At 41.4% G+C, this 144,179-nt stretch overlaps 5 protein-coding genes and 1 long non-coding RNA gene across 9 annotated transcripts; 2 read left to right on the top strand and 4 right to left on the bottom strand.

Moving 5' to 3' along the window:
* The first annotated feature begins 1,524 nt into the window (after window positions 1–1,524).
* Window positions 1,525–18,123, top strand: LOC122645467 (pleiotropic drug resistance protein 1-like). 3 transcript variants are annotated; one of them, XM_043838776.1, is made up of 25 exons: window positions 1,525–2,069; window positions 2,352–2,472; window positions 2,602–2,690; window positions 2,819–2,903; window positions 3,014–3,173; window positions 3,287–3,363; window positions 3,625–3,678; window positions 3,776–3,866; window positions 3,967–4,268; window positions 4,362–4,643; window positions 4,722–5,038; window positions 5,146–5,306; window positions 5,398–5,501; window positions 5,614–5,767; window positions 5,873–5,980; window positions 6,087–6,241; window positions 6,352–6,684; window positions 6,772–7,062; window positions 7,143–7,226; window positions 7,330–7,463; window positions 7,562–7,789; window positions 7,880–8,051; window positions 8,137–8,391; window positions 8,481–8,762; window positions 8,800–8,890. In XM_043838776.1, the coding sequence occupies exons 1-24, from the start codon at window positions 1,696–1,698 to the stop codon at window positions 8,736–8,738; spliced, it is 4,389 nt and encodes a 1,462-aa protein (XP_043694711.1). In that variant the 5' UTR covers window positions 1,525–1,695; the 3' UTR covers window positions 8,739–8,762; window positions 8,800–8,890. The 3 variants fall into 3 exon arrangements, with proteins under 3 accessions (XP_043694711.1, XP_043694710.1, XP_043694709.1); XM_043838775.1 differs by lacking the exons at window positions 1,525–2,069; window positions 2,352–2,472; window positions 8,800–8,890 and adding an exon at window positions 18,112–18,123 and having other exon boundaries at window positions 2,584–2,690; window positions 5,873–5,977; window positions 6,081–6,241; window positions 8,481–8,750; XM_043838774.1 differs by lacking the exons at window positions 1,525–2,069; window positions 2,352–2,472 and having other exon boundaries at window positions 2,584–2,690; window positions 6,084–6,241.
* Window positions 9,256–9,690, bottom strand: LOC122644799. Its single transcript, XM_043838184.1, has one exon. It carries the CDS (start codon window positions 9,688–9,690, stop codon window positions 9,256–9,258), a length of 435 nt encoding a protein of 144 aa, XP_043694119.1.
* LOC122645469 lies at window positions 15,562–27,702 on the bottom strand. Its single transcript, XR_006330457.1, has 3 exons — window positions 27,409–27,702; window positions 17,429–17,434; window positions 15,562–15,573 (listed from the first exon to the last, which is right to left on the bottom strand). It is a non-coding gene; the product is annotated as an uncharacterized LOC122645469 (long non-coding RNA).
* LOC122645468 (mitogen-activated protein kinase kinase 5-like) lies at window positions 25,903–27,300 on the top strand. The gene has a single exon (XM_043838777.1). The coding sequence runs from the start codon at window positions 26,120–26,122 to the stop codon at window positions 27,137–27,139; it is 1,020 nt and encodes a 339-aa protein (XP_043694712.1). The 5' UTR covers window positions 25,903–26,119; the 3' UTR covers window positions 27,140–27,300.
* A 45,131-nt stretch (window positions 27,703–72,833) lies between the features above and the next one.
* On the bottom strand, window positions 72,834–112,690 carry LOC122646647. Of its 2 annotated transcripts, XM_043840239.1 has the most exons (9): window positions 112,490–112,690; window positions 112,238–112,288; window positions 111,905–111,926; window positions 111,612–111,726; window positions 109,507–109,539; window positions 107,187–107,312; window positions 73,576–73,682; window positions 73,408–73,479; window positions 72,834–73,321 (listed from the first exon to the last, which is right to left on the bottom strand). In XM_043840239.1, the coding sequence occupies exons 1-9, from the start codon at window positions 112,673–112,675 to the stop codon at window positions 72,939–72,941; spliced, it is 1,095 nt and encodes a 364-aa protein (XP_043696174.1). In that variant the 5' UTR covers window positions 112,676–112,690; the 3' UTR covers window positions 72,834–72,938. The 2 variants fall into 2 exon arrangements, with proteins under 2 accessions (XP_043696174.1, XP_043696175.1); XM_043840240.1 differs by lacking the exons at window positions 111,905–111,926; window positions 112,490–112,690 and having other exon boundaries at window positions 112,238–112,405.
* A 24,063-nt stretch (window positions 112,691–136,753) lies between these two features.
* On the bottom strand, window positions 136,754–143,213 carry LOC122645564 (formamidase-like). Its single transcript, XM_043838870.1, has 7 exons — window positions 142,929–143,213; window positions 141,644–141,881; window positions 141,297–141,487; window positions 139,995–140,230; window positions 139,328–139,571; window positions 139,117–139,224; window positions 136,754–137,048 (listed from the first exon to the last, which is right to left on the bottom strand). Exons 1-7 carry the CDS (start codon window positions 143,145–143,147, stop codon window positions 136,926–136,928), a joined length of 1,359 nt encoding a protein of 452 aa, XP_043694805.1. The 5' UTR covers window positions 143,148–143,213; the 3' UTR covers window positions 136,754–136,925.
* Window positions 143,214–144,179: the final 966 nt, after the last annotated feature.

Genomic DNA, 144,179 nt, shown 5'->3' with positions numbered 1-144,179 from the left:
CCGTACGACGTCAACCATGGGTTTACCAAAACAAATGACCCAACATTGCAACGAATAGGATCTCTCAAGTCAAAGGTCAAATGACAGGTACGAATCTCGTTCTCACACAATCTGCAATATCACATGTGAGATTCTTATTAGATTTTTTTCTATACACACATAGTATGCACCCACATTTATGCATCGAAAACTCATTTCTGATAACATACAATGTGACGACCACATGAATAGGATGTCTGGTCCTATTCCTAGCCGAGAACCGTTTGGATGAAAACCCATGGATGGAACACCTTACAAACCCAATAAACTACATGCCATGCAGAAAATAAAATAAATGTATTATTAATCAAACTGGGTTTGATGGACACATATCCAATATTCTTCTCATTTGTAGTTGTTTTGTTAGCTGTAATTTTCGTTTTGTTTCGTATAATAGTGAGACCCACACTTCCGCTCAAGGGGCTGCTGCTCTCAGCTTGTCCAAGGTGCGGTGGTTTTAGCCACTGGTTTTCATTGTAAATCCGTCCATTCTGTGGTAGGGGATCATACTCTTGTTTTGTTTTTATAAGGTCGCTTGGTGGAGACATTTCTCCACCTTCCTTTGACCAACAAAAAAGTCCAATCGGGTCCCATATCGACACCGACAGGCCTTTTCCCCTGCTATCCCCCATCCCTTTGGGTTCCCTGAGAATAGGTGATTTGAGATGCTCTTTTGTATCCTTATTATGACAGGAATAACAAGGAAGCACAACAAGGGAGGGACCCCCTTGACACAGCTTAAGGACTGAAAAAAGATAAATGTCCCTACTGCCTTCTTTCTTCCAAATTGAGATGCTCTTTCTTATCCTTATCATAAAGGCAAATAAGGAAGCAGAAGAAGGGAGGGATCCTCATAACTCACAGGTTAAGGGAGAATGCTCTTTGTGCCGCAGCGCAGGCTGTGCAAGGCGACCTATTATTCAGGGGGACAGGGTGGTCATTGCACCCACCCTCATGTATCTGGGCACAGCCTATACTGCGACACAGATAATAGCACCCCAAAAAATTATTAACAACTTGGACACTTAATTATGTCATACCTATCTAGATGTCTGAGTTTTTATTTTTATTTTTAAGGGACGTTGTTCTCTGTGCCACAGTGCAACCTGCGCCTAGACACATAGGGGTGGGCACAATGACCACCCTACCCCCTGCACAGACTGCCCATATGCCTAGGCGTAGGCTGCGCTGCGGCACAAAGAACATTCTCCCTATTTTTAATTAAGAGAATGTATGGATCAAATTCAAACAAGTTTGAGAGTCTTAACCCAAAAAAAAAATTCAAACAAGTTAGACGCACCACGAACGTGTCATTGTTACTTCACAAACAGTTACTAAAAAACCTGATGGATTCTTATTTAATGGCGACTGAGATTATGAAATTTCGTTATTTGGTTACCCTTGTTCTACGGCAAGATGTTGTTGACCTCTTTGTCAACTGACAAACACACACAAGATATCCAGTTCTCTAGGTTATGATGAGTTCCGGTGGGTTTTAAAGGGGTGTATATAGCTCTGGATCTCTCTGTCCAGTGAGAAACAGAAAGAAAGAACAAAGAAATGGAACAGACCCATTTCAGATTTTGAGGTGGAGTGTTTTCTCTGTCTATGATGGGAGTTTAGACTTGAGTGGATCTTGCATTTTTGAGTTTTCTAATGGAGACTGGTGAAGCGAATAGAATTGGTAATCTTCCTACTGGTAGTTTTCGTGCTGGTAGCCTTCGTAGTGACAGTTCTTCAATATGGAGGAGCACTGGCAGTGGCTTGGCTGACGTCTTTTCGAGATCTTCTCAGTCTAGAGAAGAGAGTCTCGACGACGAAGAAGCTCTGAAATGGGCTGCATTAGAGAAACTGCCCACTTTCGACCGTATAAGAAAAGGTTTACTGTCTATAGCAGAGGGAGAGACAAAGGAAATTGAAATTAAGAGTCTTGGGAATACAGAGAGGAGGTTTTTGTTAGATAGATTGGTCAAAGTTGCAGAGGAGGATCATGAGAAGTTTTTGTTGAAGCTCAAGAACCGTCTTGATCAGTAAAAATTTCTCTTCTTTACATCCTCTTGCTATGAAAATTACGAAAATATGAATCTTCAAATCGCTCTGTTCTGAAGGTTTAATCTAGATTTGTCTCCTTACATAGCTCTGTTTCTCATTATAAATGGCTAAATCTTAAAGAAATTCTCATCTTGATCTCTTCTTCACTCTCTTTTTCTGAAAATATGAAAAATATGAATCTTCACAATACTCTGTTCGGAAGGTGTACCCCCAGACTTGCTTCCTTACATAGTCTGTTTCTTTTTTTCTTGGTTACTTAGAGTTGGAATTGAGATTCCCACGATCAAAGTCCGCTTTGAGCATGTAAATGTAGATGCAGAAGCTCACATTGGAAGTAGAGCCTTACCTACAATCTTCAACTCCGTAGCTAATGTTTTAGAGGTACTCAATTTGTAAACCAACGTATGCCAAGTTTCATTTCCATAATATATATATATATATATATTTTTTTTTTTGTGTTCTTTCGGAAACAATTTTAACTGACGATGGAATTTATTGTCTGGTTCAAAGGGGATCTTGGGTTATCTTCATATTGTTCCAACCCAAAAGGTACCCATAGAAATCCTCCATGATGTGAGTGGAATAATCAAGCCTGGCAGGTGAGAACACTGAGAATATCACTCTGTTTGAAATTTTAACCAATAACTTTAGTTGGTGAATTTGGTTCCATTGAACTAGTTAGGTTTTGTTTCTTATCTAAGTTGGTTGATTGATCTGTGTTTTGCAGAATTACTCTGCTTTTAGGCCCTCCAGCCTCCGGAAAGACCTCATTGATGTTGGCTTTGGCAGGAGAGCTTGATAAAAATCTAAAAGTAAAGAAATTAAGGACCTTTTTGATGTTCTTTCTAAACTCTAGTTGTTCTTCTGTAGCTCTTTCGTGATGATCAGAAAACTTAAACCTATTTTCTTGAATTCTTTTTAGCTCTCTGGGAGAGTAACTTACAATGGCCATAGTATGGAGGAGTTTGTCCCACAAAGGACCGCAGCTTATATCAGTCAACAAGATCTTCACATAGGTGAAATGACAGTGAGAGAAACCCTTGCTTTTTCTGCAAGATGTCAAGGGGTGGGAACTCGTTATGGTAAGTCCAACTTGATTGTTATAAACTTTAAGATGATCAGTTCTAATTGACAAGGTTTAGCTTGACAAGAGACACCTAGTTTAAATTATCCAACGTACATGGAAAACCTACAGAGATGTTGACAGAGCTGTCACGAAGGGAAAAGGAGGCAAACATTAAGCCAGATCCCGATGTTGATGTTTTCTTGAAGGTAAGAAGTGATCCTTTGCATGATCAAGTTCATCATATTTATATTTTTGAGTACAATGGAGTTCTCATTGATTCACTGATCGTTCAGCTTTGATTTCATCTTATGTTTACATTTTCCATTTTAGATCTTCAGTGGCTGTGCCAACCATTTACCCTCCCCCACAACACCCTCTCAGGAAAAATAATAAATAAAAGTGTTACAGATTTCATGCTTTTAATCATCAGTGTAATGCGATGAGAATATTGGTTTCTGCATCTACAGGCAGCTTCACTGGAAGGACAGGAGGTCAGCGTAGTTACAGATTATATTCTAAAGGTACAGACACTATAAACCCATCTATGGATGAGAAGGAGATTAAAATGTCTAGATGGGACTCTGATCATTTTTCAGTTGCTCCACCTCAAACTTTTAGACTTTGGGACTAGAGGTTTGTGCTGATACCATGGTGGGAGATGAAATGTTGAGAGGTATATCTGGAGGACAAAGAAAGCGTGTCACAACAGGTAGCATGACCACCTTGTATTGCTAACATATGCTTCAATATTCTTCTTCTTCTTCATCACGCATCCTAATTCAGTTACTTTCTTGACTGAGATGATCCAGGGGAAATGCTGGTTGGACCAGCGAGGGCACTTTTCATGGATGAGATATCAACTGGTTTGGATAGTTCTACAACCTTTCAGATTGTGAATTCGATTAGGCAATACATCCACATTCTAAGTGGGACCGCTCTCATCTCTCTCCTCCAGCCAGCACCAGAGACTTACGAGCTATTTGACAACATTATTCTCCTAGGGGATGGGCAGATTGTATATCAGGGGCCCCGTGAACATGTGCTTGAATTTTTTGAATCTGTAGGTTTCAAATGTCCTGAAAGGAAGGGAGTAGCTGACTTCTTGCAAGAGGTGAACAGCTTTAAGACCCTTCTTTTCCCCCTTTTGTTTCTTTTGTCTCTAGCTTTTAGCAAAGCTGGGACTATATTTTTATGGATTTGACAGGTGACGTCAAGGAAAGATCAACAACAGTACTGGGCTCAAAAAGATGAACCTTACAGATTTATCCCAGTCAAGGAATTTGTCGAGGCGTTCAACTCATTCCATGTTGGTCGGAGGCTAGCAGATGAACTTGCCACCCCATTTGATAAGAACAAGAATCACCCTGCTGCCTTAACTACCAATAAATATGGTGTTGGCAAGAGGGAACTTTTGAAAGCCTGCATATCAAGAGAACTATTGTTGATGAAAAGAAACTCATTTGTCTACATTTTCAAGATGATTCAGGTTGGTAATGGATTCTTCAAATATTTTCTTCCAAATTTCTACTGATGCCACTAACTGATGGTTCTCGTTCTTTTGCAGCTTACTGTTATGGCATTCATAACAATGACTGTCTTCCTACGCACTGAGATTCACAAAGATTCAGTAACAAATGGTGGGATTATTATGGGGGCTTTGTTCTTCACTCTCACTAGTATTATGTTTAATGGATTTTCAGAGCTTGCTATGACTGTCATGAAGCTTCCTGTATTTTACAAGCAAAGAAACCTCCTTTTCTATCCTTCATGGGCTTACTCACTGCCCACATGGATCCTAAGGATCCCACTTACACTCATTGAAGTTGCTATTTGGGTGTTTATAACTTACTACGTGATAGGATTTGACCCAAATGTTGGAAGGTAAAGCCAAATGGAATGGTGTTATAGTGTCTCTAATGAAAGTCTGGTTGTACTTTTTGATGGAAATTGTTGTCTGGGCAATAACTATGAGAATGTTCTTATTGCAGGCTTTTCAAGCAGTACCTTTTACTCATATGTGTGAACCAAATGGCATCTGGATTGTTTCGATTCATTGCTGCACTAGGAAGGAACATGGTTGTTGCAAATACATTTGGGTCCTTTGGACTACTTATACTCATGGTTCTAAGTGGATTTATCTTGTCCCGAGGTATGCTTTAGAATTATATCCAGATATTTCATTTGATTTCTGCCATATATTTTAGGTTCAACTTCAATCAGAGCTTCTTTCTTTGTCACAGACACCATAAAGAAATGGTGGATTTGGGGCTATTGGATCTCTCCCATGATGTATGGGCAAAATGCTTTAGTAGTGAATGAGTTCCTTGGAAAAAGTTGGAGTCGTGTAAGGGTCTTTTCTTTTGCTCCTTTAATCATGACCTATAAGAAGATTAAGGATTGGAAGAAAAGTGTTTGTTACAAGCAAGTAAGTTTGAATTTTCTTTCCATGTTTACAGGTGCTACCCAATGGAGAGAGACTAGGGGTGGCAGTCTTGAAATCTCGTGGTGTCTTCACTGAAGCTTATTGGTATTGGATTGGAGTAGGGGCATTGATTGGATATGTTTTCCTATTCAATGGTTTATTCACAGTGGCTCTCACTTATCTCAATCGTTAGTAAAATTTAATTGATCTTTTTATGGTTTGATAATTATTTGAGTTGAATTTGTGACTTTCAACACTGAGTAATCATGTCTAATACTTTGATAATATTGCAGCAATTGGGAAACCTCAGACAGTTGTATCTGAAGAATGCTTGAAGGATAAACCTTCCAGTAGATCTGGAGAAATGACTGAGCTATCATCCAGAGGAAAGACTTCTGTGGGTAGGGAATTATTCAGATGTATTGGGCTGAAAGCACTTCCTCTTTCTACTTTCTATTTCTACTTAGTGAGTTGATTTAAAAAAAAATGGTATAAATGCACAAACAGGAGATGAAATTAAAAGAAGTATCTCATCTGGGTCTCCATCTACAAGGATGGCCGGTGATGAAGCCAATCAGAACAGGAAGCGAGGAATGGTTCTTCCATTTGAACCTCTTTCCCTTACCTTTTATGAAATGACTTACTCTGTGGACATGCCACAGGTAACTTTATAGGTTTCAACTTGGAAGTTATGTTTATCAGAGAAGGAGGAATTCTTTTCTCAGAGTTCCATCAACTGGAGTAATGCTCAATGGTTAAACTGAACATGTAGGAAATGAAAGCGCGAGGCATTACAGAGGACCGGTTATTGCTTCTCAAGGGAGTGAGTGGAGCTTTTAGGCCAGGAGTCCTTACAGCTCTAATGGGTGTCAGTGGTGCTGGTAAGACCACTTTGATGGATGTGCTGGCTGGAAGGAAAACTGGAGGATATATTGAGGGAAGCATCAAAATATCTGGCTACGCAAAGAAACAGGAAACATTTGCTCGTATATCAGGGTATTGTGAACAGAATGACATCCACTCTCCTCATGTTACGGTCTACGAATCCTTGCTTTACTCTGCTTGGCTACGGTTAGCTCCTGAAATCAATTCTTCCACTAGAAAGGTATATGGGATCATTTTAGTACTTTCGTTGTGCTCTTTTTGGGTCTACATTGTGTTTATTAATTGGACAATCAATTAATAATTTCAGATGTTCATTGAAGAGGTCATGGAACTTGTAGAGCTTAGCTCACTAAGGGAAGCATTGGTTGGGCTTCCAGGTGTAACTGGTCTCTCAACAGAGCAACGCAAGAGGCTAACCATCGCAGTTGAAATTGTTGCTAACCCTTCAATTATATTCATGGATGAACCAACCTCTGGCCTGGATGCAAGGGCAGCTGCAATAGTGATGAGAACAGTGAGAAACATTGTGGACACTGGACGAACTGTGGTCTGCACCATCCACCAGCCAAGCATTGACATATTTGAGGCTTTTGATGAGGTCAGAGATTAATGGACTATTAATCTGTTGTTTCTTTTGTAGTACTTACCTAATAATTGAGTTGTTAATATTATGAACAGCTATTCTTACTGAAGCAAGGAGGAGAAGAACTATATGTGGGCCCATTAGGGAGACACTCTTGTCATTTGATCAAATACTTTGAGGTGAGGCAAACCATACAAACTACAACATGTAACTACAATCTTGGAGACTTTCGCCTTGTCAAAATATTGATAAACAATTAAACATGGGTTGTGTTTCATGAAGGAAATCAAAGGAGTCAGTAGGATAAAAGATGGTTATAATCCAGCAACATGGATGCTGGAGGTGACAACAAGAGCTCAGGAAGCAGCTTTGGGGCTAAACCTCACGGAAATATATAAGAACTCAGATCTGTACAGGTAGCTTCACTTTGTAAATTTTCTGTTTGATTTGCCAGACTTTTAACACTTAATTTTTGGTTGTAACTCTTATAATACTCTATAAATGAATCATTTAGGAGGAACCGAGCAATGATCGAGGAATTGAATAAACCTGCCCCTGGTTCAAAAGACCTCCATTTCTCTAGTCGGTACTCCCAATCTTTCCTCACTCAATGCCTAGCGTGCCTATGGAAACAACATTGGTCCTATTGGCGGAATCCACAATACACTGCCGTAAGGCTCTTCTTCACAATTTTCATTGCTTTAATGATTGGGACGATGTTTTGGAATCTTGGATCCAGCACGTAAGTTATATGAAAGTGTAGTCCAAACTTGTGCTTTTTGCCCAGTGTGTCCCATATTAGTAAGAAAGATTTCAATGTTGGAAATTACAGGCAGAGGCAACAGGATCTTTTTAATGCAATGGGTTCTATGTATGGTGCTGTTCTCTTCCTTGGGATACAAAATGCTGGCTCAGTTCAGCCAGTTGTATCTGTTGAGCGAACCGTATTTTACAGAGAGAGGGCTGCCGGAATGTATTCAGCCATGGCATATGCCTTTTCCCAAGTAAACATTTTTCTTTTAATATGGTCAACAATGGGAGTTTCATTGTCTATCTATTTCTCACCAAACAGACCTATTTCTGGTGCAGGTTTTGATTGAGATTCCACATATCTTCATACAAGCTATGATGTATGGAGTTATAGTATATTCAATGATTGCATTTGAATGGACGGCTGCAAAATTCTTTTGGTATCTATTTTTTATGTATTTCACATTGTTATACTTCACCTTTTATGGTATGATGGCAGTGGGCGTGACACCCAACCAACACATCTCCTCTGTAGTTTCCTCGGCACTTTATGCTTTATGGAACCTTTTCTCAGGATTCTTAATTCCAAGACCTGTAAGTTTTAATGATTTTCCTCCATTTTAAGGGTATAAGTAATAGAAATGGATTTTCATTATTTCATTATTTATTTTTGTTTGTTTCAGAGCATTCCTATCTGGTGGAGGTGGTACTACTGGATTTGCCCTGTTTCATGGACATTGTATGGATTGGTTGTGTCACAATTTGGAGATGTACAGAATAAACTTGAATCAGGTGAAACGGTTGTAGAATTTCTGAGGAGTTACTTTGGATTCAGACATGATTTCTTAGGAGTGGTCGCAGTCATAATTGTTGCGTTTACTGTGCTTTTCGCATTGATCTTTGCTTTTTCAATAAGGGCATTTAACTTCCAGAAAAGATAAGAAGATTCTGCAGTATTTTTTTTGGTAAACAAGTCTTTTTGAGGATAAGAAGATTCTGCAGTATAAAGAGGTTAAATCAGGTGATAAGAAACCAAAGGAGCAATGTAAAGAACATATTATGAAGGTTCTGAATTTTAGCTTTTCAAAAACAATTTATGCCCTTCATATTGATTCAAACTTTGATTTTATTTCATTGTCGGCTCAGAAAACATTTTCCATGTATACGCATGTATTTACACAATGATAATAAGTTATTACCCTCTCACTTATGCGAATTGGAGAGAAACTTGTTTTTTTTTTTTTTTTTTGATAGGTAAGTATGATTGTATAAGAAGAGGAAAAAAGGAAGAATATATAGAGATAGGTAGCCCCTACCCTCTACCCTTAGACAGGCCTAAGAGGGAGAGGAGGACCCCAAACCAAACCGAGGACAAGCCCCCGGGAGACAAACAAAAGATAAACAAAACCCTGACCAAACTCAATTACATTTAAAATAAATTTTCTGGTCCGTATCTCCTCAGATCAAATCCAACAACTCCCTTGGCAAATCTAAAGGGTAGAGGATTGATTCCCCATTCCCAACATCAATGGCCGCAACATAGTCAGCAGGTTGATTCACTTCTCTCCATGCATGCTGAATTTCTTTGCGATGCAACTGGTCGAAGAGAGAAATAATCCGACTTTTTAAAACCTGTACACTCCAAGGGCATATGATTTTACCATTTAGAATATCCACTGCCAATTTAGAGTTAGACCTGATAGACACATTTAGAAGATCTTTTTCAAGGCACAAGGAGACCCCTCTAAGAATAGCTAGAAGCTCCATACTAAGGACCGAAGCATCCTCCCTTTTTCCAGCAAAAGCCAAGATTGGATCACCAATAGTATTCCGAATGAGACCTCCATAAGAAGCCGTATCCGCCAACAAAGACCCATCACAATGAAGAGCCATCATGTAAGAAGGTGGTTTAAACCAAGTGCAGGCCTTTGGTACCATAATAGTCCACACAACCCGAATCCCTCAACTATCAGCAAGGAATTGGTTTCTAGGGTTGTGCGTACCCGAAATAGGTGAGGCTACACATTTAGTTGCCACATCAAATTTTATGGCCCCTAGGATTTGCACACAAGTTCTGACCTTATTTCAAAGTAGCCTTTGATTTCGCTCCCACCAGATATGATGCACCGTAGCACATAAGGCCAGCTTAGGAATGACAAGCTTGTTGTTAGCGCAAACAACATTGTGAAGCTAAGATGTCACATCTTTGAGATTATTAGGGCCCCCACCACTATGGGAGCACAAAGATTTGACTTTCCCCCAAATGGTCCTTGAGAAAGAGCATTCAAAGAAAAGATGATCATGGCTTTCAATCTCTGCCCAAAAGAAAACACAATTCGGCCCAACTTGAATATTCCTTTTAATTAATTGATCTTCGATAGGAAGAGCCCCCATAAAGCACCTCCAAGTAGTAAACGATTGCCTAGAAATATTCCCAACAAACAATCCGTATCCGAATCCGAATCAGATCCTTTTACATCTTACAAGAGCCATTTTAACAAGAAAATGACTGTCCTCTGATTTGGGTTGCTGATATCATTGGTGCCGATAGACAGTGGAACATTCCCCTTATAAACCAATGGTTTTCCTAATAGGATGCTGAAGCTATCAAGAAAAGATCAGGCGACTATAAATTGGTTTGGGGTGCCTCTAAAAGTGGGGTCTTCTCCATTACTTCGGCATATCATCTTCTCTCTAACAAGTAGGAGGAAGAAGAAGCTGCTTATCCTTCATCTTTGAGAAGATCTTTAAGGCCTCCTATTCCAAGTTAGGCATGGAATTTCATTTGGAATGCTCGTACTCTCCCTAAGATTAAAGCTTTTTTATGGAGAATGACTGCCAATGATCTAGCCACTGCTGAGGGTCTGCATATTCACCAAGTCCAAATAGACCCCTCTTGCCCAAGGTGTGGTGATGGTAATGAATCCATCGAGCATATCATCCTTCTATGCCCTTACGTGAGAGTTGTGTGGTTTGGATCCTCCCTCAATCATAGGATACTTGAGAACTCTGACCTCTCTATTCAGTCTTGGATTTAGCAGTGGATTTCTCTGAGTTCCAGTGATAAAATTGTAGCTAGAAGGAGCTTCTGTCAGGCCTCTTTCTTATGTTGGTCCTTATGGATATCCAGAAATGCTCTGATATTTAATAAGGTGTCTCAGCCCCCCTCTGAGGTGATTAGGTTGGGCGGATAACCTATTTTTGAATTCAAGAATTTGCAGCATTCCATCTCCGAGCAGCCTCAGATTCATGTCTCTAACGCCACTGGTGTCCTGCATTAGTCCTTGCCTCCTCAAGGGCTTATTAAAATCAACACTGATGCATCTTACCTACATGACAAATTGTTTGGTGCTTGGGGTTTTCTTGGCAGAGACCATAGTGGTTAACAGGTGTTTTCAGTTTCTGAGCCTATGTTTATGCCCTCAATCCTTTATGGTGAAGCTGAAGTAATTAGAGCTGCAATCCTTTTTGCTTTGGGTGAAGGCTTCCTTCTGTTTGTTATGGAATCTGACTCCAAGGAGGTGATCTGTCACGCCCCCAACCCGATGAAAGATATTTTATAATAAAGAGGGTGATTGGGACAACAAGTGTCATCCCAATACCTACCAGGATCATAGATATAATATCCCGAGCCACAGTCCACCCTGTCATCAAGTCATGATAGCAGCGGGGAACGTACCCAATGGAATAAATCGTTTCAATTACAGAGTTAGCGGAAGCGAAATAAAATTAAATCATGTGAATATAGAGCATCGATTTTCTAATAATAACACAGTACAATTTCAATATCTCGTAACCATTCATTTCTCTCCTTAAAATTAAACATAAAGTTTATACATGTATGAAAATGAACAGAAATTAATTAATAAATCATGCCACTAGGGCACCATTCTTGGGTGTACATCGACATCCAAGTCACAGCCGCCAGCTCCACTTGATTTGCATCTGTACGTGCGCATCAAGAGATTACCTACATATCAAGGGGTTGTGCAATGGGGTTAGCTCCACAAGCTAGTGAGAGAGCAAAGGGGAATGTACATACACACAAACACGAAATTTCAAGCAATTATGATGCATGCTAATTTTAGATTCATTTTTCATCTAGCACACAAATTCTAAGTCAAGTGTATGCTACTGTGATAACTCAAGAGATACTGGGTCACTTAACTTATCACCCTAGTGAAACCTCAATTATCACGAGAGAGCCTACACTGATAGAAGCTATCAGACCACTCAGTGGCAGACCCTGATAGCCATCACTATCCCTGACCTGACCTCTCTCCCCCACAGGCAACAGGTGCTCAGGACTACCTAACACATAAACCCCTGTTGATAAGGGTTGTAGCATAAGGGAGCAAGAATCCGAGCCGCAGATATACTACATGCAAATCCTATTGTCCCGAGAGGTATTCCGGGTGCATCAATGTCTCATTCCATCTAGTACCCGGATACCAGCACGGCACGACGCATACAGATTAGGATGACAGATAACAAGTTTCATAGTTAAATTCTGTGGCTCCGATACCGGCTCACCCGGCACCATAACCTGATACAATAGTGAGAATAATATCACATCACATTCGTAGCAGTTCACATTTGAGATGAATAATGCAATGTGCACAATGCTTATATTTTATATAATAGCATGATAATGATTACTTAATATATATATTCAAGCCCAACAAAATCACCCAAAACCCACTCACCAAACTCAGGTGTCACCCGGCGTGGTTGACATGAATTTCACCGGTGCACCAACTATCCATCGAGATGGGTAGCCTAAAAATACAAAAGCAATCATCAAACGATGTATAGAGGGGTCTCATGTTATGCTCCTAAAGTTAAGATCAAGTTTCAACCAAGACAGCACGGACGGACTCATGGACGGAAGCAACAGGGTGAGTTCATCCCTGACTCCGTTCAGGCCAACAGGTCAAAACACAAGGGACGGATCCACGAATAGAATTTCTTCTTGGATCCGTTCCTACATCTGTTCGAATTTTGAGACACACCCAAGAGCAAGCTGAACCACGGACGGATGCACCATCTTAATTTGTCCTTGCATCCGTTCGATCCCTGAGACATTCCTAAGAGAGAACGAACCCACGGGTGGGGGCAACAGTGTAATTTTGTTCCTTCATCCGTTCGACTCTAGTCACTGGAATTACACTGGACGGACTGACGGATGGAACCACGTTGGTGAATCTGTTCGTGCGTCGATCGGAATTCTTTTTCGAGATTTCTTAGGATTTTTTCTCTAGCTTGGAACCTGGAGTTCACCTTGCACTCAAGGTCATGGAGGGGGTGTCTTAGGTCTCCCTAGGGTCACTAGAACCTAGGTTTACCTCGTGGATCCAAGATCTCATAAGGGTTTGGCTCCATTTGGTCTAAGGGTAGGGTTTGATGGTTTAAAACCAAGGATTCAGTAGCAATGGCTGCAAAGCAACTCATAAAAGCCTTAACTAGGGTTTGGTCATCACCATTAGGGCTCCATTTAAGGGTTAAGCTTCACCTTGAGTCCCAAATGGAACCCTAGGTTAGCTCAAGCTCAAGGGATCTACTTCAATCAAGAATGGGAATGGAAAAGAGGGATGTACCAAGAGTTAGAGCTTACCTTGATGAGTGGAGCTCCATTTCCAGTCCTAGCCAGCCTTGAAGATCCACCTCCTCTTCCTCCTCTTCCTTTCCTTCCTTTTCTTCTTCTCCTTCTCCCCTTTTTCTTCTTTTCTTCAAGCCTTGGTTGAGCATGAGGAGTGATGGTAGGGTAGCCAGCCTTGGCATGCCTTCCATCTTCTTCCCTTCCCCTCACATTCCTCTTCCTACTTCTACTTCTTCTTCTTCCCTGTCTCTTCTCCTCCACGGTTTTCTTGGAGGGGGAGAGATAAGAGAATGAGGTTATGTTTTATCTTTTAAAGACAAAATTGGCCTTGGGTCTTGTTTGTCTAGGTGTTCCTAAAACACAAGATAGTCTTTTAGGTTTAAATGAGCTTTAGGGCTTGTTTGGCCAAGGTCATAACCTATTAGGTCTATTTAGTTCGGACATGTTTGGGTCAGCCCTAAGTCTTATAAGACATATTAGTCCTTAAGGTTTGTTTGGTTTAAGCTAGAATAGAAAACTCATTATTTATTTTTAAGTTAAGTCTTGTGGGCCCACTTTCATGGCCCAATTAACCGATTAATGGTGAGGGTGGGAGTCCATATTGTCTGAGGGTCTAATTACAGTGTCTGGGACATGGGGATGTGGGTCCCACAAGAAAATAAAGCAAAAGGGCAAGTAACAGCACGGGTGGATCCACGAGTGGAACCAGTCGAGTGAGTGAGTTCGTGATTCTGTTGCTGCTGTCAGGGCCCAAATCCCAAGGATAGTTGCGGGGCTTTAACCCGTAATCTCAGGATTTCGAGGGGACACTTATAATAGTAATTTAAGTTCAAGGTCATAGGGGTTGACCATTACCACCGTGACATCACCCGTTAGTAAAGTCTAATTTGACCTGGGGTATTTGGGTATATTTCGGGTGCGGGTGTAACATTCCGCCAACCTTATTAAAAATTTCGTCCCTGAAATTTGACCCGCCTAGAGGTCCCAATGGGTAAGGGCTATTAAATAATGACGCCTCTAACCATCCACCTCACGGACTAAGTCAAGGGTCCGGTTAAGGTGAGGCAGTGCCTATATGGCACGGTAAGTCAGGACTTACAATTCCTCTTCTTCATAGGGTTATATCACCACAGGGGGTGTGGTTTATAGTGACCCCGAACTCACTTGGGTTAAGGGTCGAGGATTAAGATATGTCAGGGAAAACAGGGCCTCAAATACAAAGTCAAGCCACAAGGAACAGGAGGCTCCTTAGATCTCCCAGATCAGGTCGGGGTTATACTATATCATCCTTGAGTTATAGGGTTTAACCTTGTATAGCTCCTAAAATAGGATTCATATTTGAATGCTTTCACTTCGGGTTATCTCATTACCTGACCCAACTTTAGAATGATCTAGAATATTGATGGAATCTCCTATTGTTCACTCCTAGTATGGAGGAAACGCATTTGGTGACCCATTACCCCATTCATATATGTTGTTGGAGAAGGTCTTATTACATCCTTTAGTTTCAGCCTTCACAACCTTATAATTTACAACTCGGTCAGTCCGTTAGGGAAAGTCCACCGTGATCCTCTTTCGAGAACCAAACAATCTTTTACTAGTTTCGGTCCAAACTAGTTCTTTTAAACGAGTCCTAGTAATTAACCTATCTGGGATCTATCTGGTCATAGTCAAATTCATTGACCACTAACCCGTAATCAATCTTGACCAAGGTCGGGGCTCAACTAGCTAACATAGTATGGTCAAGGCATGATCACACTTGTAGTGCAGGAGAAATAGTCTAGCCACACACTTCAAGATTTAAGGGATATATTTATTTTATTTTAAATTCACACATATACATAAGTATAAGTTTAATAATTACATTTATATCCCTAAGGAATGTATCTATCACCTAGGTTAATTTATAAGAACAAGAAGTTCTTAGGTACGGTATACTAGGTCATTTGGAAAGTCTAACACGACTTCAGACTCCATTTATCAATCTAAATAAAAATTTGGATGGACCAAGTAAAATTCCAAATAGAGTTGTCACTAACCTGTGAGGTATCATGGATGACCTTCAATTACACATGGTCTCTATTGATTACTCAACTAAGTTATTCAAAACCAGCCTTTTATTTCCTTTGTTCTTGTCTGACTACGAGTTTGGATCCTATACTCCCCATTAAGGTTTTCTACATCGCATAGGTTTAGGCTCCCTAACCCTAGGTTTTTCTTCTTTCTTTTTTTTTTCCGATTCATTTCATGAAGTTTAAGGATTTCTCAGCCCCAAGACTCTCATTCCTCTTCTAAGTAGGGTGAAAGCCATAGCTCTATAAATGTTTATCACCCCTGTTTATTGGCCGGCCCGGCTGACGTAAGCCCTAACATTTCAATCTCAAGGCATTCAATTAGATTAACAATAACCATATATGGGCCAAACAACATAGGTTTAAAACCAGGGTATAGGCACATAATCATCACATATAGGGGTGGCCAAAATGTCTAAATAATTTGGGCTCAAAATCCTAAAAGAAAACGGACGGACTCACGGGTGGAATCAGTGCTTTCAGTCCGTTAGTGGCACCACCACAAGATAGGCAAGACGGATTAACGGGCTGATGTGGAATGTGAATCCATTCGTTCGTCCGTCCTCAGAAGACTAGGTTTTATAAAATTACTAAGGCGATCGGATCTTCGGACAGACTCACAAGGGTGGATCCGTTCGATGTTTTGTGCAGCTTTAAGAACAAAATTTTACAATTTTGTATTGGGCGGAATCACGATAATGGATCCATTCGTGCGTCCGTTTGCAGAATTTTACAAAAAATAGAACCATGAGTTTTCAAACTCATTTTGGCTCCAAAAGAGAGGGACACACCCGTAGGGGAAAAGGCTCTCCAAGGAACTTCCGTTCAAGCATCCTTACCCCTCCTTGGTGGTTTTTGGCAAGTCCCAGCCCTAGATCTATCTCTTACTCTCTAGGTAAGGTTTTCTCCCCATTTCTCCCGTCCTTTTCATTTCTAGGGTTTTTTTGATGATGTCTTTTTATCTTCTCCCCCTTTCACATGGCTTAGGGAAAAACATTCCAAGTTTATGATTGTATTTTGCCTTTTGCATTTTCCTAGCCATGTACATATCAAAACCATGCCAAAATCGATTGAGACTAGGGTTTTTCGGTTGAATCAAGCCCTAATCGATCAATGGCACTATGTTAGTGGATTCTTGTATGCATATTATGTCTTTTATTGAATTTTAAAAGTCTTTCCAAGAATTTTAGAGATTGTTTGTCAAGTTTGCCATGCCTAATTGAATTACTTAAATTATTTCTAGGTTTTGGTTGGGGTAAAATCTAAATCCTCGATACTTTGGGAAAACTCTTTAAAGGCATGTCTAATTCATTATATGCCCTAAAATTTCATAGAAAATCATTCCATTGACATATCCTCAAGCATATTTCCTTGTTCATGTGGTTGTTAGTAAAATCTTTAAAATTCATTCCCCCCCCCCTTTTTTTTTCTATGATAATAATTCATTGTCTCTTGTTAGGGTCTTTCATTCAATCACTTGTTTGTTTGGTATTGATTGAGGTGTAAAGTAGCCAAAAACATAGGTTGTTCATATTGATCTCATCCTTTCACATCCATGCCCTAGGAATTTCATGTGGATTTTGTATACATATATATCTCTTATCTCTTTTTCCCTAATTTAATCATATTTCCAATGGTAATCATGTCCTATTTTCTCATTTTAAAATCTTCTCATCCAATAGCTTCCATACCACATAGGCATTTTGCTTCTATAATTTTATTTGCCAATCATATCTCATTTATTCTAATTTGGCTCACTTTTGCTATCTTCTTGGGTGGTGTCTTGTGTGTAGGGAAATACTTATAGCTCCAAAAAGAAAAAGGGATTTAGCCATAGTGCTAGCTCTTCCTATAGCCTACAATGTAGGGAGGTTCATATCGGTAAAGACCGAGGGAATCTTTCGAGAGCACCTACATAACAGAAAAATCTTGGTGGAGAGGGACATGGTGGTGGAAGAACTACTTGCTTACAAGGTGGGTGCCAGGTTTTGTAAGTTGAACTGGAGTAGCATGCTGACTCACCTCGATTTCTATTATCCCACATTAGTCAGAGAGTTCTACTATAATCTGGTGTTGGTCAAAGAGGATGAGGAGGACGTCAAGCTAACCTCTTTTGTGAAGGGAGTCACAATTGCATTCAATGAGGTGGAGTTGGAGATTCTTTTAGATGTTTCTGCAGAGGGAGACAGGGTCTATCATGCCCCTAGCAGTGATCCCAACAGGTGTTTGTCCAAAGCAGACAATAAAAAATTATTCAAAATACTCACAAACATGATGAAAATGATGATCTTTCGAGGTTTCCTCCTTCTCAGTGGGTTCTCACCTTTATAGCCAAGACCAACTTGGCTCCCTCCAAAGGACACAACACTCAACCTCCCTTGATGGCAGCAGCATTGGCATTCTCCCTTTATACTGGCCAGCATATATGCCTCCCTTATGTGATCATTCAGCACATGGCCCATGCGATGGCAAATCCTCGTCGTAAGAACACTTTACCATATGGTAGACTGCTCACTCGGATATTCTTGTACTTTGGGATAGACCTCGATCATGAACCCAAAGAAACAAGCTCCGAGGGGCCTTTTAGGTTTAATAGAGGATGGGGTTGTACTGTAACTACGATAGTTTTGGGGAGCAGGTCAGATATGGGGAGGGTGGAGGGCCCCGAGAGATTGATGAGGAGGATGACGATGACATCGAGTTCGTGGGATCTAGTCCATTTGTTGCAGGGACTTCTAGTGCTCGAGAGGGAGGTGGGAGTGATATTCTGTTGGCCATTAGGCGGATGAACCTGAGGATGATGGAGGGCTTCGAAGATGTCAAGAAATAGTTCTCTTCTCAGGGTCAGCGTCTTGAGAGGATGGAGAAGGATTTGAACGACATCAACACCTTTCTCGGCAGTGGTGGTGGCGATGGCGCAGAGGATTAGCCCACTTCTCTCTCTAAAAATTTGAAGTTGTTTTAAATCAGACTTTTCTTCACTTGTCTTTGGATGGATGTTGTTGGAACTATTTTTCTTTTAGTTTTCTTTATTTTCTTGCTTTTCTCTCTCTCTCTCTCTCTCTCTCTCTCTCTCTCTCTCTCTCTCTCGTTATCAATTAGTTTGAGAACTTTTGGTGGTGAAATTGTATCTTTTTGGTTGGGAAGGATAGAACCATGTATTTGCGTTGGGAAGGATACAACTGCCTTCAAGGTAGAATTTGGAATAGTTTGGTAGTTTTATATATATATAATTGTGGGTTGGTTATATTTGATTTATCATTGATTATTATGAATTATTATATGTGATTATCCATCTATTACCTACTCAGGACCCAACAAAACATTAACACATTTATCACTTAATAGTCTATGTTTCAAGTCCTAAATTCCACGTTTACCTATTATCTTCTAGGTTCTCAATTTCACCACAATCAGTCTTCTCCTATGTCTACACACACTTATTTATGTTGTTGAGATTTTTAATTTAGAACCTAATTGTGAAGAGTAAATCAAGAGGTTATGCCAGACTGTGGTTGGTGCAGAGCATCATTGCTTTGATACCACTCTGTCACGCCCCCAACCTGATGAAAGATATTTAACAATACAGGGGGTGACTGGGACAACAAGTGTCATCCCAATATCTACCAGGATCACAGATACAGTGTCTCGAGCCACAGTCCACCCTGTCATCAAGTCATGATAACTGTTAAATTCGTGCACAAAACTCGGTTTAAATCCTGGTCTGACCACTGGTCTGGTTTGACCTTTTGTGTAGAACCGGGAGCGGAGTACCCTCATGAACTATGGGTCATAATACTCAAGCCATCACACAAGACTGTCAACCACGAAACGGGGGAAGTCATCGAAGAAAGATTCACCATCAGAGAGGGGAAAAATCATCCACGAAACCATATTCTTGGAATTTCCTTATGATGGGGATCCGTGGGGCCCACACCTGAATCGCCCTTATCCACTTAGCAATGACTGGGAGTCACTATCCGAGTAATTCATGCCTATGCATGACCATTAATAAGCATAAGAACTAGAATGGGCTTGGGCTTAGGACCTTAGCCTCTTTCTATTTGTAACTAGAACTTAGGCCATGGGCCATGGGCCCAAGTGGATCCAATGGCCCAATGACTTAAACTAGACCTTGGGTTTACACCTAAGCAAACAAGCCCCTAAGCAAATGGACTTAAGGACCTAAGACTAACCAAACAAGACTTAATGCCTAGATGGGTTATTAAAGACCCAATACTACTATTCACCTCACAATAGAAACCCTAAATCGTGGAGAGGAAAGGAGAGAAGGAAAGAAAGAACAAGAAGAAGAAGGAAGAAGGAGAAGAAGGAGAAGAAAGAAAAAGAAGAAGGAAGGAGAGAGGTGGAACTCAAGCTAGCTCTCCTACCTTGGTGAGCATTCTCTCTCTCCATTTTACCTATTTCTAAACCTAGGTTTTGGGTTATGATCAAGCTATAAATTCTTCACCTACCTAATAGAAAGGCCATTAATGGCTAATCTTTGATGCTTAGTTATAAAGACACCTAATCCTACTTTGAACCACATTCACCCTTCTCCATTTATGAACCCTAAGTTGGGGTTTCACCTCCATTTATAGGTTTCACCAATCCTCATGGAAGACCATAGACGTGTGGTTTATGGGTTCTAAATAATATTGATTAAAGACCCTTCCAAACCCCAATACCCAAACCCATGACTTTCCTTCCCATATGTATTTTAATGGAGGAAAACTCAGTCGATCATTGGGTTTACAAACCCATGTTGGGTGTGTGTGCTATGGCACCTTGATTGGAGCTATTCTCATGGCCAAAGAGACCCCTAAAAACCCCTAAGAATACCCCATTTTAGCCCAAGACTTTGGGGCTACAAAACCATTCTCGGAATGGTATGAATAGCAAGACTGGCGGGGATAGGCACATGGACAGGCACATGCAGGTGCCGGTCCCTGAGATGTTACAAGTGTCATGGCTACTGCTAGAGGACAGGCACATGGACAGACACATGTTATATGTGCTGGTCCCTGAGATGTTGCAAGTGCCAATGGGCTACTGCCAAGGGATAGGCACATGGACAGGCAGATGCCATCTGTTGGTCCTGGCCTTGCTGTATGTGTCGGTCTCCTATTTTCAGCCTTGTTTGATAACTTGTGGGGCCCAACTCTTCTGGCCCTAAGACACTAACCTCACCCCCACATTGTGCACCCTCTTTAGGTTGACTCACCCGGCTTGGGGGTGTATTAGTACGTGGGATGGTGAGCTTGACATTGATCGCTGATTTGAAGAACTCGGTATTAACGACTGATCAAGAATCAAGGTGAGTGAGTTAAGCAAACATCTTAATTTAAGGAATGTTTGTGTGTCGTGTCTTGCGAATGTCATTCATGCATGTGTGCTATATTATATAATTATCGTTAAGATATAGGACATTATACATGTTTAGATGTTGATAGGACTTTACATTCTTGTCTTGCGATATTATTTATTTTATTGCACTATGGTATGAATGGTATTGAATTTTGTTATGGGACTCGGGTGCCGGTTGGTGCTAGACCTGGGGTTTCCATAATGTAGATTTCACTCATGGCATGTAGATCTAGGGCTTCGAAAGTGGGATCCAAGTGCCGGTGGGTGCTGGGCTTGGGATTGCCGTACTTATAATTGCATTAGAATTATCTACTGCATTAGGTGGAAACGGGGTGGTGACCAGTCGACTGCTTTTGGTAATCATATCCCGTACTTGTATGTGTATGTATAGGCTAAAGGGGCGAGAGGATAGCCAGTCGACCGTCTTTCGGTACTATGGACTCGACCTCTGGCTTATACATGTGCGTACCCTTTTCATACAATAGATGCATTTGGCTAGGATAATGTACCCCGTACTACACCCCTTACCAATAGGGGTAAGGTGTTGGTTAACCGATGGTAATATCCTGTGTGATGGAATTACCATTCTCAAAACTCGGGAGAACTTCGGTGAGTTCGCGGGACCGGGAAGGAGCTAGGGTTATTATGGGGGTTTGCGTATATCTCTTGGTGGAGACCGGTACTGTAGGCTTTCAACCGTAACTAGGGTGTTGCAGTAGTACTTTACTAGACTTAGACATTGTTTGTTAGGTGGATAATAATAAAATTTAACTTCATCATGCATTCATGAGGCATGATTGTAAACCATATATGATGTGCAGATTATCCTGGTGGTATGGGACGCCATGGGATTCGCTTATCATGTCTGATTTGCGATCAAACTCATTCATTATTATTATTCTGTATGCTTGTGTGGTTTAACCACTCATTGGACTCAGTGGAGCTCACTCCTCGAGGAAACATATTTTTTTAGATGATGCAGGTACATTTGAGCAGGGCGGCATAGAGTTCAAGACTCCTGAAGAAGGTCATGAAGAGTAGTGGACTCTGGAGTATGAGGATCATGGACCGGAATGCTACTGTGAGATGTGTTCCACTAGGGAACAGTGATTCTTGGCTGGTGGCCATCTTTTGTTACACTTTGATAAACTATCTTTTGATTCAAAGGTGTATTCTTTTTATTCCTTTCTTGATAGGTGTATTTATTATACAATAGGTAATACATAGATCCTGATTAGAACGAATTGTACTTGAAGGGATAAACTTGAATAGATAATATTTTATATGCTATCATATAGCTTCTGCTAACTCTGATGTTATTAATATTATTTCTTTCTTTTTACCTATTATTTGTCGTTATGAATGAGTTAGTCTTGGATACTGCATCAGTGATTCTAGTGGTTGGGGAGTGTAGTTGTACTCTTCGATTGCATTTCCCGTGGTTCAGGGATGGGGGTGTAACAATAACAGTGGGGAACATACCCCATAGAATAAATCGTTCCAATTACAGAGTTAGCGAAAGCAGAATTTAATTAAATTATGCGAATATAGAGCATCGGTTCTCTAATGATAACACACAGTACAATTTTAATATCTCGTAACCATTCATTTCTCTCCTTAAAATTAAACATAAAATTTATACATGTATGAAAATGAATACAAAAATTAACTAATAAATCAAGCCACTTGGGCACCATTCTTAGGTGTACATCGACATCCAAGTCACAGCCGTCGGCTCCACTTGATTCGCATCCGTATGTACGTATCAAGAGCTTACCTGCATATCAACTAAAAGGGGTTGTGCAACGGGGTTAGTTCCACAAGCTAGTGAGAGAGCAAAGAGGAATGCACATACACACAAACACGTAATTTCAAACAATTATGATGCATGCTAATGTTAAATTCATTTTTCACCTAGCACACAAATTCTAAGTCAAGTGTATGCTACTGTGATAACTCGGGAGACACAGAGGGTCACTTAACTTATCGCTCTAGTACAACCTCAATTATCACGAGGGAGCCTATGCCGGTAGAAGCCATCAGACCACCTAGTAGCAGACCCTGATAGCCATCACTACTCCTGACTTGGCCTCTCTCCCCCATAGGCAACAGGTGCTCAGGACTACCTAACACATAAACCCCTGTTGGTAAGGATCGTAGCCACAGATTTACTACATGCAAATCCTATCGTCCCGAGAGGTATTCCGGGTGCATCAATGTCTCATTCCATCTAGTACCTAGGTACCAGCACGGCACGACGCATGCAGATCAGGATGACAAATAACAAGTTTTATAATTAATTTCTGGGGCTCCAGTACCAGTACACCCGGTACTGTAACCCGATACAATAGTGAGAATAATATCATATCATATTCATAGCAGTTCACATTTGAGATGAATAATGCAATGTGCACAATGCTTATATTTTATATACTAGCATGATAATGATTGCTTAATATATATATTCAAGCCCAACAAAATCATCCAAAACCCACTCACCGAACTTGGGTGTCATCGGACTTGGTTGACATGAATCTCATCGGTGCACCAGCTATCCATCGAGTTGGGTAGTCTAAAAATACAAAAGCAATCATCAAACAATGTATAGAGGGGTCCCATGTTATGCCCCCAAAGTTAAGATCAAGTTTCAACCAAGACAGCACGGACGGACTCATGAACGGAAGCAATAGGGTGAGTCCGTCCCTGACTCCGTTCAAGCCAACAGGTCAAAACACAAGGGACGGATCCACGAATGGAACTTCTGCTTGGATCCGTTCCTGCATCCGTTCGAATTCTGAGACACACCCGAGAGTTAGCGGAACCACAGACAGATGCGCCATCTTAATTTGTCCTTGCATCGGTTCGTTCCCTGAGACATTCCCGAGAGGGAACAAACCTATGGGCGGAGGCAACAGTGTAATTCCGTTCCTTCATCCGTTCGACTCCAGCCACCAGAATTACACTGGATGGACTGACGAACGGAACCACGACGGTGAATCCGTTTGTGCGTCCATTGGAATTCTTTTTCTAGATTTCTTAGGGTTTTTCCTCCAGCTTGGAACTGGGAGTTCACCTTACACTCAGGGTCATGGAGGGGGTGTCCTAGGTATCTCTAGGGTCACTAGAACCTATGTTTACCTTATGGATCCAAGATCTCATAAGGGTTTGGCTCCATTTGGTCCAAGGATAGGGTTTGATGGTTTAAAACCAAGGATTCAGTAGCAATGGTTGCAAGGCAGCTCATAAAATCCTTAACTAGGGTTTGATCATCACCATAAGAGTTTCATTTAAGGGCTGAGCTTCACCTTAATTCCCAAATGGAACCCTAAGTTAGCTTAAGCTCAAGGGATCTACTTCAATCAAGAATGGGAATGGAAAAGAGGGATGTACCAAAAGTTAGAGCTTACCTTGGTGAGTGGAGCTCCATTTCTAGCCCTCGCCAGCCTTGAAGATCCACCTCCTCTTCCTCCTTCTCTTCCTTTCCTTCCTTTTCTTCTTCTCTTTCTCCCATTTTTCTTCTTTTCTTCAAGCCTTGGTCGAGCATGAGGAGGGATGGTAGGGCAGCCAACCTTCTTGGCATGCCTTCCATCTTTTTTCCTTCTCCTCTCATTCCTCTTCCTACTTCTACTTCTTCTTCTTCCTTGTCTCTTCTCCTTCACGGTTTGCTTGGAGGGGGAGAGATAAGAGAATATGAGGTTATGTTTTCTCTTTTAAAGACAAAAGTGGCCTTAGGTCTTGGTTGTCTAGGTATTCCTAAAACATAAGATAGTCTTTTAGGTTTAAATGAGCTTTAGGGCTTGTTTGGCCAAGGTCATAACTTATTAGGTTTATTTAGTTAGGACATGTTTGGGTCACCCTAAGTCTTATAAGACATATTAGTTCTTAAGGTTTGTTTGGTTTAAGCTAGAATAGAAAACTCGTTATATATTTTTAAGTTAAGTCTTATAGGTCCACTTTCATGGACCAATTAACCAATTATTAGAGAAGGTGGGAGTCCATATTGTCTGAGGGTCTAATTATGGAGTCCGGGACACGGGGATGTGGGTCCCATAGAAAAATAAAGCAAAAGGACAAGTAACAGCACGGGCGGATTCACGAGCGGAATCAGTCGAGTGAGTTTGTTCGTGACTCCGTTGCTGCTATCAGGGCCCAAATCTCAAGAAAAATTACGAAGCTTTGACCCATACTCTCAGGACTTCGAAGGGACACTTATAATAGTAATTTAAGTTCATGGTTATAGGTGTTGACCATTACCACCGTGGCATCGCCCCGTTAGTAAAGTTTAATTTAACCTGAGGTATTTGAGTATATTTCGGATACGAGTGTAACATGATCAAAGTTCTTTCTCTACCTAGCGAACCTCCCCTTGAGATATCTCTGGTTGTGGCTAATATTAAGTTTCTATGTGCCCCTCCTGTTGAATGCTCTTTTGTGCATGTTCCTAGATGTGTTAATGGCATTGCCGACGCTCTAGTACGGAAAGACTTGTCCTTACGGTTCAGGAAAATTTCGCCGATCTCCACTCCTTGACTTAATCACCTATGTTATGGTGATGCCTTGGCTCGTAACCACTCCCCTTCTGACTAAATCCCCCTTTTACCCAAAAAAAATGATCTCCAAAAGAAAATATTATTGACTTTTCACTTCATATATCATATACGAAACTGCTAATTCCACCCAAAGCTGGTCTAGAAAGACAAATAACCATTGAGAGCATATGAGAGAGAGAGAGAGAGTATAAACTTCATAGTGAAGGAGAAAAATTCCATACATATTGTGGCTGTTGAGTCCAGAGAGAGGAAGGTGGGGTATGAGGGAAGGGGACGTATCCTGTGTCTTGGAATATTGATTCTTTCTTGATAACTACCTCTCCTCATTCCAACACATTCACGTATGACGTACCCCCTCCTTTATCTCTCTCACTCTCCCCTTTGCTTTCTCATTTCCCATATATAAACAAAGAGCAAAAAAGAAAAGAAACAAAAGAAATTCAAAAATCAGATCAATTCCCCTCTTCTTTTTCTTCCTCGTGGTCTGTCTCTCTCCCTCTCCCTCTACAGTTTTCTTCTTTTCCTTTCTCTTCCTTCGCAGAAATTTCATCCCTTCTCTCTCTATCCCTCCCAAAGCTTCCGCCACTTCCCATTGGACGACCCACCACAACCCAAGCTATATAAGTCTGCAACAACATCAACCCACCAAGATCTCCTGATGGGCTAATGAGAATGAGAAGAACTAACGACAGCCACCACAAAGAACCCATCATCACCATACCCAATCCCAAGTCATGAGACCGATTCAACCCCCACCACCCACCACCACCACGAATCGTCCTCGCCGGAGACCAGACCTAACCCTCCCCCTTCCCCAACGCGAACCTTCCTTCGCCGTCCCTCTCCCTCTTCCCCCCGCCGCCACCACCACTAAATCCTCCTCCACCCAACTACCACCAGCGCCCTTGAGTTTTAACGAACTCGACCGAGTCAACCGCATCGGAAGCGGCAGCGGTGGCACCGTCTACAAAGTCTGTCACAGACCCACAGATCGTCTCTACGCCCTCAAAGTCATCTATGGCAACCATGAAGACTCTGTTCGCCGCCAGATCTGTCGCGAGATCGAGATCCTCAAAACCGTCGACAACCCTAACGTCGTCAAGTGCCATGGAATGTTCGATTACGCCGGTGAAATCCAAGTCCTCCTTGAATACATGGATGAGGGATCTCTTGAAGGAAAAACTATCGCCTATGAACCCGCTCTCGCATCTGTGGCTCACCAGATCCTCTGTGGCCTCGCTTATCTTCACCGCCGCAAGATCGTTCATCGAGACATCAAACCCTCAAATCTCTTGATCAACGCAAGAAAGCAAGTCAAGATCGCAGATTTTGGGGTTAGTCGGATTCTTGCCCAGACCATGGATCCATGTAATTCATCGGTTGGAACTATTGCTTACATGAGCCCTGAAAGGATCAACACAGATCTAAACCACGGCGTTTATGATGGATACGCTGGGGATATTTGGAGTCTTGGGGTCAGCATATTGGAGTTCTACTTGGGTAGGTTTCCTTTTAACGTGGGTCGACAAGGAGATTGGGCGAGCTTGATGTGTGCTATTTGTATATCGCAGCCACCGGAGGCACCGATTACGGCCTCGAGAGAGTTCAGAGATTTTATATCGTGTTGTTTGCAGAGAGAGCCCGCTAAGAGATGGACTGCTGCGCAATTGCTGCTTCACCCGTTCGTTACTCAGAACAATCATGGACTCAACCACAGTAGTATTGGTGGGGGCAGCCAGAATCAGGTTCATTAGCATCATCTTCTGCCCCCATTTCAACATCAATCCTCGTCTTCTTCTTCCTCTTCCCTTGGCTTATTTTGAATCCAATTTTTAGAATTTGTGGCATAGGTTGGGCTGCTTCAAATTTTGGAAAAAAAGGAGAAATTGGTCGGTTCCAGTTCCAAATTTTAATCCTATCTATTGTCTCAATTTATGTTTTGTGTCCTCTCAGTGATTTAGAGATTAGATGGGGATCAAATTGTTTTTTTTTTCTTTCTTTTATTTTGTTAATGTTTTTTTACTTAATCTTTTTGGGTATTTTGCCAATTGAGGTGGCTGGCCGGATTCAAACTGAAACCTACAATTTATGGTCCGGCTTGGCTTTGTAATTTTTACGCACCAATCTGGTTTCTTTCATGGAGAAATTTGCAAAGAAAAGGAAAATTTGTATCTTCTTTCTTCCTTTTTCTCTTGATTTCCTTCTTTGAATGGTTAGGTTGGAAATCAGGGGTTGTAGTGGAGATCTTTTGAACTAGGTTCATACTGGATTAGGAAATCAAATAGGGGAAAAAGAGAGAATCTAATGTTAGCTTAGTCGTGTTCAACATCTGTAGACTCTGTTACACAAGACTGGTAGAATTATATCTATGAGCTTCTACCCCTATCTGGAAGTTTTTAAAGTTCCAAATCCTACTACGAGGGGAGTGTTTGGGTAATTGCGGCATGGCTCCTTTATCCCCTATAAAAGTAGAGGAAAAGGTTAAAAGTCTCCTGTTCACTCTTTTAACTTAACAGGAAGCTCTTTCTGTGGACCATTGCCTTTTTTCCCAATGATCCTTCATATAGAACTTATTAATGGGGTCATCTTGATAGCACTTTGATAAACCAAAATTATATTGGTTAATCGTGCGTGGCCATGTGTCTTGGCCCAAGAGGGGAGACCATCTCAAACCCGGCCACCCTATCTCACTTGATTGGCCCAGAAGGTAAAGAACCAACAAGGACATCCAAGGTCTTAAACTAAGTACTACACGTAAGCTACTAGCATCATCAACGAGATATACATCACCCCACCAGTTGAAGGTACCATCTACAAGAGGTACAATTCTAGACAGACTCATGCACCAAGGATCTTATCCAATATACAAGGGCGCATGTATGTCTACCGACCAAGAACATCTTCCCTACTGGGACTCTACCTCTCACGGGGGAGTAACCAATCAAGTGATGAATCCTATCAACTAGGAACGCCTATCTACTACGAGGGCTATTCGTTACCAACTGGGACTCTTCACACCGCCTCACTCCACTATAAATTCCAAGGTACTCTACCCCATTAGCCCATCTTGAATTCAAACTATTCATCTGTTTGCTCAGAGAGATTTAACTTAGGCATCGGAGAATCCTAGGCAGGAACCACACTGGTTCTCCCTTGTCACCAAGGTCTTTTTGCAGGTTGCAGCACTCGAAGGGACCATCAAACGATTTCTTGACGCAACAGATTGGCGTCGTCTGTGGGAACGACGCTAGCCAACCGTTTCTACTATCTCGATTCCTCAACTACTCAATGGCACCATGGGGTAAGAAAGCCGCTCCCTCCACCAACGCCGCGAGGGAGAGGAATGGGTCACCTCTACCAGAGAGCTCTCGTCGCAGAACCAATGACCATGACTCCCAGGAGAGGGAGATCCCAGAGAACGACCATGTTGAGGTAGTCGACCTCAACAACGAAGTAGCCGTGGAGGCGGTACCTGACCCTAAAGCGCCAGCAACTGTAGGTCAGATCAATGACTTGTAGAGACAGATCCTCCAGGACCAAAGACTCTTTCAAGACTATTTGAGGCAGTAGGCGACATCCCACCGCCATAGGGTGTTGCCACCACCAAGGACAGAGCCCATCCCTCGACAAGAGCCAAACGCTAGGAGGTCACCCCCTGGAGTCGACAGATCAGAGAGACTCGCAAGGTGTGCAAGTCCAACTCACCAGCAAGAGGATCCTTCGCATCATCCCAGGAGAACGGCGGGTCTGCCAATCCGATCAGGACGTGGGGTGTTACTGACACGCAAGTTGGTGGTACCTAGTCCGGACGGTTCAATTAGAAGGTCAGTATTCCAAGGGCGACTAGGAGGAAGTCATACACCGAGGCGGAGCCGGACCCACTGAGAAGAAAGTCTCTTGCCTTTGCGTCAAGGTTCATCACGTCGTGACCATCCGCCATCACGTCAAAACTTTCGGAGGGAGGGAACTCAAGAAGAGGTCGAGAGCGGGTTCACGGTGAACGAGTAACCAGGCGTGACGGATAGTCACGAGAGGATGAGCTAGACAAAAGGCTCCGAGATTTGGATGAGAAGCTGGAAGGACTAAAGAAGTAGACGAAGGGTGAAACACACTCGGTACTGGGACCACCCATTCTCGGTAGAGATCATGGCAGCCACACTCCCCTCCCGGTTTAGGCTACCCACCTTTGAACTCTACGATGGTACCACGGACCCTAATGATCACATCAACTACTTCAATGGGATGATGACCCTTTATGGGGGATCGGATGTGATCTCCTGCCGAGCATTCCCTACATCCCCTAAGGGTGCAGCCACTTCATAGTTTTCAAGGCTCCGACCTAGATCAATAAGTTCGTTCGCAGAACTCTATGAGCATTCGTCACCCGCTTCCAGGGCAGCGTCAAGCAGAAGAAGACCACGATCAATTTGTTGAACGTAGTACATAACCTTGGGGAGTCCCTCAGAGAGTACGTCATCAGGTTCACGAAGGAGTCCTTGGAGGTCTAAGACTTAGACAACCAGACCCAGTATGTAGCCTTGGCTGGGGGCATCAGGGACCTAGACTTGATCAAGGGCCTAGCACGATATGAGACTAAGACAATGAAGGAACTTCTAGAGCGGTGCAATGAATTCGCCAATATGGCCGAGGTATTGCAGGCTCGAAAGAAAGTGATGGAGGCCAAGCCTCAAGACAATAAGAGATCGGCACCGGATGATCGTAAGGGGAGCAAGAGATCGAGGACAAAGCGTCGATGGGAGAAGGGTGACCGCCAGTCAGAAAGGACGGACCGTCGCCCAGAGAGGAATGACCGAGCAAGCAGCCCTAAGTTGACACCCCTGAATACCACCAGGTCCTAGATCCTCATGCATATCTAAGACCGTGACCTACTCCATTGGCCACGACCCATGTTAGCAGGACTAGAGAAGCGCAACCCCAACAATTACTGTGTCTTCTACAAGGATATTGGGCATGACACAGAAGATTGCATCCAACTGAAGAGGGAGATAGAGCAACTTGTGAAGGCGGGGAGTTTGAACAAGTATGTAAAGGGAGGACGAGATGGCCATCCAGGCCAAGGAGGCAGAGGCCGTGACCGAGAAAGAGAAGACCCGCGGCCCGAAGAAAGAAGAACAGACCGAGATAGGGAGAGAGACCGCCCAGAAGAGAGGAAAGATGGAGCAGAACCAAGTGGTACCAAAGGAGTCCCCATCCTCACCATACTGGGAGGACCTGGGCAGGAGTCTACGAGGAAGGCCAAAGCCCATGCTAGATTTGTGGGAGTAGCAGAGAAGCCAAGTAAGGTAGCCAAGACCGAGACGGTAATCTCCTTCTTGGACGCAGACCTAGAAGGACTGAGCTTGCCATATGAGGATGCCCTAGTGGTACAGGTACAGATAACCAGTCGACCCGTGCATAGGATGCTGGTGGACACTGGGGCGTCCGTGGACATGCTCTGACTAGAAGCTTACAGGCAGTTCGGGTTCGATGACGACCAGCTCAAACCAGAGCTAACCTATCTCAACGGGTTCTCGGGCACTACCATCTCCATCAGAGGGACAATGGAGCTACCCGTCACCTTTGAAGAGTATCCTCGGCAAACCACAATCATGGTGAACTTCATGGTAGTAAAGTCCGTGGTATCCTTCAACCACCTCCTGAGGCGACCAACGCTAATGACCCCTAAGGGAATCGTATCACCCATCTACCTGAAGATGAAGTTCCCAACAGAGAATGGGGTGGGCGAGATCCGAGGAGACCAAAAGAAAGCCAGGGAGTGCTATGCAACGTTCGTCAAGAAGAATAATGGCAATACCCGAGGGATGGCGCTATGCATAGAGAACCTCGTCAGCGACCAGAGAGATGAACTAACAGAGCGAAGAGAAAGGCTAGTGGAGGACCTCGTCCCATATCCCCTTAGCAAGGATGATCTGTTACACCCTCACCCGAAATATATCCTAATACCCCGGGTCAAATTAGACTTTTACCAACGGATAAATGCCACGATGGCAGTGGTCAACACCTATGACCTTGAACCTAAAATTTTATTATAAGTGTCCCCTCGAAGTCTTGAAAGTACGGGTCAAAGCCCCGTAACTTTTCTTGAGGTTTGGGCTCTAACAGCAGCAACGGAGTCACGAACAGACTCACTCAACTGGTTTCATTCGTGGATCCGTCCGTACTATTTCTTGCCCTTTTGAAGTATTTTAGTGTGGGACCCACTTCCTTGTGTCCCGGCCACCATAGCTAGACCTTCGGACAAGATGGACTCTCACCCTTACCTTCTTATGGCTAGTTGGGCCATGAAAGTGGGTCCACAAGACTTAACTTAAATAAATAATGAGTTCTTCTATTTTAGCTTGAATCAAACAGACCTTAAAGACTAATATGCCTTTATAGGACTTAGGCAGACCCAAACATGTCCTAATTAATAGACTAATTAGGTGGTGACCTTGGCCAAACAGGCCCTAAGGTTCATTTAAACCTAGAAGACCATCTTGTGTCTTAGAGATACTTAGGCAAACAGGCCCTAAGGCCTCTTTTAGTCTTTAAAAGATAAGACATGGCCTCTTATTCTCCAATCTCTTCCCCTCCAAGCCAAACCATGGAGGAGAAGAGGCAAGGAAGAAGAAGAAGAAGAAGTAGGAAGAGGAATGAGAGGGGAAGGGAAGAAGAAGAAGTAGGAAGAGGAATAAGAGGGGAAGGGAAGAAGATGGAAGGCATGCCAAAGGGGTTTGGCTGCCCTACCTTCCATCCCCCTGTTGTTCAATCAAGGCTTGAAGAAAAGAAGAAAAAGGGGAGGAGGAGAAGGGAGGAGATGGTTCTTCAAGGTTGGCTAGGGCTGGGATTGGAGCTCCACTCACCAAGGTATGACCTAACTCTTGGTACATCTTTCTTTTCCATTTCCATTATTGATTGAAGTAGATTCCTTGAGCTTGAGCTAACCTAGGGTTCCATTTGGGACTCAAGGTGAGGCTTGACCCTTAAATGGGGCTCTAATCATGAAGACCAACCCCTAATAGAGACTCCTATCAACCATTTTACAGCCATTGTTTCTGATCCCTTGGTTTTAAACCATCAAACCCTACCTTTGGACCAAATGGAGCCAAACCCTTATGTGATCTTGAATCCATGAGGTAAGCCTAGGTTCTAGTGACCCTAAGGAGACCTAAGACACCCCTCCATGACCCTAAGTGCAATGTGAACTCCAAGTTCCAAGCTGGAGGGAAAAACCTTAAGAAATCTCAGAAAGAACTCCGACGGACACACGAATGGAGTCACCGTCGTGGTTCCGTCCATCAGTCCGTCTAGTTTATCCTAGTGAAAATGGTTCGAACGGATGCAAGAACGGATTTACTCTATTGCCTCCGTCCGCGGATCCATACCCTCTCGGGAATGTCTTAGGGATCGAACGGATGCAGGGACGGATTCATAAGGCGCTTCCGTCCGTGGTTTCGTTCGCTCTCAGGTGTGTCTCAGGGTTCGAATGGATGCAGGAATGGATCCAGGTAGAAGTTCCATCTGTGGATCTATCCCTCGTGTTTTGACCTTTTGGCCTGAACGGAGTCAGGGACAGACTCACCCTATTCCTTCCGTCCGTGAGTCCATCTGTGCTATCTTTGTTGAAACTTAATTTCAACTTTAGGGGTATAACATAGGACCCCTTTATACATCTTTTGACGTTTGCTCTTGCATTCTTAGGCTACCCAACTCGATGGATAGAAGGTGCACCGATGAGATTCATGTCAACCACGTCGGGTGACACCTGAGTTCGGTGAGTGGGTTTTAGGTGATTTGTTTGGGCTTGAATATATATATATTAAGCAATCATTATCATGCTATTATACGAATTATAAGCATTTTGTGTATTGCATTATTTATCTCAAATGTGAATTGTTATGAATATGATGTGATAATGTTCTCACTATTGTATCGGGTCACGGTGCCGGATGTACAAGTATCGGAACCCCAGATTTAATTATGAAACTTGTTAATTGTCATCCTGATTTGTATGCGCCGTGCCATGCTGGTACCCGAGTATTAGATGGAATGGGACGTTGATGCACCCGGAATACCTCTCGGAACGATAGAACTTGTATATAATATATCTGTGGCTAGGATTCTTGCTCCCTTATGCTACGATCCTTACCAACAAGGGTTTATGTGTTGGATAGTCTGAGCACCTGTTGCCTGTGGGGGAGAGAGGCCAGGTCAGCGGTAGTGATGGCTATCGGGGTCTGCCATTAGGTGGTCTGATGGCTTCTACCGGTGTAGGCTCTCTTATGATAACTGAGGTTTCATTGGGGCGATAAGTTAAGTGACTCTCATTGTCTCCTGAGTTATCACAGTAGCATACACTTGACTTAGAATTTGTATTCTACGTGGAAAATGAATCTAACATTTACATGCACCATGAATTGCTTGAAATTACATGTTTGTGTGTATATGCATTCTCTTTTGCTCTCTCACTAACTTGTGGAGCTAACCCCGTTGTGCAACCCCTTTTTAGTTAATTTGCAGGAAACCTCTTAATGAGTACCTATGAATGCGAATCAAGCGGAGCCAGTGGTTAGAACTTGAATGTCAATGTACACCCAAAAATGGTGCCCTAGTGGCGTGATTTATTTATTTATTTCTGTTTTCACCTTCATTGATATATAAACTTTATGTGTAAAAATATATGGAGGTAAATGGATGGTTACGAGATATTGTAACTGTATTATATGTTATTATTAGAGAACCGATGTTCTATGCTTACATGATTTAAATGAATTTCGCTTCCGCTAACTCTGTAATTGGGACGATTTATTCCATTTGATACGTTCTCAGATGTTATCATGACTTGATAACAGGGTGGACTGTGGCTCGGGACACTATATCTGTGATCCTGGTAGGTATTGGGATGACACCTGTCGTTCCAGTCACCCCTTTATTATAAAATATCTTTCATCGGGATAGGGGTGTGACAGAGTGGTATTAAAGCGATGATGCTTTGCACCGACCACAGTCTGGTGTAACCTCTTAATTTACTCTCCATAATTAGGTTCTAAATTAAAAGCCTCAAGAGCATAAATAACTGTATGCAGACATAGGAAAAAACTGATTGTGGTGACATTGAGAACTTAGAAGATAATAGGCAAGTATAGAATTTAGGACTTAAAACATAAGTTGTTAAGTGATAACTGTGATACTGTTTTGTTAGGTCCTAAGCGAGTGATAAATAGTCAATAAAATATAGCAACCCATAATTTCAAAAAATGATCCAAATGAGGGAATTAGGTAAATATATATATATATATATATATATATATATATAACCAAATCCAACTACCAAATTGTTCCAAATTCCTCCTTAGGAGTAATTGTGTCATTCCCAACTCAAAATACATAATTCCATCCTTCCCAACCCAAAAGATACATTTCCACCACCAAGCTCTCGAAACTAACTGATAAAAAAAATAAAAAAAAAGAAAGAAAGAAAAACAAGAAAACAAAAGAAAGCTAAAAGAAAAAGTTCCAACAACATCCCAACTCAAAGACAAGTAAAGAAAAGTCTGATTAAAACAACTTCAAATTTCTAGGAGAGAAGTGAGGTAATCCTCCATGCCATTACGGTCATCAGTCCTCTCATTAAGGGTGTCAATTGGTCGGGCCTAGCTAGGCCTCACCAATTTTACAGGTTGCACCGTGTTCGACCATTTAGGCATTCGGGCTTGCCTTGGGCAGACATGGTACGATTTCATTTCGGTCGATCGGTGTTCGGTCTTTAATCGGGGCAGCCTTATTCGGGCTAAATGGGCCTAAATCGGGCTCAAAACGGGTTAATGAGCCGTTTAACTCTAAACGGTCTCTAAATGGTGTGGGTTTACTAATTGACATACAACCAGAATTTTAAGTTCAAACCATCACACAGTTGGGCAATCACGGTACACCTCAACTCAAAGTCAAATAAAGCTTATCCCAACTAAAATAATAGCACAAAATCGAATAGAAGCACATCTAACAAAGTAAGTAGAGGGAAAAAAAATAGCAGCGCAACATTGAATAGAAGGCACATCTAACAAAGTAAATAGAGGGGAAAAAAAATTGCAACATAACACCAAATAGAAGCACATCTAACAAAGTAAGATCTAAAAACTAAGCCTCATTTCACCTACGTTAGTGTATCTAACCAATAAATGTCAAAGATCAACAAAGAAACAAACAAAAACAAGAAATTTGGAGGGAAGGGGAGGGGAAGTTTATAAGTTAAAGGGTTGGGCTGGGTTGGGCTGTAACCGGTTGGTCTAGGTAGGGCCTGGAATCTGTCGGTCCGATCGGGCGCCCAACGGGCTAGGACTTCACACCGGGACCACCCTTTTACTAAACATGCCGGGCCTAGGCCCGACACGTTTAGTAATTGGCCCGGGTCCGGTCAAGCTTTAACCGGGCGGGCTTGGTCGGGGCTGTCGGGCCGAGCCTGGAATTGACACCCCTACCTCTCACTACCACCATAGAAGAGGAAGGTGTTGATGTCGTTCAATTCCTTCTCCATCCTCTCGAGACGTTGACCCTGAGAAGAGAATTGCTTCTTGACATCTTCAAAACCCTCCATCATCCTCAGATTCATCCGCCTGATGGCCAACAGAACATCACTCCCACCTCCCTCTCGAGCACTAGAAGTCCCTACAGCATGTGGTCCGGATCCCATGAACTCAATGTCATCATCCTCCTCATCGATCTCTTGGGGCCCTCTACCCTCCCCATTTTTGACCTGCTCCTTGGAACTGTCGTAGTTACAGTACAACCCCATCCTCTGTATGGCATTAAACCCAAAAGGCCCCTCGAAGCTTATTTCTTTGGGTTCATGATTGAGGTCTATCCCAAAGTGCAGGAAGATTCGGGTGAGTAGCCTACCATATGGCAAAGTGTTTTTGCGGCGAGGATTTGCCACCGCATGGGCCATGTGCTAGATAACCACGTAGGGGAGACATATATGTTGGCCAGTATAAAGGGAGTATGCCAGTACCACTGCCATTAAAGGAGGCTGAGTGTTGTGTCCTTTGGAGGGAACCATGTTGGTCTTGACAATAAAGGTGAGAACCCGCTGAGAAGGAGGAAACCTTGAAAGATCATCATTTTCATCAGACTTACTGGTGAGTGCTCTGAACAACTTCTGACTCTCTGCTGGGGACAAACACCTGTTGGGATCACTGCCTGGTGCATAAAAGACCCTGTCTCCTTTTGCAGAAATGTCCAAAAGAATCCCCAACTCCACCTCATTGAAAGGGATGGTTACCTCCTTCACGAAAGAGGTTAACCTAACGCCCTCCTCATCCTCCTTGACCAACACCAAATTTGAATAAAACTCCCTGACTAGTGTGGGGTAATAAATGTCGGGGTGAGTAAACATGCTACTCCAATCTTCCTGTCATGAAGGTGCTCTCGAAAAATTCCCTCGGTCTCCGCCGATATGAACCTCCCCACATATAGGCAATAGGGGGTGCTGACACTATGGCTAACTCACTTCACCTTCGAAGAGCCATGGGTATTTCCTACACACAAGGCACCATCCAAAAGACAACAATAAATGAGCCAAATAGGAATAAATAAGATATGATTGGTGAGTAAAAATTTATAAATGCAAATGCCTATGTGGCATGGAAATTATTGGATGAAAAAGATTACACAATGAGAAAATAAGACATGATTATCATTGGAAATATGATTTATTGGAGAAAAAGAAATAAGATATACAAAATCCATATGAAATCCCTAGGGCATAAGCATGAGGGGACGGGATTGATATGAACAACCCATGCTCTTGGCTACCCTATACCCCCAATCAAATATCAAACCAATAATTGGAGTTAATGAAAACCCCAACAAGAGACAAGGATTTGATTTTCATAAAGAGAAATGGGAAGGGGATAAATTTCAAAGATTATACTAACAACCGCATGAACAAGGAAATATGCTTGAGGATGAATCAACGGAATTATTTTCTATGAAATTTTAGGGCATTTGATGAATTAGTCATGCCTTTGAAGTTTTTCCCAAAGTAGTGAGAATTTGAGAATTTCATCACAACCAATACCTAGAAACAATTGGAATAGTTCAACTAGGCATGGCAAACTTGACAAATAATCTCTAAAAACCTTGGAAAGACTTCTAAATTCAATAAAAGACACAATATGCATACAAAAATTCACTAGTATAGTGTCATCGGTCAATTACGGCCTGGTTCAACCAAAAAACCCTAGTCTCAATCGATTTTGGCATGGTTTTGATGTTCACATAGTTAAGAGGATGTAATCTAAGGCATCATTTACACCAAGATAAGAAATGTTTATCCCTAATCGATGGGAAGGGGAAGAAAATGAATAGACACAACCAAAACAAAAAAACCCTAGAAATGGAAAGGAAGAAAGAATGGAAGGGAGAAATAGGGAGAAAACCTTACCTTGAGTCAGAGGAGATCGATCCTAGGGTCTTGGCTCACCAAAATCACCAAGGAAGGGCAAGGAGTGCCTGAACGAAAGTCCCTTGGAGAGCCCTTGTCCTACTATGGTGTTCTCTTTTGGAGCCAAAATGAGTTTGAAAAACTAGTGACTCTGTTTTTATAAAATTCTACGAATGGACGCACAAACAGATCCACTACTGTGATTCCGTCCGTGAATCCGTCCAGCACAAAATTGTAAATTTTTGTTCTTAGAGCTGCAGGGAACATTGAACGGATCTACCCTCGTGAGTCTGTGTTACAGCCGCACCCGAAATATACCCAAATACCCTGGGTTAAATTAGACTTTTACCAACGGGTAATGCCATGGTGGCAATGGTCAACACTTATGACCTTGAACTTAAATTTCCATTATAAGTGTCCCCTCGAAGTTCTAGAAGTACGGGTCAAAACCTCATAACTTTTCTCAAAGTTTGGGCCCTGACAGCAGCAACGGAGTCATAAGCGGACGCACTCGATTGGTTTCGCTCGTGGATCTGCCCGTGCTGTTATTTGCCCTCTTGATGTATTTTTCTATGGGACCCACATCCCTGTGTCCCGGACACCATAACTAGATCCCCAGACCAGATGGACTCCCACCCTCACAATTAACTGGTTAATTGGGCCATGAAAGTGGACCCACAAGGCTTAACTTAAATAAATAACGAGTTCTTCTATTTTTAGCATGAACCAAACAAACCTTAAGGACTAATATGTCTTATAAGACTTAGGGTATACCTAAACATGTCCTAATTAATAAACTAATTAGGTGGTGACCTTGGCCAAACAAGCCCTAAGGCCTAATTAAACCCAAAAAACTATTTTATGTTTTAGGGGTACCTAAACAAACAAGACCTAAGGTCCCTTTTGATCTTTAAAAGATCAAACATAACTTCATATGCCCTTATCTCTCCCCCTCCAAGCAAACCGTGGAGGAGAAGAGACAAGGAAGAAGAAGAAGTAGCAGTAGGAGAGGAATGAGAGGGGAAGGGAAGAAAATGGAAGGCATGCCAAGAAGGCTAGCTGCCCTACCATCCCTCCTCTTGCTGTCCGGACAAGGCTTGAACAAAAGAAGAAAAAGGAGAGAAGAAAAGAAGAGAAGGAGGAAGAGGAGGTGGATCTTCAAGGCTGGCTAAGGCTAGGAATGAAGCTCCACTCACCAAGGTATGACCTAAATCTTGGTATAACCCTCTTTTTCATTTCCCATTCTTGATTGAAGTAGATTCTTTGAGCTTGAGCTAACCTAGGGTTCCATTTGGGACTCAAAGTGAGGCTTAATCTGTCAATGGAGCTCTAATGGTGATGACCAAACCCTAGTTAAGGCTTCTATTAGCTGCCTTGCAGCCATTGTTGCTGAACCCTTGGTTTTAAACCATCAAACCCTACCTTTGGACCAAATAGAGCTAAGCTCTTATGAGATCTTGGATCCATGAGGTAGTCCTAGGTTCTAGTGACCCTAGGGAGACCTAAGACACCCCCTCCATGACCCTGAGTGTAAGGTGAACTCCTGGTTCGAAGCTGGAGGAAAGACCCTTAGAAATCTCAGAAAAGAATTCCAATGGATGCACGAATGGATTCACCGTCGTGGTTTCGTCCGTCAGTCCGTCCAGTATAATCCCAGTGACTAGACCTGAACGGATGAAGGAACGGACTGACTCTGTTGCCTCCACCCGAGGGTCCGTTTTCTCTCGGGAATGTCTCAGAGATCGAACGAATGCAAGGACGGATTAAGATGGCACTTCCATCCATGGATCAGCTCGCTCTCAGGTGTGTCTCAGAAATCGAACGGATGTAGGAACGGATCCAAGCAAAAGTTCCGTCGGTGGATCCATCCCTTATGTTTTGACCTGTTGGCTTAAACGGAGTCAGGGACGGACTCACCTTGTTGCTTCCATCCATGAGTCCGTCCGTGCTGTCTTGGTTGAAACTTGATTTTAACTTTAGGGGCATAATATGGGACCCCTCTGTACATCTTTTGATGATTGCTTTTGTATTTTTAGGCTACCCAACTCGATGGATAGCTGGTGCACCGGTGAGATTCATGTCAACCACGTTGGGTGACACCCGAGTTCAGTGAGTGGGTTTTGGGTGATTTTGTTGGGCTTGAATATATATATTAAGCAATCATGATCATTCTATTATATAAAATATAAGTATTGTGCGCATTGCATTATTTATCTCAATGGTGAATTGCTATGAATGTGATATTATTCCCACCATTATATCGGGTTCGGTACCGGGTGTGCCGGTACAGAAACCCCAATTTTAATTATGAAATTATTAATTGCCATCTTGATCTGTATGTGACGTGTCGTGCTGGTACCCGGGTACTAGATGGAATGGAACGTTGATACACTCGAAATATCTCTCGGGACAATAGGACTTTCATATAGTATATCTGTGGCTAGGATTCTTGTTCCCTGATGCTACGACCCTTGCCAACAGGGGTTTATGTGTTGGATAGTCTGAGCACCTATTGCCTATGGAGGTGGGAGAGGCCAGGTCAGGGGTAGTGATGGCTATCGGGGTCTGCCACTGGGTAGTCTGATGGCTTCTACCAGCGTAGGCTCCCTGTATGATAGCTGAGGTTTCATTGGGGTGATAAGTTAAGTGACCCTCAGTGTCTCCTGAGTTATCACAGTAGCATACACTTGACTTAGAATGTGTGTGCTAGGTGAAAAATGAATCTAACATTAGCATGCATTATAATTGCTTGAAATTGCGTGTTTGTGTGTATGTGCATTCCCCTTTGCTCTCTCACTAGCTTGTGGAGCTAACCCCGTTGCGCAACCCCTTTTAGTTGATATGCAGGTAATCTCTTGATGAGCACTGTTGGATGCGAATCAAGTGGAGCCAATAGCTATGACTTAGATGTCGATGTACACCCAAGAATGGGGCCCTAGTGGCGTGATTATTATTTAATTTCTGTATTCATTTTCATACATGTATAAACTTTATGTTTAAGTAGAAGGAGAGAAATGAATGGTTATGAGATATTGAAATTATATTATGAGTTATTAGAGAACCGATGCTCTATATTCACATGATGTAAAAAAATTTCGCTTCCGTTAACTCTGTAATTGGAACAATTTATTCCATTGGGTACGTTCCTTGCTGTTATCATGACTCGATACCAGGGTGGACTATGGCTCGGGACACTGTATCTGTGATCTTGGTAGGTATTGGGATGACACTTGCTGTCCCAGTCACCTCCTTTGTTGTAAAATATCTTTCATCGGGATGACTTGATGACAGAGTGGTATCAGAGCAATGATGCTCTACACCGACCACAGTCTGAAGTAACCTCTTGATTGACTCTCCACAATTAGATTCTAAATTAAAAATCTCAAGAACATAAATAAGTGTGTGCAGACATAGGAGAAGACTGATTGTGGAGAAATGAGAACTTAGAAGATAATAGGTAAACATGGAATCTAGGACTTGAAACATAGGTTGTTAAGTGATAACTGTGTTAATGTTTTGTTGGGTCTTGAGTAAGTAATAGATGGGCAATCGCATATGGTAATTCACAATAATCAATGATAAATCAAATACAACCAACCCACAATTATCCAAAGATAATCCAAATAAGGGAATTAGGTAAATATATAAACATATATATATAAAACCAAGTCCAAATACCAAATTGTTCCAAATTCCTACTTGGGAACAATTGTGTCCTTCCCAACACAAAGTACAAGATTTCATCTATCCCAACTCAAAACATATGATTCTATCCATCCCAAATCAAAAGATATAATTCCAACACCAAAAGTTTCCAAATTAACTGATAAAAAAAAAAAAAAAAAAAAAAAAAAAAACTAAAAGAAAAAGTTCTAATAAACATCATCTGATTCAAAACAACTTCAAATTTTCTAGGAGAGAGAAGTGGGCTAATCCTCTGTGCCATCGCTGCTACCACAGTTGAGGAAGATGTTGATGTCGCTTAATCCTTTCTCTATGCCCTCGAGACGCCGACCATGAGTAGAGAACTACTTCTTGGCATCTTTCGAAGCCCTCCATCATCCTCAGGTTCATCCTCCTGATGGCCAACAGAATATCACTCCCACCTCCCTCTCGAGCACCAGAAGTCCCGACAGCAAATGGATCGGATCCCCTGAACTCGATATCATCATCATTATCCTCATCATCGATCTCTCTGGGTCCCATACCTGACCTGCTCCCCGAAACTGTCATAATCGCAATACAACCCCACTCTCTATATGGCATTAAACCCAAAAGGCCCCTCATAGCTGGTTTCCTTGGGCTCATGGTCGAGGTCTATCCCAAAGTACAGAAAGATCCAAGTGAGCAGTCTACCATATGACAAAGTGTTCTTGCGGGTAGGATTTTGCACCTCATGGGCCATGTGCTGGATGATCACATATGGGAGACAGATGTGCTGGCTAGTGTATATGCTAGTGCTGTTGACATCATTCCATTGGTTTACGCACTCTGATACTATCATGCTTTTGATATTGGGTATAGATTATGGATTAGGACACTGTATCTATGATCCTAGTAGTTTTGGAATGACACGTCGTGTCACGCCCCTATCCCGATGTAAGATATATTATCACATAAGGGTATGACTGGGATAATTACACATCATCCCAACAGCTAACAAGATCACAGATGCAGTGTCCCGAGCCACAGTCCACCCTGTCAACACCTTATGATGACAGAAAGGAACGTACCAAAAGGAATAAATCGTTCCAATTACAGAGTTAGGGGAACCGAAATTAAATTCAAATATGTGAAATTATAGAGCATCGGTTCTCTAATGATAACACATAGTATAATATCAATGTTCATAACCATTCAATCTCTCCTGATAATTAAACAAACAGTTTATACATGATTGTGGAAGAAATACAGAAACTAGATAAATAAACAATTGCCCCAGGGGCACAAATTCTTGGGTGTACATCTACATCCAAGCCACGGTCATCAACTCCACTTAATTCGCATCCAACTGTGCTTGTCAAGAGGATATCTGCATATAACTAAAAAATGGTTGTACAACGGGGTTAGTTACACTAGCTAGTAAGGGAGCAAAGGGGAATGCGCACACATCACACAATCAATATCAAATAGAATGATGCATGCTAATTTTAGATTCATTTTTCACCTCACACAATTCTATCGGTCAAGTATATGCTACTATGATAACTTGGGAAATACTGAGGGTCACTTATCCTATCGCCCTAGTGAGACTTCAATTATCATGAAGGGACCTGCACCGGTAGAAGCCATCATGACCATCCAGTGGCAAACCCCAATAGCCATCACTACCCTTGCCCTGGCCTCTCCCACCTCCATAGACCGCAGGTGCTTAGACTATCCAACACATAAACCCCTGTTGGCAAGGGTCGTAGCATAAGGGAACAAGCATCTTCGCCGCAGATATACTATATGCAGGGTCCTATCATCCCGAGAGATATTCCGGGTGCATCAACGTCCCATTCCATCTAGTACCCGGGTACCAGCACGGCACGGCACAAATAGATCAGGATGACATATAACAGATTTCATAATTAAATAAATTGGGGTTCCAGTATCGGCACACCTGGCACCGTAACCTGATACAATGGTGAGCATACTATCACATTCGCAACAGTTCACAATTAAATAATAATGCAATGCGCACAATGCTTATAAATATATCATAGCATGCTTAATATTAACAATTATATAATATTCAAACCCAACAAAGTCACCCAGAACCCACTCACCAGGCATAGGTGTCACCGGGCGTGATTGCCATGAATCTCCCAGGACATCGGGTGTCATCCGGCGTGGTTCACATGAATCTCACCGGTGCACCAACCTAAACATACACAAGAAGGTATTAAAACAGGTATAGAGTGGTCCCATGCTAGGCCCCAATGGTTAAAACCAAGTTTCAACCAAGACAGCACGAACGGACTCACGGGCGGTCTCAACAGAGGTGAATCCGCCCCTGACTCCGTTCAGGCCAAAGGGAAAAATCAAAGCAAGCGGACCCACGAGCAAATCTTCTTAGCTTAATCCGGTTGTTGATCATTCAACACCTGAGATAACCATAAAAGGGAGCGGATCCATGGTCGGATGTGTTTCTTGGGTCCGCCCCTGCATCCGTTCGATTTCCTGAGACAGGACCCGAGAGCAACAGGTTTCGAGAGGAGGCAAACAGAGTGAATCCGTGCCTTCGTCCGCTCAGGCCATTATGCAGGGTTTATACTGGGCGGACTGACGGGTGGTACCACGATAGATGGATCCGATCGTTCGTCCGTTGGCAGTCTCTTCCGAGATTTCAAGGAGTTTCAGCTCCAGCTTGGAGCTTGGAGCTCCTTAGCACCTCAAGAACAGGGGAGGGGTGTCTAAGCATTCCTAGGATCACTAAAACCTAGGCTTAAGCTCATGGATCCAAGATCCTACAAGGTTGGGTCTTAATTGGGGTCTAAGGATTGGGTTTCAAGTTCTAAAACCAAGGCTTCACAGCCGTGGCTGCAATTGCAGCACCAAGGGGTTAAAACCAAACCTAGGTCAGCTCCATTAGAGCTTCAACTAGGGATCGAGCTCCACCTTGAGTCCTAATGGACTCTAGGTCAATCCAAGCTCAAGGAATGTACCAAAATCAAAGGGAAAAAGGGGAGAACCAGGTTTGAGGAGCTTACCTTGGTGAGGTCCTCCAATGGAGGAGTGGAGTCCAAGGTTAGGTGAGCCTTCATGCTCTCCTCCCTTCCTTTCCATCTCTTCTTCTTCGCCTTCTTCTTCCTTCTTGGTCCGGTCAGCAAGAGGAGGAGATGTGGGGCAGCTAGCCATTTTGGCATAGCTCCCATCTTCTTCCCTTCCCCTCTCATTCCTCTTCCACCTCTACTTCTTCCCTCTTTCTTCCTCCTCCTTCTTCTTCTCTTATCTCTTCTCGTCCACGATTTTGGGGAGGGGGAGAGATAAGGGAATAAAAGGGTTTCCTTTAGTTTTAAGGGGGTAGAAGGGACCTTAGGGTGTGTTTGGTTAGGGGTCTTTAGGATGTGGTTGGGTCTTTAGGCTTTAAATGGGTTTGGGTTAAGCATTAGGCCATTTTTGGTCCAAGTCATGGGCCTTAGGTCCATATAATTGGTTAGGGTCTATTTGGGTTGGGCCAAACCTCACTTAGACCTATTAGCCCTTAGGTCTTGTTTGGTTTAGGCTAAGGTGTATAAAACCCATTATTTACCAGAGTTAGGCTTTGTGGGCCCCACTTCATGGTCCAAACAACCAATCCATGGTATGGGTAGGGGTTCATATGGTCCAAGGGTTCAATTAGGGTGCCTAGGACACGGGGGTGTGGGTCCCATAGGAAAACTAGCCAAAAAGGCTGATGACAGCACGGGCGGATCCTCGAGCGGATTCAGTAAGAGTGAGTCCGTTTGTGACTCCGGTGCTGCTGTCATGGCCCAAACTTCAAGGAAAGTTACGGGGCTTTGGCCCACACTTCCACAACTTCGAGGAGATTCTTTTTATGGTATTATCAGTTCAAGGTTATCAGGGTTGACTATGGTCATAAGGCATTACCCATTGGGGAAATGTCTAAATTGCCCTGGGTATAAGGGGATATTTGGGGTGCGGGTGTAACATCCCCCCAACCTTATTAAAAATTTCATCCTCGAAATTGGACGCAACCTGGGTCTCAAGGGCAAGGTTTGTTGAACAACAATATCTCCAAATACCTTCTACTAGAGCAAAGTCAAGGTCGAGTCAAAATAAGGTAGTGTTTGGTTGACACAACAGGTCACAGGGTCACATTACCACAAGGATGGGGTTCATAATAACCTAGGCTCCATTTGAACTTTTAGTGTCGGTGGTCACAATACACCAGTAGGTCAAAGGGGTATCTCCTGGTCTGGAAAATCTAGGGAACTTTCTGTTTCTAGGTGGCTTAGTCTAAGGTATAGGGCATCATTCTGACCTTCACAACTCTGGTCACACTTGGGTTACAGAACTCAACCTGTCTAGTCCCCACTATAGGGTTCACACTCTGAATGCTTTCACTTCTGGTTATCCCATTACCTCACCCAACTTTAGAATGATTTGGAATATTGATGGAATCTCCTATTGTTCACTCCCAATACGGAGGGAACGCATTTGGTGACCCATTACTCCCTTCATATCTATCGTTGGAGAAGGTCTTGTTATCTCCTTTAGTTTCAGCTTTCAAGGTCATTAAACCCATCTCCCAGTGACTACACAGGGAAAAGTTCCTTTATGGTTCTCTTTCAAGAGCCAAGCAACCTCCTATGGTAGGTATAAGTTAACTCATGCTAATTAATCTACCTAGTCATTATCAAGGTCGTTTACTATTAACCTATGATCAACATGACCAAGGGTCAGGGCTTAACTAAGTGATCACAGTAAAGCCTAGGTAAGGTCATACGTGCGGTACCAGAGAATCGCTCTAGTGACACAAGTCCAAGGTCTTAGGGGACCTATCTACGTATATACATACATATACGTATACCACATAAATTCATAGGTAAAATGCAAAAATTACATCCATATCCCTATAGACATATCTATCATCTAGGTCAATTCACATGAACAAAAGTTCTCGAGTATGGTTCACTAAGTCTTTTTGGAAAGTCAACTCACGGTGTAGGACTTCCTCTATGAGTCTAAACATGGTTTGGAGGAACCAAGTAAAGTATAAATATAGTTGTCACTAACTCGGGGGGTCAGGAATGACCTCCAAATATTTATGGCCTTTGTGGCTCATTTCGATGAACCCTTGTAAGCCAGCCCAATACCTTCTCTTCCTTAATATCTACCCAGAGGGTTAGGCTTCCTATCCATATGGTCTGAGTCTACCAATTCACGGAATCTAAGGGTCCTCATCCCCAAGAGTAACTCTCCTCCCTTTTAGGAAAAAGGGGAGTCACAGCGCACACTATTGCCTGTCATTCTTATCGGCTGCTCTGGCCGACATAGGCCCAAGAATACAGACATCATGGTTTGCACCTAAGGTAAGAAATTAACCATGCATGGGCCAAGCAAAATGGGTGTCCAACCTAGGGTATGGGCATTGAATCACCACACAAGAGGGTGGTCAAAAGGTCTCATAAGTCTAGGGTCAAAATTCCAAAAGAACTGCGAGCGAACTCACAAGCAGTTTCAGTGCTCGGATTCCATTCGTGTTACCCTCGTAAGATAGGGAGAGCGGACTACGGGCAGATGCGGAATGTGAATCCGTTCATTTGTCCGTTCTCAGAAGATTAAAAGTCCGAGAGAAAATGATCGATCAGATCTACAGGCGAACTCATGGCGGTGGATCCGTTCGTTGATCCGATCAGCTATAAAGACACGACTTTTCAAATTCTAGGCGGGACAGATTGGCGAACGGAGTCACAATAACTGATTCCGTTCGTTCGTCTGTTCGAGAAATCTTCAACAAAAACAGAACCATGAGTTCAAAACTCACTTTGGCTCCAAAGAAAACACAACCGTAGGGAGAGGGAGAAAGGCTCTACAACTTCCTAGAGGAGATTCTTTGTAACTCCAAGCCTCCAAGATCAGTTCTTACTTGTTTAAGGTAAAATTCTTCTTCTCCATTTTCCCTTCAAGTCTCTATTCTTAACATTGGGAGATTTTGCTTGTGTCTCTTCATCTTCTCCTTCATTTCCTCTTGGGTTTGAGACAATTCATTCCAAGTATGATCATGTCTCGACTTTACTTGCACTCTTATGGCCATATATACCATGTTCATGCCAAAATCGATCTAGGCTAAGGCTTTTGGGTTGAGAATCATGCTCTAATGATCAATGGCACTATAGGGACAACTTCTTACTTGTTCATTGTATTCATTTAAGCATTTTAGAGATTGCTTAACTTGCTTAGTTAGTTATCTTGGTTGGTTCTCATTCCATCATGCTTGAGAAACCTTTGAAGTTCATACATAATCCATTCACATGCATCTAGACTTGACCAAGTCATCTCATTGATATACCCTCAAGCACATTCCTTTATACATTGCATAATAGTAGATAAAATTCTTGGATAGTCCATCCTCTTAATGTATCCCCAAATGCATTTTATTTTCTTGGGCTCTCTTGCACAATTCTTAGCATTCATTTCCTTTCCTCAACAAATGATTCTTGTCTCAAGTTGAGATATTCCATTCCAAAACTTATGCTTATTGCTTTAGTAAGTCTCATTCTTCACATTCATATAATAGTGACTACCTATGGAGCTTTATTTACATCACATTCTTGTCTTTTCTCCTTTTTCTCCAAACTCATCCCCATTAATTCTCATGTTCCCATTATACATCATTATTTTTATATCACATTTATATGTACTCCTCCTTTGATTTTCCCATCATGCATAGTCTCCCAGTCAAATCATTTCCACTTCAAATGGAGCATTTCACCTTTGTAAGTTCATTTTCCAATCATATACACTGTTATTCCAATTTGACTTACATTCTTGCAATTCTGCTTGGTGTTGTCTCGTATGTGCAGGTGACGACATGGCTCTAAAAAGAGAGAGAGACACTGCCATCGTGCCTGTCATTCCTATCACGCACCGGGCGCCTCAATTGACCAATGAAGGGGCCAAGGGACGCTCCTGGGGATGTCTTTTCAGCAGAAGACTCCTTGTGGAAAGGGATATAACCGTGGAGGAAGTGATGGCGTATCAGGTGGAGACTAGATTTGAGAAGTTGGAGTGGTCCAACTTGCTAGTTCTACCTTAGTTTTACTACCCTGCTCTGATTAGAGAATTCTACTCAAAATTGCTGCTGTCAGAAGGAGATGATGGTGATCTCAGACTGTCTACGGTAGTAAAGGGGGTCTCCATCAGTTTTACCACTGAAGAATTAGGAATCATCCTTGATGTTTCAGCAGAAGGGAGAAAGGTTTACTATCCTTCGGACAACCACCCAGACCAAAGCCTACGTCCAGAAGATAGCCAAGAGTTGTTCTAAGTGTTAACAAACAACAGGTACAAGAAGAATAAGGATCTCTCGAAGTTTCCTCCTTCCCAGCTAGTCCTAATTTTCATTGCCGAAACAAATCTGGCTCCTTCCAAGGCAAGTGGCATGCACCCTTCTCTGGTGTCCGCAATATTAGCTCATTCTTTATATACTGGCCAACCTGGTTGTCTTCCTTACATAATCATGAAGCATATGGCCCGCACTATTATGGATTCCACCCAAAGGTACACATTGCCCTACAGTCGACTACTCACTTGGGTTTTCCTCTGTTTCAAAGTTGATCTTGATCAGAAACCCAGGAAGTCAAGCACTTGGGAGCCTATTGGGTTCGACACCCTACGAGAAATGAATTTATACCCTATTTATGACAGTGCAGGGGGACTCATTCAGCATGGTAAGGGAAAAGGAATAAAAAATGATGAGGAAGATGATAGTGAAGCAGATTTTGAGCTCAGAGGTCCCAAATCACTTGCAGCAGGTACCTCAAAGATCACAGGGGGAGGTGATGACTTATCAATGGCCATCAAACGGCTAGGCATGCGAGTGGCAGATGGCTTCAACAGAGTCAGGAAGCAACTAAATGCCCAGGCTTGGCGTATGTCGGATATGGGGCGTGGAATAGACGACATCAACTTCTTCCTTGGCCGTGGTAAAGCCAGTGCCAGTGACTAGTTTCGATCGTCCTCCAAAATCGTCAGAAATCATCCTATCGGGTCAGCTCTTTCAGTCTCTTGCCCCTGAGGGGTAATTTGTGGAACTATTTCATTTTAGTTTCCTTCATCTTCTTGCATTTCTTTTTCCTTTTCTTTTTCCTTTCTTTTGATCAGACCTTATGAACAATCTAGGAAAACTTTGGGAACCTTCAAAATCAATAGATGAATGTAGATCTTGCGCAACTGCCATCAAGTATCTTGGGTTGAATAGGTGAAATCTAGTGTTTTAGGTTGGGAGAGGGCATAGTCATGCCCAAATCAGGAATGAAACAATCATGGTTGGGTAAAAATCTGGGTTAAGCACAATAGACTCAGGCGTCAAATGGTGAAGAACACTAATTATACCTAGGAACATTAAATTCTTCGGAAAAGTTGCATTGAGTGTTTACATATATACATATATAAGTTATTCCCTCTTTTAAATCATTATAGATTATTATGGTTGGAGAAATTAATATAATATTGAGCATAATTTATAACATATATATAATCGCCCAGTATCTATTTTAGACTCAACCAAACAATTATACAACCATAGCCTAACAGCCTATGTTTCAAGTTCTAAGTTCCATGTTGCCTATTATTTCTCTAAGTTCTAGTTTTCACTCCAATCAATCTTCTCCCTAAGTCTGCATACAACAGTTTATGTTCTTGAGACTTTTAAATTTAGAACCTAATTGTGGACAGTAAATCAAGAGGTTACGTCCGGAGTATGGCCGGTGCAGAGCATCATTTCTCTGATACCACTCTGTCACATCCCTATCCCGATGTAAGATATATTGCCACATAGGGGTATGACTGGGATAATTACACATCATCCCAACACCTACCAGGATCACAGATGCAGTGTCCCGAGCTACAGTCCACCCTGTCAACACCTTATGATGACAGAAAGGAATGTATCAAAAGGAATAAATCGTTCCAATTACAGAGTTAGCAAAAGCGAAATTAAATTCAAATATGTGAAATTATAGAGCATCGGTTCTCTAATGATAACACATAGTATAATATCAATGTTCGTAACCATTCAATCTCTCTTGATAACTAAACAAACAGTTTATACATGATTGTAGAAGGAATACAGAAACTAGATAAATAAACAATTGCCTCCAAGTGCACAAATTCTTGGGTGTACATCTACATCTAAGCCATGGTCATCAACTCCACTTGATTCGCATCCAACTGTGCTTGTCAAGAGGCTATCTGCATATAACTAAAAAGTGATTGTACAACGGGGTTGGCTACACTAGCTAGTGAGGGAGCAAAGGAGAATGTACACACATCATACAATCAATATCAAACAGAATGATACATGCTAATGTTAGATTCATTTTTCACCTAACACACAATTCTATCGGTTAAGTATACGCTACTGTGATAACTCGGGAAACACTGAGAGTCACTTATCCTATCGCCCCAGTGAGACCTCAATTATCACGAAGGAACCTACGCCGATAGAAGCCATCATGACCACCCAGTGGCAAACCCCGATAGCCATCACTACCCCTGCCCTGGCCTCTCCCACCTCCACAGACCGCAGGTGCTCAGACTATCCAACACATAAACCCCTGTTGGCAAGGGTCGTAGCATAAGGGAATAAGCATCCTAGCCACAGATATACTATATGCAGGGTCCTATCGTCCCGAGAGGTATTTAGGGTGCATCAACGTCCCATTCCATCTAATACCCGGGTACCAGCACGGCACGGCACAAATAGATCAGGATGACATATAACAGATTTCATAATTAAATAAATTGGGGTTCTGGTACCGGCACACCTGGCACCGTAACCCGATACAATGGTGAGCATACTATCACATTCTCAACAGTTCACAATTAAATAATAATGCAATGCGCACAATGCTTATAAATATATCATAGCATGCCTAATGTTAACAATTATATAATATTCAAACCCAACAAAGTCACCCAGAACCCACTCACCAGGCATAGGTGTCATCGGGCGTGATTGGCATGATTCTCCTCGGGCATCGGGTGTCATCCGGCGTGGTTCACATGAATCTCACCGATGCACCAACCTAAACATACACAAGAAGGCATTAAAACAGGTATAGATGGTCCCATGTTAGGCCCCAATGGTTAAAACCAAGTTTCAACCAAGACAGCATGAGCGGACTCATGGGCGGTCTCAGCAGAGGTGAATCCGCCCCTGACTCCATTCAGGCCAAAGGGAAAAATCAGACCAAGCGGATCCAGGAGTGGATCTTCTTAGTTGAATCTGGTCGTTGATCCGTTCGACACCTGAGACAACCATAAAAGGGAGCAGATCCACGGGTGGATGTGTTTCTTGGGTCCGCCCCTGCATCCGTTCTATTTCCTGAGACAGGACCCGAGAGTAACAGGTTTCGGGCGGAGGCAAACAGAGTGAATCCGTGCCTTCGTCCGCTCAGGCCATTATGCAGGGTTTATACTGGGCGGACTGACAGGTGGTACCACGATAGATGGATCCGATCGTTCATCTGCCAGTAGTCTCTTTCGAGATTTCAAGGAGTTTCAGCTTTAGCTTGGAGCTTGGAGTTCCTTAGCACCTCAGGAACAGGGGAGGGGTGTTTAAGCATTCCTAGGGTCACTAGAACCTAGGCTTAAGCTCATGGATCCAAGATCCTACAAGGTTGGGTCTTAATTGGGGTCTAAGGATTGGGTTTCAAGTTCTAAAACCAAGGCTTCACAACCGTGGCTGCAATTGCAGCACCAAGGGGTTAAAACCAAACCTAGGTCAGCTCCATTAGAGCTTCAACTAGGGATCGAGCTCCACCTTGAGTCCTAATGGACTCTAGGTCAATCCAAGCTCAAGGAATGTACCAAAATCAAAGGGAAAAAGGGGAGAACCAGGTTTGAGGAGCTTACCTTGGTGAGGTCCTCCAATGGAGGAGTGGAGTCCAAGGTTAGGTGAGCCTTCATGCTCTCCTCCCTTCCTTTCCATCTCTTCTTCTTCACCTTCTTCTTCCTTCTTGGTCCGGTCAGCAAGAGGAGGAGATGTGGGGCAGCTAGCCATTTTGGCATAGCTCCCATCTTCTTCCCTTCCCCTCTCATTCCTCTTCCACCTCTACTTCTTCCCTCTTTCTTCCTCCTCCTTCTTCTTCTCTTATCTCTTCTCGTCCACGATTTTGGGGAGGGGGAGAGATAAGGGAATAAAAGGGTTTCCTTTAGTTTTAAAGGGGTAGAAGGGACCTTAGGGTGTGTTTGGTTAGGGGTCTTTAGGATGTGGTTGGGTCTTTAGGCTTTAAATGGGTTTGGGTTAGGCATTAGGCTATGTTTGGTCCAAGTCATGGGCCTTAGGTCTATATAATTAGTTAGGGTCTGTTTGGGTTGGGTCCAAACCTCACTGAGACCAATTAGCCCTTAGGTCTTGTTTGGTGTAGGCTAGGGTGTATAAAACCCATTATTCACCAGAGTTAGGCTTTGTGGGCCCCACTTCATGGTCCAAACAACCAATCCATGGTATGGGTAGGGGTTTATATGGTCCAAGGGTTCAATTAGGGTGCTTAGGATGCAAGGGTATAGGTCCCACAGGAAAACAAACCGAAAAGGCTAATGACAGCACAGGCAGATCCTCGAGCAAATTCAGTAAGAGTGAGTCCGTTCGTGACTCCGGTGTTGCTGCCATGGCCCAAACTTCAAGGAAAGTTACGGGGCTTTGGCCCACACTTCCAAAACTTCAAGGGGATTCTTTTTATGGTATTACTAGTTCAAAGTTATCAGGGTTGACTATGGTCATAAGGCATTACCCATTGGGGAAATGTCCAAACTGCCCCGGGTATAAGAGGATATTTGGGGTACTGGTGTAACACGTCGTCCCAGTCACCCCTTTTCTTATAATATATCCGTTATTGGGATGGGGGAGTGACAACATGGTATCAAAAGCTAGGGTTTTGAATCCACTCATCTAGGTATGCTTCCATCCTACTACACCCCCCTTCTCCATTTAATCTTGGGTTTAAGTAGGTTTTACTAAGGAAGAGTTAACCTAGGGTTCCATTTGGGACTCAAGGTTTAGCTTTGCCCTTAATGGGGTTCCATTAATGAAGACCTACCACTAATATTAGCTCCACTCAGCCCATTTACAACCATTGCTGCTGTTCTATAGTTTTCCAAACCCTAAATCTTATATTTGGACCAAAGGAGTTGAATCCTTGTGTGACCTTGGACCCATGAGGTGGGACTAGGTTCTAGTGACCCTAGGAAGGCCTATGACTCCCCTCCATGACCTTGAGGGCCATGTGACCTCTAGGTCCCAAAATGGAGAGGAAAATCCCTAAAAATCTCGGGAAGAACCTCAACGGGTGCACGAATGGTTCCACCATCGTGGTTCCGTCCGTCAATCCGTCCATTGCATTTTGGTGACTGGTTCGAGCGGAGCCTGAAACGGATTCACCTACTGGTTCCGTCCGTGGTTTTGTTCCCTCTCGGGAATGTCTCAGGGATCAAACGGATGCACAAACGGATTCATGAGGAGGTTTTGTCCTTGAATCCATTCCTCTTATTTTGACCCTTTAGCCTGAACGGAGCCAGGGACGAACTCACCCTGTTGCTTCCGTACCTAAGTCTATTTGTGCTGTCTTGTGTAAAACTCAACTTTAACCTAGGGGACACACCATGGGACCCTTGCATGCACCTTCTAACTTTTGCTCTCGCATCTTTAGGCAGTCTAACTCGTATGGGAGAGTGTATTTCAAGGCAATCCTTACCAAACACATCGAACGAGATCCGAACTATCATGAGTGGGTTTTGAATGATTGTTGGGTTTGCTATTCATTAGATATTCATTATCATGCTATTATATGATTAATAAGCATCTTGTACATTTGCATTATTTATCTTGATTGTGAGCTAATTTGAATGTGGATATGTGAATTGTTTCATTATTGTATCGGGTTACGGTGCCGGGTGTACCGGTACCAAAATCCCAAAAATGTTTATGAAATTCGTTGACTGTCATCCTGCTCTGTATGCGCCGTGCTGTGCTAGTACCCGGGTACTAGATGGAATGGGACATTGATACACTCAGAATACCTCTTAGAACGATAGGAATTGCATTTAGTATATCTGTGGTTAGGATTCTTGTCTCCTTTAAGCTACGACCCTTACCAATAGGGGTTTATGTGTTGGGTAGTCAGAGCACATGTTGCCTATGGGGGAGAGAGGCCAGGTTAGGGGTAGCAATGGCTATCAGGGTCTGCCACTAGGTGGTCTTGGTGGCTTCGAACGGCGTAGGCTCCCTTGTGATAACTGAGGTTTCGCTGCGATGATAAATTAAGTGATCCACAGTATTTCTCGAGTTATCATAGTAGCATAAACCTGACTTAGAATTATGTGCTAGGTGGAAAATAAATCTAACATGTGCATGCATCATGAGTTGTTTGTAATTGTGTGTATGTGTGTATGTGCATTCCCCTTTGCTCTCTCACTAGCTCGTGGAGCTAACCCCATTGCACAACCTCTTTTAGTTAATATGCAGGTAATCTTGTGACGTGCTCCTTTTGTTACGAATCGAGTGGAGCTAGTGACTGGACATGGACATTGACGTACATTCAGGGATGGTGCCCTTGGGGCATGATTCTATTCTTTACTTTTATAATCATCTTTCGTTGTGTATGAACCCCGTGTATATCTTGGAGTAATTACTTGATGGTTATAGAAAATTTGTAACTATTGTATATACTATCATTAGCCAATGGACACCTTGTAATTATTCGATTTTAAATTGATTTACGCTTTCGCTGACTCCTATCCATTTTTTAAATGAAGTATTATGTTGGTTTACGCACTCTGATACTATCATGCTTTTGATATTGGGTATAGACTATGGATTGGGACACTGTATTATGATCCTGGTAGTTTTGGGGTGACACTTGTTGTCCCAGTTATCCCTTTTCTTGTAATATATTCTTTATTGTGATGGGGGTGTGACAACATGGTATCAAAGCGTGATGCTCTGCACCAACCACATTCTGGCATAGACTCTTGATTTACTCCTTACAAATAGGTTCTAATTAAAAATCTCAAGATCATAAATGATTGTATACAGACATAGGAAGAAAACTAGCTAGGGTGAAAACTGAGAACTCTAGAAAATAATAGACAAATAAGAAATTTAGGACTTGAGGTATGTGTATGTCCGGGTGTCAGCTGTTGGGTTACATTGTTATACCCCTAGGGAAGTATTACATGGACATCGCAAAAGGGAGATAACCATAGCAATCCAAAAGGAACCCAAATTGAAAGGAAATATGTATCTATAATTAATGATTCCAAACATCGGTTGTCCATACATTTCAAGCCCTCCCTTGGAGGTAAGTACACCTTCTTTCAAACAAAATATAAACACCAAACCACCCTCATAGCTTTCTAAATGTTCAACTGATAAAAAAGAAAGAAGTAGAGAAAAAAACTAGGAAATCAAAGAGCTCCAACAATTTCAGAGAATCCTAAACTAAACAACTTTGATTTCAAGATAAGCAACTGGGCTAGCTTTCCATGCCATCCCGGTCATCTGTCTTCTCGCCCCCGCCATAGTAGAGGAAGGTATTGATGTTATTAAGCTCTTTTTCCATCCTCTCAAGGCGCTGATTACAAGAAGAGAACTGCCCCTTGATTTCATTGAATCCCTCTGTCATCCTTAAATTCAATCGCCTTATGGCAACAAGAACAACATTTGCACCTGCATCCTCTGCACTGGTGGCCCCTATGGTGTGCTGCCTGGATCCCACCACCTCCACATCATCATCCTCGCTCCCTTGGGCTCTTCCACCCCCTCCATAGTTGACCGGCTCCCCGAAACTATAGGAATCATATGGTATGCCCATCCGCTGCAATACATTAAACCCAAATGGCCCCTCGGAGCTTGCAGCATGGGTCTCATTGTTGAGATCTATAGAAAAATTTGGGTGAGCAGCCTTCCATAGGGCAAAGTGTTCTTTTGGCGGGGATTGGTGACTACATGTGCCATGTGCTAGATGATGGCATAAGGGAGACAAGTTTGCTTGCCTGTGTAAAGAGAGTACGCCAACGCCAGCGATGCTGCCATCAAAGGAGGCTCGGTGCTATGTCCTCTAGCTGGGGCCAAGCTTATCTTGGTGATGTATGTAAGAACCCGTTGAGAAGGACCAAATCTAGAGAGGTCATCACTGTCATCAAACACATAATCTGTAAACGTCTGATACAGAAGCTGACGATCAGTCGGAGACAAGCACCTGTTAGGATCACTCCCAAGAGGATAGTATACCTTATTCCCTTCTGAAGATATGTTCAAAAGTATCCCCAACTCCACCTCGTTGAAGGCAATGGGCACTCCTTTCACAAAGGAAGTCAATCTAAGGCTGTTCGCATCCTATTGGATAAGTACCGGGTTGGAGTAAAACTCTCTGACAAGGGTGGGGTAGTAGAACTCAGGATTGGTTAGCATGCTGGTCTACCTTAAATTGTTGAACCTGATATCCACCTTAAAGGCAACCAATTCTTCAACCACTGCATCCCGCTCCACTAAGATCTTCCTGTCATGGAAGTGTTTGCAGTATAGGCACTCGACCTCAGCTGATATATACCTTTCGGCATTCTGGGGGTGGAGGTGGTAAGGCGGCTGGAGCATTCCTTCTCCTTAGGGCCATGGATTAATCCCTACATGCAAGAGACCAATAAAAGATAACCATGATTAAACCAAACTCAAATAAATAGAACAAAACAAACACACACACACACACACACACACATATATATATATATGCAAACATGTATATATGTAGGAATTAATAGAACAAATTAAGTTACATAGCATTTAGACAAGCCATAGCTAACAGTAGGGTGTGTGAATACCTTGGGGAAAATGAATTCCCTAGAGCATGGGTTAAAAGGGGGTGATTTTATAGAAACAAGTCTATGCCCTTGGCTACCACATGTTTCCAAGAAAAATACCAAACTCATGATTTGTATTAGTGAAAACTTTAACTAACAACAAAATTTGAATTTGGAAGAATCAATACAAGGGAAAATGAGCTTTAAATCCCTACCCTAGAGGTTGCACAAACAACCAATTGTGCTTAAGAGAGGTTTTAGTGAGTTAGCCCTCATGGAAATGATAGGGAACTAGTCATGCCTTGGATGTTCTTTCCCAAAACAGTAAGAATTTGGGAGTTTATCCCAACCATTACCTAGAAACCATTGGAATAATTTAACTAGGCATAGTGCACTTGGCAAACAAACTTAAGTGTTTCCTAGGAAGAAATTTTGACATATTCAAAAACAAAAATATGTACACAATAGTTAACCCAAAACAATAGCATCATTTGGTTGGGGCTTGATTCAACCAAACCCTAGCCTTAATCGAAATTTTGGCATGGTTTCGGTATTTACCTGGCTATGAGAATGCAAATGAAAGCAATAATACATACAAACTCTCTATGAATATCCTTTGATTAGTGAGGAGGAAAAGGAAGAGAAAGACAACCGAAAAAACCCTAGGAAAGAAGAGAAAGAAAAATCTAGAAAAAGAAAAAGGAACGAGGAACCCTTACCTTGTAGTAGTGGGGTCGAATCTTGATGTTGTGGGTCACGAAACCACCAAAGGAAGGCGAAGGATGCACAAATGGATGGCGTTTGGAGTTCCCCTGCTCTGTGGTTTCGTTCACCCTTGAGAGCCAAAATGAGTTTGAAAAACTCACGGCTGTGTTTTTATTATAATTTGGCAAACGGACGCACGAACGGAGTCACTACCGTGATTCCATCCGTAAATCCGTCCAGTGTAAAATTGTAATTTTTCGTTCCTAGAACTACATGAAACATCGAACGGAACCACGACCAAGGATCCGTCCATAGTTCCGTTCGATTCGGTATTTACAAAACCAAACTCTCTAAGGACGGATGCACGAACGGATTCACGTTACATAATCCATCCGTTAATCCATCCTACCTATTTGCAACAGAGTCACGAACAGACTCACAGTACAGATTCCGTCCGTGAGTCCATCCGTGTTCTTTTGGGCTTTTGAGCTCGACCTTTTGAGACCTTGTGGTCATACCTCGGTGTGATGATTATATGCTTATATCTTGTGTCTACACCCATGTTGTGTGATCTACTCATATAATTTGTTTGATCTTTATTTTAGCCTTGAGGTCAAAATGTTAAGGCCTGTACAAGCAAGACAAGTCTGTAGGGAATGATAGTCGTTAGTACACACAGTGGCTTCCATTTTATAAGAAAAGGGGGTTATTTACCTTGAGAATGAAAATCCTTAAGAACCAATGAGTCCCTCTCCCTTAGAAGACAAAGTGAATGGAATGAAACGCCAGAGTGAGTTATGTCTTGCCTTCTAGATGAAGTGAAAAAGAATAAAAGGAAATAGACGTGGTTAATAATATTAAACTGATGATCTTAATCAAAAAAAGGGAATTATAGCACTAATCAAGAATCATGAACACCATTCACTACACTTGAATCAAATAGGATCAATGAGGACTTAGAATAGAGTGGAACCTTTTCTCAGATCCAAACATAAGATGCAAAAAATAATTGATCAAGTAAACGTTAGAACCTATACAATGTAGAAACCTTAAATGAAATGTATAGGATCCAAATTCATGGCTAAACTGAGGAAGAAAAGGATAAATGACCTAATAACAGGCTTGTTGTTTTAAATAAATTAGTTTAAGCAATTAATGGAGACATTGTACAAGTGAAAGCCCACTCATGTAATTCCCCAAGTCAGTAGCAGTCCTATTTTGATTTTGAACTTAGTTCATCCAAACCCTTACCTAGATCCATGGATGGAATGCCAAACTATGTTTAGAACTTCCAAATAACCTTCATCATGAAAGTGATAAAGCTTTTAATATTGGACCAAACCCCAGAATATGAGTGGAGAACTAATCACAGTTTTCTCCATTTCTATGAAATTTATCGACCCACAACCGAGTTATGACCCGTACTCATACCCAATCCATCTGTGTTTAATATCTTCTGGTCCGAATCCTCTAACATGTGGTACTTGAGGTTGACCTTTCTTCATAGGTTAGCCTTGTTTGGCGGGTGCATCCTTTAGGGATGTGAGTATATTCTTTTGGAATTATTTTTGTACTTAAACATATCTGTGGATTTGAAACTGAGTAGGTACCTCTCTTAATCCTTAAAATGCTTGACCTAGATGGTCTCCCCTGCACTGTTGGTATGACCTTAGCCTTAATCTTACTGTGTTAGTTGGCTTGAGCGCTGACCGTGAACATTGCTTAGAAGATTTGACTTAAACCAAGACTAAGAAGTGAATGTTAGCTCTCAAAAGGGGGCTGAAATAAACTTACCTTCTGTCGGGTGATTAATATGTAGGCTTAGGTGGTGTTGGAGACTAGAACTGAAAGATGTGATAGGACTTATTCCAACAATGGGCATGAATGGAGTAATGGGTCACTAAATGCGTTCCCTCCGTATTGGGAGTGAACAACGGGAGATTCCATCAATATACCAATTCATTCTAAAGTTGGGTTAGGTAATGGAAGGATCTAAAGTGAAAGCATTCAAGACAAGAACCTTGTGTGAAGGATAGTATAAGCTTGGCCTTGCGACTCAAAGTGATGAGAGTTTAATATCGACTTGATCTAGAAGATCAAATAGACCTTTTGTTCCTTATGGTTTAACCTGGTGTCTAAGGTCCGAATCTCCTTGGATATTTAGAAGTGTGCTTTTAACCCAATTAAGCCCAGGGTTGCCTTAAACCACATCCCCTATGGTGATGCGATTCTGTAAGGAAGAGAGTTTATGAGTCCCTGACCTGTTGTGTACTATGTTGGCACTACCCCACTTTTGACTAGACCCCTAACATAGTCCGGGTAGTGGTTGAGTAGGAAGTATTGTTATTTAAAGTATCCTCACTTATTGGAGTCCCTAGACATGTCCAATTCGAGGATAAAATTTTTATAAGGTTGGGGGAATGTTACACCCATACCCAAAAATGCACCCTAATATCCCGAGTCAAATTGAACTTTCACTGATGGGTGTTGCCACGATGCCAGCTGTCAACACCTATGACCTTGGACTGTAACAGTCAAGGGGGAAAGCTCAAACACAAGGATTGTATTCATGCCTTGATAGGAGATTGGACTACATCATGGGTAAGCCTTGACCCCTAAATTTTGGTATACTTGTTCCCTTCGAAGTCCTAGAAGTGTGGATCAAAACCCAGCCACTTTCTTTGTGTTTTTAGCCCATACAGCAACAACGGAGTCACGAACAGACTCACAAGACTGGTTCCATTCGTGGATCCGTCCATTCCATTTCTTGCCCTTTTATTGGTTTCTCATGTGGGACCCACATCCCCGTGTTCCAGACACAGTGTGCTAAGTCCTCGGACAAGAGAGACCCCCACCCTTACCCTCTCTTGGTTTGTTGGGCAATGAAGTAGGCCCACAAGATTAACTAGAACAAATAATTAATGGTTTCTTTTACTTGGATTGAGCCAAACAAGCCCTAGACTAAAATACATTTTTAGGACCTTAGGCTAAGCCAAACATATCTTAGGTAGTTGGACCCAATGGGGCCTGGAACCTTAGCCAAACTGACCCTAAGGCCCAACTTGAATTAAAAGGGTTCTTAGCTTTAGGGGACCTGGGCAAACAGGCCCTAAGGCCCATTTCATTTTATAAAAGAAGGGCTTGTGTCAAGGATTCCCATTTCTCCCCCTTCAAGCTAAGCCGTGGAGGAGAAGAAGAAAGGAAGAGGAATGCGAGTGGAAGGAAGAAAAAGGAAAGGGAAGCAAGGGAGGTCTTGCTGTCCGCCAAGGATAGAACAAAAGAAGAAAAAGGGAGGAAGGAGAGAGTGGAAGGTGGATCTTCAAGGCTGGTTGAAACTGGGGTTTGGACTCCATTCACCTAGGTATGCTTCCATCCGACTACACCCCCCCTTCTCTATTTATTCTTAGGTTTAGGTAGGTTTTACTAAGGAAGAGTTAACTTAGGGTTCCATTTGAGACTCAAGGTGGAGCTTAGCCCTTAATGGGGTTCCATTAATGAAGACCTACCCCTAATATTAGCTCCACTCAGCCCATTTACAGCTATTGCTGCTGTTCTATGGTTTTCCAAACCCTAAATCTTATATTTGGACCAAAGGAGTTGAATCCTTGTGTGACCTTGGACCCATGAGGTGGGACTAGGTTCAAGTGACCCTAGGAAGGCCTATGACTCCCCTCTATGACCTTGAGGGCCATGTGACCTCCAGGTTCCAAGATGGAGAGGAAAATCCCTAAAAATCTTAGGAAGAACCTCGATGGGTGCACAAACGGATCCAGTGTCGTGGTTCCGTTTGTGAATCCGTCCAATGCATTTTGGTGACTGGTTCAAGCAAACCCAAGAATGGATTCACCTACTGGTTCCGTCCGTGGTTCCGTTCCCTCTTGGGAATGTCTTAGGGATCGAACGGATGCATGAACGGATTCACGAGGAGGTTTCGTCCATGAATCCGTTCCTCTTATTTTAACCCTTTGGTCTGAACGGAGCCAGGGACTGACTCACCCTGTTGATTCCGTACGTATGTTCGTCCATGCTGTCTTGTATAAAACCCAACTTTAACCTAGGGGATACAGCAAAGGATCCCTCCACACATCTTCTAACTTTTGCTCTCGCATCTTTAGGCCGTCTAACTCGTACGGGAGAGCGTATTTCAAGGCAATCCTTACCAAACATTGAACGAGATCCGAACTATCATGAGTGGATTTTGGGTGATTGTTGGGTTTTCTATTCATTAGATATTCATTATCATGCTATTATATGATTAATAAGCATCTTGCACGTTTGCATTATTTATCTTGATTGTGAGCTGATTCGAATGTGGATATGCGAATTGTTTTATTATTGTATCGGGCTATAGTGTCAAGTGTACCGGTATCGGAACCCCAGAAATATTTATGAAATTCATTGACTGTCATCCTGCTCTATATGCGTCGTGCTGTGCTGGTACCCTGGTACTAGATGGAATGGTACGTTGATCCACCCGGAATACCTCTCAGGACGATAGGACTTACATTTAGTATATCTGTGGTTAGGATTCTTGTCCCCTTATGCTACAACCCTTACCAACAGGGATTTATGTGTTGGGTAGTCAGAGCACCTGTTGCCTATGGGGGAGAGAGGCCAGATCAGGGGTAGTAATAGCTATCGGGGTCTGCCACTAAGTGGTCTTGGTGGCTTTGACCGACGTAGGCTCCCTTGTGATAACTGAGGTTTCATTGTGACAATAAGTTAAGAGACCCACAGTATCTCCCGAGTTATCATAGTAGCATGTACCTGACTTAGAATTGCATGCTAGGTGGAAAATGAATCTAACATGTGCATGCATCATGAGTTATTTGTAATTGTGTGTTTATGTGTATGTGCATTCCCCTTTGCTCTCTCACTAGATTGTGGAGCTAATCCCGTTGTGTAACCTCTTTTAGTTGATATGCAGGTAATCTTTTGACGTGCTCCTTTTGATGTGAATCGAGTGGAGCTAGTGGCTGGACTTGGATGTTGACGTACATTCGAGGATGGTGCCCTTGGGGCATGATTCTATTCTTTACTTTTATAATCATCTTTCGTTGTGTACGAACTCCATGTATATCTTGGAGTAATTACTTGATGGTTATAGGAAATTTGTAACTCCTGTATATACTATCATTAGCCAATGAACACCTTGTAATTATTCGATTTTAAATTGATTTACGCTTCTGCTGACTCCTATCCATTTTTTGAATGAATTATTCCGTTGGTTTACGCACTCATGCTTTTGATATTGGGTATAGATTGTGGATTGGGACACTGTATCTGTGATCCTGATAGTTTTGGGATGACACTTGTCCTCTCAGTCACCCCTTTTCTTGTAATATATCCTTTATTGGGATGGGGGCGTGATAGTCTATGTAAGATCTAATGTTTTAACGATTTTAATTTTGATGCCCCTAACCCATGAATGTTTCTGCTATGACTCTGATGGATATTGTGTTATGGATAAATTGATAGATTACCCATGATTGTAGCGGAGCTTTAGACTCCATAAATGTTCATGATCCATGCATAGTATATGTTTATGTGAAAGTTTAAGTTTATTTTGCACGGACCCTAGCTAGAACCGTTCTCATGGGTCCCACTAGGTCCAGGCGTTCTGGGGGCGTGACAGCATAAGCGTATGTGGTGTTTAAATGTAAGAACAACAGAATTTCACCCACTGGTCGATTGAAGTGGTCGATCCATGTTGTGTGGGGCCTAGTGTCTCGCACCCCAAATCACCTCCCTACATTCCAACCAACCCATGGAAATACTGTCCCGACAATGTGACCATGTGGGCCCACCTATAAGCCTATGTGCATTTAGAATAGACTTTAGAATGCATTTTAGCCTAAGTGGTCCCTAGCCAAACATGACTTAAGTCAGCCCCTATATAAAGCCCACCCCATTTCAGATTACACCCCTGTTCATTTAGTTGAGAGAAGAAGGAGAGAAAGAAGAGAGAAAGAAGTAAAGAAAGAGAAGGGAGGAGGAGAAGGAACTTGAGTTTCCCTCTAAGCTTGTGGATTCCTAAGGTAATCCTTTCTTTAATTAGTTTATTCAGATTTCTATGTTGTTCTAAAGCTCTTGGCATGATCAGCCTCTAATCCATGTTGTGTAACCATGATCCATCATGTCTACCAGTTAAATTCTCATAAATTAGTAGCCTAGTAACTTGGATCCTTGCATGCATGTTGCAATCCAGCATTCCTGACCATGCATTCACCTTTCTCTTGGTAAATATATACTATAACCACCATTCTAGCCTAGCAAGCTTTGAATGAGCTTTATGGGTGTAGGATTTGCTTAACTTGAATGCATATTGAATCCAAGGCCTATTTCCTGTAACAAAAGTGTTATAGAGTAGTTTAGACCTTCTCATATATGGAATCTGCAGATCCTTAAGTATGAAGCTCATGCATGTTAGTCATATGAGCCATAAATCCCAAAAATCACCATGCATGTTCAATCCTGTTGTTTGAATATGTTAATTTCCATAGTAATAACCTACCCATGCTCCCTGATCATCCCCATTAGCCATAGATCAGTAGAACCAAGCCTATACAGTGAAGGCTTTAAAATTCTTCGAGCTGTACAGTAACAGGTCGATTGCCACTGGTCGATTGGATGGACCAGTACCAATCGACCACTACCAGAAACCTTGACCAAATGCAATCCTGGTCAGCCCCATGGCCTATAACTTCATGTGGGATGCCATTTGTGTAAACCAGGTTGGAATCCATACCATTTTTGCCCTGTTGCTACCCCTTGGTGACAATTTGACTCCTGAAAAGTGTTTCGGTCAACCAATCCAAGTTGGGGATGATACCTTGACCCAAACTCTGTAGGAACCGCTGACCTATCACCCTGGGACCCTGTGCTGTGAAGCCATGCCCATCTCCATAAAACCTTTTCAGTTTTGTTGCTGCCAGCCCTACTGGTCGATTCACACAGGTCAATTGGATCGACCACTTCTGTTGTCTTTCCAGAATTGGGTCTGGCCTTGGTGTAGAAACTAAACCAAGGGTACCCCTGGACTCCTGGTCTATTTTAAACACTGATGGATGTTTGTTATAATTTAATTAACCTTAGGCTTTGACAAATTATCCGACAACACGTATCGGAGTACCTATGAGGACCGACAACCTTTCGAGCAAATGGAGCATAGCCAAGGTGAGTGGATATGAATCATTCTTGTAGGTGTAATGCTGTTGAACATGATGAAGTTAATAAAATAAATTTCTTTCTTTAAATTTCTATGACATCATGAGATCTATGATATGAATGTGGAATTGAATTGATTATGATTAAAATGTTGCAGTATGATGAAATGCATGATATTGAACTGCTAGATTACATGTCGTAGTCGGTTTGGAAATGAATGGTATGGTGAGCAGTAGTATAGGCTACGGGAGCACTGTACACTTCATACTTGGACATGGGGAGTGTGGTAGCCCGTAGAATGGGATACGGATGACACCACTCAACTCATACTATCATGTAGATCATGTGGCTAGGATGAACATACCCTCATGCTACAACCCCTACAAACAGGGGTGCAGGTGTTGGGTGACCATGGCCACCTATAACCCGAGGAGTTATAGAATCCGAGATAGGTTGTCATGGTTATCTCGGGGTCTGCCAAGGGAGGGAGTCGGTGCTCCTAGCCCAGCGCGGGTTCCATCCGCAGTAATTGAGGTTGCATTGCAACCAAAGTAAGAAAGAGAAGAGACGAAGGTTGCTGCCCAAGTTATTGCAAGTAGTATATACCTAGAGACTTAGTTGTGTTTCTAGGTGAACTAGGGTAATAAAACTAAATCCAAGCATATAAATTCATAATGATGTGTTGCATCTTACATGATTTATTATTCATTTACTGGGCTCAGTGGAGCTCATCCCTCGGGAAATATTTCTTTTAGATGATTTTGCAGATGATGTTTCCCTAAATGGGATAATCATTTCGGAAAGGATGGTGTTGGTGATTGTGACTTTCCTGGTATGGACCCCGACGGAGGTGATCCCTCTGATGCGGGTGCATAGAGTTCGCTTAAAGGAGTTGATCTGAGGAACAGCTGCCTTTATTTTGTTGTTCTCGGAGCATTCTTTTTGTGGATAGCCGGATGGCTTTTCTTTTGTAAAGCTTATAGATGCATCTTTTGATTACTTTATAACTTTGATGTAAAGCTTGGTAAATGTCATGTATGTTCTGTAAGAAAATGTGGGTTTGTGGGCCACTTCTGAACAATGTAATTGGTGGCTCTTATATATATAAATCTTTATCTGTTCATTTCACTCTGATTTTACAATGCCTTATTGTGAATGCTTGTGTGCATTTGTGAGTGGTGTTTGCTTCTAGATCCTAGAGATGTAGCGGATGTGGTTTGACATCCGGGTCACCCGCTCAATCCTCCTAAGGGGTGGTTTGGGGTGTGATAGGAAGGGCCACGTGTGCACGACAACCAATGAGAGCGTGCACTAGCACATTAGAGGGGGAAAATTCCGCCATTCATGTGAGCGTGGCGTCAATTCCGCCCCTAACCCCCAGGGGAGTTTTTCTTCTATTTTTTTTTAATCATTGAGCATGATCTTGCTGAGATTTAAGGTTCGCAATTCTTTTGAGATTTTTTATTTCCTAGGCTACTAAGCCAACATTTTATTATTTTAATTTCTTTGGAACAATTTGCAGAGTTTTTAATGTTTTTCATTCTTGGAGTTATTTTAATAGATATTGAGCCAAAAAAAAAAATTTGAAAATCTCATTTCTTCCATTAAAGTTTTACTGCTCTTGTGTAAGTCATCAAGTCTTTCAAGTACTCCTTGTAATCAAGCATATATTTTAATATCAAGTTTTATTCAAGTTCATATTATGTTTTAAAAATTTTCATAATTTATCAGATTGCATGTATTTTAATTATTAAGATATAATTTGACTCTGCTTCATACACTGAGCACTTTATCGTTGTTCCTGGTTATAATTTTACTCTACTTCACACACTGAGCACTTTATCGTTAAATTCACTGGTTTCAAAGCCATTGCCTAAAATAATAAGCTTGTTCTTGTTGTGCTCTCTTCCTCTTTCTAATTCATTAAAACCCTATCACTGGGATAGAGGTGATTAAGTTGTGCATTCCGAAGTCGTGTTGTAGGATAGTTGGTTGTAAGTCCCTGATTTCGGTTGTTTACAGTTAATCTCCTTTTACCCTTTACGGGTAGGTAAAATGCGATTTTAAAGAGGGAGAATATCACCAATAAGTATGAGTTACTTGGAAAGAACTTGGTTTGATAACTGATTGGTAGGAGGCCCCTGCTACTATGTGAGACAAAGGAATAGTAGTGTTTACTTGTCTTGATTGAGAAAGATTTGCTAAAGTGCAAACAAGACATTTGATTAGTGATACAAGTGAAACTGAGATAATTAGTGAGGAAAGATTTTTCTAGTTTGGCATGACTAAACAGTTCCTCTTGTATTCTCTAGTATGGCCCTAATATTTTCTGTAGACAGAAGATCCAAAGAACCCTATTCATACGTTGATATCAGCCAAAATAGACTTGGCCAAGGGTCAAAATAAAGCTCCGTCCTGGCTGAAATTTGACATGTGAACAATAGACCATGGGGTCTATTTATTCATAATTTTGGGCCCATATGATCTGTCGCATGGAAAATATTGGGGCTATGTTTGGAATTCTTGGAATGCATTCTAGGTCACTTCCACATTCTCGGACAATAAAAACAACTATTTTATCATTCGAGAATGTGAAATCAACTTAGAATACATACTAAACACAGCCTAGGTTTTCTTAATACTGCTGAAGAAATAACCCACTTGACAACAAAAATGGGAACAAAAATTACAAAGGAAAACGTTAACAAATGTGAGAGCGATCAAGGTTCAAAACTATTCCCTAACTGTTGCGTCAAGAAATCGTCGAGCAGTCCTGCGAGTGCCGTCACCTGCAAGTGGACCAAAGGGGTCAACAGAGAGAACCGGTGTGGTCCCGGCCTAGGGCCCTCCGATGCCAAAGTTAGATCTCCTGGCGCAAACAGATGAATAGTGATTATTCAGTATGAGTTTAGATGTCTCTTTAAGGGTGGTGTACCTTTCTTTTTATAGTAGTGTATGGCGGTGTGGAGAGTCCCAGTTTGATGGCGAGTGTGCGGTTGAGTGGATAGAGGCCCTGGGTAACAGGGCTCTATCCTGATTGATCATCTCCCCGCGGGAGGGAGTGTCCTAGTGGTATCAAGATCCTTGGTGGATAGATACCCGCGTGTGGTGCTAATGTCCTTGGTGCTTGAATCCGTCTGGGTGACGTGACTTCTAAGCAGTGGCCTAGAGTCCTGGTGGTGACATGAGTCTGTAGCGATACGATCGGGTCATAGGTGGGTAACCCCAACCTCACGTTTGTCCCCACGATGCTGTGCCTGGGTGCAGGTCGCTCCTGGGTGTGGCCACGCCTTGGTGAGGCTGCGCCTGAGTGGTGGCCGGGCCTGGGTGAAGGCCGCGCCTGGGTGAGGCCGCGCCTGGATGTGTGGCCGTGCCTAGGTGAGGCCGCGCCCGAGTGGTGGTCGCGCCTGGGTGAGGCCACGCCTGGATGTGTGGCCGCGCCCGAGTGGTGGCCGCACCTAGGTGGTGGCCGCGCTTGGGTGGTGGCCGCTCCTGGGTGAGGTCGTGCCTGGGTGTGGCCGCGCCTGGGTGAGAGGCCGCGCCTGGATGTGGCCGCGCCTAGGTGAGGCCGCGCCTGAGTGGTGGCCGCGCCTGGGTGAGGCCGCGCCTGGGTGAGAGGCCGCGCCTGGGTGTGGCCACGCCTTGGTGAGGCCGCGCCTGAGTGGTGGCCGCGCTTGGGTGGTGGCCGCTCTTGGGTGAGGTCAGGCCTGGGTGTGGCCGCGCCTGGGTGAGAGGCCACGCCTGGATGGCCGCTCCTGGGCGAGAGGCCAGGCCTGAGTGGTGGCCGCGCCTGGGTGAGGCCGCGCCCGGATGTGTGGCCGCGCCTAGGTGAGGTCGCGCCTGAGTGGCGGCCGCGCCTGGGTGAGAGGCCGCTCCTGGATGTGGCGGCGCCTGGGTGAGGCCGCGCCTGGGTGTGGCCGCACCTGGTGCAGGCCGCGCCTGGGTGTGGCCATGCCTTGGTGAGGCCGCGCCTGAGTGGTGGCCGCGCCTGGGTGTGGCCGCGCCTGGGTGGGGCAGCACCTAGGTGAGAGGCCTCCTGGGTGTGGCCGCGCCTAGGTGAGGCCGCACACGAGTGGAGGCCGCGCCCGAGCATTGGGACCCTGGTTCGTTCCCCTTGGTTCTGGAGCGGGTCGCCCTGTGACACGTGGCGGCCGTTGATTGGCCCGATGAATATTGGATGTATCACTAACTATTCAATGTTCAAAAATTCTATCATCTTTCCATGTGGCACAACTTCAAATTGAAGAGAAGGTCCCAAAAACCATGTGTCCAAATTGTCGTCTCATTAAGACACCTAATTTTGAAATTTAATTAAGCACATCATGTGTTTATTAATAAGATTATTTTATCAAAGGCAGTGTGAGGGTGGGGGAGAATAGTGAGGTTGCAGGGTAGGGGAGAGTGAGAGCAGAAGAGTGGGCGCTGTAGGTGGGGTGAGGGTGGGTGTGACCACTGGCGTGCAGCGAAGAGGAGAGGGGTGGTCATGCAGGGAGGAGGAGGGTGTGAGGTGGGGTTGTAGATGGAGGGAGTGGAGTTGTTGTTGTGTTGGGGGCAAGGGAGCATATTAGGGAGGGAAAGTGTTGGGTGGGGTTGTAGGGGAGGGGAGAGTGAAAGCGGGAGGGAGGAGTGGGTGAGTGGAGGTGAGGGCAAAGAAGGCCAAGGCCAGACAGAGGAGGGGGATAGACAAAGGGTTGGGGGACAAGATAATGCAAGTACCCAAACACTAGTTTACACGGTTAAAATTGAAAATAATTCTGATTTGGAACAAAACCTGTTAATAAGGTACCCCAAACATTACTTTTCAAACGAGAGATACTCCAAATATCATTTTCTTAAACATTGGACACCTCATTTGTAATTTATCCTTTTGAAAATTTGTAAGGTCCCTCAAGAGTTGAGAGGGAGACTGAAATTAAAAACAGAGAATTTTCTTCTTAAAAAAAAAAAAAAAAAAAATTTAAAAAGGAAAAAACAGATTTTGGTATTGTATGTAATTCTACTGGTGCTTTTTGTAGGAGATGGAGCAATCTACTGAAAATGATTCCAACGTAAAGACTCCATGATGGATACGAATGCATCGGGTAATGCTTCTCCAGAACTTTGAACAATAATTCTCTCTATCCTTTGATTCTTCTACATATAAGACAATGCTTAAGTTTCTCCCAGAAAATTAAACTGGAACTTTCAAGTGTTAAATACCATGCAATTAAGCTGCTTATGAAATGAGGACACTTCTAGATGGTCTTCGTATGTGTACCGAATTGGGTTATACAGATTGTCATATCAGTTTTGATTCTCAGACCATTGTGCATTTTGTCAATCAAAGATTTTGCCCTCTATGGATTTGTTGGTATTGATTCTAGGAGGTTCTTTATTTGATTGGCTTCATTAGAGCAAATCTTTTCTTTTCGTTTCGAGAAAGCAATAGGATGGCTAATTATTTGGCTAATTCTGCATGTATCTCTTTGATGTCCTCTATCTTCTTTGCAGATAAGGATATTCCTCAGGATCTTTGTCGTATTATTCGGGAGGACAAAGCTGGACTTCCATTTTTTCGTATGTAATATTATTTTTAAGTTTTGTGATGGGCAAGGGTGAGGTGACTTGGTTTCAAGTAGAGAGTGATTTTTTCTCCATAGGTTGGGATAAGGCGGGCTATGTCCCCCTTTTGTTTTCATTGGCATCTTAATAAAATTTAAGGGCTTCCTCGGGTCCTAGACAATATTTGGACTAAAAAATAAACTGGTTATGAAGTGGCCAGTTTGCAGATTTACACGTAACAATAAATAGTAATTAACTCAATTGGATCGCCTCCATCATGGCTAAACCTAGAACAGCAAGCCAATCAGCAATATTCAAAATAAATGTTACATCAATGACAGCTCAAAACTAAATCCTCAAAAATAAAGCTTGAGGTGCTTTTTCAATAAAAAAGTGAAACCATTTCCGGGTGCAGATGAAGGCCACATGCTAAAAAAATTTCAGGTGATATGGTTACGGGTATATCGGATTTCTTAAGTTTTGTGCGTGATTTAGGGATATTATTTTTCTATTTTATTTTTTTTTTATTTTATTTTCTATTTTATTTAGGGTTTTTTTATTATCTTTTGTAATCCGACCTCCTTATATAAGGATGGTTTTAGACAAAATAAAATCATCTTAAAATTTTGAATCAAATTAGTTTATTTGCTCTTCTCCCTTGAACGAGATCTAGCCCATATACTTTCTATTGCATCATTGCTTGGTTCAATTCTATTCGATTTGTATTCAATTCTATTACTAGTTCATATTCGTCTTGGAACTATGCCTCTGAGGATTAAATATAGATGAGACAAGTTGAATAAGAGTTGAAGAAGACGAGAGAGAGAGAGAGAGATTAGTATCTTTGATCATGTGTTAGTGGTACTTAAATATTTTAGGGAAAGAAAACGACACCTAGTTGTGCAGCGAATGCTGCCTCTATGTCCAGACACAAGGATGTGCATAATAAACGTCGCACCCCCTAGAAAGATGGAAATGACCAGCGGAGCTGTGGTAATTTCATGCGCCCCTGGTCAATTCGAAAAAATCTTGGTAGAACATAAGTAGGTGCATAGGAAATTCGGTCATTTTAAAAAAAATTTAAATGTAACCTAAGTAGGTAAATGTATTAAAGTTTATCACTTGCCACATTGTAGACAAAAGATAGACAAGAGCAGATCCATGTGATAGAGAATGTGACATTCATGCTGTTGGTTAGATTTCAAGCCCAAATGGGCAGGGGAAGCGGGACCTTTATCTGCTGCTGTAACTGGAGGGCGTTGTTGTGCGCATCATGCGGCGCAGCAGCGACCATGTGTGGATAGTGGGGCCCACTATGCACACATAGCCGTTGCTACGCCGCACAATATGCACAGCAACGCTCCAGTTGCAAAAGCAAATAAAAATTCAGGGAAAGTGGCCTAGGTCAATCCAATTAATATTTCTTTAACCTACAAAAATATCCCATATTGTAATCGTGTAATAGTGGAACTAGTGGGATTTTGTAATCCTCTTTAACTTTACACTAGCTTTTGAGCCACATTGGATGTTTTTGTCGGCCTGAAATCAACTTGGTCAATCAGATGGTGAAGTGTAGGAATCTGTACAATGGCATTTTTTTTTCCCTTTTTTTTAAAAAAAACAATAATAAAATTATTATAAGGCATATCCTATTTGAATCATAGTTGAAAAATCAGGTTTTCTGACTCGACTTGTCTTTCAGAAAAACTTAGTGACTCCGCCTAGTCCCAAATATTAAATGCTACTACACTGCTATGATAAATGAAAATTCTCAAATTCCTGTGTCCTTAACTTCCACTTGGAACGAGGAAAGAAAAAATTTCAAAACCACTGCAAGTGAATAGTTGAAGGCTACAAACTGAAACCATCTTATACCTTCCAAAATATCCAAAAGCTTTCCCATGCAGCTCTGTTTCCATTCCAAATTGGGAAAACAGATCTGCTCACCTGCTTCACTCTGTTATGTCGAAGTATCATGGTGTGAGCATTCATGTAAAGCATCATAATTTCAAAGATGACTTAGTATTGCCACAATACGTATATTTTACTACATGAAACACTATTTTAAAGATCAGTTAGCATCAGTGTGACTTTCTTCAATATCATAATTACAGTAATTTACAAGAGAATTGACAACGAAGAAACAAAGTATATGTATGATATGTCTAAAAATTGGATTTGGGAGCCTAAGTACCACTATTAAAAAGTACATGCTCCTCTTCTACAGCAGTCTCATCTCCAATGACCGAAACCCAAGTCTCAGCTATCTTCTCCAACTTCCCATCCAATATATCAACTAAAGTGAAGGCCCGCGCTGTTCCTTTGGAATCAGGTGCACAAAGAGACATATCATCTGTCATGGAGTTGCTACTGTGTCCTTGTTCACCAATCAATCTTTTCACCCTTGGTACAATAGCTCCGTTAAGGTAAATAATGTTGTCAGCCCCAACCACAATGATCTTTCTAAGACCATTTTGATATGCCAGCTCTTTATGCATATGGCCGAACACAACCAAAGGAATGGAGAATTGGGTAGTTTCTTTCAACTCAGATATCGCTTGTGCAAGATCTGTACCACAAGATTATGTTCTAGACATTGAGGAGCATATATATACACATTGATAAGCATGAATGGCACGACAAAAAAATCTTTACCAGGATCCCCATGGTCGCCACCTACAAATACCCAATCTGCTCCACAGATGTCATTCATCTTAGAGCCTAGACCTGCACACAGCATGAAGGTATGAGTTCTTGGAGGAAAATATCACTTATCAAGGAAAAAGTAGTGAACGTAGCAGCAAAATTGACAGTCTGACACACCTGTAGGTCCATTGTGTGCAAGTAATATTATGGCATGGCCCTCTGGTGTTCCCGAGGCAGCTCTATAAATTTTTTTTGCACTTGTGTCCATGTCATTAACTCCATATCTAATAGGATGTTTCAATAAGATAAACATTAGCTTCTAAAATAATTTTCTCCCGGCCATCAGTCAACTGTGAGCAGAAGATTGTAAGTTCTCTTTCACCCAAAGATAGGTCCATGTGCATCAGAATTACGACGACTCCGCCTTATCCCACCTAAATGGGGTCAGCTACATGGATCCTTGCCCTCAAATCAGCTCTATTTGAGGTTATACTTGATAAAAGGCCTAAGTTATGCATATCTTTCCTCCCCACTTCTCCTAGGGCCATTTTAGGTTTGCCCCTAGCTCTTTTAGTTCCATCAATCTGAATCAAATCACTCCTCCATATTGGACATGGCCATGGCCACCTCAAACAACTTTCTCATACCTTATCATGTGCATCAGAATTAAATAGACAAATTTTACACCACATAGTTTGAAGTTCAAGAGAAACTACATGCACTAGATTAAACAAAATACTCAACTCATGAATCTATCAATTAAACAGCAATAACAAAAAAGTGATTGCACCGCAGATTTAAAAAAACACTAATGCCATGGCTAAAGGGGAAGAAAAAGGGAGAAACCAAGGATATTAATGTCAGATATTATTTTAGTCAAATTCTATTCATAAACAAAATGTATTTACATGTTATGCTCATGCTACCCTTTCTTCAAACAAATCTTAAATGTAATTTTTTCTTTTTTCTTTTCTATGGGGGAGGGGGTAGATCTTAATGTAATGAATAGACAAATAATTTTGCACCCAAAAAAACTTGACAATGGTAATATATTTACTACTCATCCCAATGTTATGATACCATCTCTGGCATACCCCATTCTCATTTGTGCAGGACATTATAACAGGAATCCAAACAAAACAAGTCTTTTGGAGTTGTGAAAAACTATTTTTTTGCTTTGGTTAAACTGGACAACATCAACTCAACTAGCACCATAGAAGCAGAAGCCAGACGGCTTTTTAATGGACTAACTTTTGCAAGTTCACAGGGATGGCACAATGTTTCGGACAAGCTGCAACAAATCATCAATGATCCTATAACTACTCACGACTTTTGAAATTCTCTTTATATTTTTTATCAGCTCAAAACTTTTACTCATACAATTTCTTTTTGTAATATTGGGGATGAAGGGATTTTGGATCTTTTTAACCGCTTGCTGTCAAAGCAAGTACACTACAAATGGGGTTTAATACTGTTGGGACTCTCTCAGACATTCTATCACTTCTTTAATATATATATATTCCTTTTCTATCAAAAAAAAAAAAAAGAAGGAATAGACAAATAAATAACTTGTCAGCATATTTTATTTATTTGAAAATATTCTTTTTAAGAAACATATCACTTACACTCATGTTACTCAATCCAACCCAACAAAACCTTACCCCAACTAGATGGTGCATTCATGAATCATATCACATAATGCATGGAAAAAACTCGGCAGATGCATCAACTTTCAATTTTCAACAGGTAATGCAGAGCATCCGGCTGGTTCAACAGCCCATGTTCAAGCCCAGCCCAGGTGCTGTCCAGCCTGGACTGAAGTAACTCTAGCCCACACAGCAATTTTGTCACGCCCCCATCCCGGCAAAGGATAAAATACTATAAAAGGGATATGACTAGGATGCTTACCAACATCCTAACCACTACCAGGATCTCGATGCAGTGGCCAACTCACAGTCTTAAACCAATATTAAATTACAATAATATCAAAGTGCAGAAAGTAAAGGAATATTACATTCCAAAAGATCATAAATAATCGGAAGCGTTACAAACACAAAAGGATTCAAAGTCTACGTGATAGATAATTTAATGTTTTACATTTCGACCCAAAAGATTAGCTGGAAACTGAAATAGCAGTACTACTACCAAATATATACAATGCTCATGATAAACAAATAACAAAAGATAAAGTTGTGCCCAAATGGCACAGTCCATGAGTGTACACCATCATCTAGGTTCTAAGTCACCGTCTCCACTCAATTCACATCAAAAGGAGGAGCACGATCGAAGCATCACCCGCACACAACTAAAAAGGGTTGCACAACGGGGGTAAGCTCCACTGAGCCAGTGAAGGGATGGGGAATGCACATACAAACAATTTACACATAATCCGTGATGTATGTAAATATTAATATATATTTTCCACCTAACACGCAATTCTAAGTCAAAGGTATATGCTACTATGACAACTCGGGTACACACCATGGGTCACTTATCTTATCACCACAGCGAAACCTCAATTGTCACTAGGGGCCCGCGCCAGCCGTAGTCATCACCACCCAAAGGCAAACCCCGATAACCATTACTACCTTGACTGGCCTCTCTCACTCTCCACAGAATCCGGTGTTTTGGTTACCCAACACTTAAACCCCCGTTGGTAAGGGTCGTAGCATGAGGGAACAAAGATCCTATCCGCAGATATACTACATGCAAGTCATGTCGTCCCGAGAGGTATTTCGGGTGCATCAATGTCCCATTCCACCTATCACCCGGGTACCAACACAGCACGGCGCATACAAACCAATATGGCAAGCAATAGAAGATCACATAAACATATCTAGGGTTCCGGCACCAGTACCTCCCGGCACCATAACCCAACACAGTTCGCATCATCATAATCATCATCATAAATAAGAAATAATGCAATTATGCAATCATGCTTATAATGATGCAAGTAAAAATATACATGTATAGATATAATAAGCAAGTCCAAATAATCACCCAGACCCACTCACATAGTTCGAATATCATTCGATGTGTTTGGTATGGATTGCTTTGATACACGCTCTATTGCACAAGTTAGGTAGCCTAGGGATACGTGAAACATAGTATCAGAAGGTGAGGACGGTTCCCAAGAGGAGCCCCAAGTGTTTTCATCATTTTATACAAAAGACAGCAGGGACGGAGGCAGTCGAGGTGGTTCCGTTCCTGGTTCCACCCAGGCCATGGCCTCAGAATACATGGGACGGATCTACGGACGGAATTATCATCATGGTTCCGTTCGTGCATCCATTCCAAACCCTAAGAAAATATTGAAGGGTTCTGAACTACAGATGGAAGCAGTCAGAGTGGTTCCGTTAGTTGTTCCGCCCAGCCTGAACATGAAATCCTTAAGTCAGTTTGATTCCCAGCCTTCTTCCTTGAGGTCCAATAGCCTCAAGGGCTAGGGGAGAGTATCGTAAACCTTCCTAAGGGCATAATGTCACATATCATTCATTGTTCTTAGGAGATTTCATGGATTGGTCTTACCTTAGGGTTTTCCATTTCTAGGTTGAGGTCATAAATGCCTTAGGACAGCAAGGGGGGTTTTGAGGGCGTCAAGGGTAGACCTTGGCACCACAATAGGTCATTTAATTAGTATATCTAGGGGCACTTTAGGTGGCAATTAACTCCCATTAAAATTTATCAAGTCTTACACAAGCCGTCAAGACGTGGGCGAGGTCACCGGATTAAGGTTATGTTCTAAAGTTGCTGTCAAAACATAACCTCCAAGTTTGGTCCCACTTTTGAGAGTCTTTCATTCGGATTGGGTCCAAGGTTCCTTCATAATAATTGTAACCCTTTAAGTCTAGTTTACAACGCAACTTGAATCACGTCGATACGATATGTATAGACAAAGTTCTGGTAAAAATACTGAGCAGTGGTCAAGCTGTCAGTGACGGACGGATTTACATCGTGGTTCCGTCCCTAGTTCCGTCCACAGCAGAAACGAGTTTTCAACTTCGATATTCCTCCAAATTGGTTCCTAAGGCCATCAATGGCTTCAATGGTTTGTAGGGGTGATTTCGAAGGTTCTATTAACCCTAATGACTCAATGGATTAAGGCATCTATGGTCCGAACCCAATTACTCAACCCAAACTTGGGTTTTGGGTACACCATTGGGAGAATTAAGGGTATGCAATGGCACCCAAAGGGACTAAGACCAAGTCCCAACACAAGAACATTGAGTTCCAAGTGGAACCCAAGCAATTCCCAACCCCAAAAACCAAAACCCTAAACTACCAAATAGAGAAATGGAGAGGGAAATTGGGATGATTACTTACCACCATTGGAGGCAGCAAGAACAAGGCTAGGTGAGCCCCCTTGACCTCCTTCCTTCTACTTCTCCTTCTTCTCCCCTTCTTTGCTTTCCTTTTCTTCTTCCCCTTCTTTCTTCTCCACGATTTGGCTTGGATGAGAATGAAATGAGCTTTGATCTCAAGTTCCCTTTTTATAAAATGAAATGGGCCTTAAGGCCTATTTGCCTAGGTCCTTAAACTTAAGAATCCATTTAATTCAAGTTGGTCGATAGGACCAGTTTGGATGGCAGGCCCAAGCTCTAAAGTACTATGGTCTTAAGGTATTGTTTGGCTAGCCCTTAACACTATTCACTCCATGTATTTAAATGGCCTAGTGAAACCCTGTAAATTTACAATTTAAGCAATACTTAAGGTAATTAGGTCTCAGTAAGTCTTAGTCCAATTTAGTGCTAATTACAGTTGGTAGGTCCCACTCGGCCTAGGTCGCGTACACGAGTACGCCCCGATCAATAACCCCTATCAACCTTCATTACAAGCACCACATAGGGTGAGTTGACCTTAACGCCCTTAGACCGGGTTAGCATCAAGAAGGGGGGCAGGTCATACATATGGTTAGGTGGGGCCCACAACCATTTAATTTAGTCTTTAGGACTTGAATCTCATTAAAGCTTTAAGTGAGCCATGTGGGCCCACCTACATGACCCCACATGAAATGGAAGAATGGGGATGGGGTCCACCATGGCCGGGAACATAGCCACGGTGTCCGGGACATGGGCACGTGGGTCCTTCCCTAGAAAACACACATAACAAGCATGACAGCACGAATGGAACATCGGGCGCACTCACCAGCAGTGGTTCCGTTCGTGGTTCCGTCCTTGCTGTCAAGGCCAAAAACTTAAAGAAAGATGATGGGCTTCGACCCGCACTTCAAAGACTTCAAGGAGGGTATGTGTACCTAACATTTAGGGTTCAAAACTTACCCATTGTGTGGTCCAATCGCCCATCAAGGTGTGAATTTCAATCTTTGTTTCAAGCTTTTCCTTCGACTGTCACAGCTCGAGGTCACAGGTGTCGACCGATGCGGCCCGTTGGCCGCATCGCGACACTCATCAGTACAAATTTAATTTGCCCCGGGAAATTAGGGTGTATTTTGGGCGCGGGTATAACAAATTTCGTGGATTCCTTGGGTGGCCAAATCTGGCCCCACAAGTGAACAACAGTTTTATGGCTTTTCATTTTAGTCGTGATTTTTCATTTCTCTATGTAGATTTATTATTCTTGTTTGTAGTTCCTATGTATGGGAATTGGTTTCTTGATTTTTGGGGGATTGTTTCTATGTATGGGGGATTGTTCTTAGGTATTGGAATTCCATCTAGCTTGGGAATTCCAATAGTCCATTTATTATTAGATGCATGTAACCAAAGGTTTGATTAATCCTTTCCTCCCCTAAATAAAGAAATCGTAGGAGCCTCTTTGGCAGCTAGAATTTTAAAAAAAAAATAGAAATCTTTCTTAAAAAGACCCTACCTTGGGGATCTCAGGTGGGCTGTAGACTCAGTAAATTACATCCAAGGTGGACCTCCTTAGGGGTGGCCATAGTTGTCATGGCGTCACCATGACACCGCCATGGCGTCCTAGCGATGGAAAAGGGTGCATATCAACCAACGATATGGTAGATGCACAAATATCGACCGATATGGCCACCATGGACGCCATACCACAATATATGGCCATATCGGGCGATATTCCTATTTCAGTGTATAAAACTTAAGTTTTTAAAAATTTATTTGTTTTTAAACCATTTAAGAGCTTAACTGCCTTTTCCTTAATGGGTATTAGAGGTGTAACTTGAAATACACATTAACATAAAAGAAAAAAAAAATAGTGTTAAAAAGTCTAAAAACTAAAATCCCTAATTCCTAAAACGAAAACCCTCGACTCCCCGATTCCTCTCTGGCATCTGCGCAACTGCAAGCGGCAACTCTGCAACTCGAGACTCAATTCTTCCATCATCTCTTCTAGTTCCGGCAAGGCAGCAACTCGACTCTTCCGGCAAGGTACTCCCTAGTCTTCTACTTCTCTGTTTTCCTCTTTTTTTTTCTTTTTTTAGTTTTAACGCCTGCTACTGCTCCCCCCCAACAACAGCTCGACTCATCCAGTTCTGGCAACCATAGCTAGACTCTTCCGACAAAGTAAGTTACTAAGTCCCTACTCCGGTACGGTACTCCCTAGTCTTCTTCTTCTTCTACTGTAGTCTGCAACTCGAGTCCTCGACTCTTCTTTTTTTTTTTTTTTTCTTGAATGCTTGGACTGCTTGGTTAACTGCTCTAATGCTCTTCTTCTTCTCTGTAATAGTGTAATCTGTAACGCCTATGCTTCCATTTTTTTTTTTGGCTTGAATGCTTGGTTAAGTGGCTGCTCTTCTTCTTCTACCGTAGTCTGCAACTCAATTCTGCTTTTTTAATTTTTGCTTGAATGTTCTTCTACCGTAGTTTGCTCTAGTGCTCTTTTTGTTTTTTGCTTGAATGTTCCAACACAAACTTTCTTCTTTGTAGTATGTAACGCCTTAACAGGCTGCTTCTCTTTTTTTTTTTTTTTTGCTTTGTAATCCATGTTTTCATACTTTCATATACACTAATGGATATTACACTTTCACGAATTAAACCATAGTAGATTAGTAGTACACTTTTCATGTTGATTTTTTATGTTATAGGGTATATATTATAGCATACTAAATGACATTAAAAATAGAGAAAATAAAAAATAAAACATAGTAGACATGATCGCCATGGCAACGCCAAAGCGGGCGACATGTAGATATATTGATTAGACACCCTTCCACCGACTTGGATCGCCGTGACGATGTGACAACTAAGGTGGTGGCATTGGTGGAACTCCAAGAGCGAGGGCACTAGTGGATCTCTAGTTGCCAAATACCTATCCTAATTATCTCTTCTTACTTTTTAAGTTAATCTCTTCAGTTCCTCAACATCAACATCAAAATTTTCAAGTCAGCCTAAGAATTATCTATCTCACTTTACAACCTCTCTCTTCACCCTTCTTTCACTTGCAGCCCTCATCCCATAAAGTCCCCCCTCCTCTCAATCGTGGCCCCTTTTCCTATTCCCCCTAATACCAGATTTCGACCCTGGCAGCAGCCATCTTTGTTTGCATCAAATTGGTATTAGAGACATGTCTGATGAGGAGAATAACTCCCGATCCCTTGAAGAAATTTCTGCTACCATAAGACAAGTCCTTGACTCCATGCAAGCCATGTCAGCTCAAAGACTAGCTATAGAGCAGCGGCAACCTTCTACTTTTCATCCTCCACACAACAATATAGAGGCTGAAAGTGAGCATCATCCACCACCAGCTGGCTCTTATACTGCCGGAAGAGTTCCTCTGAGACCCAACACCTATGCTCCACCACCACCACATCATCCACCAACTTTTGAAGATTACATGCGATCATACTTTGATCAAAATGCTGGTCAACCTCCCCGAAGGCAAGATGATACTCATTAAGTCAAGATAGAGTTGAAAGAATAAAATGCTCGATCCCCAGGTATTTCTTGACTGGCTGAATGTTGTAGATGATTATTTTGAATGGTATGAGATGCCCGAATTAAGAAAAAACAAACTCGTCAAGACCAAACTCATTGGTCCTGCTCGAGAATGGTGGAAAATGCATGAGAAAAGAATGATTACTAAAGGCACTTCCATCACATCGTGGGAAGAAATGAAAGATGACTTGAAGGAAAACTACCTTCCTCCATTTGTTGACCGATTGCATGACCAGTTCAATACCTTGAAGCAAGGTACCATATCTGTGGCTGAATATACAGAATCATTTTCTGCCCTACTTTCACGTTCGGGAATTGAAGCAAGTGATGCCCAATTAATGTCCTCAAATTCAAGCTTGGTCTCAAGCCTGAAGTAAGGAAAGCTATGGGTACTACAACTCTCTATGATATTAGGACTGCTATCAAAAGGCCTTAGAAGCAGAAGAATTAATGAAGCTGCCCTCTAGGTCTTATGAGGCCCCTTTTTATGGAGGACCTTCCCATCTCCAAGCTGCAACTTATAGAGCACCTTTGTTACACCCGCTCCCAAAATACACCCTAATATCTCGGGCCAAATTGAATTTTTACTGATGGGTGACGCCACAATGCCAACGGTCAACACATGTGACCTTGGACCGTAACAGTCAAAGGGAAAACTCAAACACAAGGATTGTATTCACACCTTGATGGACGATTGGACCACACCATGGGTAAGCTTTGAACCCTAAATGTTTGGTATACATACCCCTCGAAGTCCTTGATGTGTGGGTCAAAGCCCCACATCCCCTACTGTTGATTTTGGCCTTGACAGCAGGAACGGAACCACGAACGGATCCACTGCTGGTGAATCCGTCAATCCTGTCATGCTTGTTTTGCTGTTTTCTTATGTGGGACCCACGTGCCCGTGTCTCGGACACCGTGGCTACATCCCTGGGTATGGTAGACCCCACCCCCATCCTATCCTTACCTAATTGAGTTATATAGGTGGGCCCACATTGCCAATTAGAGCTTTAATGGGTTTTGGATATTTGGGCTGCCAACCAAACTAGCCCTAAGGCCCATTTCATTTTATAGCCAATAAGTTCTTTTTAGGTTTGAGAAGTTGGGTTGGTTCAAAGGAAGCATGTGGTTCAAGGACCATGGGTTTAATCTTGGTCCAATAGTTGGACCATGGCTTGTTGTAGGAAAAAAAGGAATAAAAGTAAGGGTAGTTTAGGGAGTTACCTTTTGTTGTTTATTTCAGCCTTAAGAGGGTAAATAGGGGGGAGAGAGCTCATTCGTAGAGCTTTCCATTCTCTTTCTTGCTGAAAACGAAAGTGGAGAAGGAGAGAGGGAGAAGGGGAAATCAACTCCCTACTCACACCCTCTTCCTCCCCTCTTGCTGTCCGGACAGGGAAAGAAGAAAAGAAAGGAAAGAAGGAAGAAGGAAGAAGAAAAAGAAGAAAAGGAAAGAAGGGTAGAGAAGGAGAAGGAGGAGGAAGGAGGTCCAGGGGGCTCACCTAGCCTTGGTTCTTGCTTCCTCTTTGCTTGTGAGTAATCTTCCCAACTCTCCCTCTCTATTTCTCTAATTGCTAGCTTAGGATTTTGGATCTTGAGTTTGGGTTTGGCTTGGGTTCCACTTGGGACCCAATGCTCTTGTTGGGGATGATTCTAGTCCCTTGGGATGCCTTTGCACACCCTTGCACCTCTCTTTGAAGTGCCATTCAACCAAACCTTGCAAACCTAGGTTTTTCACCCAAAATCCCAAGTTTGGGTTGGGTAATTTGTGCTATTAGGGTTATTAGGACCCTAATGAACTTTAGGAACCATCCCTACAAGCCCTTGAAGCCATTGAGGGCCTTGGGGATCGATTTGGATGAGGTTCAGAGTTGAAAAACTCGTTTCTGCTGCGAACGGACTCAGCGACGGACTCACCATCATGCTTCCGTCCGTGGTTCCGTCCCCTCTCGGGTGTGTCTCAGGGTTCGAATGGATGCACGGACGGATTCACATGAGTGCCTCCGTTCGTGAATCCATCCGCTGTTGACAGCTTGACTGATGCTCAGTATTTTAGCCATAACTTTGTCTATACATATCGTATCGACGCGATTCAAGTTGCGTTGTAAAATAGACTGAAAGGGCTATATTTCCTATGAAGGAACCGTGGACTCAATCCAAATAAAAGACCCTCAAAAGTGGGCCCAAACCTAGCTGAAATGTTTTGACCACAACTTTAGAGCATAACTCTAATCCGGTGACCTCGCCCACGTCGTGGCTGCCTATGTAGACTTAATAATTTTAATAAGGGTTAATTACCACCTAAAGTGCCCCCTAAATATATGTTAATTAAGTGACCTATTTTGGTGCCAAGGACTACTACCCTTGATGCCTTAAGCCCCTCTTCCTCTTTGGTTTTAGGGACTAGAATCCTTGAAATTGGAAGTTTGACCCAGGTTTTCATGTAGAACCCAAAGGTATGGACCTAGTCTAGGCTTCTTGTTTGAAGCCTTGCCCTTTTATTTCACCCAACATTGCGCCTATTTCTGAAACCCCCCTTTTCATCTTTGGGTTTCAATACCCTAGAGCAACTCTAGACTTTGGATTCTTGATGTTTGGTCTATTGAATCCCCCAACGCTTGAAAGGCCTCTATTGCAACTTCCTTGCTGTCCTAAAGGACTTGTGACCTCAACCTAGAAATGGAAAAGCCCTAAGGTGATTCCAAACCCTTGAATCCCCAAGACTAATGCCTAGGCTAGGCCATGGTAGCCTTGTTGGACCTTGAAGTGATCCTTTTGGATCCTATGGTCCCAATACCTTTAATGATGAAGATTGGAAGTGAAAGACTTGAGAATTTCGTGTTCAAGCTTGAACGGATCCAGGAACGGACCTAGACTGTTGCCTCAGCTCCTTAGTCCGTTCGTGCTGTGTTTTGTTATACACAATAGTAACACTTGGGGAATCCTAATGGGATCCCTCTACACATATTCTAACACTTGCTCTGGCACCTTTAGGCTGTCAAGCTCATACTGGAGAGCGTGTACCAAAGCAAACACTAATAGACACCCCGAACATTACACGAATCATTGGTGAGTGGGGGTTGGACTTTGTTTGATCATTAAGGAAATGATTCTATGTTTAAATGATATGTTTTGTTGCAATCAAGTTACTTATCACACTTCATGCATAACACATATTTGCATTATTTACCTATGATTATGTTCATGTACATGTTAGTTGATGGCTATACATTGTGATTGTGTTGGAATGGATGAAATGATAATGTGGTTGTTTAATATCTCTTATCATCTATTATATTTGGCCTGTCATGTGTCGTGTCGTGCTGGTACCCGGTGATAGATGGTATGGGATGTTGATGCATCCGAAATACCTCTCGATACGATAGTTTCATATAGCATTTTGCATATTGGGTTTGTAAAATGTGATAAAAAAGATACGGGTGGTAAATGTGTGAGTTCCTATACCATGATCGCCTTATTGATAATCCAACCTGGGGATCGAGGGTATGTTCCGGTACCGTGGTTTGGGATTATCGGAGGTTTGCTGGGAGACTGGTGGTGTGTTCCAGGACCGGCAAGCTTCCACTGACGTAGTTAGGGTTATACTGTTGGGGATCGAGGGTATGTTCCGGTACTAGGGATATATCTCTACTATGTCGTAAATTAATGGCGTTGTATCGTTGGGGATTGAGGGTAAGTTCCGGTACCAGGGATATAGTTCCATTACTCTACACAACATAGCATTCATGCATATTGTATTCCTTGATGTATGTTGGTCTATGACCGTTGATACTTCTTTTCTTTTTGTTGCTTTTGATATTGTATTCCTTGATGTATGTTTCCTTCCTTTCTCTGTACTATCAAACGACTTCTATTATAAGAACTTTTAAACTTAAGGATAATCCACCTTATGTATTTATTATCATCGTAGTTATTTTCCTTAAATGAGAATCAACAGTAATTATTACAAGTCTTCCGCAATTCTGATATTAGTTCTCATTCTCGTTTGTGTGACTGTGAGGTAAGCCACTGCGTCCGTGATCCTGGAGGCGGTTTAGGATGTTGGTAAGTATCCTAGTCATACCCTTTTTATAGTATTTTATCCCTTGCCGGGATTAGGGTGTGACAACCTCCCTCATCAAATCAGCAAGGTTCTTCCTCAAGAACTGATTACAAAAGAAAGACCCCTATGCAGTCTGGTTCTGGATCTGATACGTGTTACTACTGTAACCAAGCTAGGCACATTGCTAAGTATTGTCCCCAAAAAATTAAGCCTACCAATGCTGTGGTAGCTAGTCATGAGACTGATCATGAAGTAGAAACCAATGATGGCATACCTTTCTACACTAATGAAAATGAGGTCAATAGTGATGATGAATTTAAATATACCCAAGCAATGCATGTTATACATCGACTTCGAGTGGTTGATGATAATTCTGACCACGAGGTTGAGGTCACTAATGATTTGCCTTGATCTTTGCTGCCAAACTCAAGCTGAAGACAACAAGAGTGTTATCGAGATTCATGTGAGTAACATGTGAGAGGGTAGTTTAGTCATGTTTTTATTTATTTTTATGTTTGATTTCACTATTTTACCCTTAATGAATATATAATGAAGTTTAGTGAGAGATTACACACATTGTGTAACTCTCGGCCTGCACATCTTCTCTTCCTCTCGTTTTCTCTTCTCTTCTCTTCTCTTTCTTTTCCTCTCATTATTGACATGGCATCAGAGCATTAGGCACTGTCACAGCTCTCTTCGATTATCCTCTACACTATTTTGAAATCTAATATTGAAGATTGAAGGGTTTGTGAGAGATTGAAGTTTTGCGGCTTCCTCTATTTTTCAGTTGAAGGGGTGCAGCACCCTATGCTGTTTTTTGGACTTGTTTAGACACTAGTTCATGTTCTAAATTAAGAACTAGGTCTCTCTTTTCGTTGTGGAAGTATTTTATTGAGTTTGATGGAGTAAATGTTGCAGTGGAAGCTGAAGATTAAAATCGACAACACTTGTCAAGGTTTTAGAGATCGATTTTTCAGGGTGAAAGAAAAATCGATTTTTCAAAGGCTTTGGATCGGTTTTTGGATCCTATTTGTTTGATTGAATTTTTTGGAAGTGTACTTGACTGTTTCGACTATTACTTGGAATCAGATTTTTTGTGGAGCATCTTCTCTTGGAATCGATTTTTGTCAGGGTTTTTTGACCAAAACAATTTTTTGTCAAGGTTTTTAAGGTTCGAATTTTCTAGAATTTTATCTCTTGTTTTTTACATCTTTACTCCATCGATTTGATTTTGCATAATGGATGATCATTCGAAGTCGGTGATGACCGAAGTTTTCTCTTCCTCCAATCGTATTACTGAAAAGAAATTGGAGGGGCACCAACTTTCAACAATGGAGGAAAATTGTTAAGTTGGTTTTGACGGGACGTGATCAGCAAGATCACTTATTTAAAAATAAACCTGATGATGACCCCTTATGGGGTATTGTTGATGCTAGAATCTTGGGACAGATGTTGAATTCTATGGAACATCAGATTGTCGATTTGGTGACACACATTGATACTGTTAAGGAGTTGTGGGAGTATCTTAATGTTTTGTATTCTGGACAAAACAACATTTCCCGCATTTATGAGTTGCCCCAGGAGTTCTATAGGGTTGATCGAAAGGATCGTCCTTTGACCCAATACTTTGCTGATTTTAAAAGGATGCATGAGGAGCTTAATTCACTTCTTCCTATTACTTCTAATGTGGAAGAAATGCAAAGTCGGCGGGAGCAGCTTGCTGTTATGGGGTTTTTGGGAGGACTTGGGAAGGAGTTTGATTCAATCTGTTCCCAAATTCTTGGTGGTGACAAGGTAGCTACATTGTCCGAAACTTTTTCTAGAGTTTTGTGTACTTCTCATGAGAATTCTACTGCTGTTGATACATCAGCTTTGGCATCTTTTCCACCCAACCATAGGCCCAATAGTGGGGCTGGTAATGGTGGTAGTGGTAATAGTGGTGGTGATCGTGGACGTGGGGCTGGTTCTGGTAAACCACCTACTTTGGGTACTCAGGGTACTTCTAATGGTTCGAATTTGGTGAAGACTTGTCACCATTGTGGTCACCCAGGACATATCCAGCGTTTTTGTTGGAAACTTCATGGCAAACCATCTCAGCAACAGTTTGCCAATTCTACTACTACTAAGTCTATTGTTTCTCCATCTCCACAGCCAGAGGGTAAGACTGTGAAGATGTCTGATAAGGAGTATGCTCGTTTCACCCAGTTTCAGATTTCTCAGTCAACCTAGCCTTCAACTGCCACCTTTGTTCAGACAGGCAATGCCACTGCATGTATTTCGACTGCTACATCTTGTCCTGGATCATTGATTCAAGGGCTTCGGATCATATGACTAGTGTTTCAGACTCTCAGGTATACTTTCCTCCTTCCAAAAGTCTTCATCTAGTGTTACTTTAGCTGATGGTTCCTTAGCTAAAGTGACTTGTACTGGCACTGTTCATATTACACTTTCTTTGTCTTTGTCTTCAGTTCTCTATTTGCCTGATTTCTTTTTGAATCTTTTATCGGTTAATCGACTTACCAAAACCTATAATTGTTCCGTTACCTTTTTCTCGGACTCTTGTGTATTTCAGAATCTTACGACGAAGAAGATGATTGGTATAGGTCGTGAGTCGAGGGGGCTTTATATACTTGAGGACACTTCATCTATGGAGTGTACCAGTGTGGCATCACCCCACCAGATTCATTGTCGTTTGGGTCATCCTTCGTTGGAGAGTTTGAAGCTTCTTAATAGTTGTTTTCGGTCACCATCTAGTTTAAATTGTGAGTCCTGTCAGTTTGGGAAACTATACCGTGTGAGTTATCCTCCTAGAGTCAGAGTCAATAAACAGTCTGACCAACCTTTTTTTTTAGTTCATTTAGATGTATGGGGTCCGTGTCCTGTCATTTCTACACTGGGATTTCGTTACTTTGTAACCTTTGTTGATGACTATTCCAGGGTTACCTGGCTTTATTTAATAAAAAATCGTTCTGAATTATTTTCCATCTTTTGTGCTTTAGTGAATGAGGTAAATAATCAATTTCGGACTCCTTTGCGTATCTTTCGTAGTGATAATGCTAAGGAGTATTTTTTCTGCCCCTTTTGCTGAATTTATGGTTCAACATGGTATTATTCATCAATCCTCTTATGCTTACACCCCACAACAAAATGGTGTCGCCAAGAGAAAGAATTGGCATTTAATGGAAGTTACTCGCTCTCTTTTATTTGAGATGAAAGTGGCTAAATCATTTTGGGCAGATGTTGTTTTAACCTCATATTACCTTATTAATCGCATTCCTTCCTCTGTTTTATGTGGTGGTATCAAGGATTTAAGTATCGGTATCGGGTATCATATCGGTCAGGCGATTTTAAGAGACGTATCGTATCGTATCGGAGATACGTATCGATCGATGCAAAAACGCATGAAAATGATCAAAATACACATGAAAATACACTTTTGGACACAAAAAATAATATAAACAAGCAATTTGTGTCATATATCATGCATATATACTAAGAATTGTGAATAATCAATAACCAGACAAGTGCGGCACTTTGAAATTGTTATAAAAGATTAAAAGATGAAATTCCTTACATGTAGAGTCACTCTATTGCCATGAAGAATGTCGGGGTAGATCAAAGTCATGTCTGTAAGGGTCTTTAACAATAGGAGCGACTAAGATGATGTTGTGTACTGTCCGAACATAAGCACAATACTGAGCCCAGTCAAAATACTGATGGTAGTGACTCTCCCACTCATAGTAGAATCGTGTGTCTTGCTCGGAGTGGCTAATGTCACGACAAGACTAGGTTGTGCTTGTGCTTGATTCTCTCCGTATCCATAACTTCCATACCCTACAGAAGCCCCATGTCCATAGCCTGAAGAAGAACCTGATGCATAATGCCCATGGCCTGATGAAACACCAGCATAATCAGAACTAATGCTAAGTGACTCCATGCCACTCATAAGCACATCACTATCATATGGATTGTGGGAGCGCTTGGTAGACTTGCCCTTATGCGGCTTCCGCGAGTAAGTCTTATGGCCAGTAGGCTCAGGACCATGATCCATATCTTGGGTAGTATGTGTGTATCCTGCCTCACATGTGAACTGAACCCCAGCACGATGTTGTGAAGCCTCATGGCCACCACCACTACCTCCAACACCATGGCCACCACCACTACCATCATCATCATCGTCATCATCATCATCATCATCATCAGCAGCAGCAGCAGCAGCAACAGAACCACCACCTCTATCACCATCACCATCATCATCACCATCGTCGTCTTCATCCTCATCATCAACATGTTGTTGAGTTCCTCCATACGGATGACCTGACCTCGTCCTCCTGACCAAACCTTCTTCAGAGCTACTTTCATTTTCTTCAACATTAGGACAAGGATCTTGTGATGGTGGCTGTGTTGCATCCTCATCCATCTGTTGAATGATGCTCTCTATCACTGGATCAGGTTTGGTTGTCTGGCGATCCTCACTTAATTGATCCATCACCAATACCTTATCGGTATCTTCTATCCATGCTCTAACTGGATCTTCATCGTCAAGTAGGTGGTTGATGTCGATTGGGTTGACATATACATCATCTCCTTCTCTTTCCAGCTCTAAATATTTAAGCTTCAGCTTCATGTTGTAATGGACATACACTAGCTTCTTCAACTTTGAATAACTGAGACGATTCCGGGGTTTGGTGTGTATCAATCCGAATGTACTCCAGTTACGTTCGTAGCCACTAGAGGATGCCGTCAGGGATAATACTCGAATTGCAATTCGGGTTAAGTGTGGAGCACTAGTACCCCCATAATTGAGCTACCAATCAGCTGCACAATAATAAATGAAATATTAAAAGACAAAACCTTAAAACAAATTTTAAATTATATAATAAATTAGGTAAACCTAACTTACCTGGGCGTTGTGTGCTCCTAGCATGGATAGCCATTCTATCAGCAAAACCACGAGTGGCCTCCCGAAAATACTTAGCCTAGAGAGGTATTAAAAAAATATATATATTAGTTTCACTTCCACCAATCACTCTATTCTTGGTTTCAATCATTTATACAACTAATTTAGCTCTAACCTCATCCATGGCAAGTGTGGCCTTCGCTACATCTGGCTCCATTCTGTTCACAACATTCCTTAGGGCACGCAATAGATCCGGTCTACACCCTATATCATTGGAGTATTGGATATCCGGATTCAAATAATATGCTGCACATGGTTTGTAATGGATGGTTAGAAACCTAGAAATTCTAATAATAAATAAATAAATAGTAACTTACTAACTACTAAGTGTTTAAAATGAAACCAAAGTCGTATACATATAAGATTACCTGCCCAATGAACATCTTGAACCAACATATTTTCCCATCGATCGGATATAATCTTCAAATACTTCTTGTTTGATGTTGGGTTATTCTCATGTATTTTTCTCTTCACACATCCCATGGCCTCTACCATCTTACCCATGGTCTGCTCTTTATCCCCATCAACCTCTCTAAGCAGACAAAAGAGTGGCATCATAACATTATAAAGTCGGCCCATTGCAGCCCAAAACTTTGAGGAGGTGACAAGATCTTGAACAAATCTCCCAATTTCAGACCTTGCATAATTGCTAGTCAACCACTCAGTAGAGGTGAACATCTGTAGCAGCCCATGCTTTCGGAAAATGAGGCTATCAATTGCAATGTAATTTGTTGCAAATCTTGTTGTTGCAGGCCTCACTAAATCCCCTTGTGTGTAACTCCTCATCAATGCCAAAACCCAACTACGGTTGTAAATAAAGTTGGTGATTTTCCTTGCATTATCAACCAACTTTTGGACCTTGGGCAATTCTCCTATGTCCTTAAACATCAACTCTATGCAATGAGTTGCACATGGTGTCCAAAATAGATGTTGCCTCTTTAACATAAGCAACTGACCAGCCTTCTTGAAATTTGCTGCATTGTCAGTTACTACTTGGACAACATTTTCTTCTCCTATGTCCTCCACAACTTCATCCATTAACTTGTACAAGTAGTTGGCATCTTTGATTTCACTAGATGCATTGACCGACTTGTGGAAGATCGTCCTTCCATCACAGTAGATAAGAAAATTGATGATGGATAATCTTGTTGGTCCACTCCATCCATCACACATGATGGTCACTCCATATAATGGCCACTTCTCCTTGAACCTCTCTACATACTCATGCACCTCTTGGACAATATCATCCAAGTAAGGCCCAGCAATCTCATGAGGTGTGGGTGGCTTAACATTTTTCCCACACCGCTGAATCTCCTTTACCATGGCCTTGAAGTGGGGATCTTTGGCCTTATGTGGTGGAATCATAGAACTGTGGAACCATCTGGAGATTGCTTTGCCTATCCTTTTACTAAGTGTTTTGGGTTGAAAGCTTTCTTCAATCCTCTGTTGGCTAGCATCCCTTGCTCTATAGACATTAGGATCCATGTCTCTGATATCTGGGCTCTTCTTTCTCTTACCCTTACCACTCTTTGTAAACCGATCAAACATCCCCTTCACACTGGTTGCTCTACTAAGGCCAACAGGCTGCTTACCCTTACTTAGAGATGGACGACAAGAGGAGCCAACACCAATATCTACAGGGCCCTGGCTAGGTCGAGCTAATTGACTTCTAATCAATTGCTCAGCTCTCCATTGTTGCTCTTTTGCTTCATGTCTTGGTTGTTTCATCGCCAATGCCAACTCTAGGTCCTCCTCTACTTCCATATCCGATCCTTCATAATCTTCAAAATCTTCCATTAAATTTTTCACCAATGCATCAACATCATCATGTGCTTGCTTGGATTTTTTTTTGGAATCTCTAAGGTGTTTTTGCATTGCCCTGCTTAACTCTACAGGGCACTTTGTACACTTGGAAACATTTCCATATCCTCCTGCCATGTGCTCTTTTTGCCGAGTTACCCCACCTCCAAGATGTTGGGTGTCGCGAAGTTGCCTTGTGTATGCAATCTATTATTGTTTATTTTGGTACAATAAGACCACCCAATGTCTTGTTGTCGCGGCATCGTCCTAAATACCAAACAAAAGTAGATAACTATATAAGATATATATTAAACAATATTCAAATCCACACATCAATAATTTATTATTTATACAAGTATAGACAGACATTATGATGCATATCATGCATTGCGTCATCTTCTTTTATTTACTACCTAGTAAAGTTGCCCTAAACAATAGTTAAACATTTTTATATTTTCTACAACTAGTTACACATTATTTAATTTTTTAAATAATGAAAAAAAATGACATAATGTACTACATATATGAATCTAAGTCTTTGATTCTATTTCAGCCAATTATACATTTTATCAAACTATAATGAAAGAGTATAGATGGAAAAATCAGATTTTTTACATTTTTTTAAGTATTTTATAAATTCAGAAAATACCCAAAAAAATATATATATACAGATTCTAGGGTAAATGTATAATCTTCTTGGGATGTCATACATCTATACATAATGTACTCCATATCTTATAAACATTACCATTTGTTTTAAAGTTAAGAAGAAAAAATATATATTTTCATTTTAAAGAAGGAATTTTCGGTTTTGGGTAAAAATGGTCAAAGAAACATGGATTTGAAACCAAATCTTTGTAAATGCATACAAAGAATGCAATTTCTATGTTTGTTTAACATATTCTCTTTGATTCATACCAAAAAACATACCAATAATCAAAGATTAAAGCAAAAGATTCAAGTTTTTTTCAAAAAACTTACCTAACCCTTCAAGAACAGCTTTTGAATTCGAATGTGGGCTGTTAGATCCACCAAGTGATGTGATTTCAGCTCCTCTAAGTTCATTTTTGGCAAAGAATTGAAAGCCCTCAAGAAATCTTACCCAAAAAGCAAGTTTAAATGTGTTTTTGGAAGGGTTTCTCAAAGCTGAAAGAGCTTTTTTCCACCAGGACTGCTAGAAATCGAGTTTTAGGTGAAAAGAATGAAATGGCCATGTGTTTTTTAAGTTAACGATACGTATCGAGTCGTCTCGATATGTATCGGTATGTATCGGTCGATACATATCAATACATATCGAGACGACTCGATACGTCTCGATACATATCATTTTTTAAATATAATAAAATAATCTTTTTTAAAAACTCTCGACTGTATCGATACGTATCGATCGTATCGTATCGTATCGGTACGTCTCGGTCGATACGTCTCGATACAGTCGAGACATTTGCATTTTTAAAAAAAAAGATACGTCTCGGCCTGTATCGTATCGACCACGACCGATACCGAGACGTATCGGCCGAGACGATACGATACGGTCCGAGACTTAAATCCTTCGGTGGTATTCCCTTTTCTTTGTTGTTTCCTTCTATGTCATTGTTCGTTTTACCACCACGGGTATTTGGTTGTGTTTGTTTTATTCATGATCATCGTCCTGGTGTTTCAAAGTTGGATCCTAAAGCTCTCAAGTGTATATTTGTTGGTTATTCACACACCCAAAAGGGTTATCATTGTTATTCTTTTGAGTTACAAAAATATTTTGTTACTGCTGATGTTTCCTTCTTTGAATCCATCCTATGATGGTTCGTCTTTTACTGTGTCTGAGTTGGATGATGTTCTTCCCGTTTCCATTATTCAGTCTATTGTTCACCATGTTCCACAGGCTGCCTCATCACAAGCACCTCCACCTATTGTGTTTCAAGGTCACTACAAGAAAGTATGGGTTCCCCCCGTTCCCACATGTTCTGCTCCATCTACTTCTTTGCCGGCAGATCCTAAAATAGGTACTACTGCTCCTTTGGAACCTCCTTCTGATCTTGATATCCCTATTGCTCATCGTAAGGGTGTTAGGTTTTGTACCCAATACCCCATTTCTAATTTTGTTTCCTATGCTAGTTTATCTTCCATCTTCATTCTCTTTTACAAACCGTTGAAAATCACCCTGTTCCAAAATCTGTCGCAGAGGCATTGTCTAGTCCTGATTGTAAGGCTACTATGAATGAGGAATTGTTGGCATTGGAGGAAAATCAGACTTGGGATCCTGTTCCCTTACTCTCGGGTAAATCTACCATTGGCTGTCGTTGGATGTATGTGATGAAAGTGAACCCTAATGGATCCTAAGCTCGTTATGAAGGCCCGCCTTGTGGCAAAGGGCTATGCCCAAGTTTATGGTGTGGATTATTTGGATACCTTTTCCCCTGTGGCGAAGCTTACTTCTGTTCGCATTTTGATTTCTCTTGCTGCTACTTACCATTGGCCTTTGTATCAGCTTGATGTTAAGAATGCATTTTTGGATGGGAATTTGCAACAAGAGGTATATATGGAGCAACCTCCTAGGTTTGTTGCTCAAGGGGAGTCTAGTCTGGTTTGTAAGCTCAAGAAGTCATTGTATGGGTTGAAACAGTCCCCTCGGGCTTGGTTTGGCCGGTTTATTGAAGTTGTATTAGATTTGGGCTAACACGGTGTGGTAGTGATCATTCTGTATTTTTCCGCCGCTCTGGTGCAAGGAAAGTATTCCTTCTTGTTTATGTTAGTTATTACAGGAGATGAGATTGTTGGTATTGAGAATTTGAAGGTATATTTGCAGCAGAAATTTCAGACCAAGGATCTAGGGAAACTGAAGTATTTCTTGGGTATGGAAGTGGCTCAGTCGAAGAAAGGGATTTTGCTCTCACAACGAAAATATGTTCTTGACCTTCTTTCAGAGACAGGGATGTTGGGTTCTAAGCCTTTAGATACTCCCATCGATCCTAATTTGAAACTTACTATTGATGGTGGTGATGTCCTGCCTAATCCTGAGACGTATCGAAGGCTTGTTGGGAAGTTAAATTATCTAACAGTGACTCGGCCTGATATTACGTTTCCTATGAGTGTGGTGAGTCAGTTTTTATCTGCTCCTCGGACATCTCATTGGGAGGCTATTATGCATATTTTGTGTTATCTTAAAAAGGCTCCTGGACGTGGTCTTTCTCTATAGTGATCATGGTCATGGGCGGATAGAGGGTTTTTCAAATGTTGATTGGTCAGGATCTCTAGTTGATAGAATATCTACTACAGGTTATTGTGTGTTGGTTGGTGGGAATTTGGTGTCTTGGAAGAGCAACAAACAGACAATAGCTGCTCGTTCCAATGCAGAATTAGAATAGGGCTGTTATTGGTTGAGCTTGGCTTTGCTAGTGATTCTCCGATGCAACTGTGGTGTAACAATCAAGTTGTTGTCCATATTGCTTCAAATCTAGTGTTTCATGAAAGAACGAAACACATTGAGGTTGACTGTCATTTTGTTCGAGAGAAGCTGCAACAAGGACTGATTTCTCCTTGTCATGTTTGTACAGGAGAGCAACTTGCAAATGTGTTCACGAAGTCTTTGGAGAGTGCAAGAGTGGATTATATTTGTAACAAGCTGGGCATGATTAACATCTATGCTCCAACTTGAGGGAGAGTGTTATCGAGATTCATGTGAGTCTCAGTATTAGCACCAGGCGCTAATACTGAGACATGTGAGAGGGTAGTTTGGTCATATATTTTTATTTATTTTCATGTTTGAGTTCTCTGTTTTACCCTTAATAAATATCTATTGAAGTTTAGTGAGAGATTACACACATTGTGCAACTCTTGGCCTGCACATCTTCTCTTCCTCTCTTCCTCTCGTTTTCTCTTCTCTTCTCTTTCTTTTCCTCTCATTACTGACAAGGAGGATCAATCACAATCAGCCACTCAACATCTGCCCATTTTCACATGCATATTCTCAAAACAACGCCTTTAATTCTGATGATAAGAGTTAGTCTTTTAACCAAGAGCAAGTCTGTAACATCTACGGAAATGAAGGATGGAAAGAAAACCTTGTGTTGTAGCAAGTGCAGCCATGGCACCGAGCATACTTATTACATGAAAAACACTGCCAAAGGTGCATGGATGTGTGAGGAATGCAAGCCACAACTGGACACCCAAGAGTTAAGATTTACAAAAGATCGATCCTAGTAATGAAGGAAGGGTTTACAGTATGAAAGAGAAGAGGAAGAGAGGAGAAGAGAAGAAGAAGAAGAAAAGGGTTTGGAGAGAAAACGATTGTGTGCGTTGAGGGTTTCTCAACACAAATATTAATTTCATTAATAACTTTTAGAATTACACTGACCTCCCTAAGGAGGTAAATGGAAATAAGATAAGAAAAGGAATACAACTTAAGTCATGACTTATAACAAGACTGTGACAAAACTACCCTTATACAAAATACTAACAACTCTAACACTCCCCCCTCAAGCTGGAGAATAAATGTCATACATTCCTAGCTTGCTCAATAAGGTACTGAATAGACCAAGAATGAGACCCTTGGTGAAAATATCTGCTATTTGATCACCTGTCTTCAAAAAAAGAGTACAAATGCAACAAGAATCCAGCTTCTCTTTGATGAAGTGTCGATCAACCTCAATATGTTTGGTTCGATCTTGTTGAACCGGATTATGGGCAATATTTATAGCTGCCTTGTTGTCACAATAAAGTCTCATTGGGCCTTCAGTGTCAAAACTCAAGTCTTGAAGTAGACTCTTCAGTCATATAAGTTCACACACTCCATGAGCCATGGCTCTAAACTCTGCCTCCGCACTGGATCTAGCTACAACTAGTTGCTTCTTGCTCCTCCAAGTAACTAGATTACCACCCACAAAAGTGCAGTACCCAGAAGTAGATCTCATGTTAGAGACTGAACCAGCCCAATCAACATCTGTATAACCCTCAATCTGCAAATGGTCATGCTTGGCAAATAGAAGACCCTTTCCTGGGCAGGATTTCAAGTACCTGATGATGCGATACACTGCATCCAGATGTCCACTCCTGGGAGCATGCATGAACTAACTCACCACCCCAACTACATAAGTGATGTTTGGTCGAGTCAAAGAGAGATTGATTAGTTTCCCAACTAATCTTTGATACTTGCTTATATCTATGAGAGGAGAACCACATTCATCACCAAGCTTATGATTCGGATCAATAGAGGAAGTTGTTGGTTTGCACCCCATCATGCCTGTCTCTTTCAGAAGGTCCAAGACAAATTTCCTCTAGCAGATGTTGATTCCTTTCCTTGATCTAGATACTTCAATACCCAAGAAGTATTTCAAGAGTCCAAGGTCTTTGATCTCAAACTGTTTACCTAAATAAGACTTCAATCTGTTCATCTCAGTCACAACATTCCCAGTTACCACAATGTCATCAAAATAGACAATGAGAGCCGTAATTGTACCATTACCTCTCCTGATAAACAAGGTGTGGCCAGCTTGAATCTGATAATACCCATTCTTCAGGATGGCTTGTCTAAATCTCTCAAACCAGGCCTTAGGAGACTACTTGAGGCCATAGAGAGCTTTCTTCAAGAGGTACACTTTCCCTTCAGCTGAGGGAAACTTAAAACCAGGTGGGAGCTACATGTATACTTCTTCTGCTAAGTCTCCATGAACAAACGCATTCTTCACATCTAGCTGGTACATAGGCCAATCTTTATTTGCTGCTACTGACAGAAGAACTCCGATTGAGTTATGCTTGGCTACAGGGGCAAAGGTCTCTTGGTTGTCAATACCATACACTTGACTATACCCTTTTGCAACTAGCCGAACTTTGTATCTTTCCACTGTACCATCTGATCTATACTTGATGGTATAAACCCATCTGCATCCAACTGGAATTCTCCCCCTGGGAAGATCAACCAGTATCCAAGTATTGTTCTTTTCTAGAGCCACCATTTCCTCAGACATTGCTTGCATCCACTTAGGATCTGACAAGGCCTTTATGACATTTTTGAGAATAGAAGAAGACTCAAGAGCAGTGGAAAAGGCAATACATGTACGAAAAATAGAGTCATAGGAAACAAACTGGGCTATGGGATTAGTACAGGCTCTCTTCCCCTTTCTCATAGCAATGGGAAGATCTAATTTAGAAGGAGAAGTATTACCAGACTGAGGATGATGAGGCTGAGGATGTGGATCCAAAGAGGGGTTTTGGCAGGGTTGCTTTCCTTTTCCCTTCAACAAGCATTCACCTCTTGTGAATACAACATCTTTAAATCTTATTCCTTTGTATTCTTTTTTTCTGCTATCATCACCATCACTGCTAGCATCACCACCACTACTAGCATCAATATCAACAACACCATCAGCATCAACAACATCCACTTCTTTGTATTTTCCAATATCAAAGGAATGGGAAAGTAGAGGTAGTCAAGGGAGATAGAAGAGGAATGACATCAGCATCCTGTTCACCTCTAGTACTCTCCCCTTGAGGAGGATGCTGAGGAGAAGAAAAGTATGGAATAGACTCAAAGAAGGTGACATCTTTGGAGAGAAGTCCCCTTCAGGGAGGATGGTAGCACTTATACTCTTTGGTTGAGTCGGAGTAGCCCAAGAAGATGCACTTGAGAGGTTTGGGATCAAGCTTGGTGTGGGCTGATTTGTTGACATGAACATAACAAACACAACCAAAGACTTTTTGTAAAAATCGCAACAAATTTAAATTTTTGGAACTTATGTGATTTCAGGTTCCAGCTCTGAGTCTATGGTGGCTTCGATGCTATAGGCTGCATCGGTCGAGGATACGGAAGAATCGCTTGACACACCTATTGAGGATTCCAGGGATTCTTCCCAACTTGCCCTACTGGAGTCAGAGGACCCCGATGGAATCCTACACCAGAGTTACCTGTGTCGAATCTGCTGGCTGGATCGCTTGCAGGATCTCTCCCTTAATTAAACTCATTGTAAGTATGATTTAAATTATATTTTATAGTGTATTGTACGACCAATTAGAGTTATAGGGGTATTTTGGTCAATTTACCTCTGTGGGACCCACGTCTCCAGTGGGGAATCATATTCCCAACAATTACCCGTACTTGAATTACCCCTAATGTCATATGACATCAATATATGCTTAGATTAACCCAATTACTAACAAATTCTAATTAAAATCAATTTTAGGAATTAGCTTTAGAAAACAGATTTTATAAACAACTAAACCAAACACTACCTAGTTAATCTACTAACTATAAATACAAAACTTATCTATACATTTCACTATTCCCATATCCTAAGACTTAGAACCAGAATCGTTCCAGCCTAAGGAGAAGAAGAAAAGAGAAGGGGAAAAGAGGAGAAGAAGAAAGGAAAGAGAAGGCTTTGCTTGGAGCTTGGTTCCTACACCTGAAATTGAAGCTTGAGACTGAATTTGGCAACCTGGCTGCATAATACTAGGTTGCTATCACACTATTACTGCTGTTGTACTCAGGTAAGCTATGATTCCTCTCATTCTCATCTTATTCTTCCAATTCCAGCCCTAATCAAACCCTAACCCCATGACAGCCATTAAAGTTTATAAATTAAGCTTTGATAATAGAAATTCTACAGGTATAAACCTGTTTTAGGTTAATTTAGGTTCAGCTACACCTGAAATTCAAGGCTGCTTCCCAAATTGAACCCAATTCTGAACAAATCCCTAAATTGAAGTTAAACTTTGAAATGAAACTACTAATTAGGCATGACCCACCTTAGATTAGGGTTAATTTATGAAATTAAGGTCATGCATGCAAAGATCCATGCCCTGGGAGTAAAACCCCCAATTCTGGAATTTGAATCGGATGCAGAACCAGGGCTTGAACCGGTCGACCGGTTCACCTTGGCCCTGAATCTGGTTCAACATTTTTGTGCCCAAAATGCCCTTCAATGATTGGGTACTGACCTGAACCCATTCCAGACCCTAACACTTGTTGTTTCCTACTGTTCTAAGACTATCTTTGCTGTTTTTCTACTGTTCTTGTCTGGTCTGCGGGAGTCTTTTACCTAGGCTAGCCAAACTGATGCAGATTCGTCACCGAAATGGGCTTATTTCTTTAGAAATAAGTCTAGGGTTGGGTTATATGTATGTTGGGCCTTTGATCCCATGGATTTTCTATGTAATAGGCCACTTTTCTGGGCCTAAAAGAGGGGTACATAGGTTGCATACGGGATTAGCCCAATATTTAGTCTATTTTTATGTTTTTAATTGAACCGGTTTAAATTGGTTGCATCCAATTGGTTCAATTGGTCTAATTTAAGTGAAGTGATCCTATTGGCTAAGAGGTTCTTATATCCTATTGGCTAGTAGAGAATCTTCTTTATTTTAAGTAGTTTAAGTTGTTTTTAAGTCATTAGGACTCTATTTTGAGTCTATTTTAGTTTCCTAGTCAATTTAAGTTATCTAATAGGTTAGGGATTGGGTTAGGCCTTTCCTTTTTAGAGTAGAAGTCTATTTTTGAGTCTTTTATATAAGGTTGTAAGGAGGCAAAGCCATGAACACGAATTTGATTAATGAAAAGCTTTTTGTTTGCTGCCATAGCTGCTGCCCTGCTCTGTTGAGTGTTGCTCTGTTGAGTGTGCATCCTTGTGGTTCTATCAAGGTGGAAAGGGACTGGTAGAATCCGGTTGACTCCTTACGCCGTGACGGCTGGGAAGATCTTCTTCAATTCGAAGGTGGTTCTATCCTTCACATCTGTTCAAGCTGCTGCCAGTGGAATCTCTAGTAAGTTTGACACCCAATTTCTTCTTCTAACCCTCTAATCCTTTCCCCCAATTGATCCCCTTTATTTTTTGTTTGAATCCCATAAACCCTAACTCCGTTAAAGCCCAAAACCTACAACTCAATTCTGTCCAGAATTGCAGAATTTCAAAACTCATCCAAACCCTAACCTTTTTATACCATATTGACCCCCTAGACCTGCCCATTAATACCCTATAAACCCCATTCCCAAATTCCCATCCTAAACCCTAATTTTGCCTTAAAACAGCCCCTAATCAGCCCCAAACAGCAGGCTTGTCCAGACCTTGCTTTTATCTGGCTCCTAGTAGGATTATCTCCTATTCTAGGACTACATTACAAACACTGCAGGTAAGGGAATTTGACTTAATTTATGTGTGTTTGTTATCTTAATTGTTATTTGTTAAGTATGTCATGCCATGCATCATTAATACTGTACAAATCATGTAGTTTATTAACTTTATATTCTTTGCATTAGACTGCATGTGAATTAGGTTGCATTGGCATACTGCATTGCATTGATATTTATTTGATACTGTACAATTGATGATAATGAAGCACTGTTTACTTTACAATTGGTCTGAACTTACATATGCCATCATGAATTAGATTACATTGGGTTAGGATATTTATATCATTATCAAGTAATACGTCCCTTACCAATAGGGGAAGAGGCGTTGGACAACCCGTGGTAGGTCCGAAGGGTACTACCGGGATGCCATTCATTGTCCCATATTAGCGTGCACACTCCGCTGTGGGAAAAACAGTAAGGTTGGTCATTGGGGGTTTGCTAGGGTCAGATGTATGATGCCTGAACTGACGGGTCCTCACCGTAGTAGAATGGTTTCGCTCGGGTGACCGACGTCTGGTTATGTGTTTCCAGGACCGAGGTTAGCATCTACTACAATAGTACTTATACCCCATATGACTTAGTTTCCATAATAGGAGCATGCTAGATTGGAACATTCATCATGGATTATTATGTTGTGTTTTTATGCATTTCCTTACTGGGCTCGGAGGAGCTCACCCCCGTGGATCCTCATATTTTTCAGATGAAATTACTCTCGGTGTTGCTGGTATTTTTGTGGGGACTCCTACTGCTCAGAATCTTCCTACTGCTCATGGAGTTGATACTCCTCTACTGGTAGAGCACGAAGCTTCGTGCTCATGTGACGACTGCGCCTTCTCCTGATCTTCCTGATTGATCAGACTATCTCTACCCTTTTTGTTATAACACTTTTGAAATAAATATTGTATATAGTCTTTTTGGGGTTTGAGTTACTTCTTTTGTGATCTACCGATGTAACTCAGTTGTACTTAAATGTCCATATATATATAACTGTTATCACTAGTTCTTCTTTATTACTGTCTTATTGCCTTATTTAATTGCTTCTGCTGCATGTAATTCTGTATTTGTGGATATGATTGCGAATAGAGTACAGCACTTGCGATCCTGGTGGGTTGGTTGGATGTGAGACGCATCCAGTCACACTTGGCCCTTATAAACCGGGCCGGGGTGTGACACTTTTGGAGGCAAAGAGAAGGCTGAGGATTGAGGAGAAAGGAGACCCAGGGGAGATTTGGAGCCAAGAAGTGGAGAAGGCATCCGATTAATAAGGAAGGCAGCGGGTAAGAAGTGCATCAGACCAAAATGTCTTAGGCACATGCATACCAAAGTGGCGGTTTTTCCTCTCAGCCACCCCCATTTTGTTGAGGGGTGTCAACACATGCCAATTGATGGATAATCCCATTATCAGTAAAAAACTGTTGGAGCCCCCCATACATGTAGTCACCCCCCTTGTCCGACCTAACAATTTGAATTCGAATACCAAATTGAGTGGTGATAAATTGATAAAAATTCTTAAAAGCATCAAAAACATCACTTTTTTGTTTCAACAAGACAGTCCAAGTGGACCTAGAATAGTCATCAACAAATGAAACAAAGTAACGAAATCTAGACAAAGAAGTAGTGGGAGAAGGCCCCCAAACATCAGAATGAACAAGAGAAAAAGGAACAATGGATCTATTACCATGATAAGGATAAGATGTGCGACAAAGTTTAGCAAAAATACATGATTCACACTAAAAAACATAAGAAGAAGGAAAAGAAGTAAACAAATGGGGTAATTGTCTCCTCATAACAACAAAAGAGGGATGACCCAAATGTTGATGCCAAAGCATTATAGACTCGAAAGTACTACGGTCACTCCGACCACAAACATAAGCTGTAGCAGTAGCTGAATCAGGTAACCGTGGCTCAAGATGATAGAGTCCTCCTTTCTCAGTCCCACTGCCAATAACCTTCTTTGTCTCCAAATCCTGAAAAAGACAATAGGAAGGAAAGAAAGTGAAATAACAATTTAAGGATTTGGTTAGATGACTCACTGGTAATAGGTTAGTAACAAAATCAGGGACATGAAGGACAGACTCAAGGGAAATAGAAGGAGTAACTCTCACATTACCCTTACCAAAGACAGAAGAAAGGGAACCATAAGTAACCCTTACCTTATCCTGGCCAGAGCAAATAGAATAGGAATCATAATATTTGTGACATACCAGTCATGTGATCAAAGGAGCCTGAGTCAATAATCCAAGTGGGAGCAGTGGGCAAGGCAAACGAGACCTGTAGAGCTGAGGCAGAAAAAGCTGACCCTTCAAAGGTAGTACCAGTAGCTGACCCTCCGAGGTGAGACATCAGTCGGCAGAGGGCTGCAATATCATCCTATGAAAGGGAATGAGGAGCATGTTGGGGTCCAATTGTCTCAGACTTAGATGTCACAGAGTGAGCCCTAGCTCCCCCTCCCTTGCCACCACGGGCATCAGATGATCCACCACGCATACCAGGGGGCTGCCCATGAAGGTCCCAACACCTATCCTTGATGTGTCCCAGTTTCCCACAGTGATCACATTTAAATCTCTCACGGTGATCTCCACGAGTTGGCCCTTGGCCTTTCCCCCCACTTTTCCAATCTTTGTGGGAACTAGAAACAAGAGCAGATCGCTCCGTTGATGGTGCAGTATCCATAGTTCTCCTGATTTCTTCACTTTGCAAGTAACTACATACTTCATCCAAGGATGGAAAGGGAGACCTCCCTAGGATCTGCAGGCGAATGGGCTCACTCTGGATTGAGCCCACCAAGTAGAGCAAAAATCCTCTCAACCTCCTGATTTTTGTAAACCTTGACTTCATCTTCAGAGTTGGACAGTCGAAGATACCTGTAGTGATCATGTTCTTTCCACAGGCTAATAACAGTATTGTAGTAGTCAGAGATGCTCCTATCACCCTGCTTCACATTGGTGACCTTTTGGTAAATTTGGTACACCTTTGCATAGTCACCAACTCGATCAAAGGTCCGGGCAACACTGTCCCACATATCCTTGGCAGTCTCCTTGTCCATAAATCTCCTACTGATCTCAAGTTTCATGGAGAAAACCAACCAAGTCATAACTGTGGAGTTCTCAGTCTCCCATTCAGATATCCGAGATCAGTAGTAGCAAGCTCCTTAATAGAGCTAGTAATATATCCCAACTTTCCCCCACTTCTCAGGGACATCTTCACAGAACGAAACCAATCCAAATAATTGGTATTGTCCAACTTCACAATAGAGATTTGGGTGGTAGGGTTATCAAAGGAGGTCATAGTTGGGACACCACCGGCCGGAATTGGTCCACTGACCTCAAAATCAGTCCCAGACACAGTAGAGATACTGCCAAACAAAAATAAAGCTTTGTATAAATGGGAAGACACCTCAACCTAACCACAATTAGGAGAACAGTAAGCAGCACGCAAACTGAGAGCATACACTTGATGAAAAACACAAACTACATGCTTCCACAAACCAAACAACAGCAGCACATATCATCCAAGGCCATAAAACTAATCAAATTTGCCACTCACAGTAGCTAAGAACCACACAAGATAGCACAGCCTCAACAAAGATCTTCAACAGAAAAAATGGAAGAGAAAATACCCAGCTAGCAGTAACAGTGCAGCATCGTGGATGAGAGTAAGGCTCTCAAACCTGCTTCATGTACCAATCGAGACCTTAGGGGCCTTAAAGGGGACCTCTAGGCGATTCAAAAGGGTCCAGCCCCAAAGTAAACCAAGCTGCCAACAGGCAGAATCGAACAGAGAACAAAAAAAAATTAGCGGAAATCTGGGCAACACCTGGGCAGCAACCTTTTGAGCAGCACTCCTCAAACTGTTTCTCTCTTCAACCGAATGCTGGAGGGGTTGAAAGGACACCCCTAGACGATTCAAATGCACCAAACCTCATCCCAAAAGGTTGAGAGATGAGGATGAAACGAAAGAAATGGTACAGAGGCTGGCGGTAACAATGGTGCAGCTGCTAGAGCTTCAACTCTTCTTCCTCAGTATCTGCAGTCCCTCCATTCTATATTGAATCAAAGAATGGAACTCCAAGGGATGTATTGCTTCACATTGTACAGCCCCTAATGGAACCCTAAAAGGAAGAAGGGTTCCAAAGAGAGGTAAAAGAAACAAGGCTGACCTTACCCAACTCTCAAACCAGAGGACCTTGATGCTCTGATACAAAGTTAAGATTTACAGAAGATCGATCCTAGTAATGAAGGAGGGGTTCACAGCATAAAGGAGAAGAAGAAGAGAAGAGAGGAGAAGAAGAGGAAAAGGGTTTGGAGAGAAAACGATTGTATGTGTAGAGGGTTTCTCAACACACATATTAACTTCATTAATAACTTCTAGAATTACACTGACCTCTCTAAGGAGGTAAATGGAAATAAGAAAAGAAAAGGAAAAAATACAACTTAAGTCATGTCTTATAACAAGACAGTGACAGAACTACCCTTATACAAAATACTAGCAACTCTAACACCAAGTTGGTTTTCTTCAACTTCTTCCTATCAAACGAAAGTCCACCATAACTGGAGCTTTCTCATCTCACAAGCGGACAAATCTCACGTCCCGTCAACAGATTGCGAGTGTTGTTGGTTACAATTCTGTGACGACTCGACGCAGCTGCCACTATAAATTTCTGGTGAATTGGAAAGGTGACCAAATCTGGTCCCAAGACAAATCTCAATTGGATCCATGCGGCTGCATTCAAGCACCTTGACCCTGATCTCTAAGCCAACTACTTGTCTCATCTACATTCATCAGAGACGAAAAATTTTAACTGAGGGAAAGTTGATTCAGAGCATCCGGCTGGTTCAACATCCCAGGTTCAAAACCAGCCCAGTTCTGTCCAGCCTAGACTGAAGTAACACTGGCCCTCAAAGCAATTTCGTGGACTCCTTGGGTGGTCAAATCTCCACAAATGAACAGAAGTTTTTTGACTTTTCATTTTAGTCTTGTGACTTTTCATTTCTCTAGGTAGATTTATTATTCTTGGTTGTAGTTCCTATGTATGGGAATTAGTTTCTAGATTTTTGGGGGATTGTTCCTAGGTGTTGGAATTCCATCTAGCTTGGGAATTTCAACAGTCCATTTATTATTAGATGCATGTAACCAAAGGTTCAACTGAACCTTTCCTCTCCTATATAAAGAAATCGTGGAAGCCTCTTTGGCAACCAGAATTTTTAAAATATATATATATCTTTCTTTGAAAGATCATATCCTGTGGATCTCAGATGGGCTGTGGACTCAGCAAATTACACCCAAGGCAGATCTCCTTAGTGGTGGCATTGATGGATCTCCAAGAGCCAGGGCACTAGTGGATCTCTAGTTGCCAAATACCTACTCATTATCGCTTCTTACTTTTTAAGTTAATCTCTTCAGTTCCTCAACATCAACATCAAAATCAAAATTTTCAAGTAAGTCAGCCTATGAATTATCTATCTCACTTTACAACCTCTCTCTTTACCCTCTCTTTCACTTGCAGCCCTCATCCCATAAAGTTCCCCTCCCCCCCCCCCCTCCTCTCAATCGTGGCTTTTGCCTATTCTCCCTAATACCAGATTTCGACCCTGGCAGCAGCCATCTTTGTCTGCACCAACAGGTCACTGCATTTAACACTGCAAATCCCCATTAATATAACTTAAACTATAAGATGTTCATTTATAGTAAAAGAAAGTGGAGGGGGGACACGAAAAGCACCCTCTAACATGTGCCTGCTACATAGGACGCCATAAAAAAAAAAGAACTTCTTCAATGATACACAGTTCAAGAAAGTCTTGGCCCAACTACTATGCACAGGGAGGGATACACAAATCTTGCTCGCTATTGCAACAGATCAGCTTGACACAACTCAGCACTCAAGTAAATTTCTTCAAGGATCTAACTGAAGAATGAATGGAGTTGGATAGTTGATGAGCATAAAGCATAAGAATAACTTTAAAAAGAAGATATAGTCATAACATTTAATACCTTGCAGACAAAAGCGTTTTTCGGAACAATCTATCACCTCCACAAGAGAATGGGCGCCCACCCACAACACTCAGTTTTATCATAGGAAAGTCAAGACGGCGATAACCTACATGCTCCCCACTGAGACTGATCATTGGGAACAAAGTCACCAGTTATTTCTTCAAATTCAAAACTCCAACAGTTAAAGCACAAAATAAAGAGACATCAAGGGCTCCAGAATTGAAACCATAGTTGTCACGGCATCTAGGCGTTCCAAGGCTTTGGAGGGGGCCTAGACACAAGGCGACCAAGGCATCTAGGCAATGCCTTGACAACTCTGATTGAAACCCTATTTTTGGAGTTACAAATAGCTAAAAGATAATGTAAAGTATTAAGCAAAAATAAATAAATAAAGAAATTATCAATGATTAATATGTCCTAGAAGTTAATTAAAAAGAACAAAAAAACAAGGTGAGGAACAGGAGGGCATATTACATACGATGCAGCATCAAAGGGCCACATCAAGAGGAAGAAGAGGAACAACTCCCATGTGGGGCCCATTGAGTAGTTAGTTAGGGTTGGCCCTTGGCCCCCATACTTAGTAGTTTACTCTGATTTTCTATACTTAACTTTATTTTCTGTTTTTTAAATTGAACCGGTTTAAATTGGTTGCATCCAATTGGTTCAATTGGTCTATTTTAAGTGAAGTGCTCCTATTGGCTAATAGGTTCTTAAATCCTATTGGTTAGTAGGGAATCTTCTTTTAAATCAGCTGTTTTAAGTTAGAATTCTCCCTTCCACGATTTTAGCAGGGTAGTTTAGGAATCTTTTAAGTTTTTGTTCTAGACTAGGATTTCCTCCCTTCCACAATTTTTGAAGGGGTTTAGAATTGTATTTTGATTCAGCCAAGGAATAATATTCCAAGGCTAAATCGTGGTTGGCCTTTGGCCCTATTATTATATATATGGATAAAAAACCAAAAGAGAGTTAGTCTCCCAAATCGTTGAAGTGCTTTCTGCTGCCATAGTTGCTGCTACTGCTCTTTGGAGTGTTTGCCGTGTGGTTCTATCAAGGAAGAAGGGCAGGTGGATCTCCTGTGACTCTTTATGCCGTGACGTCTGGGAGCTTCTTCTCTGAAGATGGTTCTATCCTTCAACCCTGTTCAAGCTGCTGCCAGTGGATTTCTGCTGCAACTTGTTCACCAATTTCTTCTTCTAATCCTCTAATTCCCCCCCCCAAATCGATCCCCTTTATTTTTGTGTTTGAATTCCATTAAACCCTAGATCTTGCTGTCCAGCAATATCTGACCATCAGAATTACTTCAAATTTAAACCACAGCCTCCATACTTCAGCCCTTCCACTCGATCCAACTTGCAGCACCATTCTCCCACTCTAACCCTAGTTTGCCTTGTCTCTATGAAACCTAAAAAAACCCTAAATTCCAGAATTAGTACTTCCAGCCAATAAAAACCTCCCAGATTTGGATCGAACCTTCCCCTCCCTACTTGGAAAATTCGATCCCAACCCTAGCCCTAAAATCCCATTAAAAACCCTAGTTTTAGCCTAAGTTCTAAAACCCAAAACCCAAAACCCTAATCCTAATATTTTGAAATTCAATTTTTTTGTTAAACATCATCCAAACCTACATTAATAGCTTATCCTAGACCTGCCCATCAATACCCTATAAGATTCGTCCCCATATTCATAAACCTAACCCTAGATTTGACCTAAAACTGCAATTTTGTCCTACTGATACTGTAGAACTAGCAGCCCTTGAGTCCTTTGTTATTAGATCCTTGATAATTGGCGTCTAGTAGGATCTCTCCCTATCTAGAGCTACATTAACATACCTTAAAGTAGTACATAGAGATAATAAATATTCAATTTTGAAGAAACAAATGAAACTGTCCAGGAATACAACATTGCAAGCTTCTAGAATAGGACTGTCTAAATGATACCTCTATCAGTATAGTTAGAACTTGTAACCTTCTTTTGATTGCCCCTTGTCATTATATCATTATCAAAAGATGTAATTGTCTTTGCACATTTTTTGAGTACACGTGAAATGACAAGGCCCTCGGAAAAAAAAATGTGTTATACTAAGGCCAAAAAGTAAGGTTACAAATTATTTGACACCTTGAGGGGTGTCAATAACAAAATCTCTTCTAGAGTTCTTCTGAAATTATAGTAGTATGTGAACTAGTGGTGACATCACACTAGTTAGAGTAGTACATGAAGAGCAACAAATATCTTACTAAAGAGGGAGGAATAGATTTTCCAGAAAAGACAATAGTGCAGTCTACAGAATCCTTACAGAACACTGATGATTACATAAGCTCACCATTCCAGCTGAAGCTGGACACGATCCATCGTCCTAAATTTCAAATAAAAGAAGTTAATCAGTCTGAGTTTAAATAAAGTAAAACTAATATTGCAGAGGTTAGAACTTCAACCTTTCATATGTCGAATAAAAATCATGTTTTGTGAAGAACTCTAGATATTTTTGCAGAGAAAAGAAAATAGGACCTTTTTTTTTTTTTGTGACATCTAAGGATGTTAAGAAAAATTTCAGTATCAATTTATAAAAGTATCAATGTAACTTTACAATAAATATTGCAGACATTTAAAAAGAGTTGTTATTTACTATTAAGGATCAATTTGTTTCGGCGTAAAATAGTCGGTAAAACAAATTTTACCGTAAATCAGATTTTCTGTTTGTTTTGTAAATTGAAAATTTTTCATCAAGGAAAATTTTACCAAAATCTTTGTTTTTGCCGGAAAATACGATGACAAATTTTACTCCAAAAAAGGCTGGAATACCGCCCGTAAAACATTAACTTTTGTCTTCGATAAGATCGAAAGGAAAAAAAAGCCGAGAGCATCTGTTTTCCCCACAAATGTCTCCTGCTCGCAATGCAGCGAGATTGCTGCATCGGTCCCTTCTCTGCATCTCCCTCTTCAGATCCACAACTTCATTTCTGAATCTCTCAGTTCGAGGCAATGTCCGTCCATTTCACCCCTTTCCTCAAATTCTTTGGAGCAAATACATCGATTAATCCCTGAAATCTCTGACAAAAACAACTCGTCACTTCCCCTGTTTCGTTGCAAAAACCTTCGATTCTGCAACTTGGAGATGCGAAAAGAAAACATCTATTTCCCTAATCTCCACTTCAATCTCCTTGAGCTTCTCCTCGTTTTCTTTCCGCGCCGCTTCCATCTTTGCCTGTAAAGTTTCTAGTTCCCGTCTGAACTTCTCGTTGTCAGATTCCAAGCTCTTGATCCTCTTGGCCGATCACTTAAGCTTTGCATCGTTGGAGGAAATCTCCCTCTCCAGGATGGGAACGATGCTTGCAGAATCCTTAAAAAGCTTTTGCGCAATAAGGTTCCGTCTTGAGGCGAGACACTTCCTTAGGAAAATCTTGGACATAGTGGCGGTGCTCCATAAGGTTGTGCGGCCGAAGGTACAGGGGGGCGACAAGAATGAGATGACAAAAGATGGAATGTGAGGTATGATGCATGCTGTCTAATAAGATTGGTAGGTTGAGGTGACTAATTTCCTAGAGGAGACCCCAAGTCTAATGTGTTTGGCCCACAAAAGATGCAAATTTGATTTCCTCATCACATCTATCGTCTTCTCAGGGTACCCTCGCTTCTTCTCATTTACTTCTCCCCAACTTCATCTTCGTTCTAAGCCCATGTGAACAAGACAAATGTGCTGACGAGCCTGAGAAGGGGAGAGAAACGAGAGAACGTTGAAATGTTAATGGGGGTTTGGATTGCCTCTTGCATGTGTGTGCAGTTGAACAAGACGACAAGAGACTGAATGTGGCATGGGAGGTTTTGTTTCTAAACTAGTCAAGCAGAGAAAGATGAAAGCTCCCAAAATATTGTTGTCTTTCTCACTGTCTCAAACTTAGAGGTTGTGAAAAGAAAAACTCAAACAAAGGAAGAGAGAGAGAGACTTGAAGAGGGCGTTGATGAGGTGAGAGGACTGAAGAGTGAGGAGAGATTACGAGACAAGTGACACGGATGATGAAGAATGGTCATCTTTCTTTCAAGACAACATGATAGGGAGTTCAACTCTGACTGAGAGGTTGAGAGGAAACGAAGATGCAGACCAGGTGTTTGATAAAATAGCTGATCCAACAGTTGTGGCTTGCACAGAAGGCTATTACATAGAGCAATCAAACTGAAAAATTTTACATCAGATTTTACCTACTGCAACCAAACGTTGGAAAATTTCTCAATATGTAAAATTTTACACATAAAATTTTCCGCTGAAACAAATGGAGCCTAAGTGAATGTACATTCCTCATATAATGAAATAGCCGGCAGAAGAAACAGCATCCAAAGCATAATCTAAGATGACTTTGTAATTTGAAACAACACAGCTCTTAAAATGAGGGTAATACTAGAGTATGGATTACATGTAATATTTAAGCTTACTTCTCTGAAAACTGTTGAGTATTCCACGCATCATGGTTTCCCAAAATAACTGCCTTTGCAATTTTAAGTTCTGCAATGCTTCTTACAAGTTCTACATTTTCATTACCAAAATCACCTGAAAAGTCCATAGACAAAAATGAGCAGAGAAGCCTGAAAACCTGTCAACTAAAATGGCTAAAAACAATTGAGAGGGAGTACCTAGAACATAAAGTTCAAAGGATACAATGAAAGCAAATGTCATGCCTTCCCAGCTACGGAGGTGGATAAATAGAAAGTAGAAGAAAAAGACTTGCCTGTGAATAGCACCAAATCTGGCTGCGCTACACATAAAACCGTGCTAGATTAGAATGTAAACTAAAACACTAAAAGGAACGATGCTTTTGATAATAAGAGAACGAGATATTTCTATAGAAATGAGAAACCTTCCAGTCTAGCAGTGAACAATATCTAAAGAGAACTTTATACTTTCACTTGGCAGTTGAAAACGTAAAGGAGAAACTGCATTGACTTCCACACCATGATAAATTCGAAAGAGAAAATTCATATAGCAAAAGCCCAGCACGAATCTACTCATAAGCATTGAAAATTCCAAAAAGGATAAATAAAAAAAATGAATGAGAGATTACCTTCAAAAATTGAAGTGCCTTTTCATCTTCTTGAAGGTTCCAATCATCATGCTTAAACATAAAAAATAAAATTTAATTTCAGAAAAGGGACCAGATATTCATGTCTTGAAAGTTGAAATAATTAAATTAAAGGTTGTCGATGAACCCTGAGAAGGGTTCACAAGCCAAGCCATTTCAAGGGCATGAACTTCAAAGTACGTTAAGCAAATTCCTAATAAGAGAACAAGAAGAGTCGATGAAATGTGAACTCACAACATCTCCAACGACTGCGACTCGAACAGATGTCACCATAGCGAGACGGCTGAATTGCTTCGACGGAGAAGAAGATGGAATTGACGAAAAAGATGATGATAAAGAACAAAAAGAAGAAGCAAAGAGAGGGGAATCGAAGAGACAACAGGGTGTCGAGACGTTCATTCTGAACCAAGTGCGTAACATAGCTTCGTGCCCTCCGAGGTCTGAGCCGTCTGACCTCTATTTCCCTCATCTGCGCTAATCCAACGACTGGAGCCTATCCTTTGTAGTCTTCGGATTTGTATCAGACGGGAGTCACGGAATCCTAGCAAATGCTGGTGTCAACGGATCAGTTATTTTTAGGCAAGACCAAATGCCGTTGTGGGTATTTATTTATGGGAAATTTAATGGTACGACTAATTACCAATTCACCCATGATATTTTCACTATTTTTGCATGCCACCCCTGATTTCCAAAATAATTAATAAGTAAAGTCATTGCGTTAACCTGAGACTAAAACGTTAAAATATAACATATATTGATCAAATTACCCTTTGCAGTAGAAAACTAAGGTTGTGTTTAGTATACATTCTTGGAATGCATTCTAAGTCAATCTCGCATTCTTGGGTGGTAAAAATAGTTGTTTTTATCGTCTGAGACTGCGAAATCAACTTGGAATGCATTCCAAGAATGCATACCAAACGCAACCTAACTTTCCGCAAATATGAGTTGTGTTGCGTGAGGTACCTGTGGAAGACAAGGAAAAGGACACCGTGAGAGGGTCGGAGCTGTGTCCAGCAAAGATTCTCTGATACTTAAGTCAGCTTCCTTGCAACTTAAGGGAATAGAGAGCAATTTCACAAGAGTGTGAAGTGGCAATTGTGTCATACCTTGCCCTCCGGGGGAGGTTCTATTTATATTGGTTGTCTGGCAACTTGAATTGGAGTGGAGGATCCTTTTCTGATAAGCATTCTGCTTGCATTAGTAGTTTCCTTTTGGGAGTAGGAATCATTCTTGGAGAGTCTGTTTGAGGCAAGCTTCTATATCTTGTAGATCTGATAGGATTCCTTTCCTTAATGGGAAATTGGGAGGGTAGATCTTCTTGGGTGGAGTGTGTCTCCTTGTTCTGGAGTTTAGCTCTTCGAAGGTTTCTATATCAGAAAAGTAAGGCAAGAGACTCGTTGGATTATGTTTCCTATTTAGTGTCTCCACGTGTCTTGTTATGAATGGTGGGACTATTTTACACGTAACAGAGGCACCTCACTCCCTCAGCTCATATGTATGAGCTGTGGGAGTAGTTCACTTATGGGATACGAGCTATGAAATCCATGAACTGCCTTAAGGCCATCCTCGTTCAGGAGGGTATTACGGTAATTGCATCTCAGAGTATTCTTAAATCTAATCTTGTACGTTGTTGTGATGTTTCAAATATTGCGTGTTCTCGACTTTCATGCCTATCATTGCCGCACACTTCCAACTTACCTCGAGCAGCAGAAGGGTTGATGACACGTTGAACGAAATTCCTTGAAATCCAAAAAAGTTATAGTCATGTCGTATATGGAAGGGCATCTGGACCATTCGATTGTGGCTATTTAACAAGGTTTTTTGGGTGCAAGCCTCATTTCTACTTCTTCTTCTTTATTGCTTTGCTCTATCTTATTCTTCCTCTAAGGATCAAGTTCTGTCCCCCTGTGTTGGTGAAGCTTAATCCATTTCTGATGCTCTCCTCATCCTTGTAATAATCAGTAAGTTTTCCTTCTTTTCTTAAAATGTCTGGTTCCACCGACTCAGCATCGAGCAAGGGTATTGATGAGGGCTCCTCTAGTCAAGTCCAGGTTATGGATGTTGATTTAGAATCGAGGAGGAGAGTCTCCTCCTCGAGTTCTTCCGGCAGTAGTTTTGCCACCCAGATGGTGGATAACCCTCGATCGACCTTGGAGAGGAAAGTATTAGTGAAACATCCTTCAATGGGTCACCAAAGTGGGGTCCCCATCGTCATAGGGTTTCCCAAGTTGTCTATTGCTACCAGTGTAGGCATAGTCATGGGATCATCTCTTGGTTCAACCAATCCCATGGAGATTAGAAAATATCAAAGTTAAAGTTTCTTGATCACCTCCATGGTTGCCGATGGAAAACCAATAAACATTATACTTGGGGTTTGGTATAAAAATTTTCTACCAAACCTCCTCTTTTCTTGTCCCATAAAAATTAGGGGTTTTTAAGAAATGAGAAAAATATCTCTTTTCCATCTCATGCAAAGAGGGATATATCTTATACCCGAATGCGCAAATGAAAGAGATCGATTCGGGTTTCTTTCATATCCCATGATAGCCAAATAATTAAAACCTTAATGCATAATAATAAACATCAAGATCTGTTATCCTGTAGAGCCTCAAATGTTGCTCCTCCTCCATATAATGGTTCTTCCCTTAACGAGCACTTAAAGAAAGCCCTTAATTGAATCTCCTTGAAGTAATAGAAGATCCTCAAGCCAAACCAGAACTTCTTCTCCAAGAACAGGATCCAATCCAGTAGAACCTAGGGTTTCCAAAACCCAAACTAGCTTCACCACTCCAGAGAGCAAGAGAGCAAGGGAAAAGAGAGAGGAGAGAGAGAGAGAGAGAGAGAGAGACGAATTTCCAAGGGAAATTTCTACCAAGGCAATGCTAGTCGTCCCCCTGGTGTGTTTAAATATATGGGGCTCTAAAGAGCCCCTCTAGTAATACCAGTGAGAGTCTGACACTCTCTCTCCTATTTGACTTAAAAACCTTAATGGGTTTCTAATTAGTGAAGAAGCAGAATCTAGAAGGAAAATAAAATAATTAAAGTTTTAATCTTTAATGGGCCTTTAATTATAAATTGCATCAAGCCCATTTAAGATTAAACAAATTAATTATTAATTAGCAAATCCAAGAAATACCCCTGCAAAACAATTATGCACTAACCCTCCCCTAAATTACATCATTCTAGGGCATGTACACTCGTACTACTAAACCCCATTATTCCATGGTACATGTCCATACCGGAGCGTCTATGTACATGATCAGAATCCGCAAAACACGAATTTTTTTTTTTTTTTTTTGGTAAACAATCCTCAAAACACGATTAAATCATTTAATCAAAACATAAATATAAAATATCATTTTATGTGAAAATTTGTTTTGCAAAACCATTTATAAAATGGTACAGGATCCTGATTCTTATCCGACCATCCATAGACTAAACCCCCTTGATGGTCCTCAATCGAACAATGGAGACCATGTTGAGTGACTCTTTCACTCATATAATATTTATGCATTCTCAGAACACCGATTTTAGTTCTTTTGAACCTCATTCATTGGTGAACCAAAGAATACGTTTACATCATGCAGTGACAAGGCCCTCTCAGGTACTGTGTCTCAATGACTCATGTCTATCCCAAACCTACAACTGGCAGTAATACATGAGGGAATCGACAAAAAAAGATTCACCAATACATATCTATGTGTGTACTCACATTTGCACCCGGACATCAACATGTCTAGGCATACCCAATGGGAAGACTATATGATAAGGGTGCCCAGCACAAACCCTAGTCATGAGTACCAATTTAAAGTGCAACTTATGGGCATACATTGCTCAAAAACTTTATATCACATGTGATCATATTAAACCAAAATGTATGAAACGTTTAATACATAATAAACCGGGTTGAACCGGATTGAACTGGGTTTGATGGACACATATATCAAACAGTCTCCCACTTGTACATCAAAGTTAACTCCCCATACTTTTATACCCATGCCCTCCATGTGCTTTTCTAACACTCCAGGGGATAAACCCTTCGTCATGGTATCCGACACATTTTCAGTAGTGTGCACTTTGGAGATACTCACGTCACCTTTGTTATACCCTATAATGGCCACCCAATAGACCCACGACACGTGGCACCAGGGAGGACGACTAAGGAGGGTCAACAGGCAAGAACTATCCATCCGAAGACCCATGACAGATATGACGGGTAAGAACCATTCACCCGAAGATCTAAGATGGACATGTCAGCTAAAAGCTACCCGCCCAAAGATGCATAGATAAAAGATCCATTGGTCTCCCCATGGAAGCAAGAAGAAGCTGGCGCGCCTATCAGGCTAATCAACCTTTCAGCACCAGCCCTATACACCCCAAGACATCGCTTCTTACTAGGGGCAGCCGTATTGTAAAAAGTTTAAGCACATCGACGGCCATCAAGAATAGTAATCCAGTAGGCAATACAGTCTCCAATAGAAGAAACCAGTCTCCAACTCTCCATCGCATTTATGAGCCTCCCATGATGCTCATAAGAAAAGGGAACTCTACATTCTATAGGGGATGAAGAACTCTCCATACGGGACTCTCCATATCAAAAACAGAGAAACACTCCGCCTCCTGATCAAAGGAAGGTTTTTCCATTAGTCACATTAAGACCTCTCCATCGACATAACGCCCCAAGGGGATTGAGCCCTATAAAAGGGAAGGTAACACCCCTCACCAAGGATGGACAACATAAAAGATAAGAAACAGTACAAAATTCTTGAAACTCTCACTTGTTTTATCTGTTTGCTAGAGAAACCTAACTTAGGCATTGGAGAGTCCCTCGCTAGCCCCCCAAGAGCCCAACGCTCACCTCCCTTTGCCCATTTGTTGTGTTGTGCAGATCTTTTACCCTTGGTGGACCCACTAGAGGTTTCTTGAGCAATAAATTGGCATCGTCTGTGGGACCGATACTATTTAATCCAACCCACTTGATTACCCTCTGTCAATGACTGAGGTGATAGAAAACTTAAAGCCCAGTTCCTTCCGTAGGAGGGGAAGTAGCCATCCTCCCAGAGGAAACACCAGCGGAACTAACCGCCCCAGGAGAATAGCTTCACAGGTAGAGCAACAAGCGATTCAGGAAGATCCGACCATAGAGCTGGTGGCGCCAGTCCCTGATGATCTCCCAGAGGGACACGCCATCCCAACAGTGGAGAAGCTACCACCATCACCACCTGTTCTGGCTATGATGATACCAAAAGCGTTGGATCCTAGCACTCCGTCCACTAACACACAAATTCGAGACTTGCAGCTCCAGGTCCTGCAAACCAATGCCTTCCTTAGAGACATTTTTAGGCAGGGAGGCCCTGCCAGGTTTCCACTACCACCTTTGTTATAACCGCATCCAAGACCCTAATATATAATGGTGAATTATGCCACGAGGCGAGACAACAGCGTATGCCGGTGAATTATTTACGATGGCCGTTAAGCCAACTCATAAGATCGTCGATCAATACACTGGACTCGCGGTTGAAGAAAGATACCTTAACCGAGAGTGGGGAAGATTTACGAATGGTGACTTCCTAGATTACCCTCCTAGCACTAGCCCCAATAGCGAAGAGGATTGTAAGGAGAACCCAGTGCTCGCTTGCATCAACAAGTGGTGCCTTTATGCAGTATGCATTGAGAAGAGACTTCTGTTCAGGGTTCAGGAGTTAGCCCTCGATGAAAGATGAGCCTACATTGTAGGTATGGCCCTTGTCCTAGCACTCATGTGGTCAGACCCTCCTCAAAGCCCTTGAAGTGCGCACCAAGGCCCCGGTGACATTCATTGGCCATAAAGCCCTTTTAGCTACAACGGATTTACAAACGGACCCACTATTAGTGAGTTTGTCCGATAATCCGTTCATGCTGTTAGGCCTGTTCGTGTGTTTCCTAATGTGGGACCCACATCCCCATGTTTCAGACCTAATGGCCATGCCCCCGAACATGGTGGACCCCACTCCTAATCCCCCTACAATAGTTGGAACTTAAATGTGGGCCCACATGGCCCAAAATCCATTTTAATGAGAAATGGACTTATAAGGAGCCAGCCAAACAGGCCCTAGTGGACCACTTACTATAAATAGGGTTTGACTCTATTCATTGGGCAATCAATGCCCTAACCTACCAAAACCGTGGAGGAGTAAAGAGAAGAGAAGAAAGAAGGAGAAGGTGGAGAGAGAAGGTGTTGCCACTTGGAGGGTTTGGTATGGGCATCATCTTGCTTAAGGTAAGCTCACTTATACTGTTGCACTCTCTCCCTTTTCCCACCAAAACCCTACTGGTTTGACCCTCCCTTCCTTGGACCAAATTCTTGGACCCAAGGTCTCCTCTATGGTTCCCTTGGTGGCTCATCCAAGAGCTAATCACCCTCCACCTCAAGCCTAAGAATCTCACCTTAGCTTGTAGCCCTTGAAGCTATTAGAACCTATACCTAGGGTGATATAATGTAGACATTAATGGACCCAATGTAACCTTCCCTAATCATCAAAAAGGCCTTAGAACCCAAAGAAACGAATTTGGGAATGTTAAAATCTTCAAAAACTTGGTTTTACCCTGAACGGATTCACCAACGGACCCAGACATTGGGCCTCCGTTCGAGAATCCGTTCAGCCCATTTTAACACTTTCCTCTCGGGTTTTTCATTACTGTGAATGGATTCACCAACGGACCCACTAGGTGTGCCTCTGTTCGAGAATCGGTTCAAGGTTTTTATGCAGTCTAGTATGGCAGTTTATGGGATTCTTTGTGGGACCCACCTACACTCTTTAACAACTTGTTCACGCATCCTTAGGAAGTCTAACTTTTGCAAGGAGCATGTACCAAAGCGACTTCTTTCAAACACCCTGATCGACACACGAATCTTTGGTGAGTGGGTTTGGGCATTGTTTGGGTTTGCCTATATACATTCATTCATATATATATTGCTATTTGCTTTATTATGAACATGATTGCATTATTGCATCTATTTCTTATATGGCATTGATGATATGGATGATGATGTGGACTGTTATGGGCTATGGTGCCGGGAAGTACCAGTACCGGAACCCCAGATTATGTGAACTTATAAATTGCATGTCATCCTTACCTGTATGCGTCATGTTGGGCTGGTACCTGGGTGTTAGATGGAATGGGACGTGGATACACCCAGAGTACCTCTCGACATGATAGGATTCATGTAGTATACCTGTGGTTTGGTTCAGTTTCCTATGCTACGATCTTTACCAACAGGTGTTTAGGTGCCTGTGGAGAGTTAGAGAAGCCAGTCCAGGGTTAGTAATAGTTATTGGGGTCTGCCTCTGGGTAGTGATGACTACAGTCGACGTGGGCTCCATTCTGATAGTTGAGGTTGCATTGTGGTGAGCATGGAAGGATCCATAGTGTTTTCCCGAGTTACTACAATAGCATATACCTTGACTTAGCATTATGTGTTAGGTGGTAAATGAATTAATAATAGCATGCATCATGGACTATTTGTGCTTTGTGTGTATGTGCATCCCCATCCCCTCACTAGCTCGGTGGAGCTAACCCCTGTGTATACACTCTTTTTAGATGATGATATAGGTAGTGGTTGTCTTGCTGGACTTGAGGTTGAACCTTCAGGATATGATGATATTGGAGCTGAGGATCCAGAGGCTGTGATTGAGGAGCACGACGATGGATGCCCCTACGATGATTATGCTTACGGAGCACAATGATTACTTGGGTCTTGCTCCCTTTTTTATTCTTTTAGGCTTATGAGTCTCGTACAAACGTTTCATATATCATATTACTTTTGTGTAGTTATGTTATGGTCAGTCCGAACATTGTGTTAACTTTATTGTATCACCTAGTGATTGAACATAATGTAACTATTCCCTTAAACGCTTCCACTTATATTTGATATTTGGAAATGTGATATTTACCTTCTTTCTATACTCTGATATTAATGTGATATTGATGTTAGTTTAGGGCTGTGGATTGGAACACTATATCTGTGATCTTAGTAGCTTAGTGGGATGCCAATCACCCCCTTTTATTATTATTATATTCCTATTGGGATAGGGGCATGACAGCATGGTATCAGAGCGTGATGCTCTGCACCAACTGTAGTCTAGCAGAGACTCTTGATTTACGCTACACAATTAGGGTTTAATTTAAAAGCTTCTAAGAAGATAAAATGTTGTGTGCAAACTTAGGAAGAGAACTCTGATAGGTGTGGAAGCCGATGACATAATAAAAATAATAGGAACAATGGTAGAAATAAAGAACCATATATATATATATATATATATATATATATATATATATATGGCTTCGGACCTCTCTGAGAGGTGAGTACATCATACTTTAGTTCAAAATAAAACAACAAAATTACAACTGATAATCAAGTTCTTGAATAAAACATAAAAACTATTACAACTTAAAGAAAAGGAACATGTTGAAAACAGAAGGTGATAACATGGATCCCTAGATTAGGACTCCATGTTGTAGTCATCAGAGAGCTCATAAATGTTCTTGCGAACATAAGCATCCAAACTGGCGACGTGGGTTTCCAAACCTGCACTTTGGTGTCTAAGGAGTCAAATGTGCTCGGTGTCGGCCAACTCCCCATGTATGCGTGCAAATCCCTAGGCCATGTCAAGACCCAGCAGTCCAATGGCATCCATCACTGCATCCAAGCCAATGCCTTGTGAGGGGCCAGCTGAGGAAGAAGCACCTCCAGTGTGTAACTCGGGCTAGAACCCCTCATCTTGATTTCTCTCATTCTGATTCACCCCTCCTCTTGAACTACCTCAGGAGCTACTAGCTCACCATTGCTGTACTCATCAAGTTATAGTCCCATCCTCGCGTTGGAGCTAAAACTAAATGCCTCCTTTGTAGTGGTCACTCTCTTCTGTGAAGTCCACTCCAAAGTGAGTAAAGATCTTGGTCAAGAGCCTCCCATAGGGCAAAGACACATGACGTCGAGCGAAAGACATAACTTGATCCATGCTCATGATAATGGCGTAAGAGAGACACAACCCCTCTCCAATATGGAGACAATTTGCCATGTAAGCCATAAAGATGGATGGCTCTGTGCTGTACAGGGCAGCAGGTTGGTTTGTACTAAGCGACTTAGTACTCTCTGAGACGGGCCAAATTTGGTCTCCTTCACCCTGATCTGGTAGCGGCCATTGGTGAGTGATTCATAAAGCTCCCTGTAGCCCTGGGGGGATATCAAACTATTGGTATCCCTTGCTGGTGGCATGTAAATCCTGTCTCCTCCTGTGGGAACCTCAATGATGTTCCCCAGCTCCACCTTACTAAAAGATATGGGAACCCCTTTCACTAGGGTTATGAGCTGGCAATGTTCTTGACCTTCGTTTACAGTGACCAGGTTGGCATAGAAGTGCCCCATCAAGTTGGGATAGCAACAAAGAGAAGGTGCTAACATTGAGGTCCAAACAATGCATTGAACTTCTCTTCCACTTAGAAGGCCTTGAGGTTTCTTAGCACCACATTTCTACCCGTCAAGATTCAAGACTGGTCTCTAATGAAAATAACCATTATATATCTCTTCCACCTCAGCTAATGTGAACCAGAGGGCATCGAAGTCCACTGGTGGAGGTGGAATAACTGGAGCATTCCTTCGTCCTCTAACCATTTTGATGACTTGCCTACACACAAGAATCCAAAACAAGACAATGGTTATGACTAATGAGGATAAAGACTTAAATCCCAACAAATGAAGTAAATAATAAGTGGTAATGAATAGAAGACTCAAATGCTTATCATATTACTCCTTTCAAAAATACAACAACTAAGAAGAGGTTAAGTTCTAGTAACCACATAAAGAAATTCTAAATGTAAAGATAGAACCAATAATTCTATATTGTATCAAGGCATGATGACATTCAAATATATATATATATATATATATATAATAAAGACAGCAATAGGGAGTTTAATCCCCTTAATAAAATGTCAAGAAAAGGGGAACTTTGCTTCCTAATGAATTTAAACAAAGGTACTTGAACACATTCAGATGTGAACCATTAATGAAAGACAATTCAAGAGCTAATACATGTATAAATTTCCACACTTAATCAAGAAGATGTTCGAAGGAACCCAACCTAAGGGAAGAGTTTACTTTCAAGCATTTACCTAGAAATTCATCTAAATAATCCAAAGTATGTCTAGATTTATTTAACCAAAACATATATAAAATTGTTAAAGGAAAATGAACAACTTCATGCTTTTAAGCTATTTTCCCCAAAACATTAGTAATTTTTCGGTTTTGGGTTTGGTCTATCCAACTCTTGCATGGATTATTGATTGGTGATGTTATGTGAGGTTTTCCACACTTGAATTCTGGGAGGAACCACATGGTTGGTGCCTCATTCCATGATTTTCCCCAAAACAGCAAGAGGAAGTTGGTTTGGGGTTGGGAAAATTCGGTTTCACAACCCTGGGATGTGGAATGGAATGGTAGTGCTTAGATGGGTGATGCATATGGCTGATTTCCACAATTGAAATGAGCAGAACATGCCTATTAGTATTACATTCCCCAACTTACTTGAATAGCAAGAAGAAAAGGAGAGAGAAAAACCTAGAACTAAGAACAATAAAAAAGAGGAAAAAAAAACAGAGAAGTAAGGAGAGAAATCATACCTGGAATGGGTTTGGAAGTGAAAATGATTGAGTTAGAACACCCAAGTGCCAATATTTTGGAATGGAAGCACGAACGGGCACAATCCTCCTCTTCCTTGCTCTAAGCTCTATTCAAAACAAAAGGCCCAAATGAATTTTAAAACTCGCGGGCTAGGTAATTTATAAAATTCCTCGAACGGACCCAGGCATCGGGCCTCCGTTCAAAAATTCGTTGTGTCACGCCCCAGACCACCCCCTGGGAGGATTTAGGTAAGTGACCCGGATATCCTACGATATCCGCCAATCCCCAAGGATCCAGAAGCAATACTTACATGTCACAAACCACACAATGAGGATAAAAAGATAATAATTGAATATCAGAGTGCAACGAAAGATCGAATTACCCATAGATAATTTATATCATTTATAATAAAATCCTAAATACCTATATTATACCATATACATATCCATTTATATTCAAAAAGTACATTATCATGGTACACTTCTTGAAACAAAGAAACTCAAATAATAATAAAATTTTCGTAGATGAACAACATGAGGAAGATCTATAGTTCCATCAATAGATTCATCATCCATTGGCAAACCAGTACCTGCAAAATCACCTAAAAGAGAATATACAAGAGTGTGAGCTCCACCGAGCCCGTGAATAAAATATAAACCATGCATACACATGCAAGCATAACCATGAGCCTATATGAATGATATTCATTGTTATTATTAAGCCACCTGACAGACAAAACTAAGGCAAGTATAGTGCTACTACAATCCCCAATACATGAAAGAGAATATATAAGAGTGTGAGCTCCACCGAGCCCGTGAATAAAATATAAACCATGCATGCACATGCAAGCATAACCATGAGCCTATATGAATGATATTCATTGTTATTATTAAGCCACCTAACAGACAAAACTAAGGTAGGTATAGTGCTACTACAATCCCCAATACATGTATCCTTAGTGCGGGCCTCTAACTCCTTCCTGCGATACACCCATTGTGTTGTTGGAGAAAACCAGTCGGCTCTAGCATCCCTTCCCAAGGTCAGCCCGATCGGCCCTCTAGGTTACCACTGTGCTACCACCAGAACTATTAACTGATGGGCCAATAGGCATCACCTGTCCTAGTGACCCGATGAGTCAACTGACCGAGCAATGCCTTTTAGGACATTGGCCTCACACTTTTGTGGTATCCAACACCTAAACCCCTGTTGGAAAGGGTTCATACCACGAGTGATGATACCCTAACCAAATGCATTCTATTTGACATAGTATGAGTCAAGTGGTGTCAACCGTATCCCATTCTACGGGCTACCACCGGCCTCATTTTCAAGCCGGCTACGGCATCTAATCTAGCATTTTCACATGTATAACATTAGCATTCAATTTGAATAGCCAACAGATATGAATCATAAATCAAATAGGAATATAGGCAACTTAAATAAATAAATACAGTAAAAATTGTTGTGTTGTTGTCATTACTCATCAGTAATGTTACACCTACACCCATGGTGTAATTCCACTCACCTTGTGCAAATCTTGTTTGTCCTTCAGTCGGCTCAGTCCTAATCGGTGTCTGACACTGCACCTCGTGTTCGAGGTTATAACCTAAGTTAACCGGACCATTAGAACCTGTTAAACATTGTTTCAAATGGGTCTTGGAGTTCCAGGATTGGTCTAGTTTTACTCAATCATTGTTCAACAATTATGGGAACAGTAACATGGTTCCTTTCCCAGGTTTGGCTTGGGTTACAGTGTGGATTTCTGACCCCTTTTTGGGTCCACTAAGACACTCAAGGCATGGTTATTAGCAAGGATGGTTGGGGTAGGGTTTTAGAGTGATTTTTATGCCCCCCACACTGGCCTAGGCCTGCGGGTGATGGTCCAATAGGTTGAGATCAGTTTTGAACAAGTACAGGAGCATTGGATGGTTCACTGGACATTTGGACCAAACATCCAGTGCGTCATCCAGTCCCTTTTGGACACGGGTTTCCTTGCTCAGGACTTGGCTTTGGCTGCTGGATTCATCCCATTGTCAATTTGGGATGATATCAAGGGGTAGTATAGCTTATAATTAAAATAATGCAATGGCTTTGGTGATTCCTAAATAGGGTTTGCCAAGTGGTTGATGGGTTTGGGTTCAAACATCAAACAATTCAAGTATGCAAGGCTGAGATTACACATGCAACCTCACAAACTACCATAATACACACAACAGTAAACATGCACATGCATTACAACCAAGATCCTAAACCCTAGTATGCAAAACACCTCATGCATGCAAAGATCCATGCTCCTAGCTCATCATTTATGGGTTGCATGCATGATCAGGCATGAAATCTAGCTAGATGCATGGTTGGAATTTAAGATACATATATTAGTAAGCTGAGATAGTGTAGAATCATGTAATTTTCCTAAAACTAGGCATGCATGGATGATCCAAGCAGTCCTGGAGTTCCAGGAGGTGATTCCATAGAGATTTCTACAGAGACAAGCTATATGGCTATGGTTCTTGGGTCCAAAATCGGAGAACAGAATTTGGGTCAGGATTTTAAGAGTGGTTTAGGCTTGGTGAGCTTACCTTAGGCTATGGAAGAATTCAACCAAGGCTGCTCAAGCCACAACCTCTCCTTCCTCTCCCTTCTCCTTCCTTCTTTCTCTCTTTCTTTCTTTCTCTTTTCTTCTCTGCTGTTAGGAACAGTAGGGAAACGAAATAAGGGCTGGGCCCTCCTATTTAAAGGCCAAAGCCCACTAGAGTCTATTTGGCCTAAGCTATCCCATGTGCAAAACATATTTTTTCAATCAATTCTCACCATCTTAGCTGTATATGTGGGGCCTACATGGTTCCTAGGCTGGGGAAAAGCTTCCATAAATTCTAAGGTATGATTCTAAGGTGTTTGATAGCAATGCACCAGGTCCTCACAAGTTTGGAATGGAAAAATACAGGTTTCAGCTTCTCTGGAGCTTGCACTAGACCTTTGGGCCAATCGTCCAGTGCAGCATCCAGAGAATGCAGCACTGCTGAGTTTTTGCTGTGGCTTCCACAGGGGTTGGTTCCTCCATATGGTACCTCTTAAGAAAATGCAGCTCTATGAGTCTAGTTTCTGAAAAAATTGGAATTAAAGGAAATAAGGTTCGTATGATGGAGTTATATTATTTTTATTAAACAAAGGTCAATTTGTCCAACAAAAGGATTCGATTCTAGACAGCAACTTGAAGTGAAATTTCAGCTCACTTAGAGACATAATTGGATAATGATTCCTTTTAAGGAAATGCAGCTCTATGAGTCTAGTTTCTAACAAAATTGGAATCAATTCAAATGAAGTTCGGATTATGGAGTTATGTCATTTTATCTAAGCGGGGATCAATCTGTCAGAGTAGCAGAATTTATATTTGTGTTGAGATTTAACATGCATGTATGGAATTGAGTTCTCATCATCAAATTAAACATGCAAGTTGATGTTTGGTCTGAAAATACTTTAACTCAAACATTCAAGGTGATGAGGGTCATCATTAGTTTAACCTAGAACTAGGATTAGGTCCTATGGTTGGGTTTAAGCATGCATGCAAAGGAATTAGGTTTATAATTAACCCAAAACAAGATAGAACATATGCAAGCATGATGGGTGTTAACTTCTTATCTTTAATTCCAGAATACCAACCAACCATATGTTTAAGAATAAGTTGGGAGAAAGAATTTAACTAGATTGGGGTCTTTACCTTAGAAGTTGGGAGCAACTTGATAGGATTCCAAGCTTGGCTTCTCACACTCAAGCTAAGTTTAGGAGCCTAGGCCTCTCTTTTATTCTTCGTTCTTCCTTAATGAAACAGTGTCGAATCACCCCATTGTTAATGTCTTCGCCTATTAACCTTCCCTAAATGTTTCAAAGGCCTAATGTATCATGTACTCGGGTAGGGCCCTAGAAATCAAGGGATGGTACCTATCTTAGGCTGTACATTTGATGGTGAGCTGTATAGTGACAAGGAGTTGGTGTTTGCCTCCTTAATGGTATGTAAGTTCTCACCAATGGGGCTACCTCATTAAATTCAACCATGGGATTACTGCACCACAGTGTACTGGTAGCTTTGACCTCGGATTCCAGACCTTCAACAAAAATTCAAATTAACCCATATTTTTGGGCACGGGTTTAACATTCCCCCAACCTTATAAAAATTTCAACCTCGAAATTAAACGTGTCTAGGGATTTAAGTTGATGAGGATACTTCGACCGGCTTTCATCTTCTCATCAGCTGGACGTTCCTTGATCGAGGCGACTACTCCACAGTACCTTTACAACAAGATAATCCAATTGTGGAGATTGTGCTCCGCACATCCCATAATCTCTTCGGGTTTCTCTTGACAGGTCATGTTGGCAGCAAGCCCAAGTGGTTCCTAAGTCAAGACATAAGTTAAGTCCAGGAGGTACTTCTTCAACACCGATACATAGAATACGTCATGGACTTCCACCAATCAGTACGCCACTGGTCATGATTCTTGGATTCAACTTCCCTTTCTTATCGAACCACATCACCCCTTTGGTTGGTGATACCCAAGGAAATACCTGATCACCCACGACGTACTTCAAGTCCTTCCATCTCGTATCAGCACAAGTCATTGCTTCGATTGAGCTGCAAAGGTTTGGTTCTCAAACATATCCACCTCCCAATAAGTGATTTAAATCGCTCTCGGGTTTGGTTCATCCATTGTTCAGCATAAGGGCCTAAGGGAAATCTAACTCAAACATATACCTTAAGAATTTGTAAGATTGAACTATGTCTGCATATTTCATCCAGTATCTACACTCCTATAGTCTTTGGTCGTAAGGCATAAGTTTAAATTACTTGTGTTCACACGGCTTTTCCTACAAATACTTTCACTTCTGGTTTTCCAATACTTACTCAACTTTAGGATGAATTGGGATATTGATGGAATTCCTATTATTCACCCCCAATAACGGAGGGGACATTCAGTGACCCATTACCCCCTTCATACCTATTGTTGAGCAAGGTTTTGTCAAATCCTTCAGTTCCAGTTTCTTTCTGTTCTCAGCTGTTCTTGGTTATACCAACGCCCATTTTCGTCCTTTTCACCAACTTAAATTCTTCACATCTATTATTTACTTCCAACCACCTAGTACACTTCACACTTTCTTGAATTCTGCCTAGAATGTTCTATTCATTTGGTTTGCGGTATAACGCTTTACGAAGAGCTAACTACGCGCCTATAGTCTTGTTCCCTCTAAGTTCTTTGAGGGTACAATTCTCTTATCAACAAACTTAGTAGAATGAAAGAGTGTGATGCACTATAATCAAATAATGCTCGAATAGGTGAGGATGATATGGATAGAGTACCTGTCGTCAATCCGAATTCGCCTCAGCTTCCCCTGTGGTCAAGGCATATACTTACCCTTAAACTCTGTCTCTGTGGGGCTGGAAGGCCAAGCAACAGACTGGAATGATGGGTGTGAATTGTATCTCTAGTTGGCACACTCTGTTGCTATGTGTCCCAGCTTGTTGCACATGAAACACCTGGTGTGTGCAGTGGGGTGAGGAGAAGCCTCATTCGCTTGACTCGATGCCGGCCGAGGAGGTTGAAAAGTTTATTCCATTTCTGGCCTACTATCCTATTATGGCTGCTCTAGATAGATGACATTCAGATATGACATGTACTTGGCTCCACAATACTGGTAAGCTGTGGCCATATGCCCCGATCGATTGAAGACGCAACATCAATTGTTCAACTTAGACGGCCAAGGCGCAACGGTGAACTGTGCTGATTGGCTAGGTCGATTTGTATCCTCCCCGTCAGAGCATGCTGGAGTCGAATCAAGAAAGGGTCCTCTGGGAGCCTTATTAGGTTCTCCAGACTCTTGCGAGTTCATAGGTCTCTTCCTAGACCCATGTTGTGTTATGCCCTCAACTACTAGTTCATCCTTGACAGACTTATTGGGTACAAGTGGTGTGTCAAATATAGGAGAAGTCCCTGGTACGGCACGTGCTCGCTTTGCAGCTTGAAGGTGTGCGTTCATGCAAGTCATGAACTGTTGCTGCTGCTGTTGTATTACGGTTACTAACTGAGTGGTCATATTGGCTAGCAACTCTTGTTGTTGTTGCTGGATTTGCAACAGGATTTATTGCTGTTGTTACATGATTTGCATCATATTGGCCATGATGGTAGCCGCCTCATTATCAGTCATAACAGGGGGAGGTGCAGGTGCATGAGCTGGAGGGGCCTCAGGTGCAGATGCAGGTGGAACTTCTATGTTCTGAGCAACAAGTTCACTGGGAGGATTAACTAGAGGGGTAATAGGAGGACATGCTCCACAAGGAATATTTCTGTTGGATTGAGTTTGCACCATAATTGCTTTCTGAAAAAAATTTAGGATTTAAGATTACTTGGACGCAACAAAAAGATTCAACATATTTCATATATTGAGGCAACATTTACGTACTCGAATTATTTGAATGGAACGATTTGGAACAAGAAGTTTGAAATGCATGGGTACGACGTTCTTAAGGCAGTGTTAAGTAAGATATGCACCCACATGCCCCTAATTCAGGCACTGGATTCAGTCTGACCATCGATGGAGTAAGATTTCGACACAGGTTGTTTGAGTCTGGAAGTATTCTATTTCCCTTTTAATTACACAAAAGTCCTTGGCTGTCAGGGTTCGATTATAATACAGTTGGGTATGTAGTTATCTACGATTTGTTGATTATCATTTTGAGCTTACGGTTCAACTCAAGAGTAGACCTAGTTTTAAAATTTCTAGAATATAAATCTTCTATTTTATGTTCATGTTTGTGCCTGCTTATTAGTTGTACTTTCGATTATGCTATATTTGGAAATAGAACTTTCGATTCCCTTCCTGAATGTAAAAGCTTATGCCTCTTCAATTATGATGTTATTGGCTTTTGCATCTGGCTAGTCTCCTATTGTGTTTTTCTATTTCTTAATTTTTGTGTTCTCTTGAAATTTTTATTTCCTTGTCTCTAGACCACCCACCATCCTACTTCCGTTGTTTGTGAATGTAAATAGAAGTCCTCGATCACTCTGGTTTGCTGTCCTCCATCTGAAATCTCTTCAACATTTCCTTGACATACTTCATTTGAGATATGAAGATGCCACTACTTTTTTGGTTCACCTGCAAACCCAAGAAATAAGACAGTTCCCCTAGCATAGACATCTCGAACTCTGTCTTCATCTTCTCTGTAAACTATTTACATACCTCATCATTTTGTCCACCAAAAATTATGTCGTCGACATACACTACAACCACCAGTTGACTACTATTCTCTGTCATAACATATAAGTTGCTATCAACTATGCCCTTCCGCAGTCCCAACTGATGTAAGTAGGTGTCAAGTCTAAAGTACCAGGCTCTTAGAGCTTGCTTTAATCCATATAGAGCCTTCTTCAATCTACAAACCAAATCTGGATCCTTGCTAATCTGAAAGCCATCAGGTTGCTCAATGTCCACCTCTTCTTCAAGGTTGTCGTTTAAGAATGTTGACTTGACGCACCTTGAACCCCTTGTACACTGCCAAAGCTAAGAACATCCGTATGGATTCCAAGCGTGCTACTGGTGCAAAACTTTCATCAAAATCAATCCCTTCCACCTGAGCATACCCTTTACACACAAGTCTGGCCTTGTTTCTAACCACTTGGCCATCTTCGTTCAACTTATTTCTGAACACCCACTTGGTACCTATGATGTTCTTGTCTGTCGGTCTGGGAACTAATTCCCATATATTGTTCTTCTCTATCTGGTCCAATTCTTCATTCATTGCCTTGACCCAGTGGTCATCCTTACATGCTTCCCCAATGGACTTGGGTTCAAACTGTGAAAGCAAGGAATATTTAGCAGCTACTCTTCTTCTAGTCTGCATACCTTTTGCTTTTGGATCTCCAAGAACTTGATGTGGAGGATGAACTTTCTGCCACTTTCCATCTTTTGGTTTGCCATCTCTCTCTGTCTCTGTATTAATCTCAGAAGCACCTTATCTGTGTCTGACTTATTTCCAATCTCAACTATCTCATCATTATGATTCTGACCTTCTACAACTTCATCATCAACAAACTCCTCAAAAGTTTGATCTTCTAGCTCTCCTGGTTTAGAGTGGGGCAACTGTTCATCAACTTTTACATCTGAACTCTCTACAATCTTCCCCAATCTTTTATTGAAGCATCTATAGGCCTTGCTTTTTTAGGAATACCCTAAGAAAATCCCTTCATCTGCTCTATCATAGAATTTTCCAAGGTTGTCCTCCTTTCTCTTAATGAAGCATTTAGATCCAAAAACTTTTAGGTATTTCACTGTGGCTCTTCTCCGATACCATAACTCATATGGTGCCTTGGACTCATTTGGCCTCAATAGACATCTGTTCTGGATGTGCACTGCAGAGTAAATTGCTTCTTTCCAAAACCTCCTGGCAACATTATTTTCAGTCAACATTGCCCTTGCCATCTCCTGAACGATTCTGTTCTTTCTTTCCACAACCCCATTTTGTTGGGGGGGGTCTTTGCTGCACTATGTTGCATTCTTATCCCATGTTCATTGCAGAACTTGAAAAACATATTCCAAGTGAACTCTCTCCCTTGGTCTGACCTCAAACACTTGATTGTCCTTCCTGTTTCATTTTCCACTCTTTTCTTGAAGATCTTGAAACAATCTAGTGCCTCTGTTTTGTCCTTAAGGAACATAACACAGGTCATCCTAGTACACTCATCTATAAACAAAATGAAGTACCTCTCACCTCCAACTGCCTCTATCCTCATGGGTCCATAGATCCGTATGGATCAAGTCCAAAGGCTTACTTGAATAATGCTCCTTTGACTTGTATGTGGCCCTAGTCTGTTTTCCATTCTGATATGATGCACATACATGATTTATTAAAGACTTGATTTTGGGTAAGTCTCTGACTGCCTTTTTCTTACTCAACTTGGCTAAGTTCTTGAAGTTGATATGCCCTATCCTTCTATGTCAAAGCCAACATTCATCTTCTAGACCTAACATGCATCTATCTTCTTGTGCTTCTAAGAGAGTATATAGGTTTCCTGCTGTCCATGTACCTTGTGCTACAGTCTTTTCGTTCTTCATTTTCTTGATCAGGCTACCATCCTTAGTAAACAAGACTTCATTTCCCTGATCACAGATCTGACTTACACTAAGTAAGTTATGCTTTAGGCCACTGACATATAGCACATTGTTAGACTTTAACTTGCCTCTGTCAAGCTTTACCATGCCTCTGCCTTCTATCTTTGCACCATCATTGTTTCCAAACCTGATAGATCCACCCTCAACTGATCCAAACTCAGGAACCTGCCTTTATCACCTGTCATATGAGTGGAGCACCCACTATCAAGAATCCACAGTGACGGTTTACTATGTGCCTTAAAAGCTATCTGGACAATTAATGAGATGTTGTTATCTTTCTTTTTCTTTTCAATCCATACTGCTTTATTTGCCATTGTGACGGGTTCTCTTGCTTTCTTGCTCTAACCTTGTTTCTATGGGGGATTATTGTTTAGTTTTTTGCTTGGTTGCATCTGGGATGAAAGTGTGGTCCTACATTTTCTAGCAATGTGTCCCACGCTGTGACACCTATACCACTCCACACTGCTCTCTCCCAGTGGAGCAAACCTATTTCTGCTTGTGAACACTATAGGCTTGACCTGTCTCCTACAATCTGCCACTTTACGCCCATAACTGTTGCACCCATAACAGTAACCTCTGAAGCTCAATCTCTGCCAAGAACCTCTGTCCCTCTGATAGCTAACTGATGTGTGGCCTTCTCTGTCAACATTTTTCTTAGTAGTCTTCACAACTCTAAAGCCTCTCTGGTTCTCCCTGACAAATCTCACAGGGTTTCTTGCCGTTCCTGTGCCTTTGGTAGTCACTACTTCAGTAGAGCTTACTTTCACATACCCCCAATGTAGAGATCTCTGAAAGCTTAAAATTTCATCTAGCACATTTTCATTTGTCTTGCTAGATGGTGGAATATTAACATCAATTGATTGATCACTATCTCCTTGCCTTTGGATCCCAAAATAGATGCTTGAAAAGATGAAATTACAACTTCTTGTTGGTTCATCTTTTGTACATTCTCAAGTTCAATCTTCAAACTCTCTAATCGTTCTTCAAGAGTAGTGCACTCTTTTGCCTTAGATGAGAGACTGATGCTCAAGTCTTCAGTTATTTTTCCCATTTCATCAATTGTAGTCTTTAATTGACTTACCTATTCCTCCTTCTCCACAAGCTGACTCTATAGATTTTTTATCTTCTTTCTGGCACCCTTAAGTTCAACTAGAGAAGAATACAACTCTGATTCTAGGTCATACTCAGCTTCCTGTTCTTCTTCTTCTTCAGACTCATCAGTAGTCTTATGTTGCACCTTGTCTTCAAGTGTCATAAATAGAGTCTCAAATGACTCATCATCTGATTCAACATCATCATCTTCTTCAAACTCATCTGAAGAAGACTTGCACTTCTTTGATATGAGATTTTTCTTCTTGAAATTCCCTTTCCTAGGGATGAACTTCTTTTTGCCTTTCTTGAACTTGCTTTCTTGGGTATCTTCATCATCAAAGTCTATACCCTTGCCTTTCTTGGGACACTTTGAGGCAAAGTGCCCAATTCCACCACAATCAAAACACTTCAAGGGAAGTTTTTCCTTATATATGCCTCCACCTCTTTTGAGTTTCCTAGCCAAGTAAGCTATTAACTCATCGTTAGAATCCTCATCTTCACTATCTTCCTTGATTTTTAGTTTCTTCATGGCTTTAAAGGAAACCTCCTTCTCAGTAGACTTGGGCTTGACCATTCTCATCTCATAAGCAGTTAAAATCCCATGCAATTCATCTAGACTCAAGGTGTTTAAGTTCTTTAACTCTTCTATGGCAGATACCTTGGGGTTATAAAATTCAGGTACAGATCTCAAAATCTTCTTAACAACAACTGCATCCTTGATCTCTTCTCCTAATCCTCTGATGGAGTTTATAATTTTATTAAACCTGCTCATGAATTGCTCTACCGACTCTCCCTCAGGCATCTTCAAACTTTCAAATAAGTTCCTGTGATGTTGCAGCTTGGCCTCTCTAATTTTTTCATCCCCCTCATGGGCACTTTTAAGTTTGTCCCAAATCTCCTTTGATGTTGTGCAATCGATCACTCTGGCAAACTCGTTATTCACAAGAGAGCCTAGAAGTGCATTTACTGCCTTAGCATTTATTGCCTTAGCATCGTCTTCACACTTCTTCATCTCTGTTGCCTCTATAATGTCTGTGGCGGGGGGATTGTATCCATTCTTTACTGTGAGCTAGACTCCATAACCCAGAGACTTCAGGTAAGCCTCCATTCTGATCTTCCAAAAGTTGTAATTTGACCCATCAAATATAGGAATCTTCCCAAGCATTCCTCTTCCTTCACTGGATGCCATCAGTACTAAATCTCAGTCTCAGACCCAAAACTGTTAAATCTTTTTCCTTGGGAACCTTGTCTGATACCAATTGATGATCCCAGGTTGACACTGAGAGGGGGGTGAATCAGGGTCACTATAAAACTTTTCCAAACTTGAATGATAGTTCTCTATCACTGCTCTCTGAAACACAAACACTGCAATCCCTGTATCTCTGTTTGACTACCCTGTGCACACATCGACTGGCTTAGGGCACCCCAATTTGACCAGTCTACAGTTCGTGTGTTACCTTGCCTCACAACCAATGAATTGGCTAGGCCTCCCATGTAAACACACCCATTCTACAGTCAGATAACACTCCAACACACATATATAAAAATAGCAAAGAAGAGACAATATTTAACGTGGTTCAGCAGTGTGCCTACATCCACGGTACAATACCCTAATCAGGGTTTCGTATATTGCACGATACTCAACTAATTTTAGTGACTACAATCACTCAGGAACTTCAATCTTTACTTCGGTTTGTGCAACCATACAAACGAGGCAACAACCCCAATCTCTATGCAAGCCCCCACTTGATAGAGTTACAATAGGATTAAAAATTCAACAATGTAAATCTCTTCCCAAAAATTTTGCCAACAAGGCTTACAAAGGTTCTATAGGCTTTCAACTCGAAGACAATAACCAAGAACAATAAATTGGGATACTAATGAGGATTACCTCTTTCAGGGTAATAGCACAGCAAGCACCTCCTCTAGAATGTCCTCAAAAAGGCACACGACTCACAACAAGTACGAACTCATGAAAACACCACCTTCTTGCTTATTCGTGCACACCTCTCCATCTGAGCAATTTTTTACATTTTTTTTCTTCTTATAGGGACGTTCTCCTCCTCTCTATGAATCCAACGCACTTTGCAGCACCCAAATTTGAGTTCGGATGGCCGAGATACGCCTTTCCGAAGATGGATGCTTCGAAATAGGAAATAGATGGCAAATCCATAAATAAGAGGATTTCTCATGACAAACAGAACATAGCGAAGCCCATTTTGATGTTGGTGGAGCATTAATTTCTCTTGATGATGTCATACTGATGTCAACACGCTTTTGAAAATGCATTTTTACTTCATTGCAAGGATTTGTGTTTATGACTTCAACCACTTAGAATGCACTAAATGGAATCTCCATCACATGTGAATCATATGTATCTTACACTGGAGTAGAACCTTGCATATACACCAAAACTCACATCACTATGGTGTGACGCACGTGAATAACAAACCATGTTCCAAGCCACTAAAAAGCCAGGCGCAAGCATCTCCAGCGCCAGCCCTTCTTCGCCCAACTATATGTCTTTAAATTGGAATCCGACCCATAGATCTTGATCCAACGGTCCGAAACATTCTGAAACTTCACCAAATTAAATGAAAATTACTGTTTACAGTATACCGCTTAAAAAAATAAGCCAAAATTTTGGCTAAGTATGGGAAAATCGTCCTTCTCCAGATTTGCTCCGTTTTCATGCAACGACATAAAAATCTATGTAACTTCCTCGTACGACATCCAAATGATGCAAGACCAGTTGCGTTAAAACCGTAACTCGACGAACTAAAAATATTATGAAGTGTCCTGTACCCAGTTTTGCCATTATCACTTCCAAAAATAGCTTCAAAGTGGAACCCACTGCGTGATCCAATGAAATCACAGCTTTTGACGTACGAAACCTTCACCTGCTACTTCGGGCCTGTGACAAACACTTCTTAGGGACCATATATACTGCAAATAATCATCCTCCATGCTCGGATTTCGTTGTAACTCTGCCAAATGACCAAATTATCCTTGATACTATGTAGAAGCCCGTTTGACCATTCCAGCTCTACCAAACCACCAATAGCTGCTGCTACAATACCAATATGACTGGTAATGTTGCCAACAATGACAATTCAACATGGTCCTATCCCTAGTCAAGAACCGTTTGGATGAAAACCCATGGAACAAAGTTATAAGCCTGTAAATGAATTCATGCAATAATAATAAAATTAAATTTATTTATTCCAAATTAACAGGGTTTGATAGACATAATCCAATAGTATGCTGACTTACACTGGGTTGTGTAGGACCGGAAAACTTGTTGAGTTCATCATGTATCTGATATGTATCTTTTAGAGAAATATGAGTAGGTTGCACTATATCCATACCTGATTAAGTGACCTGAAAGTATATGACAGTATACTAGTATAGACATCTGAATGTTGTAGAAATAAATTTTATTCATTAAAGGAAACAATGGAACATTCATAAACAAAAGAAAGAAATTTAATGTTCGGTTTGGCTTTTTAGCATTCATCATTTATAGTATTAGAAGTTTCTACATTAAATCACCTTACAATATTTTGTTTTATTTTATTTTTTTGATGGATTACAATATTATATTTAATTACCATATTAGTGAATGATGGCTCACAAGTATGGCTTTTGCTATCTCTTATTTTAGGTTTTCTAGGATACTGCAGATCCTCTTCTGCAGACATAGGTTCTGTGCGAAACATGAGTTAAGACTTCTTCAAGCTCTCTTGGTTCCTTTGATGACGATTAAGCTTTGTCACTGAGGTTCTTTGTCATGGGCAACTTTCCATCATAAGTACATTTCAGAACATCTGATTTCCTCACCACTCGGGGTCCCACTGGTACATTTCCAGGTTTTGGCCGAATATCCTGTACACCTCAAAATAATCAAATGGATAAAACAAAAGAAAGCAAGGCTTAAATATTTAGGCATTATATAAGAAATCTGGAGTATGAAGGTTCCAACATGGATTGTGTTACATGCTTAACGATTTGGAGGATCCAGATGCTAATCACTCTTTTGGATGAGCAACTATATGAAATTGTACAAATTAGATAACGTAAGTCATCCAAATTACATAAATTTTTTTATGGGTTGGGGCGCAAAGGCCCTGCTGCTTCCTATTTTTGTTGGATATATGTTTCCATCAAACCCGGTTTATTATTTATTAAACCGTTTATACATTTTGGTTTAATATGATCATATGTGATATAAGCTCTTTGAGCATTATGCATTCTTAAGTTTACACTTAAAAATGGTAGTCAGGACTAGGGTTTGCGTTGGACTCCTTTATCATAAGGTCATCAAATTGGGTATGCCTAGATATGTTGACGTCAGGGTACGAATACGAATATACATATTGATGTGTATTGATAAAGAATCTAATGATGTCGATTCTCTCATGTGTGACTACCAGAGATGTAAGTTTTGGGATAGACATATGTCACCGAGACCCAGAACTTGAGAGGGCCTTGTCATTGCAAAATGTGAACGTATTCTTTAGTTTATCAATGATTGAGGTTCATAGAACCAAAGCCGATATTTTGGGAATGAGTGAACATTTTGTGAGTGAAAGAGTCACTCAACATGGTCTCTACTGTTTGATTAGGGAACATCAAAGAGAGGTTGTCTGTGGATGGTCAGATGAAAATCAGGATCCTGCACCGTTTTGAAAATAATGTGCAAAACTTATTTTCACATAAAACGATAGAATATATGTATGTTTTTTTTATTAAAACATTTAATCATGTTTTGAGGATTCCGATCAAGTACACAGACGTTTTGATATGGAAATGTACTAGGGAATGGGTTTGACAGTATTTGCATACATTCCATAATGACGATGTTTATTAGTGGAGGGTTGGTATATCATAAGATGTTATTATTTTTTTTTGTAAATAATAAGATGTTATTATGTAAGGGTGTTTTTGGGATTTGCTAATTAATTAATTGATTTATTTAATTTAATAGATGTGGTGCCATTATCTTATTATCCATTAAATAAAATAAATAATTAATTATTTTTCATGTAAGATTCCGCTTCTTTACCAATTAGAAGCACACTAGGTTGGGATAGATTCAAGTCAATCAAGAGGAAAGAGAGTCAGACTCTCACAAGGAAAGCAAAAATGGGCTCTAAACATATAAAAACCGATTGGGGAGGGGGGTTGGAGTCGGCCAGAGACTCTTGGCCGAATTCTCCCAACACTCTCTCTCTCTCTCTCTCTCTCTCTTTGTCTATTCTCCTTCTTCTTTGCTCTCTTGTTTTTTAGGGTTAGTGTTTGGTGAAACCCTGGTGTTTTGAAGCTTTGAAGAGACATCGTATTGTCTTGGAGAACCTTGGATGCACTAAGAAGGTTCAAGATTGTCTTAACTGGTGTGCTGTTGGAGGAAGAACCCCTTTCTGGAGGAGGAACAACACTTCTGGCTCTTCAGGTTAGCAAATCTAATAAACTATTTTGTGATTAATCTTATTTGATTTGATATTCATGGAATGTGAAAAAAACCCAAATCAATCTCTTTCCGATGTGCATTTGGGTGTGGGGTGTTTTCGTCTCTTACATGGGATGGTTGAAGATATGTTTTTCTTTTTCTTGTCTTTTCCCTAATTCTTATGGGATAAGAAAGAGATAGGTTTGGTAAATTTTGAAAACCAGAATTTCTTATGATTGATTTCTCATGGGACTCAATTGAGATGATCCCACGGCTTCCAACAATTTCACCCGACATTAAAGCTCTGGATTTGAGGAACGAATGGTTTCCTATATATATTTCAAATACAAATAGAGCTCATGCACCAAATTGCTACTGTAACATACTATGTTTTTGCAATTTGAAAAGGCTGTAGAAGATTAAACTATGGAGTTTAGAAATGGAAATAGGCATTATCCTTCATTAAAATAGCAAGCAATTTTATGAAGGGGAAAACTTAGCTACCTGATCAAATATAGCTGTTGGAACTGCAAGAGTTGCACAGGCATTGGGAGAATCAACTATTCCTGAAATTCTTCCTTCGCAAGGGCATGCTGATAGCAAAAGATAGACCTGACAGACAGCATTTGATATCGAAGGTGGTTAGTACAATAACAAAATTCCCAACGTGCCAATCCCCACCCCCAAAACCCTCTCTCTAGTGCAGAACTTAGACCTGTTCTCTTGAATATCCGAATTTAGAGATATAGTCAATGGCATTGAGTACTGCACGCTTGAATGCAACACTTGCATCAAGATAATGTTGCCTTCCACTCTCGTCTACACTGATACCTTCAAATACCAACCATTCTGAGAATCTTGGTTCAACTGGGCCAATCTCAAAGATTGGGCTTACGTGAAGAGGAGTTGGACCCATCGGTGTGAGGTACTCGCGCATTCCATTCCTTATGATTTCACACCTGATACCAAAACAATTTTATCATTGATCAGCCCTAAAATTTGAAAGAGAAGTAGATGCACAATTTTTTATATACAACATGCAATAACTAAATCGAGTAAAACCAGGTAATGGTGAGTATTGCAGGGTAAAAGCAATTGAGAGAAACTCCCAGGAAACTATCAGTGTAACACATTCAATTCATGGCTTCACTTCTCTCAAAATTTGTGAAATGAAGAAACATGGTCTTTTAGTGTTTTTTTTTATAGGAAAATTGCAGAAGAAATTTCAAAGCAAAACAGTTTGAAATTTTGAAAACTGGAGATTTGAGGATGTTGAAGGTTGATGTTTCCATAACATAGTTGAATCCTAGAAGTATATTTTATGATTAAAAAAAAAATGGTTCACCACATAAGTACAGAAATTTGATTAATGAGGTAAGTACTTTAGCTCTAGAAATCCATTAATCTCTATTGCTCCACAGAATGAAACTTCACCATCACCCTGGGAGAAGTGCATGTCACCCGTGCTAAGATTTGCTCCATCTACAAATACTGGAAGGTATATTTTTGAACCTGTGCTGAGATTCTTGATATCACAATTTCCTCCATTTTCTCTGCCAGGAATTGTCCTTGCACCCTCCTTTGCAATTTTTTCCCATTCAGGTGTTCCCTCTTCAATCTGCATATGGCTTCTAAATAGTTAGAATGTTTTTTGTTTTCCCATATGATATTAATGAATCCAACGAAAACCAGACATGTCTAATTAGATGTGTTGTCTATGCTTGTTGAGATTAATGAATCCAACGAAAAACATTAGGTGCAGAGAGTTCCTCAAGTATATGAAGGAATTAAGGACCTAAACATACCGGTTTCGGACTAGAACTCTAAAACTCTCAACAGCTCGACACTCTCCCTCATGTCTAGCTTTGGCATACCCAACTTTACACATGGACAAACATCTTAAGGAGAATAACAAAGAGACTAAATAAACATTTGCCTTAGTATTAGGGGTGTAAATGAATAGCCGAAATCCATTTCCGTATCCGTTTAGCAGTATCCAAATCCGTCCGAAAACTAAACGGATGCAGATACGGATAGGCTATAGCTATCCGAAAAGCTGTATTTACATGTAAACGGATAAAATATCCGATCCGTCCGTGTCCGTATCCATTTAGCACTATCCGGATCCGTCCGAAAGCTAATCGGATTCGGATGTGGATATAGCACTATCCGAGTTGAATCCGATCCGTTTACATCCCTACTTAGTATGGGCTCTTATAACATAAGACCTGATAATTTTTTTTGTCAAAATAAATAAAGATTTGCCTTAGTATGCAGTGTGTTAGCAAATCAGATTTCAACCGATCCATGTGCCCATATGGGGCCACTTCTAGTCTCCTACTCGTACTCAGACATGTAAAGAGAGAGTGGAAGTAGGCTGTAGATATAAGAGACCAACAACCACTTCCCTTGTGTGGGTGCGCAAAATCTCTTTTAAGTCTTTTTCTTCCTCTCCCCTTTTGCATGAGTGCATCTCAAGTGCTTCCATCACTGCTCTTAGATCTGGACTATGGAAGATCACATCTGTTGCGATCACTTATCGAGTTAGACTATACGAGTTCTCTCCATTCGCAAGGTATACGTTTAACTGTCAATCAAGAACTTTTCGATCCATCTCCGCTGTGCTCGCGACATCGTTCAGGTAATCCTAAATGTTGTCCGTTAATTAAGACAGTGAATCATACCTTTCCAAGAAAACAACTTTCTGGTGTTGGCAGCAACGCAAATGGTCGTTGGTGCAGGACCTCAGACAATGTCATAGACTTGTGGCCTTTTTCTACAAGTTCTCTTTCCCTTTCATTCCATATATTTAGGAGTTCCATTGACGGTGCAGTGCCAATAAGTCCAGGGTGAGGGATACCAGGAAATCGTACACCTGCCAAGATGAGATAACATGCAGGGGTATCATATATAATATCTGACACATATTGAACCAGTCCAGAAAACACTCGGGAGTTTTTTTTTTATTTTATTTTTTATTATAAGTCAACTGTGTGTTTAAGGGAAATGGAAAATAGGAAAGAGAAATTACCAGGTATCTGAGGGGAGTGGGCATAGATCCCATCAAAATACCAAATAGCTTTTGTTGCGGAAGGGAAATGATCGGTCAGAAAACTACCGCCATGTTCTCTGTCATGTGATGCTGTATAACCCCATTCAGATCCCAAAAGAAGACCCAAGTTGCAGATTTCAACTGCAAGAAGATCACCTGGCTTAGCTGCCACACCCACTTTGTCTAGCACTCGAATGGGTCCGCTGAGATAGTGCACCTAGACCAGTTTCGAATGGGCCATGATTACTAAGATTCTTATTGGGGACAGGGTGGAAATAATAATAATAATAATAATAATAATAATAATGTGCCATATGAAGAAGTTGCAATGATCTATAATATATCATTTTTATAATATATATGTGTAGGTCATGGTGTCAATTGAAATTAACTAAAGGGTAAATTACAGATCACCCCTTGGTTTTCAATCGAAACTCAGATCACCCCCTGGTTTTTGAAAAAACTCAAATGTCCCCCTCTACAGTAATGGTGTTAGTCTGTTGTTAGTTATTGGTGTGAAAGAACTATTTTACCCTTGTATTCAAACATTATAATTAAAATTTACAATACTACCCTTCTTTCATCTTTAACATTGGTCAAGGGTAGTTTAGGGATTTAAATTTATTTAACTGGCTGACATCATCACTTAACAGCATAAAATTGTAGGGACTAATTTGTCATTTTGGGATCTAAACCAAGGGGTGATTTGAGTTTTTTCAAAAATCAAGGGGTGATCTGAGTTTCAATTGAAATCCAAGAGGTGATCTGTAATTTACCCTTAAATAAATATACTAGGAACATGAAGAATAGGTCTAAGAACTTTAAATTATGTTATCATCGATAAGTAAGTGGCATAACTGATGATGGATTCGTCGAATTCTTTTTTTATGGTTACGATTAATGACAAGACAACTTCTTAGCGACTTACTAAGATTTCCAAAGCAGAAGCTTGCACAAGCTGCCGAAGTTCAGAGGCTTATATTTCTCATATAACTGTACCCTATCATACTTGTATGAACAGCCCTCACAGATACATATGCCTAAAGAGTATAGTTTAGGAGAACTAAGAGATCTTGAAGAAATTTTAGTTTATTGTGAATTTGGTTGTCATGGAACTTTGGAAGTCTCGGATCTCCCCCCAACTGATTTTTTGTTCAAAAGCTTTCTTAACTAAACAAGCTCAAGCTATGCCCACTTCATCACTATTTTGGTCTGACAACAATTGCAAAATTTTCAAAAGAAAAAAAAAAAACCTCATACTTACAGCAAAGAGATCTGTGGCGTTTAAATCAAGAGCAGTATCATTGTCTCCAACGGCTCCTCCTCTACAGTCTACCATCTCAACTCTAAACACCTCACCTTCTGTAACATCTGCAACAGGGAGTATATCTGGGTGCCAACGGTTGTGAAGAGGTACCTTCTGCTCCCATGGCTTCTTTGTCAGGTCTATGGGAACTACTAGTCTTGGTGTAGTAGGAGCCATTACTGAACCAGTGTAGGATGAAGAGAGAAGATATCTGTTTGTCTTTTAAATTGACTAGTATGCATATATAATCTGATTTGGCTCCTGTCCTGCAGTGGCGGGAGCTAGATCGTTCAACCCATGAAAACCACCTAAAAACAGGGGGGTGGGGTGGTCATTTCACACATGGGGCCCACCTGGGACCCACCTGTGAAATGACCACCCCACCCCTGTTTTTGCTGTCGTTTAGCTGGGTTGGACGCTCCAGCTCCCACCTCTGCAGGACAGGAGCCAAATCCTATATAATCGATGACAAAGTGGGGGTAGCATATTTTTCTCCATTGGTCCCCACCAACATCCAATAAAAGACAATGTTTATTGACAATTTTCATGGTTCCCAATAAACTTCACATATTAATTCTTCCGACGTCTGTTTCATATTAATTTCCAACAGTGCATGCTGCACGCTATCCTGCAAAACTAGTATCCAAGAGTGACTATTGTCGATCCAATCATCAATCCATCAAGACCCATGCATCTTCAATACGGGGTTTGTGCCTTTCTAATATGCCAAGCTAATAATTCAGCTTAGTGATGTAACTTTGGATCATTAGCTTAGTTTATTTTTTTTTCTCCAGTTACATTGAAGCAATATATATTTGTTCTAATCTTCTTTCGTATTCTTTTTGTAGGGAAAATGTTAATAATGTGCAGCGGCAGTGGAACCTGCCTGGCTCACTTAGGAAGTGTTGGTCACAATATTGATCACAGACTGGTTGTTGGAAGCACGGGCGTGCCAGAGTGACCAGGACCCAAGGGATATAATTGATGAAGAATGTCGGTCTGACTTCTACCAGGAGAATGTGAGTTGTCCTCCTGCCTCAACTAAGGACTTTTAGTGAACACGAACTGTAATGCCAAGAAGATTTGAGGAAGAGAAACCACATGAACAAAAGTAACTGAGGAATGAAATTGAACTGATTGGTCACTTGAACGACTGTGCACGTATGAGTGATCCCTGAGATGGATTGTTACACTAAGATCCTAAGATTG

This window comes from Telopea speciosissima, chromosome 11 (genome assembly GCF_018873765.1).
Source record: "Telopea speciosissima isolate NSW1024214 ecotype Mountain lineage chromosome 11, Tspe_v1, whole genome shotgun sequence".
Lineage (NCBI taxonomy): Eukaryota > Viridiplantae > Streptophyta > Magnoliopsida > Proteales > Proteaceae > Telopea > Telopea speciosissima.
The sequence above is the reverse complement of the archived record's forward strand: the minus strand, read 5'-3'. Positions and strand labels throughout refer to the sequence as shown.

What these genes read in the sequence shown, in the direction of transcription:
- LOC122645467 (XM_043838776.1), top strand. Translation starts at nt 1,696, where the DNA reads ATGGAGACTGGTGAAGCGAATAGAATTGGTAATCTTCCTACTGGTAGT. An exon ending in AAGAAAGCGTGTCACAACAG is followed by an intron (nt 3,867 to 3,966) that starts GTAGCATGACCA and finishes GAGATGATCCAG; the next exon opens with GGGAAATGCTGGTTGGACCA. An exon ending in ATTTGATCAAATACTTTGAG is followed by an intron (nt 7,227 to 7,329) that starts GTGAGGCAAACC and finishes TGTTTCATGAAG; the next exon opens with GAAATCAAAGGAGTCAGTAG.
- LOC122644799 (XM_043838184.1), bottom strand. Translation starts at nt 9,690, where the DNA reads ATGGCTCTTCATTGTGATGGGTCTTTGTTGGCGGATACGGCTTCTTAT.
- LOC122645468 (XM_043838777.1), top strand. Translation starts at nt 26,120, where the DNA reads ATGAGACCGATTCAACCCCCACCACCCACCACCACCACGAATCGTCCT.
- LOC122646647 (XM_043840239.1), bottom strand. Translation starts at nt 112,675, where the DNA reads ATGTTACGCACTTGGTTCAGAATGAACGTCTCGACACCCTGTTGTCTC. An exon ending in AGGCACTTCAATTTTTGAAG is followed by an intron (nt 111,927 to 112,237) that starts GTAATCTCTCAT and finishes TGTGTAGCGCAG; the next exon opens with CCAGATTTGGTGCTATTCAC. An exon ending in GTCCAGCTTCAGCTGGAATG is followed by an intron (nt 107,313 to 109,506) that starts GTGAGCTTATGT and finishes CCCAATGATCAG; the next exon opens with TCTCAGTGGGGAGCATGTAG.
- LOC122645564 (XM_043838870.1), bottom strand. Translation starts at nt 143,147, where the DNA reads ATGGCTCCTACTACACCAAGACTAGTAGTTCCCATAGACCTGACAAAG. An exon ending in CCACTCCCCTCAGATACCTG is followed by an intron (nt 141,488 to 141,643) that starts GTAATTTCTCTT and finishes TCATCTTGGCAG; the next exon opens with GTGTACGATTTCCTGGTATC. An exon ending in AAAGTTGTTTTCTTGGAAAG is followed by an intron (nt 140,231 to 141,296) that starts GTATGATTCACT and finishes AGCCATATGCAG; the next exon opens with ATTGAAGAGGGAACACCTGA.